The sequence below is a fragment of the Chenopodium quinoa genome, unplaced genomic scaffold (assembly GCF_001683475.1).
Source record: "Chenopodium quinoa cultivar QQ74 unplaced genomic scaffold, ASM168347v1, whole genome shotgun sequence".
Classification (NCBI taxonomy): Eukaryota; Viridiplantae; Streptophyta; class Magnoliopsida; order Caryophyllales; family Amaranthaceae; genus Chenopodium; species Chenopodium quinoa.
In genome coordinates, this window is record NW_018743331.1 from 9,079,064 (window position 1) to 9,223,242 (window position 144,179).

The 144,179-nt window shown below is 38.1% G+C and overlaps 3 protein-coding genes, 2 long non-coding RNA genes and 1 pseudogene across 7 annotated transcripts; 3 read left to right on the forward strand and 3 right to left on the reverse strand.

The window, feature by feature from the left end:
• The first annotated feature begins 8,549 nt into the window (after positions 1-8,549).
• On the forward strand, positions 8,550-12,820 carry LOC110737899 (cytochrome P450 72A15-like). The gene is made up of 5 exons (XM_021918248.1): positions 8,550-9,083; positions 10,662-10,879; positions 11,007-11,251; positions 11,331-11,727; positions 12,184-12,820. Exons 1-5 carry the CDS (start codon positions 8,813-8,815, stop codon positions 12,622-12,624), a joined length of 1,572 nt encoding a protein of 523 aa, XP_021773940.1. The 5' UTR covers positions 8,550-8,812; the 3' UTR covers positions 12,625-12,820.
• Positions 12,821-13,793: 973 nt separating this feature from the next.
• On the forward strand, positions 13,794-15,077 carry LOC110737610. The gene has a single exon (XM_021917943.1). It carries the CDS (start codon positions 13,794-13,796, stop codon positions 15,075-15,077), a length of 1,284 nt encoding a protein of 427 aa, XP_021773635.1.
• A 15,329-nt stretch (positions 15,078-30,406) lies between these two features.
• Positions 30,407-54,046, reverse strand: LOC110737901. 2 transcript variants are annotated; one of them, XR_002514514.1, is made up of 4 exons: positions 53,835-54,046; positions 53,569-53,636; positions 32,504-32,616; positions 30,407-32,428 (listed from the first exon to the last, which is right to left on the reverse strand). It is a non-coding gene; the product is annotated as an uncharacterized LOC110737901 (long non-coding RNA). The 2 variants fall into 2 exon arrangements; XR_002514513.1 differs by having other exon boundaries at positions 30,407-32,616.
• LOC110737900 (zinc finger BED domain-containing protein RICESLEEPER 2-like) lies at positions 49,201-53,474 on the forward strand. 2 transcript variants are annotated; one of them, XM_021918250.1, is made up of 4 exons: positions 49,201-49,501; positions 50,206-51,826; positions 52,205-52,511; positions 52,604-53,474. In XM_021918250.1, the coding sequence occupies exons 2-4, from the start codon at positions 51,098-51,100 to the stop codon at positions 52,633-52,635; spliced, it is 1,068 nt and encodes a 355-aa protein (XP_021773942.1). In that variant the 5' UTR covers positions 49,201-49,501; positions 50,206-51,097; the 3' UTR covers positions 52,636-53,474. The 2 variants fall into 2 exon arrangements, with proteins under 2 accessions (XP_021773942.1, XP_021773941.1); XM_021918249.1 differs by lacking the exon at positions 49,201-49,501 and having other exon boundaries at positions 49,752-51,826.
• Positions 54,047-78,334: 24,288 nt separating the features above from the next.
• On the reverse strand, positions 78,335-80,960 carry LOC110737902 (annotated as a pseudogene).
• A 22,630-nt stretch (positions 80,961-103,590) lies between these two features.
• On the reverse strand, positions 103,591-107,724 carry LOC110737904. The gene is made up of 4 exons (XR_002514515.1): positions 107,323-107,724; positions 107,042-107,165; positions 104,971-106,177; positions 103,591-104,547 (listed from the first exon to the last, which is right to left on the reverse strand). It is a non-coding gene; the product is annotated as an uncharacterized LOC110737904 (long non-coding RNA).
• Between the last annotated feature and the right edge of the window lie 36,455 nt (positions 107,725-144,179).

Below are 144,179 nucleotides of genomic sequence, written 5' to 3' on the forward strand. Positions count from 1 at the left end.
ACAAGGATAACTCTATCACTAACCAAACCAGTGGTAGCAGTTGACATCTGAGTCAGATGACCGCCTGTATTACTTGGGATAAATGCAGGGGGTACCTATTGAGATAATAGCCAACAAACATTGGCGAATAAAGGGGTCTAGCCGGCCTACGCCGCCTGGTACCTCTACTTCTCAAACAAAAGTGACGGCGACTGAGTAACTCCAAAGTTAACTCATAGTCACTCCTTCAAATTTGGTATGGAACCTAAAAAGTTTGAGTCGTCCGCCTGTTTTATACAAACAAGGGCACTCGAACCCCTATTCCTACTGGATAACCTATTGAGTAAATAGCCAACAAACATTGGTAAATCAAGGGGTCTAGCCGGCCTACGCCGCCTGATACCTTTACTACTCAATCAAGATTGTGACGAAGACTAAGTAACTCCTATGTTAACTTAATAGTCACTCAAACTTAGTACTGAGCCTAAAAGGTACGAGTCGTCCACTTGTTTTTATAAACAAAGGCTCTCAACCAATACTCTTGCTAGGTTAACAAATAACAAATTAGAGGCCAACATTGGCAATAAAGGGAAACAACCGGTACCCGCCGCTTGTTTTCCTACTTAAATTCCTTGGCTACTTGGTAATTCTATTTACTTGGTCAAATTGAATAAAGAGTTCGAATACCGATTGATTAAATGGCCGACTGATTATCTATCCTGGAAACAGACAACCAGTCGTCCAGGGGCATAGGCGGCATACTTACTATTTGTACCTGTCTTAACGTTCGGCCATACACAACAGTCTGTCTAGTGAGCAAATTTCAAATACTTAGACAAATTTGAACAAAAACAAAAAATTTGATTAAAATGAGCCGGCCATAAAAGACCAGCAGAATATTCAAAACCCCGGCCCCCTGGCCGGGTAATTACAAAGCAAACGGCACGCAGGCCGTGAAAAGAAAAAATATACTTAAAGCTTAAGAAGGGGGCAGTTCAGTATCAGCAGCAGCCGCCTGGTCAGCACTCTTCTTGCTGGACTCGGCCTTAGCTGCATCATCTTTTGATGCCTTACCCCCAAGTGGCACAAGCGCCACAACAGCCTCTTCCTCCTCCAACGCAACGTCCATCGCCTCTTCTTCAGCAGCCGCCAGGATCTGTTGATTATATATTTCCGAACACTGGCGGTACGTTCTTTCCCATGAGGCAAAGTCGGCACTGGGGAACAGTCGTTCCCAGGTCATGCGTTGGATTTGGGCGGAGTCTTCCACCATCTCCCGGACGAGCTCTTGTTTCTCTTGCTCGGCCTTGTCCGAGAGCTCTTGGGTAAGACTCTTCTCCTGGTTCACCAGGCGTTCTTTTACGTTAGCCAAAGATTTCTCCATGGCTTCGTAAGAGTGCATTTTCTGACGAAGGGGCTTCAGCTCGGCTTTAAGTTTGGTGACGGTCCCCTCCAGCTCGTCAACCTTCTTTTGGGCCGCCTCTAGCTGAGCCCGAACAGCGGCGGTCGCCTGCGCCTGATAATAAAGAAGATCAATGGTCAGTACTTCATTTTGGGCAATTTGAAACATTGCTTTATCACAGCTGGAGGCGGCCATAGCCTTTGCGGCCTTTACCTCTTTGTTTTTTCCGATCAATCGGCTTGCGAAGGCTGTTGACTCGGAGCAGGGCCTAAGTACAAAGAAAAACAGGCGTCAGTTTCCAATCATAAGGGTTAACAGGCGTCCTGGAACTTCAAAAGGGTATACCTCAGCTAGGATCCCCGAAATTCCATCGAGGTCAAGGGTGCCGGCACCCTTGACCGCCTCCCTGTCAGAGGGAGGAACTACTTTAACCATTGACTTGGCTACCTCAACCAAGTCAAGTCCCTGGGGGCCGGCTGCATTAAGCAAAAGGAAAAACAAGTTAGACCTAATCAAGAAGGAAGCAAGAGTGAGTTTTTACAAGCAAGTGTCCATACATCTAGGCGGCCCCGCCTGGGTTTTTGAAGAAGTGGCCGGCTGCTTCTCAGCCGCCACTGTTTTCCTGGAAGACCCAGGAGAGCTTGCAACAGTCGTCCTCCGGGCCTTGGGGTCCGGCTGTTGCGAGGAAGAAGCCCTTGGAGTGCCAGACTGAAAACAAAAAGAGTTAGTATATGCATAATACAACTAAAAGGAGAAGAGTTTTCAAGGCTTACCAAGGGTGCCTCCTTGCTGGGGGAGTCGGCATACGACTGCTTCATTAGCGAGACCCGCAGCATGGCCGCCGCAGTTTTAGACGCTGTTATTTTACTCATGGCGTCGGCTGAAAGAATTAAACAGCAAAGTTAGTAAAAATCCCAAGTAAACAAGGCGTGAAAAAACAGAGTATTCGTCAGGCCGGCTACCTCTAGAGCACCGACTGCCGAGGCCACAGGCGGCCAAGAAGTACTCATCATAGAGCCACTTGAAGCTCGGGACGCAGTGTAGGGGTACTTGCTCTCGTACCCCTGAAGTAGAGTTCACCCTAGTCTCTACTTTGAAGAGTCCTTTGTCTAGGATCTCTCTTTTAGCCTTTGGGGAACAGGCGGCATGCTGCGGCCGCCTGCAAGAAGAGGCGGATCCCTGTTCCACTTGTTAAATCGTTTGTTCAGCTCCGTGTCTGAACTCTCGATAATAAGGAAGGTGTTCCGCCAATCCTTCCATTTGTTTGCCTTACCTCTCGTCATGAGGTAACCCCTGTGGCTTGTTAGTTGATACCAGCCGGTACCTCCCGACTTAGGGGTCCGGCTGAGATAGTTCATGTGGGCGAAAGCCTCAAAACTTGGCTCCACCCCGTTCAGTTCGCACCCGGCCACATAGCCGAGTACGTTTACCCAAGAGTTGGGGGCTAACTGCCATAACCCCAGATCATACCCATCTAAAATCCGCTGAACAGCCGGATGTAATGGGAAGCGCAGACCAGCTTTGATGGCCGCCACATAGCAGCCAAAACAGCCGTCACCATAGCTGGTACCAGCCGGCCAGACGACAGTATCTTCTGGATCCGGCACAAACAGTAAATACTCCGGGCCCATTTTGTGGTTAGCAATAAAGCTCGCCACGTTGTCTCGCATGGTTGCGATCCGGCCCCGGGGCACCCTGCAGTAGTAGGGGGTGTTTTCCTCTCTGTAAGAGGCGGACGGCTCTGCCCAATTATCCCCCTTCTCCACTGCATGGGAACTTCTCGCCTCTTGTAGGCGGTTATGTTTTTCTTCTGAGTCAGAAGAACTATGGTCAGAAGAGCTGGAATCGGACTCGTCCCCTGACGAGTCCGAAGAGGACGACTCCTCCCCTCTCCTAGAGGGGCCCGCCTCCTCTCCCTTAGAAGGAGCAGAAGGTAAATTGGACATGTCCACGGTTAGATGAGAAGGGAACACCTTGGTCCCTCTCTCAGAACTGTCAGCTTGACAGTCGCCTCGTTCCACATCTGGCGCCTGGTCAGATGTTTCGCTAAGGAGTACCCTTTGGGAGGAGCCGTCTGAGTTTGATATTCTAGCAGTCTTTTTTGTTCTGGCCATCACGTTCTGCATAGACACAGATTCAGTCGGACTTTGTATAAAGGGCAAAGATGGGTCCAGAAAAGGGCAGGCGGCACTCCTAGTCCTAGATTCAGCCGTCCCCGGTGACCGGCTGATCACTAACTTAGGGCGTGTCGTGTGCTTCCATGGTGCCATTTCAAAAAATAAAAAGAAAATTAAGAGTAAGAGAACTGAGTTACCTGAATGGATGACAGTTGATGAAGCCCTGAAAGTTCGGGTCAGTCGGCTTGTCAGAACAGGCGGTAGGCAGAAAAAGTCCGAAAATGTCAGAGCAAGTTCAGGGGTCCGAATGTTCTCGCAAAAATTCTCAAATGTGAAAATGACCGAAGTCAGCACTTCCTTTTATAGGCAAAATGAGAAGGCGAAGGGTCGCTTCCGAATTCAAATTTGGGCGGGAGAATCTCCCGGCCGTCTGCAAGGTGACACCTGTAACGGGCCGTCGCCTGTCACCGTGCGACACCTGTCACAGGCGACACGTGACCAGTCGCGTGCCACCTGTGAGGGGCAAATGATTAGGGGATTTTTATCCACCAAGCGCCGTTTGACAAGTGGACCAACCAGGTTCCGCCACGCGTCCTCCACGGACCACTTAAGACACGCCACGTGTCCACCCATGCCAAATGGGACAACCGGCCATCAAGGCCCATTTCAGTCTAGAAGCCCGTTCGGCCCTAGGTTTACCTTAAACCTAGAGAGTTGCACGCTTCCCAAGGCTATAAATACTCGATTAATCCTCATTAATCAGGGGACCGAATAATTTACAGAACACACTAATAACCGGCTGATCTCGCTAGCAAAGCAGATTACCTACATTAAATACTCTCACCTAGAGAGACCTTATTACTTTAATTTCTGTATTAATTACTCCTTAATCAGGTACTAACTTGACCGTTGGAGGCGGAGCTCTCAGGAGTCTCCGTTATTTTGCAGGTACAGGCGTCCGGTTCCAGTCTCGGAATTGTAACTCTCCCGCAGGACATCAGAAAACCCCGAAACAGCTTCCATATTAGATACTAGGCAAAAGTATGAAAATACATTTATGTTAGTTGACATTTATTTTCAATGCATGCTTATTGACGATAGTGTAGAAACCTAAGAGTAATGTGAAGGATCAATTTTTTGCTTTATATAGAGTTTATGAAACCAAATATGGCACCGTTCCTCGCTCTAGCCCTTCACAACCATCCAAAAACGTAAGTAAAAAGGCCAAGCATTTATTTTCACAAGCTACTAACTTGATTTCAAGGTTTTCAGGTGATTCATCAATAAGGAGAACGCAAAGCGATGTCTCGGAGTAGCAAATGTACCTGAGTTACGATTTCACCAAGGGCATGGACGACGATGAGATAAACAGCCTCAACCTCCTTGTATGGTGGAAACAACAAAGCTCGAAGCATCCAACTTTGGCGGCAATAGCACGAGACATTCTTAGTATCCAAGTCTCCTCTGTTGCCTCCGAACGAGCTTTCAGCGCATCCGGGAGAGTTTTAGACGATAGAAGAACAAGTCTAAAACCCGAAACACTTGAAATGTGCGTGTGTTTCAAAGATTGGTTGGATGCTGAAAATCGCTCACAAGACCGTACTTACTCCGACAACGACAACGATGACGGAACCTCCGCTTCCGACCGTTCGGGTTCGTCTAGTTCCCAATCTATTCAACTAGCCGATGACCTTGAACGCGAAGACGAAGAAGAAGAAGAAGATGAAGAACTATATATAGATTACATACTTCTAATTATAGACAATTTTTGTATAATATCCTTGTACGAAATCATTATCATTATTACTTATTAGATTAATATCAAACATTTATACTTGAGTTTCTTTTTTTGAAATTTATATCTTCCAACGTTAAGAAGTATGTATTTATTTGTAATATTTCAAGTAATAATAATATGAAGTATGCATTAATCACATTCAAAGAATCAAAGTCCAATTTCCTCTTTTTTTTGCCGTTAAGATTTGAAATTTTCATCTTAATAAATAATAATAAACTTAATTAATTAATTTATAATAATAAGAAGTAAACTCAATTAAATAATTTATAATAATGAGGAGTAAACTTAATTAGTTAATTATAAAAAAAATATGTATTTTTTTTTTTTTAAAAAAAAAAAAAAAGCTCTGAACAATGTGCCAAGCACGTGGCCTAGCCCGGCACGTAGGTCGTGCCGTGCCGTGGGCTGGCCTGGTAGAAATAGAGGCACGGCACGCCGGAACCGTGCTGGCGTGTCGGCACGACACGGCTAGCCGCCATGGCAGGCCCGCGGCGGCACGACCCAGCCTGTTGCCCACCTCCTTTAGGAGAGGGAGTATTATAATAATCCCCACCCCAACTTAAATATTTCACAAACTTCACTTTACAATAACTCATGCACTATTTTCATGAATAAAATAATATTTCACTAACTTAACTTTTCTATAAACACTTCAATAAATTTACCCCATTCAAATATTTCTTAAATTTATGTCCAATTACAATGTGTCAATTTAATGGAAACCAAGGAAGTAAAAAAATGGAAGAAGTTAACTAAGTACGGGTAGTAGTGTAGTACGAGTAACATTTAAAAGGGACCAACATTAATGGTCAATGGAGTAGCTCTTTTAATCAACGACAAGCCACGGTAGTGGCGTAACGCATGACATATCACATACCACTAATACCAGCTTGTGTTCATATATAGGCAATATAGCCAGATTTACATATCATCATCGGTGACTTCATGTTTTCATGTGCACAATTTTCTAATCACTTTTCTTATCCTTCTTTCATAACATGTTGCTATCTTAGATTCTAAAGAATAGGATATTTTTTGTAGTAAAAAAAAAAAAAAAAAAAAAAGAATAGGATATTTGTTGATTAAAAAAGAGAGGAAAAAAAGGCAAAATATTTTTACAATACTCCCTTACTGCTTTTTTCTTTTTTCTTTTTATTTTATTTTAAGTGATACATTTTACTCCCTATGATTATTATTTTTAAAAGTGCTACATTTTCCATACTTCGTTGTATATACATACTATATTTTTTAAAAATTTCTTTTGAAGTGACGGATTTTCCTTTTCTGCCATTTAGAATTTTCTTGTAGATCCTTTCTAGAGTTTCTACTATAGCACAATCGACTAATTAATGCCAAACCATCTAGATTTTAAAATTGAAACAATACATGGTTAATAAAATTTTATCAATATAAATTGGTCATCAATTGCATTTCTTTAAAAAAATTATCTTAAAATATACTACGTGTTTCATAAGTATAATTCAATATATATAATTAAAAACTAAAAGAGAGCAATACCATTTTTAATACTCGAATCACAATTTGATGTATTAAATTATTGAAATGTAATAGATGGTTAAAATTAAAAAAATCTGAGGAAATTATTGAAGAAAAACTAAACAATTAAGTTAAAAAGCTTGCTTGTATGGATTTAGGCTCTCTGCAAAAAGTTTCATTTTAGTACTCCATGTATATTATAGATTAATCTATCTACTTAAGATAGTGGATTTAGTTGATTAAAAATGAATATAGGGTTAATTAAGATAATGAGATTTGACTGATTAAAAAGGAAAAAGAGAAGTTGATTAAGGTGAAATGTGATTGCTAGAGTGTACTCTTCACTTGGGTGAAATGTAATTGTCACTACAGAGTGTATTTTTCACTTGCAATTCAAAATATCTTATTTTATACTAATTAAATCGAATTTATTAAATTCATATTTATCTTATCTAAATTTATCGATCATTATCTTAATCGTCCGGATAAATAAACATTAGAGACTAGAGACCTCTGCCTCTACCTAGTACCTCCAGTCCTCCACTCCACTTACATTTTGCATAATTAAAGATATTTTAATATTAATTTCGTGGTTATCTAGCCTCGTATATATTAAACTAAGGCTAAAACTGCATTACAGAAAACCATTATGAAAGGATCACAATGGTAATGGAATAAACATATTAATACTCTAGAGGGGGGGTTGAATAGAGTATGGGCGTTTTTCGCAAAACAGAAAATGTCAAGGCCTTGAGATCAGTTACAGGGCGGAATAAACTGATCTCTGTTTTACAAATCAAGACTTTGAAAACTATTTAAAGTAAAACAGTTAGTAAGCAGAAGGTTATAAACGTTTGTTTTGGATTTTGTTAAAAATGTTTAAAACAAAGAACGAAAGCAAGAATAAGGCAAAAATAAAAACAGAAATAAACACAAGGAATTGTTACGAAGTTCAGCACAAAGGCCTACGTCTCCGCCTAGGGTTGTCCAACCCGTAGGATTTTAACCAACTTTTATTTCTTCCCTTAGAGTTCTAAAGCAACCTAAAAGATCTCACTATCTTCTCTCCGTAGTACTTCCCACTACACCTTAAACACTCAAATCTTAGAAATAAAAGCTAACACACTCAAACAACTTCGAGTATTATAATTTTACTACGAAGTGTATCACTCAAGTATTACAAAGTTTAGCACAAGTGAACACTCGTATTTTTCCCTCACTTTTAGGTAATGAAAAGTAGTAAACAATGAGAGAATTAAAGCTCTTAGAATAGCACAAGACTTCTTGAAAAACTTGGATAATGAAACTGGCTGATCTTCATGCTATTTATAAGGCTTTGAAGCTGACTTTAAAACGTTGCCAGCAGTCTCTGGGTCTTCAACAAACTCCAGAAATTTCGAAGCTTTCAAATTCAAACTTCAAAGCTGCTTTTAAATTCAACGTTTATCTTCCAGCTAGAAATCTGTTACAGCATACTTAGCTTCCTAAAAACCAGGTCAGCAAGCACAAGTAACAACAATATTTATCTTAAACAGAAATCTTATCATATTCAGAAAAATTCAACAACCAAATAAGATAAATAATAAGCTAGATAAATAAATACATTTGACAGAAAATATTATCTTAGAAACATAAAGATAAAATCAGTTATTTAAAGAATAATAAAAACATAAACATGCTTATAGCAGAATATACGAATAGGTTAGCATACTTAGCAGGATATATATTCGAATATAATTTGACAGAATCATAAAATAAGCTAAGATAAATAAACTAAACATATTAGCATATTAAATAAACATTGACTATTCATTTTGACTTCCATCATCCAATATAAAACTAAGTACAAGGGAAACAACAAGGTGGAGTCATCACATTAAAAAAAAAGCCCAAGATATTCCTAGTGGTCCATCCATTAACACGTTTACCACCATTCTATCCTCCACCTCCACTTTATATAAAACCTCTACAATCTTACTCCATTTTCCCTTAGAATTTGAAAAGAAAAATTCATCAAAAATGAAAATCGGGTATATTTTAATAGCAATTTTTGGTATTGTAATTCTAACATGGGTTTGGAAAACATTAAATTGGGTATGGTTTAATCCAAAAAAGATGGAAAAGTGTCTCAGAAAACAGGGTTTGAAAGGAAATTCATACAAATTTTTGTATGGTGATTTAAAAGAAACCTTCAGAATGCGTCAAGAAGCAAGAGAAAAACCTATTCCTTTTACTCATGATTATGTTGATCGTGTTTTGCCATTTCTTCAACAACATATCAAAAAATATGGTTAGTTATTATTTTTTTTCTTCTTTTTTTAGTCTATTCTAATTCCAGAAATAAATTATTGATTGCGCGCTTTTCTCTGTTTTAGGTACCGATTTTGTCGCTTAATCATTTATTTTGTTTGCCTTTTTTTTTTTTTTTTAAATAAGTGCTATTGATTTTTTTTTGTTTCTTTTTTTTTTTTAATCAGATTATTGATGGGTCCTAACTAGTTTATTTGGTTATATGTTCACCTATTCAAAAAAGAAATAAAAAAAAAAAAAAAGATTATATGTTCTTGAAGTGGTACGTAAATTTGAGATAAAATCTTGTCTACAATGCGACTATTTAGTAAAAGAAGAGTACCACTATAGAGTAGTGGAATTGGTCATGGCAAAGTGGTTACAATAATTGACTTAAAAAATTGACTGAAAGTACGAACTAGCAAATTGCTCTAACTTTTCCAAAATATATGTGCACAAGTTGAATATTAACTAAATTCTCAATAATTGGTCTTGGCCTAGAGCAATTATTGATAATGTAGCAATTATTGATATTTGATCATATTTCGTTGATTTGATAATCTTCGAATGAAAAAAAAAAAAAGATAATCTTCAAATGAAGATACATATATTGGGCAAATACTTGTACAAGTACATTGTATTTATGAACCTTAAAAAGGTAAATGAACCAACATCAAATGTAAAAATTATTTCAAGAGTTTGAGTTTGCCTAGTCTATTTGATATATAGGGTAAAAAATATCAAACAAAGACATTCATACGTCGTCATTAAAGAAGAAATTTTGCATGTATACTATCTTGATTTTTTTTCATTATTTATATGCTAATTTTGATCACATGTTTTCTAATATATATATGAAATGATATAATTATACTAGGACTAGTCTTTGTATTTATTTTAAACATATCAGTTTTTGGTAATGATAATTGATGATATAGATATAGTTAAGTTATGTGTTGGCCAACATGTCCAATGAATCGAGTAAGATATTGTGGGACGAAGGTAGCACAATAATGCGAGAAATGCAATACATTATGGTGTTTGTAAAAAAAAAATAATAATAAAAAATAAAAAAATAAATAAATAAAAAATTAGCTTAGTATGGTGTGTTTGGAAGTAGGAATGATGGAACAAACGAAGGGAAAGGAGACTGGGTGGTTCACTTTTACATTGTTTAGATATGAAATGGGTAAGAGAAATGAAGTGTATGGAAGTTTATTTCCCTTATCAAAATTCATATGGCGGGACAAAGAACATTCTATCTGAAATTGTTAACAATGGTGGAGGAAATGCAATGACAATGGAATAATAAGTCTAATTTGGATTATATCAACTTTAAAAGATAATATATTGGCTATTGCCAAGGATCTGAGTACAACCTTCCGTTTTGAAGGGTATAACTTCTAATTGGTTTATACGTAGTGTGTGTCTTATAGTATTATTCAATTATTTCAGTCTGTATGCATCTTTTCTGATTATGAGGACTATCAGTTATGTCCTGGTGTTCCTCAAAGTAAGAATTTCATTGCAAATTTTGGAAATCCTGTTATATTCGACTTAAATATGGGGATAATTGCAGGTGAAAATTTTTGGACATGGCTAGGGCCCATACCGGATATAAATATTGCAGAACCTGCGCTTATAAGGGATGCCTTCACTAGGATGAATGAGTTTCAAAAGGCAAAATTGAACCCACTTGTTGGGTTGCTTGTTCCTGGACTGGTAGGCTATGAGGGTGAAAATTGGGCAAAACACAGGAAGCTGATCAACCCGGCTTTTCATATGGAAAAGCTTAAGGTATATAATTGACCATTGCATTAATAGTATACAATTTAGCATAATGATTTTCTAAAAACACCACATAAAAAGATTTTGATAATATTGGTAACAACTCACTGCAATTTACTTTCATTTTTGTATGTAGCTTATGCTTCCAGCGTTTGGGGACAGTGTTATTGAAATGGTCAGCGAATGGGAGAAGTTAGTATCTGAAATAGGTTCCTCTGAGGTAGATGTGTGGCCATTCCTTACCAGCCTATCTGCAGATGTTATATCTCGAGCTGCATTTGGCAGTAGCTATAAGGAAGGAAGAAGGATATTTGAACTTTTAAAGGAACAGACACAAATTACTATACGCCTTTTTCAGTCAGTTTATATCCCTGGATGGAGGTAAGTTAAACTTAAGCTTTATTGCACTTGGAATTTTTTGCATATTGGTGCATAGCATTGAAAATTCAACCCATCTTAGGTATGTGCCAACAAAGACCAACAGGAAGATGAAACAAATAAACTCTGATATACAAAATTTATTGATGGGAATAATCAACAAGAGGAAGAAGGCAATGGAGGCAGGTGAAGCTCCTAAGGATGACTTATTGGGAATATTGATGGATTCCAACTCTAAAGCGTCTCAAACTCAAAGTGTTGGAAGTCAAAAGCAACAGCAAGCTATGAGTCTTCAGGATATGATCGATGAGTGCAAACTCTTCTACTTTGCTGGCCAAGAGACCACCTCGGTCTTGCTGGTATGGACAATGATATTGTTGAGCAAGCATCAAGACTGGCAAACACGAGCAAGAGAAGAAGTGCAGGCAACATTTGGAAAGAATCAACCAGACTTTGACGGCTTAAACCATTTAAAGATAGTAAGTGCTTTTAACTTCATCTCTTCATCTCTGTTAAATTCCTCTAAGGGGTTGAAAACTTCAAATACTTAGAGCTGAATCCAATAAAATAAAATAAAAGGATGGAATATTCTGATCTTCTTCTAAGTTCTAACCTATTTTTAATTGTTAACTATCTCAACCTTAGGCAGTACTTCTTTAAATAGTTTATAGTCACTTGTGTTTGAATGAAACAACTTGATCAAAACTTGATTGATCCTCCGCCAATTCAAGTTTGAGAAGACGCCTAACAAATATTTCATGATCTGCTATTGGGATTCTCTTCCTTAAGAGAAGATGAGCTAATTTCAGGAACATTTATCAGTTTTTTAAACTAAAAAGATGCATTATTATTATTATTATTATTATTATTATTATTATTATTATTATTATTATTTTCCTCTGCGAGTTAATTGTATATATTTGTTTTTGTTATAGGTGACTATGATACTACATGAGGTGCTGAGATTGTACCCTCCTGTGACTTCAACATCCCGTAGGATATATCAAGGTGACATGAAACTTGGAAACATATTGGTCCCTCGTGGTGCTATGATTAGTCTTTCAATAATCAACACGCATCGTGATCCCAGACTTTGGGGAGATGATGCGAATGAATTTAAACCAGAAAGGTTTTCAGAAGGGATTGCGAAGGCAACCAAGGGGAATATTTCATTCTTTCCCTTTGGCTGGGGCCCACGAATCTGTATCGGGCAAAACTTTGCAATTGCAGAGGCTAAAATGGCACTGTCCATGATTTTGCAGCGCTTCACTTTTGAGCTGTCACCGTCCTATACCCATGCTCCTTCCACCGTTATAACTCTTCAGCCCCAACATGGTGCTCATGTGATTTTACACCGGCTTGAAGGTTGTGAGTAATTGGTACTTACAGAGTTATTAAAGAAATGTACAATTAAATTATGGTACCTATACAACTGTGGTAGTGAAATAGTTGTCATATTACAAGCTCAAATTATAATGTCTTGTAGGAAGTTGGATCTACTACTCTAGTATACATGGAATTATGGTTGTCATACATAGTACATGCAGCATACTGCCAGTATTTGCAGCTTGAGTTCATATCTCAATTGGAAAACTAGTTCTATGGATCAAAGAGAGGAGTATTGACACTCATGGGTAGTAAGGGTAGAGCCAAATATAAAGCAATATAGCCAATTAACCTTTTTTATACAATCGTTTAAACGATAAAAAAATAATAATTTAAACTTAAATTACTTAATATAAAAAAGGCATCAATTAAAAGTATATATATTTATGTCTTATATATATATATATATGTATATAACATACGGGCAATAATATATACTACCTCCGTTAATGATTAATTGCAACAAGTGTACTTGTTGCGGAAACCAAGTCAAAACTTTTAGAGAGTGTTTAGGATATTATAAGTGTAATGAGGGGCATGTGATTAGGGGAATAAAAAAGGAGGGAGAATCTGAAAATTATAGTGGGAACCCGGTTTTTTTTTTAAAAGGAGGAGAGAGAATCTGAATTTATAGGGAGGGTGAAATAAGAGGGGTAAAAATTTCAGCCCCTAAATTTTTACCTCCCTTTTTTCCCACCAAACAATTAACTCTATTTTCAACTCAAAATTTTTCCCTCCAAACATTTCAGTCTGTTTTTTTTTTCCCCAAATTTTTTCCCTCCATTTCAAATCAGCACTCTTGGAAGAGTACTTAAAGACCCTGCCACCAGAATATAACAGCTTATGAAACATCAAATTTTTCCCCCAACTTGACTTTTCCAATCAAGTCAGGGTATTTAACAAACAATCTGCCTTAAATCCACAGTACAAGTAGAAATTTACAATCCAAAAGTCAGAAATCCTCATTACAGCAATTGTTTAGAAAATCAGGCTACCATCTTACGCCTAATTAATCCTACGTTAGAAGCAGCATCTTCCTTTGAATTGTTCTGGTTCAGCACAGCAAAGCCCAAAAAAAAACAGCCACCAACTTCATTACCAGTTCCTAAATCTGTGGAACTCAGGGTCATTAGTTTATCAAGCATGGCAGACAATTTCAATGATGCTTATTTCAGCATTGACCCAAATACTCAACGATGAAGACAACATGGAAGACCAATATGCAAGCAATGAAGGAACTCACAACAATCAACATAGTCAACAACAACAAGAAACAAATGGCAATCCCAGAGCCAAGAAAGAGCTGACTGTATCCCAGAAGAGACAGATTGTTGATGATTTTTTATTACAACATCAGTGTGGGGAAATACCAAGAGGAGTTTTAACAAAGCAAGAAATCAAGTTTCAGGTACACAGGTCAACTATTCACAGACTAATCAAAGACATTAAGACACAAATGGCAGTGGGGAATGTGATAGATGTCAGAAGCAAGAAGTTGGGCAAAACTGGACCCAAACCAATAGAATACACAGATGAGTTCCTGCAATCAGCCCCATTGTACAAGAGGGTGACTGAGAGAAGCTATGGAGCAACTCTCAAAATATCACATGTCACCATCCACAAGTTAAAGAAAAAAGGAAGACTCAGAACACATACAAGCACAAATCGCCCTGCACTGACATCCAACCACAAGATAACAAGACTAAAATGGGTGTTAAGCCATCTACTGCCAGCTGAAGATAATAGGGACCCACAGTTTCTGGATATGCAGCAAGTAGTGCATATTGATGAAAAATGGTTCTACTTGAACCCAGACACCAGGAGGTTCTACCTCCTGCCCAATGAGCCTAACCCATACATGTGCCAACAATCCAAAAGGTTCAAGGTAAAAGCAATGTTTATGGCTGCCATTGGGAAGCCAATTTTTGACCCCCAAGGAAATGTCTTACATGATGGAAAATATGGAATTTTTCCATTTGTGTATGAAACCACAGCAAAGAAAAAAAGCAAAAACAGGGAGGCAGGTGTTGTGGAAACAAAGGCAATACAAAATGTCAACAAAGAGGCAATCAGGGCAATGTTGCTAGATTTGGGGTTGTTTAATGTCATTCAATCCATACAATACCAATCATTTCCTAAGAACTTAATGGAACTCATTGAGAAAGTGAAAGAGGCTTATGACTTGTTTAATCCTATTTCAAACAAGCATTGTTGGATAACATTGCAATGTTGCATGGAAGAAATACTCAAACATCTTGGGGGGAATCATTTTACCCCTCCACACAAAGGCAAGAAAAGGCTGGAAAGAATAGGCATGTTGCCAGAAATACTACATGTGGACAGGACTTTGGTTCATCAAGCTGTTGATCACCTCAACAGTATGTTCATAGAAATAGGTCAAGGCAATTACAATGATGATGGAATGGAAGTTGATGCAGACTGACCACAGCAAAGACAAATGAGGAAGGTAACAGTGAGACTGCCACACATAACCAATGAAGATCAAGGAAGCCACTAGGTAGTGTTTATTGGTTTTTATTTTTTAACTTTATTTGTGTTATTGGTTATGTGTATTTTGTTTACATTGAAGGTCAATTAGGTAAGGCAGTCTTGACTAGGTTTTGTTCAACATGTGTAATCTTTTGAAAGACCATATGATATGAAATGTGATGGTATTATGTACAAAAAGCAATGACAGTAGTATTAAACTGTGAAACATAGGCAGAAACAGTATTTTAAATCCATCAGATGGGTGTTGTTTTTCACATAAAGTGCATAATTGGTTACCTCAACAACAACTTCTAGTTAAAGTTGTTGGAGCAATTCCAATGATGCAATTTTTTTTTCAAACTGAGTCCCTTCATCACTTGGATTTTTCCTACCTAATAACACTATCAAGGGACTCCTAGATCAGGTAGGACCACACATTTAGGCTACATTGTTCTCTGAATGCACAAAACAGAAGGGACTCAACATCAGGTAACTTATATGCATGCACACATGGTCTGTCAAGTAGGACTCATTTATCACCATTTAAAGTAGGCTACATAGTCATCATCATTCATCAGATCACAAACCCCAAAGCCATTAGTGCCAAATAGGATAACAACCTGAAGGATCCTATCTCACATACACAAGCAACTGGCTACAATAGAGGGACTAATATTGACAACATCATGCGGAGAATACCAACAACAAGACACATCATACCCAAAAGAAGGACCCAACAGAAGCTGATACAATAGAATAATTCCCAAACTCAAGCTAACAGATTGCCAACATTCAGAATTAATCACATTGTGAAAAAAATGTCACAATTACACTGAAGCCAGAATTTAGTAATCATAAGCTCTCAAAATTAGGATCATCATCCACAAATTACTCACAACAACACCCACAATTAACAACATCAAGCCAGAAATAGGATAATCATGCACAAATTACTAACAACCACGCCAACCATTAACAACATCATGCCACAATTTAGTAGTAATTAGCCACAAATTACTATCAACAACACCAACAATTAACAACCACGCCAGAATTTAGTAAAACAAATTAGAAAATAGGATACTCATCCACAAATTAGGAACAACCACGCCCATCATTAACAACATCAAGCCACAATTTAGTAGTAACAAGCCACAAATTAGGATAATCATGCACAAAGTACTAACAACGACGGCCACAATTAACAACCCCCCAAAATTTTATACTCATAAACCAGAAATTAACTAAATCATGCACAAATTACTTCCAATCAGCACGAAATAGCAACAAGGGGCTTTTTTTCACAACCAACAACCAATACACAGAATCATATCATTGAACGAAATACTAGTATAAACTGTAAAGGGTCAGAAAAGAGTTACGCTGCGTGATTAATTAGAAGGAGCGTCATTCACAGCACCATTACCACCATCGCCAACAGGGGACCCAGATATAGCCCTCTTCTTGTCAGAGACCACTCCAGCAGGCCCAAATCTACCAAGATCTTCTTTGTTTTCCGGGATAAGGGCTACCGAAACACTTTCAGCAATGTCCCTGCTAACCACATCAACAGGACGCTTATTCTTCGAACCCTCATCTTTGTTGGCCAGATCTGCACCCTTAGACCCCTCACCTTCCTCATCAGAGTAGTAAGGCTTAATTTTGGCACCCACACCGTACATACGGCGCATATCCAGGTAGGTGACCCTTCGAGTTCCAATCAACTTCATCTTCCCAGTACGACGCTGACATTTGTAGGTCGCAATAACGTCGTCATCTGGCTTCTTCTCATTTGGGGAACTCATTTTTTGGGTTTTTTCAGAGAAAATACCGGGTAAACCAGATCTGGAGGAATTAGGGTTTGAACGAAGAGAGAGAGAGTGAGGTGAACTAGACAGTCAGAGGGAAATAACGATTGTGTGGTAAAATAAACAACAGAAGAGCGACAGTGTTGCAATCTGGAATGACTTCCGGATTTAATTCAAAGAACAACCTCATTAATGGAGGTAGGAGGTAGGTGAGGGATCAATTGACTGAGGTGCACAAGAACCAAAGAAAACAATTGAATGACGTGAAATCTGTAATTGATGAGGGTTTGAAGAGCCTTATTAATGGAGGTAGGTGAAAGGCAAACTCAGTGAGGAGAAGATGAAAGGAGGGTGTGATGAATGACTGAGAAGAAAGATCTAGAAAAGGGTTGATTTGGGTGGGAATCATTAGCTTAGATCTTTAGATAATAAGGTTTTTTGATTTTATAAAAAATGAGGTTAGTGTATAATCAGATTTTAATAAGAGTATGATGGTAACTTTACCAATAAAAAAGTTACCTATAAAGGAAAAAAAAAATTTGTTGCAACTAATAGGTAGCACCTATTTATAGTATTTGTTGCAACTAACCGTTAACGGAGGGAGTAATATGGATAAGTTTTCGATTTTAAGGAATCACAAATATTTTAAAAAAGTTTGGTGTATAGTATTTTATTGAATGGCGGGAAGAAAAGGAAAGTTTTACTTGCTTGAGTTACTCTTCACACGTGTCACACCTGACATCACACCCACCCACCCAATCCTCAATTTCACTTTCAAAACCTTTAATTTCTCTCTCCTCTTTTTTTTTCTCTCTTTCCTCTCCACCGCTCAGACTTTCTCTCTTCCATTTTTTTGGTATTTCAAGTTTTTTATCTCATCCATTTGTTATATCCTTTCGGTTTTCATGTTTATTTTTTCAATTTATTGTGTTTTTCTACAACCAAATTTGAGGTTTGTTCACATCTACATTTTTTTAATTTTTAACTTAATGTTTATTTTTTATTATATTTGTTTTTTTTTTTTCAGTTTTCGATTAAAATGGTGAAGGTTAAACTTAGGAAGAAAAGGAGAAGATAATTGCTCTTTCTACTATTCAATAGAGAAATAGAGTATATAATTTATTGAATTTGTGATGAAATTTTTTTATTTTATCCTTTTGTGTTTATTTTGTTGATTTTTCTATGTTTTTAAACGTCAACGTTTGTTAGATTATGGGTAACTTTAGCAAGATTATGGGTAATTTCTGTAAATTTAAGAGTAACTTTTGTGATTTTTTTGTGTTTATTATGGGGTAGTGTTATATGTACAAATGGGTAACTTTGTGTTTATTATGGGATAACTTTATATGTACAAAGGGGTAACTTTGTGTTTATTATGGGGTAATTATTATGTTTATTATAGGGTAACTTTATATTACAAAGGGGTAACTTTGTGTTTCTTATGGGGTAACTTTATACAAGTATTTGATTACCTTAAAATTTATTTTTATTTATTTTGGCCATCATCAAAATTCAGTGTTTCATCTCCAATATTCGGTACTTCATCTCTAAAAATCAGTGTTTCATTTCAAAATTTGGTACTTCATCCTCTATAATTGTTTTAATTTATCTAGGTCGATTCTAGAAGAAGTGCTCGAATTTCAAGATTTGGAGCTTGAATTTGTCTGTGTTTGTTAGAAAACCATGAATAAGGTTTTCACGATTTGAGAAGTGGTAGTTTGATGAATTTGCCATTGTTGATTGAATATTGAATGTTAGAAGTTCGCACTTTTTACTTTCTCTCTCCTTTGTTGATGGCGGATCTCGAGCTCTGAAGTTTTGGTTTGAAGTTAGTGCGTTTTCGTGAAAAAAATAAATAAATTAAAGCTTACACATGCTGATAACCGGATTTACATTATTTTATTGTACACCCGGGCATGCAAATGAAATTGTTAAAGAAATTATAAAATTGTATATAGATGTGTTTTTATTTTTATTTTTTTGTTATGAATTTAGAATAATAACATAATTGAATTTGAAACTACTTGTAAAGTGCTAGAAAATTTAATACGAATGATCCAACCTTTGCCCCATTCTCTCAAAATAATTCAACCTTTCGATTAACTCTGAATAATCCTAAGTTTACTATTATTCTCTTCTAGCAAACCTATTTTACTGGTAACCGACTGAATAAGTTAACATTAATTTTTTTTTCCCCCTTTTTTCTCTTATCTTTCCTCCTTAGTTCTAAGACCTCTAACTGACATCAACGGAGGATGGATTTATCATGAGAGCCCCAACCCACCATCCTTTAAGCACCACCACCCCACAACAACTCCACCCACCCACCTTCCCCTACCGCCGCTCCCCCCACCCCTCCCCCACCAACCACCAGTGACCTACCACTCCTCCGTGCAACCCCCGCAGTGGTGCAACCCCACCATTCCCTCCCTTCCACCGTACCCCTCCTCCCACCTATCCCCGAAACCATCACTCCCTCCCACCCCCACCACCGAAACCACCACCCATCCATTTCCCAAAACCTTACATCCTCTTCTCTCTCAATTCAATTTCTCTTTCCTCCTTGAAACAACCACCACTAACCCATTGTCAACCCTTGTTAGTTTGGATTTTTAAATTTGTGGGTGATTTAGAGTGTGTGTTGTGGTGGTTCATCGTAAAGGGGGTGGTGAGATTTGTGGGAAGTGGTGAGTAGTGGTGAGCGAGTGGTTTGCAGTGGTTCGTGATGATGATGGTTTGTGATTCATGGTGGTGGTGATATCATGTTGGTGTGAGTTATTGTAGGAGGGTGAGAAGGAGGTGAGGTGGTTATGGAGGAATATCATGGACGTAAAGGATAGAGAAAGAAGCAGAAAGAGGAAAAGAGGAAGAGGAGGAATTTTTTTAATTTTAGTTTTAATTTTAATTTTAATTTTCTAAATTAAAAAAATTAACCAATTAATAATTGACACATGGATTGGTAACCGGTGATTATGGGTGGGATGATCGGCTGGGGTTGCTAAGAGAGAATAAGTAGTAAACTTAGGTTTATGCAGGGTTAATCGAAAGGTTGGAATATTTTGGGATAATGGGGCAAAAGTTGGATTATTCTGGTTAAATTTTCCTAAAGTGCTAGCTCTACCATTAATGTTTAAAATAAAATTCAACATAATTATGAACTAAAAGCATATTGAACCAGTCTCGTAATTCAAGTTCAATTCACAAACCATAAAAATGAAAGATTCTGGATTTCCAGTCCAATTTTAATGACAACTTGAATGATATTTTTATTTTGTTTATTTTATTTTTTTTACCAAAGGGGTTTCAAGACACTAGACAAATGAATTAAGTCTATCCTCACCCACAAACTCAATTTTAATTCTCATCATTCACTTTAATTTCTTCCTCTGTTATTGTCTCCCTTTTTCTATATTTTCCTATCTCAATATGTCACTTAAATTTAAAAATACTTGCAAGTGGCAGATCTTGAGAATTTTTCTTTGGGGGGCCAAAAATATTCTAGCATATGACATGTTTAGGACAAATAATCTCAAAATGTATTTCTTCGAATTTGTTAAAGGTTTTTCGGGGTTTTAATAATCAATCCTGCAAAAACGAGTAAGAACAACTACCAAGAAAAGAGTATGAATTCAATAAAAGCATAAACAAGAGAGTAAATAGAAATTTAGATAATAAAACAAACTATATTGAGAATCGATTGACAATGATCAGAAATGATGAACTTTTGTATTAGAATTTTAAGTAATTGTGCGAGTGAAAATGAGGGTGAATGTAACATAGTTTTAGGAGCTATTTATACATGTGGATCTCTAGGGTTTCTGTACATTATTTTCGTGATTATGTACAAAGAGAATAATGGTGATTGATCCTTGATTGATCATATCTTTGTAATCTTGGTATAGTTTTCCATAATTGACTTCTTTGATGATTGATACTCTTGCTCGGTTATGTAGATCTTCTAAATGTCTTCATTCTTGCCTTGTATGGACCTCCGCTAGGTTTTCAAGTGCAATTCCGTTGATACGGTTTGGGCTTGGGAAAATATAAGCCTAATATGACATAAATTCAAAGTATTAAAAAATTGAAAAAATTTCCTACACCCCATTCTAACTACGTCATTTTGCCTTCGACACATTTTGCATATTTTTTTTGGTTTTTATTACTATATTTCTCTTCTTTCCTTCTTTACTTTTCATTCAAGCCACTATATAAAAATTTAAATACTTAATTTGTTTCATTTTCTCTCTCCTCTTTTTCAGAGATTTCATTCTCTCTCTCTCCTATTTCTTTATAATCGTTTTTCAATTTTCTCTCTCTTCTTTCATGGAGATTTCTAGCTTAGTTGCTTTTGATCATGATTATAAATATGTTTTTCCTGCTAGAGTTGGATTACTCGATTCCTTTAAGGATTAATCTGAGTAATTTATATCGTTAACGCTAATTAATCAATCGATTTTCTGTTTTAATTTTTAATTTTGACAATGCTCTGTTTTAGATTGTTATTGTTTGATTACTATAATTTGATTTCATAGTTTTGGTTGTAAAGATTTTAATTTTGATAATTCTCTGTTTTTCGATTGTTATTGTTTGATTGTAATGATTATGATGATTTGATTCATAGTTTTGGTTGTAATTGTTCTTCTATTCTATTGTTATTTCGTGTTATTGTTCTTATTTTATAGTTTGATTGTAATCTTATTATTTGACTGTTCAATTCTAGTTATCGCTCTTAATTAATTTCAATTTTAATATTCTATTTTTTTCCACTAATGTGTGTCTTATATGAACACTAGATAAAGCCCGTGCGATGCACGGTTTATTTATATATTTTAAAACAATTATTTTTTGTATTTATAAAATTTGTTATTTTATTCGTTGTACGTAATATATCATTTATATTTATATTTTAAATAAATTGTGAATTTCTTCTCATTCATTATATATTTAGATAAATGTCCTAATCTCAAAACATAACATAATATATTTAATTAATTTAAACTTTAAAATCTCATTCGCCAATTTTGCTTATGTGACATTTGAATTATTTAATTGTAAAAGAATTTACAAATCTCTTATTTGACTGGCTATCACTAAAATTTATAATCCTACATGGCGCGTTAAGAAAATTTTATCCTACCTGGCTCTCTAAAAACTCGGGAAAAAACTCCCCTTTATATATATATATATATATATATATATATATATATATATATATATAGGATCAAGATCATATAAGAACCTAGGTCTATAATAGGAACTAGGAACTCATCTGGACCGTTGATCACGCTCAATCTAACGGCTCACATTCCACCCGCCTCATTAAGGGAAAAATGGTAAATTCGCGCTTTCGATGACTTGCTTCAATTGATCCGATTTTCATTTCTACTTTCTCTCTCTTCATTTCATTTTCTCTCTCTTCCTCTGTATTCTCTCTAATTCTATCTCTTCCTTCGAATCTTTCTTCGGTCATCAAGTTTTTTCTCTGATTCTTCGATTTTCTTCATTGTTTTGAGGTAATTCGTTTTGATTTATTATACTTTTTTGTGATTATCTTAATTTTTTTATTGATTTGCTATGTGTTTTGTTCGATTTGCAGTTTTGTTTTCATTCGATTTGTTATTTTTGATTTGTTGTTGTTGTTTTTTGTTCGATTTTTTCAGTTTATTTCTTATTTATTTATTGTTCTTTTATTATGATTTTGTGTTTTCTTAATTACTTATTACGATTTAGGGTTCATATATTTCGATTTGGGTGTTTTTCGAATTACTTATTACATTTTAGGGTCTTGTACTAAGATTTGGGGTTTTTTTTTTTTTTATAATTTTTAATCAAATTGTATGATTTAGGGTATTTTATAATTTATTTAGGTATTTTATGTGAAATGTGATATGCAATTTAAGTGTTCAATTATTGATTTAGAACTCAATTTTATGCGCCCAATTCGATTATATCATTTACTTTTATGCTTATAATATTTACTTTTGTGCTTATATTATTTACTTTTTGAGTTGATAATGATTAAATTTTGCATTTTGTTGCGTGGTGTTGATGTTTATGGCTGCCCCCTGGAGAGTTGTTGTTTGGTAGTAACAGCAAGGGCACTTAAGATTTTTGTTGTGGCCTTGGGCGTTATGTGAATGGTGTGGGTCTTTGTAATCAGGGAGCGGGGTTGTGGTGTTGGCTGGTTGTTGTTAAGTGTTGAGTGCTTAAACTGCAGAAACTGAAAGACATTGACAGAGAGATGCATTTTGTTTTATCTGAAATCTAAAAAAGGTACAGACATACAGTACCTACAGCTAATGCCATTCTGAGGATAATTATGAGCATTCCTGCTTTATAGTAATCCCGAGTGTTGGATTACCATTCTATAGTTTCCTACTTGTGTGTAAACATGTTGTGAAAGCTGGGTAAATTTTGGCATATAGATTTATAAGACTTAAATAATCAAGCATTACTTGTTTGTTCTGGTTTTTGCTTTCCCCTTTCTCTACAGTGAATATACTTGCTTCTTGTGGCTGGTTAAAAACTCAAGGTAGATGACTTAAATTTTCTTGTCTGTTTTTGAAGGGAAGAGGAGTATGCTAAACTTGCGGGAGAAATGAAGCAGTAGCCAAAAGTTGCCTCTAGGAGATCATATATCGAAACGATCACTGAGATTACAAAGAACAATCGGAAATTGGACACAGATATTGATCGCATTTTAAAGGAAACAAGAGAGCTTAAGTTGGAGAGTAACTCGATTGAGGAACGCCTTCATCGTACATATGCAGTGGTTGATGAAACAATATTAAGGTGAACACTCTGAAACAATATGTACTTTATGTAGTAGTTTATGAAACAATATTAAGGTCTCAATAAAATTTGTGGTGTTTTCTTTTCATTGTCATTAAATTATGTAACTTTGGCCTTGCTCTCTTCACCTGATATTTACTAACTGATTACTTGGTTAGTTTTTTAAATAAAAAGTGTTTCAAATGTCTATACATTTCACTAAATATTCTTATTCTATGCGCAACTAACAGTAGCCTACTAGCTCAATAGGCAGGGCATTGTGCAAATGCACAAGAGATGTGGGATCGAATCCCATGTAGGTTCATTTGTATTTACTTTAAGAAATATTTTATTTACTTCAACTTATTTTGTATCTACTTTTATTACTTAGAAACTCAAGCTCACTTATCCAAGGATTAAAGGTATGACATAAGGTTTTATAATCTTATACTACGTATTTAAGCATTCATAGCAATTAGCGACTGTCAATAAGCATTTCTTCATAGCAATTTCTTGATTTTAGAAGTAGAGAAGGTGAATTTCATTTCTATTTACTTTAATAATATTTTATTTATTTTAACTTATTTTATTTACTTTAACTTATTTCATCTGGTCTTAGCAACTGATTTTGAAGTTGCTGATGTTGTCTTTGCTAATTTTATTATTGTCAACTTTATATACACTAGCCTACTAGCTCAAGAGGTAGAGCATTGTGCAAATGCACCAAAGATGTGGGTTCGAATCCCACGTAGGTTCATTTGTATTTACTTTAAGAGATATTTTATTTACTTCAACTTATTTTGTATCTACTTTTATTACTTACAAATTCAAGCTCACTTATCCAAGGATTAAAGGTATGACCAAAGGTTCTATCACTTATACTAGATATTTAAGCATTTATAGCAATTAGATATTGTCAATAAGCATTTCTTCATAGCAATTTCCTTATTTTAGAAGTAGAGAAGGTGAATTTCATTTCTACTTACTATAATAAATATTTTATTTACTTTAACTTATTTTGTATCTACTTTTATTACTAGAAACTCAAGGTCACTTATCTAAGGATTAAAGATATAAACATGTTGGTAAACTAATTGATTAGGGGATTTTCCCCTAACCAACTATCGTCTGACAAATGGACCAATCAGGCCCTGTCATGTGTCCGCCACATGGGCAATTAGGAGCTAGCCACGTGTCAGGCGATGATCGGTCCACCATAGACCACTTGTGTCATGCCACGTGGCCTCCCCCATGCCAAATGGGAAAACCAGCCACCTAGGCCCAATGACTTGTGGAAGCCCAATCAGCCCTAGGTTGACCTAAACCTAGGATTGACACACATCCCAAGACATATAAATATGATCATAAATTCTCATTAAAGGGGATTACGCCACTTAATTACTCTCACCTAGAGAAAACACTTAACCTTTTTTCCGCATTTATTACTCCTAAAGCAAGTACTAACTTGATCGTCGGAGGCGGAGCTCCTACCATCCGGAGTCTCCGTTGTTTTGCAGGTACAGGCGCACGGTTCCAATCTCGGAATTGTAACTCTCCCGCAGGACATCAGAAAACCCCGAAACATTTTGGCGCCGTCTGTGGGGAGAGTACTTTTGAGATGGCATCAACGTCTGTACCGACTCCAGAAGAGAGGCGTCTAGTGGACGACCCTCAAGTCTACTCAGACCAAGACACTGAGAATGAAGTCGAGGTTGAAGCACACACAGCCTCAGACGGGACCCTAAGGGCCCGACGCACCCGTCACACCGAAAGGAAGGAACGGGTAGATTATCAAGCTGGACCTAGCAATCCAGCCGGCTCACCGCCTGATCAGCAACAGGAGGATGAAGGATCCGCTCCTATTACAAGAAAGAACTCATGACCTTCATGAGGGGGTTCAAAGGAGAGATCCAAGAATTAATCAATAAGAAGACGCCTGCTCCCTCCAAGGACTAGTCGGCTAGGAAACCTTCTCAGTCTGGAAGAAGGAAGCCTGTTCAGGGTCGAGAGGCGACCCCCCATCCTAACTCTAGGAAGTGGGAGCCTCCTATGATCGACTTAACAAAGTATCGTTTCACTCACCAGGGAAAAGGAAGCCTATTCGTCATGTCCAAGCGGATGGGTCAAAGAAAACATACTCAGATGCTCGGCTATTGCTAGAGCAGAAGAAGAATGACCGACTGTCAGAGTCGGCCTCCACTTCGGACTTCTAAGATAGTCTGCACAATACCTCTATGAGGTATACTCAATCAAACTATGAGAGCCAGACAGGCGGTACCTCCCGTCGGTCTGGATTTCATAAAGAGCAGGCGGTACCAAACATGTCGTATGTACCGCAACAACAATATTTTGCAGCCTCCTCTGTTTGGAGGACAGGCGGCAAAAAGTGTCCAACCTTTGGACTGGCAACTACGGTTGCTAAGGCTTGGAGAACAACTGTCCGCCTTCTCCAAGGAAATTACAGAGGCCGCCCAGCTGGCCAAAGTTAAGAATGTGCTAGTAGGCGCCTATGATGGCACTACTAACCCAGAAGACCATTTGATGGCGTTCACCAACCTAATGTACCTTCAAGGGTTGGATGATCCCACTGGTGCAAGTGTTTCCCAGCAACTCTCAAAGGAATCGCACAACAATGGTTCGGTAACCTGCCGACTGGTTGTGTGAATAATTTCAGGACGCTTGCTTACTTGTTCACCTCCAACTTTGCTATGAACATTCCTGCAAAGAAGACGACCCTTGATTTAGGGACAATTCAGAAGGGTGAAAAGGAGGGGCTCCGTTCATACATTAGGCGGTTCAACCTGATGAGGATTCAAATTCAAGGGCTGCCGGATGAGGTAGCCTACACTGATTTTTTCAGAGGTCTTAAGGATAGGTCGACCTTCAAGTTTGACCTGGTTCGAAAGAGGGCTGCGACTCTCCAAGAAGCTTTGATTGAAACTGAAGCCTATATACAGGCGACTGATCACTGTAATACTGGAAAGCAGTCGGATGGACGGAGGTCCGACAAAAAAGAAAGCCGACCAAAGCAGTCGGCCAATAAAGATGAGAAAAAGAGGAAAGAAGTCTGGGCGGCCGACTCCTCTAAACAGCCGGCCCAGAAAAAGAAGAAAGAGTTCAAACCATACTCTCCGAAGTATGCATTCAACAAGGATAACCAGGCTATCCTCAAAGAAATCAAGAGCCGGATCTCAATCGAGAAGCCGGACCCCATGAAGGGTTCTGCAAGCAATCGGAACCAGGACAAATTTTGTCATTATCATGAAGACGTTGGTCATGAAACCAACGAATGTATCAGCCTCATGCGCTACCTAGACCGCCTGGTTGAACAAGGCGACCTTGACTCTTATGTCAAGAAGTCCAAGGGGAACACTTCCTCAAAGAACAAGCACTCGGCCAAAAAGAATCATCAGTCGGCCGACAGTTTTGATACTGATGACGCAATCATCTACACCATAGCATGCGGCTTCTCAGGAGGCGGCCCCACTATCAGAGATTGTCATCACAGAAGAGGATCTGGGAGGTGTTAAGGGGCCTCATGATGACCCCATTGTCATTGAATGCAAGGTGGCCAACCAAAGAGGTGGCCGGATCCTCATAGATACTGGTAGTTCCTCTGATGTTATCAGTAGCAGGTGCTTGGCAAAACTCAAGTACAAAACTGACTGCATACATCCGGTATCTCACCCTTTAGTAGGGTTTGGAGGAGGTGTCGTACACCCAGTAGGACGAGTGGATCTACTCATCCGCCTGGGTGAGAAAAGGGAGGGTCGTCACATGGTGGTCCGGTTCTTAGTAGTTGAGGAACTCTCGGCCTACAACATGATCTTGGGACGACCCACACTGAACAACTCTAAAGCTGTCATTATCCCCTCTCTTATGCTGCTCAAATTTGAGAAGGATGATGGAACAGTCGGCTCCCTAAGGGGAGATTAGAAGATGGCTCGAGAGTGCAACCTCGCACCGTCCGAGAGGTTCAGAAGTTAACAGGTTGTCTGGCGGCCTTGGGAAGATTTCTCAGCCGGTCAGGCGACAAGTGCCTTTGCTTTTTTCAGACAATCAAGAAGAAGGCAAGGTTTAAATGGGGGTCGGATGTTGAGCCGGGCTTCCAAAAACTGAAAGTTCACTTGCATTCCTTGCCAACGCTGGTCAGTCCCTTGCCCAAAGAAGTGCTTTACATGTATCTGCCAGTATCTGACCATGCTCTAAGTGTCGTCCTCCTTGCTGAAAGAGACGGCTGCCAGCTCCCGGTCTACTTTGTTAGCCATGTGTTGAAAAATGCCGAGTTGAGGTATCCCATAGTGGAGAAATTCGGCCTTGCTCTTTTCATGGCCGTTAGAAAATTGAAGCCTTACTTCTTGGCGCATTCAGTCGTCGTGTGCACAGATCAACCGATCAAGCGGCCACTGACAACCATGGAGTCGTCAGGCCGAATGATCAAATGGGCAATAGAAATTCATACCTTGGAAATCACATTCGAGCCTAGGAAAGCAGTAAAGGGGCAAGCCTTTGCTGACTTTATTGTAGAAATGACTCGGCCCTCTGATTCTCAAATTCCAGACCAAGTCTGGAAGGTCTATGTGGACGGGAGCTCCACCTCAAATGGTTGTGGAGCAGGCGTCATATGTTAGTCCTACGTTTCAACTTCCAAGCCTCGAACAATGAGTATGCTCTACGTTTCAACTTTGTTGGCAGGTATGAGTATGCTCTACGTTTCAACTTCCAAGCCTCGAACAATGAGGCAGAATATGAAGCTTTGTTGGCAGGTATCCGCATGTGCAAGGCGGCTGGGGCAAGAAAAATAGACGCCTGATCTGACTCACAACTGATAGTGAGCCAGTATAATGGCGAGTACGAAGCAACCCATCCGGCCATGATCAAGTATTTGCAGGCGGTTCGACAAGCAGTCGGATCCCTTGAAGAGTTTCATCTTACTCAGGTACCAAGATCTGAAAATAATCAGGTGGATGCTCTTTCAAAGTTGGCATCCTCGACCTCCTATGATACTCCAAGAACTGTCTTTTAGGAGGTTATGGAGAAAAGAAGTATTGAAGAGGATCCTATTGGAATTCTAGATCGAAGTTCAACCTGGATGGACCCAATCAGGGCATACTTAACAGACGGCATCTTGCCGGATGATCATCACCAGGCGGCCTCACTAAAAAAGCGAGCATCCAGCTTTAAGATGATAAAGGGGGAACTCCACAATAGAGGGTACCTTCAACCTTTCTTGAAATGTGTTACCCCAGAAAAAGGGCAAGAGGTCTTAGAAGATCTGCATTCTGGATACTGCGCCTCCCATATAGGCGGCAGGTCGCTTGCTCAACGAGTAAGGCGGTAGGGCTACTTCTGGCCTACCTTAGAAGCAGACGCCATGAAATTGGTGAAAAAATGTGACAAGTGTCAAAGGTTTGGCAAATTAATTCACCGTCCGGCTACTGATCTCACTGCCATCCATAGCCCACTACCGTTTGCTAAGTGGGGCATGGATATCCTGGGTCCCTATATGCCTGCTACAGGCGGCAGGAAGCACATACTTGTTGCAGTCGACTACTTTACTAAATGGGTAGAAGCAGAGGCTGTCAAGGGAATCAAGACGAAGGATGTGATTTCATTCATCTAGAGAAATGTCATCACTCGGTTTAGGGTACCCATGTCTATGGTTTTTGATATTGGCCCCCAATTCGAGACGCCTGTTCTCAAAAATTGGTTGGGAGACCAAGGCATCTCGCACTGCTTTGCATCAGTTGGTCGTCCTCAAGCAAACGGCCAAGTAAAAGCTTTCAACAAAATCATCTCAGACGGTCTTAAGAAGAAGATTGAACGAGAAGGCGGCCTATGGGCAGATGAACTACCACATGTTCTCTGGGCCATCAGGATGACTGAAAAAGGGTCGATTGGAGAAACTCCATTCCTCCTAACCTATGGTGCGGAAGCTGTTCTTCCAATTGAACACTACGAGCCGACTCTTCGGGTAATGCTGTATGGCGAAGAGGCAAACTGGGAGTCCATGCGCCTGGCATTAGAATCACTCCCAGAGAAAAAGGGCAATTCAGCCCTGCGCCATGAAATTTACCGCCTAAGAATGACGAGGTCATACAATAAAAGAGTGCATAGGCGTCCACTCAAAGTGGGTGACTTTGTGCTAAGAAAGATGGAAGCAGTCGGTAGGGCTAATAAGTTAGGAAAGTTAACTCCCAACTGGGAAGGACCCTATCGAATTTATGAAGAGGTTCGAGACGGTACCGACCGCTTGGAAACACCAGACGTCCAACTCTTGCCTCGAACCTGGAATGTAGATAATCTCAAAAAGTATTATTTTTGAATGATGTAAATAGCTGAGAGCTAATAATAAAAGTTTTCTTTTTCACTTCATTTATTTTGTACTAAGAGGGGCATGCCTACTGGTAAAACAGTCGGCTACTCTCCATACTTTTCAAATATGCATTCAATAGAGAGGGGCATGCCGCCTGTACCTAAACAGTCGGCTACTCTCTCATACTTAGTTCATCAAGAACTACCGATGGCCTATGGCCGAAATGATCAGACCAGGCGCCCAGCCAACTGATCCAACTTTAAAAACTAATCCGACCTGTCTCAACATCATAGCAGGCGTCCGGCGGCATCCATTCGGATGAAATTCGTCGCGGAGAGCAGCTCCCTTTTGGGTGGAACATTGTTCTATAAACTAATTACACGACACCTATGTGACTGTCAACAAAGACAACCACGCAGCTGTTTTTGAGACAATGATAACTCTATCACTGATCCAACGAGTGTTAGCAGTTAACATCCGCGTCAGATAACCGACTGTATTACTTGGGATAAGTACAGCCGGTTCCTTTTCACTTAATAGCCAACAAACATTGGCGAATCAAGGGGTCCAGCCGGCCTCCGCCGCCTGGTACCTCGACTACTCAAACAGAAGTGATGGCGACTAAGTAACATCAATGTTAACTTATAGTCACTCCCTAAAACTTGAGTAAATAACCAACAAAATTGGTGAATCAAGGGGACTAGCCGGCCTACGCCGCTTGGTACCTCTACTACTCAAGCTTAGACATGACGAGAGAGTAACCTTCAAGATTACCCATAATCACGCCCATACTTAGCCAGGATTCAAAAGGTATGACAAGTCCGCCTTCTTAGAGGTGGACTAAAGCTCTCGTACCCCAACCTGCTAAGATGATTTCTCTTCAAACCAAACATGTTTGAAAAGTTGGTTCACAGGTCGACTGCTTTTTAGGATAAGCAAGGACTCAAGAAATTTATCTACTTTCCTTTCACAAGTAAAGCAAACCTAATGTATTCTCCAAAATATGTTGGGGTCCGACTGGATAGATGGCCGATTGATCGCCTAACTTAGAACTAAGACAACTAGTCGTCCAGGGGCATAGGCAGCCCTCACATTTTACCTATTCGCAACTATCGGCCATACAAAACAGTCGGTATGATACGCAAGCGGATATCAAAGATCCTTGATACTTCGACACTTAGCAAAAATTCGAAAAAATAAAGCAAAATTCGAAGCCTGGACAAGCAAAGACGACCAAAAAGATGGTCGCCGAATTCATATAAACAGTCGGTCTTAAAGACCGGAAAAATATTCAAGACTCCGGCCCCCTGGCCGGGTAAAGTGAAAAATAAACGGCATGCAGGCCGAAGAAAAAGTTAAAAAAATAAAAGCTTAAGCATTTAGAGGGGCATCGGTATTCAAGGCCGCCTGATCGACATCAACTGTGGGCGCTTGGTCCTTCGCAGCACCCTTCTTAGTTTATTTTCCTTCAAGGGCCGAATCCTTGTTTACTTCCACCTCCAATGGGTCAATGGCGACCACCTCCCCTTCCTCCTCGCTGACCGCCTGCGCCTCATCCGCCACAGCCACCGCCTCCATAATTCTTCGATTCTACTCTTCAGTACAAGCTTTGAACTTCTTCTCCCATGAGGCGTAATTGGCTTTTGGGAAGAGGCGGGACTAGGTCATTTTCTTGATTTTGACCAGGTCCTCCATCATAGACCTAACCAAATCCATCTTTTCAGTTTTAGCCTTGGCCGTCAGCTCTTTGGTGAGGGCCGCCTCCTGGATCTTCAACTGGCTTTTAAGATTCTCTATTGATTTCAGCAAAGATTCATTGAGATGCGCAGTATGTTTGAGAGGCTCCAGCTGCTCTCGGAGGGTTTTGATGGTGGTCTCCAGCTCCGTATTTTTCTTCTGGGCCGCCTCCAACTCAGTGTAGACCTCCGCAGTGGCCTGTGCCTGATAATAAAGAATATCAGTTGTCAAAATTTCATTTTGGGCAATTTGAAACATTGCCTTGTCACAGCCAGAGGCGGCCATGGCTTTAGCAGCCTTTACCTCTTTGTTCTTCGCACTGATTGGTTTGTGAAGGCCGCTTACTCGGAGCAGGGACTATAAAAGAAAACAGGCGTCAGATACTTAGGACAAAAAGCAGGCGTCCCAATAAACAATGACAAATACAAAGAGTACCTCAGAAAGGAGACCCATTATACCATCAAGGTTCAGGGTACCGACTCCCCGGACTGCATCTCTCTCCTCAAGAGGGACAACTCTCACCATGGACTTTATTTGTTTTTCCCCCAGATTGGGGGTGATCGGCTGCTTGTCAGTCGTCTGTTTCCTGGTCGAACCAGGCGTACTCCCACCTGTCAGTTTCCGAACCGTTGAGTCCGGTTGGTGGGAGGAGGAGGGTTTTGAAGCGCCCACCTGCAAAAAAATGGGTGCCGAGTGTTAATAAACACAAATATAAAGAAGACAAAGGCTTAAAGAGTTTGAACTCACTTGGGGCGACTCCTTTGAGGAAGGATCGGAGGAGGGCTTTGGACTACCAATTACTGCGGCTCTTTGCATGGCAGCCGCCTTTCTTGAAGCAGTTATACTGTCCATAGCTTCCGCTAAAAAAAAAAATAAAAAAATATAAAAAAAAATATCCAACCAAGAGTTAGAAAAATTAATGAGGACATAAAACCACATCTGCTTAAAAAAGAGCAAAGTGTCGACTACCTCTCGAGACCCGACTACTCAGGCCACTGGCGGCTAGGAAGTATTCGTCATATAGCCACCTGAATTTGGGGATACAGTGTAAAGGCACCTGCTCCATTTCCCCACTAGCAGGGTTGAGTTGTGTTTTCACCTTGAAGAGCCCTCGGTCTAGGATCTCTTCCCTCGCTTTGCGAGGAACAGGCGGCATGGCAGCACCGCCTGCAAGGAGGGGCGGATTCCTATTCCATCTGTTGTACCGCTTGTTCAACATAGGATCAGAGGTTTGGATAAGGTAGAAGGTGTTCCTCCAGTCCTTCCACTTATTTTCTTTCCCTCTTGCCATCTAAAAGCCCTTGTGGCTTGATAGCTGGTACCAGCCGGTACCGCTTGCTTTGGGGGTCCGACTCAAATAGTTCATATGGGTGAACGCCTCAAAATTTGGCTCCACCCCGTGCATTTCACATCCGGCCACATAGCCAAGGATGTTAAACCAAGAGTTTGGGGCTAGCTGCCATAACCCCACCTCGTACCCATCGAGGATTTTCTGAACAGCTGGATGCAAGGGAAATCGAAGTCCCACCTTAATGGCTGCCTCATAGCAACCAAAATAGGCATCCCCATAACTGATCGTCATAGGCCAGACAACCGCATCCTCAACATCCGGCACGAATAAATCAAAATCTGGACCCATCACATGGTCCGATAGAAAGGAATCTAATTTTTCCTTCATGGCCTTGATGCGGCCCTTTGGAACGTGGCAGAAGTAAGCAGTGTTCAACTCCTTGTTAGAGGCGGATGGTTCCGACCATTCGTCCCCTTTTTCAACCGCATGAGAGAGTCTTGACTCATGCAGTCGGGAGTGCCTCTCCTCTGAGTTTAGGGAGTGATGGCTTGAAAAGCTAGAGCTGGACTCACTATTAGAAGAGTCCGACTCCTCGCCTTTCTTAGAGGGGACCAACCCCTCTCCTTCTGTAGTGGTCAACTGTCGACTGGCTAAGTCAATAGTGAAATGGGTAGGGAACACCTTGGCTCCCTCCTCTGAGCTCCCAGCGATAGAGCCGCTTTGGTTGATTTTATCATCAGGCGCCTGGTCAGATGTCTCGCTGACCGGCACATAGAAGGAGGAGCCATCGAGTTGGTGATCTTGGCTGTTCTCTTAGTTTGAGCCATTGTGTTCTGCACAGAGACAGTCGAGCTATGTATAAACGGCAAAGTTTGGTCCGAAAAGGGGCAGGCGGCACTCCTAGTCCTAGATTCAGCCGTCCCCAGTGACCGACTGATCACTACCCTAGGTCGTGCCGGGTGCTTTAGAGGTACCATAGTTCAAAAGAAATAAAAAAAGAAAAGTAAGAGAACAGACGGTTACCTGAATACTTGAATAAGTGACGTTGTAAATAGAAGAGATCTGAAAAATCAGCTGGCTTGACAGATCAGGCAGTAGGCTATTAATGTCCAAAAAAGTCAGAGCAAGTTCAGGGATCAGAGTGTTCTCTTTCAAAAGATTTCAAGTGTGAAAATAAATCTGAGGTCAACACGCCCTTATATAGGCAAAATGAGAAGTCGAAGGGTCACTTCCAAAAATTCAAAAATAAGCGGGAAAAACCATCGGCCATTCACCCAGCGACACCTGTAGCAGACCGTCGCCTGTTACAGGCCGACACCTGTCACAGCTGACATATGAACAGTCATATGCCACCTGTGAGGGGCAAATGATTAGGGGGTTTTTCCCTAACCAACTATCGTCTGACAAATGGACCAATCAGGCGCTGCCATGTGTCCGCCACATGGGCCATTAGGAGTCTGCCACGTGTCAGGCGATGATCGGTCCACCATGGACCACTTGTGTCATGCCACGTGGCCTCCCCCATGCCAAATGGGAAAACCAGCCACCTAGGCCCAATGACTTGTGGAAGCCCAATCAGCCCTAGGTTGACCTAAACCTAGGACTGACACGCATCCCAAGACATATAAATATGATCATAAATTCTCATTAAAGAGGATTACGCCACTTAATTACTCTCACTTAGAGAAAACACTTAATCTTTTTTCCGCATTTATTACTCCTAAAGCAAGTACTAACTTGATCGTCGGAGGCGGAGCACCTACCATCCGGAGTCTGCGTTGTTTTGCAGGTACAGGCGCACGGTTCCAGTCTCGGAATTGTAACTCTCCCGCAGGATATCAGAAAACCCCGAAACACTAATACCCTGCTTTTTCTTTTTAGCAATGTGCACCCTAGACTGAATAGTTGTGAGTAGATATAATTTACTTTTAAGTAAATACTATTTACTTTTGAGTTAATATTATTTACTTTTAAGTAAATACTATTTACTTTTAAGTTAATACTATTTACTTTTGATTTACTTTTTAGCTATTTTAATATACTTTTGAGATGTTTTGAATTACTTTAGAATTTTTTGTATTTACTTTTAGAGGTAACCAATGTAGGAATCGAGACTACATCTCTATGCATCCGATAGTACTCTACCACTTAAGCTAATAGGTTTACTTTAGAGTCTTTTTTATTCACTTTAATAGTTTTTTATTTACTTTAACCAACTACTATAGGAATCTACATTTTCCAAATTCATCTTTTGTATTTTCAAACCTAATGTAAACCAAGATGAGCTATTAACAGCCACACTAACGTGAGAATTCCCCGTCTTTGCTTTATTGCACGCCATAGGAATTGGGTGAGCAAAGCATAGCAGCATCACATAACAGCTCCACCCAAACCTTGCTTGTTATCTCCCATTGAATGTCACCGAATGGTTTTAGATACTTTGTGAGAAGACAAGCATCTAGAGCAATTCCAGTTCCTGCAATTCTAGTTCACCTCATCTATTTTTTATTTATTTACTTTTGAGTGTTTTTTATTTATTTGTGAGTGTTTTTCATTAACTTCAATGATGTTTAATTTACTTTGAGCGTTTTTCATTTAGTTTTAGAGACAACCTATGTAGGAATTGAACCTACATCCCCTATGCATTTGCATAATGCTCTACTGATAACTTGTTATTTATATGATTTTAGAGTGATTTGAGCCCTAGAATTGTAGGAAATCAATGCTTAGTTCACTAATTACTCTATTTTTATGCATTTTTTGTGTATCATATGCTTTACGGGTTTGCTAGTGTTTTGGTGCATATTTAGGTATAAATATGGCACTTTGAAGCTTTTAGACAAAGAAGAAAAGAAGTTTGAGACAAGAAGAGGGAATAAGGGAGCTATGGAAGAATGAAAGAAGCAAGGAAAAGTGTCTAAGAGTGAAATAAGAGCATTTGGAAGGGTTTTGGAAGGATTTTTTCCTTAAGGTCAACTTCAAATGACCATAACTTTTTTTCTACTCAAGTTTTTGAAGTGATTCAAATTGAAGATTAAAGTTCATCTCAAGAGCTTTCCAACGACTGCTTACATGCCTTATTCCAATGAGTAATGAAGAAGTTATGACCTTCCGAAATGAAGCTATTTCGCCAGAAAAATCTGCACATCCGCGCAAGGTCAGGCAGTAGCTACTGTTCTCATTTTAACAAGTCTGCACGTCCGTGCAACCTTTGGCACGTCCGTGCCGACCTGTAGCCGGGCCGATTCTTGGTTTCTCCGTCCTTTTACTTGGGGGTTATATAATATCCCTTTAGCTTCATTTGGAGGGGGGGATCTTCTTAGTTTAGTTTTAGCCTAGGTTAGGGTTTTTAGAGAGAGAAACTCTCATTTTCTAGAGAGAGAAAGTGAGGAAAGCTTGGTGATTAGGGGATTTTTCCCCACCAATCACCATCTGACAAGTGGACCAATCAGGTTCCGCCATGTGTCCGTCACATGGGCCAATAGGAGCTTGCCACGTGTCAAGCAATGATCCGTCCACTATGGACCAATTACGACACGACACGTGTCCTTCCCATGACACCTGGGATAACCGGTCACCTAGGCCCAACTTCCGTGGGAAGCCCAATCAGCCCAAGGTTAACCTAAACCTAGATTGACACGTTTCCCGAGGTTATAAATACCTCCCTTAATCCTCATTAAGGGAGATTACGCAGATTACACACATTAAACTCTCTCACCTAAAGAGACCCAATCACTTTCATTTCCGCATTAATTACTCCTTAATCAAGTACTAACTTGACCGTCGGAGGCGGATCTCCAATCATCCGGAGCATCCGTTTGTTTTGCAGGTACAGGCGCCCAGTTCCAGTCTCGGAATTGTAACTCTCCCGCAGGACATCAGAAAACCCCGAAACATCTTGGCGCCGTCTGTGGGGAAAGTACTTCTGAGATGGCATCCACGTTTGTATCGGCTCCTGAAGAGAGACGTCCCCTAGACAACCCTCTAGTTCAGTCGGACCACGATACTGAGAATGAATTTGAAGTTGAAGCTCACACAGCTTCAGACGGGACCCTAAGGGCCCAACGTACCCGTCATACCGAAAGGAGGGAACGGGAACATCTTCATACAGGAAGCGAGCCAGCAGGCGCACCGCCTGTTCGACAGCAGCCGACTGATGGGTCTGCTCCCATCACAAGGAACGAACTCATGACCTTCATGAGGGACTTCAAGGGAGAAATTCAAGAGTTGATCAACAAGAAGTCGCCTGCTCTGGACAAGGAGTAGTCGGCTAAGAAACCCTCCACTTCACGGAAGAGGAAGCCAGTTCAAGGGCGAGAGGCGACCCCTCATCCTAAATCTAGGAAGTGGGAGCCACCTGCCCTTGATTTCACAAAATACCGTTTTCCTACTCCAGGAAATAGGAAACATGTTCGTCATATTCAGGCGGACGGGTCGAGGAAAACATACACAGACGCTCGGCTACTGCTAGAGCAGAAGAAGAGTGACCGATTGTCAGAGTCGGCCTCTACTTCAAACTTCCAAGACAGTCTACGAAATACCTCGATGAGGCATACTCAGTCGTATCATGAGAGTCATTCAGGCGGCACCTCCCGTCAGTCCGGCTATCATAGCGACCGGGCGGTACCAAACTTACCGTTTGTACCGCAACAACAGTATTTTTTACAGCCACCTCCGTTTGGTGGACATGCAGCAAAAAATGTCCAACCTATGGACTGGCAGCTACGGTTGCTTAGACTTGGTGAACAGCCGTCGGCCTTCTCCAAGGAAATTACTGAATCCGCTCAGCCGGCCAAAGTGAAAAATGTATTAGTAGGCGCCTATGACTGCACTACTAACCCAGAAGACCATCTGATGACATTCACCAACCTGATGTACCTTCAAGGGTTGGATGATCCCACTTGGTGCAAGTGTTTCCCAGCGACTCTCAAAGGAATCGCACAACAATGGTTCGGCAACCTGCCGACTGGTTGTGTAAATAACTTCAAGACGCTTGCTTACTTATTCACCTCCAACTTCGCCATGAACATCCCTGCGAAGAAGACGACCCTTGATTTAGGAACAATTCAGCAGGGCGAGAAGGAGGGGCTTCGTTCTTACATCAGGCGGTTTAACCTGATGAGAATACAGATTCAAGGGTTACCGGATGAAGTAGCCTATACTGACTTTTTCAGAGGTCTCAAAGACGGGTCGACCTTCAAATTTGATTTGGTCCAAAAGAGGGTGGCGACTCTTCAAGAGGCCTTGATTGAAGCGGAAGCTTATATACATGCGACTAATCTTTGTAGTACGGTAAAACAGTCAGACGGGAGAAGGTCCGACAAAAGAGAAGGACGACAGAAACAGTCGTCAAACAAAGACGAGAAGAGAAAAGAGGTCTGGGCGGCTGATTCCTCTAAACAGTCGGCCCAGAAAAAGAAAAAAGAATTCAAACCATACTCCCCAAAGTATGCGTTTAACAAGGATAGCCATTTATCCTAAAGGAAATCAAGGGACGGATCTCAATTGAGAAGCCGGTCCCCATGAAGGGTTCTGCAAACAACCGGAACCAAGAAAAATTCTGTGATTATCATGAAGATGTTGGTCATCAAACCAATGAATGCATCAGTCTCATGCTGTATCTGGACCGCCTCGCTGAGCAAGGTGATCTTGACACTTATGTCAAGAAATCTACGGGGAACACTTCCTCGAAAAAGCAGTCGGCCAAAAAGAATCAGCAGGCCGACAGTTCCGATACAGATGATGCAGTCGTCTACACCATTGCAGGCGGCTTCTCAGGAGGCGGCCCCACTATTAGGGGCAACAAAGACAATATCAGACAGTTAGATGTAAATTCCGTTCACCAAGAACGACCCTCCAAATATTCATTTCCTGAGATTGTCATCACTGAAGAAGATCTAGGAGGGGTAAGAGGGCCGCATGACGACCCTATCGTTATTGAATGTAAAGTGGCCAACCAGAGAGTTGGTCGAATCCTCATAGATACCGGAATCTCATCAGTAGCAAATGTCTGTCGAAACTAAAATATCAGACTGATTGCATACATCCGGCATCCCACCCTTTAGTAGGGTTTGGAGGAGGAGTCGTCCACCCAGTTGGACGAGTGGATTTACCCATCCGCCTGGGTAAAAAAAGGGGAAGGACGACACATGGTAGTCCGGTTCCTGGTAGTAGAAGAACTCTCGGCCTACAACATGATTCTGGGACGACCAACCCTGAATAATTCCAAGGCTGTTATAATCCCATCTCTTATGTTGCTCAAGTTTGAGAGGGATAATGGAACAGTCGGGTCCCTAAGGGGAGATCAGAGGATGGCCCGAGAGTGCTATCTCTCGGATCTCAAGCCCACTGTTATGGCCACTATGTCGAGCGGTGGAAAAATAGACCTTGACAATGTCAAGGAGAGTGCGCTTGTTCAAGAAGCAGGCGGCAAGAAGAGAAAGGCATCCCAGACAGGGGCCGCAAGAAAAGACAGAAAATAGCAATCATTGGCAGAGGAGCGGTCGGATGAATTCCGCCCTCAGCCAGCTGGTGAGCATACGAACCTGATGTTAGATGACTCGCGTCCTGACAGAACAATCAAGGTTTGGACGACTGCTCTAAGGGACCTGGGTGACGACTTTCACAAACTATTGAAAGAATACAAGGACATCTTTGCATTCGAAGTCCATGAAATGTCAGGCATTAGTTCTGATCTGGCGGTACATAAACTGGCAGTGGATCCGAAAAAGAAGCCGGTACGGCAGAAGAAGCGGAACCATGGCGAAGAAAGAAGTCAGGCGGCAGCCGCCGAAGTTAAAAAATTACTTGATGCAGGGTTCATCCAGCAATGTTACTTCCCAGACTGGGTTGCAAATGTGGTGCTTGTTAAAAAGCCGAATGGCACCTGGCGAATGTGTGTAGACTACACAGACTTAAACAAGGCGTGCCCCAAAGACAGTTACCCTCTGCCTAAAATTGATAACCTGGTCGACTCAACAGCCGGCCATGCTTTGATGAGCTTTATGGACGCCTACTCTAGTTTCCATCAAATTCCTTTATGGGAGAAAGATCAGGAGAAGACGGCCTTCGTCACTGATCAGGGGTGATACTGTTACACGGTCATGCTGTTTGGTCTTAAGAATGCCCCGGCCACTTTCCAGCGAATGATAAACACTGTGTTCTTTAATCAGATTGGGAGAAATGTCGAGGCATATATTGATGATATGATTGTCAAGTCTAAACTTTAGAAAGATCATCTATCGGACCTCCGAGAAACTTTCGCCACACTCAGGCGGCACCATGTCATGCTCAATCCCAAGAAATGTGTCTTTGGAGTTGAGTCTGGGAAATTTCTCGGATTCCTTATCAATCAGAGAGGAATAGAGGCGAACCCTGAGAAGGTGCAGGCGGTCATCGACATGCAGTCGCCTCGTACCATCCGAGAGGTTGAGAAGTTAACAGGTTGTCTGGCGGCCTTGGGAAGATTTCTAAGCCGATCTGGCGACAAATGCCTATACTTTTTCCAGGCAATTAAGAAAAAGGCAAGGTTTGAATGGGGGCCAGATGCTGAGGCGGCCTTCCAGAAATTGAAAGTTCACTTGCATTCCTTGCCGAGGCTGATCAGCCCTTTGCCCAAAGAAGTACTCTACATGTACATGGCCGTCTCTGATCATGCGTTAAGCTCTGTTCTCCTTGCTGAAAGAGACGGCTGTCAGCTCCCGGTCTACTTTGTCATTTATGTATTGAAAAATGCCGAGTTGAGGTATCCCTTAGTGGAGAAATTTGGTCTTGCACTCTTCATGGCTGTTAAAAAATTGAAGCCCTACTTTTTGGCACATGCAGTCGTCGTGTATACAGACCAACCTATCAAGCGGCCACTGACCATCGTAGAGTCGTCAGGCCGAATGATCAAATGGGCCATAGAAATACAGAGTCTCGAAGTTACTTTCGAGCCTAGAAAAGCAGTGAAGGGGCAAGCCTTTGCTGACTTTATTGTTGAGATGACTCGTCCTCCTGACTCTCAAGTTACAGACTAAGTCTGGAAGGTATATGTGGACGGAAGCTCTACTTCAAATGGTTGTGGAGCAGGCGTCATATGTCAGTCGCTAGAGGGCGACAGGTACGAGTATGCTCTACGCTTCAGTTTTCAGGCCTCAAACAATGAGGCAGAATATGAAGCTTTACTAGCCGAAATCCGCATGTGCAAGGCGGCAGGGGCAAGAAAAATAGACGCCTGTTCCGATTCACAATTGATAGTGAGTCAGTACAATGGAGAATACGAAGCAACCCATCCGGCCATGATCAAGTATTTACAGGCGGTCCGACAAGCAGTCGGCTCCTTTGAGGATTTCCATCTGACCCAAGTGCCGAGATCAGAAAACAACCAGGCGGATGCACTGTCAAAATTAGCATCATCCGCCTCCTGTGATACTTCTCGAACTGTTTTTTGGGAAGTAATGGAGAAGAGAAGCATCGAGGAAGACCCTATTGGAATCCTAGACAGAAGCTCAACCTGGATGGATCCAATCAGGGCATATCTGACAAACGGTACCCTGCCGGATGATCATCAACGGGCGGCAGCACTGAAAAAATGAGCAACCAGTTTTGAAATAATAAAGGGAGAACTTCACAAAAGGGGGTACCTTCAACCCTTCTTAAAGTGTGTTACTCCAGAAAAGGGACGAGAGATACTAGACGATCTTCACTCTGGTTACTGTGCTTCCCATATAGGCAGTAGAACGCTTGCTCAACGGGCAAGGCGGCAGGGCTACTTTTGGCCTACATTAGAAGCAGATGCAATGGAGATGGTGAAAAAATGTGACAAGTGCCAAAGGTTTGGCAAGCTAATTCACCGTCCGGCTACTGACCTCACTACCATTCATAGCCCACTACCGTTTGCTAAGTGGGGCATGGATATTCTGGGTCCATATACGCCTGCTACAGGCGGAAGGAGGTACATACTTGTTGTCGTCGACTACTTCACTAAATGGGTAGAGGCGGAGGCTGTAAAGGGAATCAAGACGAAGGATGTAATTTCATTCATTTGGAAAAATGTCATCACCCGGTTCGGGGTTCCCATGTCTATGGTTTTTGATAATGGTCCCCAATATGAGACGCCTGTTCTCAAAAGCTGGTTGGGTGACCAAGGAATTGCACACTACTTTGCATCTGTCGGCCGTCCACAAGCAAACGGCCAGGTAGAAGCCTTTAATAAAATCATCTCAGACGGTCTCAAGAAAAAGATTGAACGAGCAGGCGGCCTATGGGCGGATGAATTAGCACATGTTCTCTGGGCCATTAGGACGACTGAAAAAGGGGCGACTGGAGAAACTCCATTCCTCCTAACTTATGGTGCAGAAGCTGTTCTTCCAATAGAACACTACGAGCCGACTCTTCGAGTAATGCTATATGACGAAGAGACAAACTGGGAAGCCATGCGCCTGACATTAGACTCACTTCCTGAAAGGAGGGGCAATGCTGTCTTGCGCCATGAAATTTACCGCCTGAGAATGACTAGATCATACAACAAAAAAGTACACAGGCGTCCACTCAAAGTGGGGGACTTTGTACTTAGAAAAATGGAAGCAGTTGGAAGGGCTAATGAGTCTGGCAAACTAACTCCCAACTGGGAAGGACCCTACCGAATCTGTGAAGAGGTCAGGGACGGTACCTACCGTCTGGAAACACCAGACGGCCAACCGTTGCCTCGAACTTGGAATGCAGATAATCTTAAGAAATATTTCTTTTGAATGATATAAATAGTCAAGGGCTACTTAATAAAAGTTTGCATACTTAATATTCAATATTGTACTAAGAGGGGCACGCCTACTAACAAACAGTCGGCTACTATCCATACTCAGTTTTCATTTTTACTTAGGAGGGGCATGCCTACTGACAAACAGTCGGCTACTCTCCATGTTTAATTTTTATTCTTATCGGCTACCCTCCTCTTACTTAGCACTTACGTTCACCAAGAACTAACCAATTCCACAAGCCGAATGATCAGTCCAGGCGCCAAGCCAACTGATCCAATCTTTAAACTAATACGACCTGTCCCAACATCATAGCAGGCGTCCGGCGGCATCCCTCCGGATGAAATTCGTCGCAGAGAGAAGCTCCCTTTTGGGTGGAACATTGCTCTATAAACTAATTACACGGCACCTATACGACTGTCCCCAAGGGCAACCACGTAGCCGTTTTTGAGACAAGGATAACTCTATCACTAACCAAACCAGTGGTAGCAGTTGGCATCTGAGTCAGATGACCGCCTGTATTACTTGGGATAAATGCAGGGGGTACCTCTTGAGTTAATAGCCAACAAACATTGGCGAATCAAAAGGTTCAGCCGGCCTCCGCCGCCTGGTACCTTTACTACTCAAGCAGGAGTGACGGCGACTGAGTAACACCAAAGTTAACTCATAGTCACTCTCTCAAACTTAGTATGGAGCCTAAAAGGTATGAGTCGTCCGCCTGTTTTTAGCAAACAGGGGCTCTCAACCACTACTCCTGCTAGGTTAACAACCTATGAGTTAAAAGCCAACAAACATTGGCGAATAAAGGGGAACAACCGGTACCCACCGCTTGATACCTCTACTACTCAGTTACTTGGCGACTAGGTAACAATCATGTTTACTTGGTCACTCCTTAAAAATTTTAGTATGAAACTAAAAAGGTGTTCATACAGCACCTGTTCACACTAGATTTAATATGGCGGGAAACAGTCGGCCTAGACGGCCTAAAGTCTCTAGCCTAAAAGCATGACAAGTAGGAAACAACTTTCCTACTTGGTTAATTTTACAAATGACAGGACCGCCTGCCTAAAGGGGATCCAGTCTTTAAACTGGTTCGAATACCGATTGGATAAATGGCCGACTGATCGTCTAGCCTGGAAACAGACAACCAGTCGTCCAGGGGCATAGGCGGCGTGACTAACTATCCGTACCTGTATGCAACTATCGGCCATGTAAAACAGTCGGTATAGTGTACAATTGGATATCAGAATAATTCAATACTTGAACAAATTTGAAGCAAAACAAAAAAAATTCATTAAAAAGAAGTCGGTCATTAAAGACCGGCAAAATATTCAGCGCCCCGGCCCCTGGTCGGGTAAATACAAACAAACGGCACGCAGGCCGTGGAAAGAAGACATAAAGCTTAAGAAGGGGGCAGATCTTCAATATTAGCAGCTGCCGCCTGGTCAGCACTCTTCTTGCTGGACTCGGCTTCAGCTGCATCCTTCTTTGATGCATTACCCCCAAGCGGCACAAGCGCCACTACCGGCTGCTCCTCCTCCTCCAACGCCTCTTCCTCAGCAGCCGCCAGGATCTCTTGATTATATCTATCAGAACACTGGCAGTACGTTTTTTCCCATGAGGCAAAGTCGGCATTGGGGAAGAGGCGGCCCCAAGTCATGCGCTGGATTTGAACAGAGTCACCCATCATCTCCCAGACCAGCTCTTTCTTTTCTTGCTCGGCCTTTTCCGAGATCTCCTGAGTAAGACTCTTCTCCTGGGTCACCGGGCGTACCTTTACGCTCGCCAAGGATTTCTCCAAGGTTTCGTATGAGGACATCTTTTGGCGAAGAGGTCTCAGCTCGGCCTTGAGGTTGTTGATGGTCGCCTCCAGCTCGCTATTCCTCTTCTGGGCCGCCTCTAACTGAGCCCGGATAGCGGCGGTAGCCTGCGCCTGATAATAAAGAATATCAATGGTCAGAACTTCATTTTGGGCAATTTGAAACATTGCCTTATCACAGTCAGAGGCGGCCATAGCTTTTGCAGCCTTTACCTCTTTGTTCTTCCGGTCAAGCGGCTTGCGAAGGTCGTTCACTCGGAGCAGGGCCTAAGTAAAAAGGGGAACAGGCGTCAGTTTCCAAACAAAAAAGAAAACAGGCGTCCTGGAATTCAAATACTCAAAAATATGCTAAGTATACCTCAGCAAGGACCCCTGCAATCTCGTCTAGGTCAAGGGTGCCGACACCCCTGACCGCCTCCCTTTCAGCTGGAGGAACGGCCTTGATCATAGACTTGGCCACCTCGACCAAGTCAGGCTCCTGAGGGCCGGCTGCATCAGGCATAAACAAACGGATTAGACCTAGTAAAGAAGGGAGCAAGTCTAAAATTTACAAGGATAATTTCATACTTCTAGGTGGCCCAGCTGGAGTTTTAGAAGAAGTGGTCGGCTGCTTCTCAGCCGCCACATGTTTCCTGGCAGAACCAGGAGAGCTCGCAACAGTCGTCCTCCGGGCCTTGGGGTCCGGCTGTTGGGAAGAAGAAGCTCTTGGAGCGCCCGTCTAAAAAAGAAGAAAAGAGTCAGTATATGCATAAACACAACTCCAAAAAGAGGGTGAAAGGTGCGAAGCCCACCAAGGGTGCCCCCTTGTTGGGGGAGTCGGATGAAGACTGTTGCATGATGGAGGCCCGCAACAAGGCCGCCGCAGTCTTGGAGGCGGTAATTTTGCTCATGGCGTCCGCTGCAAAAACAAATAACAAAGTTAATAAAAGTCATAACAAGAAATGCATGGAACAACAGAGTATTCGACAGGCCGGCTACCTCTTGAGCACCGACTGCTGAGGCCACAGGCGGCCAAAAAGTACTCGTCGTAGAGCCATTTGAAGCTCAAGACGCAGTGCAGGGGTACTTGCTCTCGTACCCCTGGAGTAGAGTTCACCTTCGACTCTACTTTGAAGAGTCCTTTATCTAGGATATCTTTCTTAGCCTTGGGGGAACAGGCGGCATGCTGCGGCCGCCTGCAAGAAGGGGCGGATTCCTGTTCCACCTGTTGAAGCGCTTGTTCAGCTCTGTGTCTGAACTCTCAATGATAAGGAAGGTGCTCCGCCAGTCCTTCCATTTGTTTGTTTTACCTCTCGTCATGAGGTAGCCCCTGTGGCTCGTCAATTGATACCATCCGGTACCGCCTGCCTTAGGGGTCCGGCTGAGGTAGTTCATGTGGGCGAAAGCCTCGAAGTTCGGCTCCACCCCGTGCAGTTCGCACCCGGCCACATAGCCGAGTACGTTGACCCAGGAGTTCGGGGCTAACAGCCATAACCCCAACTCATACCCATCCAAGATCCGCTGAACAGCCGGATGTAGTGGGAAGCGCAGCCCAGCCTTGATGGCCGCCTCGTAGCAGCCAAAGCAGGCGCCATCATAACTGGTACTAGCCGGCCAGACGACTGTGTCTTCCGGATCCGGCACGAACACTAAAAAGTCGGGGCCCATTGTGTGGTTTGCGATAAAGCTCTCCACTTTCTCTTGCATGGCTGTGATCCGGCCTCGAGGTTCCGTGCAGTAGTAGGGGGTATTTTGCTCTCGGTGAGAGGCGGATGGCTCCGCCCAATCGTCCCCCTTCTCAACTGCGTGAGAAAGCCTCGCCTCTTGTAGGCGACTGTTTTTCTCTTCAGTGTCCAGAGAAGCATGGCCAGAAGAGCTAGACTCGGAATCGTCCTTTGACGAGTCCGAAGAGGACGACTCATCCCCTCTCCCGGAGGGGCCCGCCTCCTCTCCTTTAAAAGGAGCAGGAGAGAATGTAGAATTGTCAACTGTAAAATGGGAAGGGGTCACTTTGACTCCTCCCTCAGAACTGCCGGCTTTCAAGCCGCTTTGTTTCACTTCCACATCTGGCGCCTGGTCAGATGTTTCACTAATCGGCACCCTGTGGGAGGAGCCGTCTGAGTTTGAGATCCTGGCAGTCTTTTTTGTTCTGGCCATCATGCTCTGCATAGACACAGATATAGTCGGACTTTGTATAAAGGGAAAAGATGGGTCCAGAAAAGGGCAGGCGGCACTCCTAGTCCTAGATTCAGCCGTCCCCGGTGACCGGCTGATCACTAACCTAGGTCGTGTCGTGTGCTTCCGTGGTGCCATTTCATAAAAAGAATAAAGTAAAGAGAAAATTAAGAGTAAGAGAACCGACGGTTACCTGAACGAGTGACGATTGATGAAGTTTTGAAAATCCTTTGCAGTCGGCTTGTCAGAGCAGGCGGTAGGCAGAAAGGGTCCAAAATGTCAGAGCAAGTTCAGGGGTCCGAATGTTCTCTCACAAAGTTTTCAAGTGTGAAATTGACCGAAGTCAACACTCCTTTATATAGGCGAAGTGAGAAGGCGAATGGTCACTTCCAGAATTTAAAATTTTGGCGGGAGAATCTCTCGGCCTCTCGCCGAGTGACACCTGTAGCAGGTCGTCGCCTGTTACAGGGTGATACCTGTCACAGGTAACACGTGACCAGTCACCAATCACCATCTGACAAGTGGACCAATCAGGTTCCGCCATGTGTCCGTCACATGGGCCAATAGGAGCCTGCCACGTGTCAAGCAATGATCCGTCCACTATGGACCAATTACGACACAACACGTGTCCTTCCCATGACACCTGGGATAACCGGTCACCTAGGCCCAACTTCCGTGGGAAGCCCAATCAGCCCAAGGTTAACCTAAACCTAGATTGGCACGTTTCCCGAGGTTATAAATACCTCCCTTAATCCTCATTAAGGGAGATTACGCAGATTACACACATTAAACTCTCTCACCTAGAGAGACCCAATCACTTTCATTTCCGCATTAATTACTCCTTAATCAAGTACTAACTTGACCGTCGGAGGCGGATCTCCAATCATCCGGAGCATCCGTTTGTTTTGCAGGTACAGGCGCCCGGTTCCAGTCTCGGAATTGTAACTCTCCCGCAGGACATCAGAAAACCCCGAAACACTTGGAATATGAAGAATTGAAGGAAGGAGACTTGAAGATTTGGATACTCCTTGCAATATCAATGAGAATTTCTTACTCTCTCTCTCCTATTTTGTTATTCTATTTACTTATTTTTGTACCTTTTCATCCTTAATTACTTATTTATGTTAGATTAGTGTTTGGTTTTATGTTCTTAGTTGCTAATTCCTTTAGTTTTGCAATTTATTATGATTTGTGAGTAGTTCTTTTACTTGGGATGGTTGAAACCATTGATGAATTCACAAATACTTGTTTGTATGTGTTGATTTAGCTAATGTGGGATGTTAATTAGTTGAGATTAAGTGGTTTCATTGTTAGTTCTTGTAAGTGGCCATTGCTAGAACTATTTATCTAAGCTTTCTCAACGAAGGATCGAGAGATGAACTTGAGTTAGCTCCCTTATGCTTAATTGACTTAAAATGCCATGAGAATAGGAATTTCTAGTCAAGGGAATGTTTATGTCATCGTGAATATGCTTTACCACTTGTTTTATGCTTTGTAACCACGAGAGTAGGTTATATTCATGACTCAAGTAATCCCTCTAGCTTGAGAGAGTAGTTGGGTGCTTTAGATGACTTCCCTTAATTTATCCCCAAATTGCTATGTCTTGTATATTGAATTGTAGTTTGTGAATGACTTAATTGGAGGATGCCTTCCCAAGATCCTTGTTATTATTGTTTGTAGTTTTTCTTCATAACTCATAACCCAAAAAGACTTGACTTAGCTTATCACAAATCGATATTTGTTAGTGCTCCCCTTAGTCCTTGTGGGATCGACCCTTACTTGCCCTTTCTACCCATTAGAGAGACCAAGTTAGGTTTTTATCTTTGGTAGGCTTGACGACAGCCTATCATCTACCACTTGAGCTAATAGGTTTTAGTACACCTAGTAACAATCTAAAGCAGAGTTATAAGATCATACACCACACACCAAAGGTACAAACATTAAAATGTCCTAATTGTTGGCATTAGTATACTTTAAGAGAGGATTAGTTTAATTTTGGAGAGATTTAGTTTAATTTTATGAGATGTATACTTAGTTAGGGGTGGCAAAAACTGACCCGACCCGAAAACCCGACCCGAGCCCGACCCGAAAATAGCGGGTTAGGGTTGAGAATTTCGACACGAAAACTTAAATGGGTTGACACGAACCCGACCCGAAACTAAATGGGTTAGGTTAAGGTTGAAAATTTCAACCTGAAAATGACCCACATAACCCGAAAATAATTTTCGGGTCAAAATCAGGTCGGGTCAACCCGAACCTGACCTTATAACCCGAATAAAAAAGTCTTAAAAAAAATCATTTTAATGGCTAATGGCCCAAGCCCAATTTAAAGTTCTAAACCTAAAAAAACCCTAAATGTGACTAACCCCCACCAGCCGTTTTTGTCTCCTATTTTCTCATTTTGCCCTCTCTCTCTCTCTCTCTCTCTCTCTCTCTCTCTCTCTCTCTCTCTCTCTCTCTCTAAACTTCTCTGGTTCTCATTTTCTCAACAATCTCAAGTTCTCAGACACTCCACACTCACTCTTTCCTTCTAGTTCTTTCTCAATCTTTCGTTCTCAAGTTCTCAACTTTTCCATCTTCTCACTCGTTCTCACTCCTCAAGGTAATGGTTATTAATTGTTTTTTATTTCGTTTCGTTTTTGTTTTGAATTTCAAGTTCTGATTCTGAATTTTCCATTCTTGTTTTTTTTTTTTCAAATCTTCAAATCTTCATCTCCTTCAAGCCGTCAAACCTCAAACTCTCAAAGGTAATTCTATTTTAAATTTTGTTGTTTTTGTTTCGATTTTTGTTGTTTTCGTTTCTGTTTTGTTGTTTTTGTTTCGATTTTGTTCTTGATTTTTGATGTTTTTTTTTTCGTTTCAATTTTTTTGTTTTCGTTTCGAGTTTGGTTGTTTTCGTTTTGGTTTTGTTGTTTTCGTTAGTTTTGTTCTTGATTTTTGTTGTTTTTGTTTCCGTTCCATTTTTGGTTGTTTTCGTTTCGAGTTTGGTTGTTTTCATTTCATTTTGGTTGTTTTCGTTTGGTTTGTTCTTGATTTTTGTTGTTTTTGTTTCTGTTTCAATATAGATTTGTATTTGATTATTGTTGTTGTTCTTGCATGATAATAGTATTAAGTTTATATAACGTATGATGGGTTGCTTTGTAAATTTCTAGCACAATAATCCAATTCCTGATCTAATTTACAGGAAGAATATATCTTTGACATGCATGTGATTTTTTTTTTTTAATTTTAGGTCTGATTTAGATTATATCTCTAGCTTGTTGTTGTTGACTTGTTGTTTATTTTATATTGTTCTTCTTGTCCAAATAATTTCTGATTTTTTGCGGTAATTATGGATGTTGATGTTTAGATTATATCTCTAGAAAGAATAGATCAGTTTTTGTCTCTTGTTTTAAAATAAATGTTTTATTTTGTTATAATTTTTGCAGTAATTATGGATGCCGATGTTCAGCAACTTTCTTCCGAGGAAGAGGAGATTGACTCGACAACACAAGACAAAGGAAATGGTAAAAACCAGAAAACTTCTTCTGGTAAACCTCGTGTGATTCTTACTGGTAAGAAACGTCAACGTCGGTTTTCTTCTGGTGTTTGGGTGAATTTTGATTTTTTAGACGAGCCTGATGAAAATGGTAATCTAATTTGCAAATGTAAAAAGTGTGGTATACATTTTAATGCTGATAGTAAGAATGGAACTGGGAATCTTCATCGTCATTTGAAAAATTGCAAACAAAGGTCTTTTAGGGATGTTGGTCAAATGATATTAGAGAAAACATCCTCTAGTTTAGGAAATAGATTGCGTGAATTTGATGCTAATTATTTCCGTGAATTATTATCTCTTGCTATTGTGGAGCATGATATGTCATTTCAGTTTGTAGAGTTCAAGGGTTTTAGGAGATGTTTTAATTATTTGCATCCTGATTTCAAACCTGTCACTCGAAATACTATCAAATCTGATGTACTTAAGATGTATAAAAGAGGGAAAGAAAAATTAAAAGTTGTTTTGGGCTCAACTTGTAGTAGAATTGCATTAACTTCTGATTGTTGGACTTCTATAACCACTGATGGTTATATTTCATTGACAGCTCATTATGTTGACAAGTCTTAGTGTTTGGAAAAAAAGATTTTGAACTTCTTACATTGGTCCTCCCCATACAGAAATTCATTTATGTGATCATGTGTATGGTTTGTTAAAAGAATGGGGTATTCAAAAAAATATTTTTTCAATTACATTAGATAATGCTTCTTCAAATGATGTTTTTGCTGAAAATCTAAAAGGGGAACTTGAGTTGATTTGTGGTGGGGAATTTTTTCATGTAAGGTGTTGTGCTCACATTCTTAATTTAATGGTTCAAGATGGTTTAAAAGGAATTGATGAGGCTGTGTATAAGACTAGAGAGAGTGCCAAATATTGTAAGAGTTCACAAGCTAGGAAACAAAGGTTTTTAAGTTATGTATCACATGTTGAAATTCAATCTACTAGAATTTTACAACAAGATATTCCTACTAGATGGAATTCAACTTACATGATGCTTGATTGTGCTTTGTATTTTAAAAAAGCTTTAATTCACTTTCAAAAAGTTGATGCCAATTATGTACATTGTCCTTCTGTTGAAGAATGGGGTAGAGTTGAAAAAATATGCAAGTATTTGAAAGTTTTTCATGATGTCACACTTGCCTTTTCTGGGACCAAATATCCAACTTCCAATCTCTACTTTCATAGAGTCTTACAAGTTAGGTTGTTGTTACAAAATGAAATGAAAAGTTCAGATCTTTTTATGCAAAAAATGGCTTGTAAAATGTATGAGAAATTTGGAAAGTATTGGTCAGAATTTAGTACATTTATGGCTGTTGCTGTGGTGTTGGATCCACGATATAAGTTGCAATGTGTCAATTGGGGTTACATGAGGATATATGGTCAGCATAGTGTTGAATACGAGCTTGAGTTTTCTAAGGTTAAGGATGCTTTACGGAGGTTGTACGAGGATTATGCATCCAGTCATTCTTCATCAAGCAATGTTATTCCCACTGCTAATGCTTCCAATGCTAATGAAGCTTCCGATGATTTTATGATGGTAAACAACTTTCTGAGTTTCTGTCTTTCTGATGCATTTACCTTTATTGCAAGTGAAAACATATCCTGATTTAATAATCTGATTTTTTATAATCTGATTTTATTATAATTTGATTTTATTATATCTGATTTATTATATTATAATCTGTGATTTATTGTATTATAATCTGATTTTTATTTTCTGATTTTTTGTGTCATGGCGTCATGCTACTCATATAATTTGATTTATTGTATTATAATTTGATTTATTGTATTATAATCTGATTTTCTTATAATCTGATTTATTATATTATAATCTGATTTTATTGTATGATAATCTGATTTTTATTTTTTGATTTTTTGTGACATGCTACTCATGTAATCTAATCTTGGTATATAGGATTTTGATAGTTTTTCTATGGAGCAATCAAATGTGGCAATCAAATCTGAAGTTGATATGTATTATGAGGAGCCACTTATCCCCCGAGGCACCAACCTTGATATTTTGTCTTATTGGAGAACTTGCTCGGTCTGGTATTCTATATTAGCTAAAATTGCTAGGGATGTTCTTGTTGTCCCCGTATCAACTGTGGCCTCCGAATCAGCTTTTAGTACTGGAAGTCGAGTGCTTGATTGTTATAGAAGTGCTTTAAAATCAGAAACAGTGGAGGCTATAATTTGCTTAAGGGATTGGGATTTTGGGGAAGGTAAAAAATGAGTTAGAACTATTATATTACTTGTAAATTATCTTTTATTTTTAGTACATGTGTTGATTTTAATTTGCTATCTTTTCTTGTAGATAATATGGATCCTCAAATGACAATGCTATGAGGATCCGTTATGAAGCTTAAGGTGGGGGACAACGATGACGCACCACAAACCTCGCCGGAACTATCAGAATTTGATGAAAATGCTTCTTCGAATATTGTTTGAGTCACAAGGACTAAAGTTTATTAAAAGACATTTTTTTCTTTTTAATTATGGTTTGTAATTTGTTAAGACTATTTTGGTGTGTTAGTGACTTAGTGTGTAATAGTTAATTAGGCATTTTAGACTATTGAAAACATTGGGTAAAAAATTCAGGTTTTGTTAACTGTTTGAAAACACAAAATTTGGCTAAAAATCAGTTTATTCAGCTAAAAAAAAAACAATTAACAAAAGTCAGGTCAAATCAGGTTGTTTTCGGGTTGACCTGAACCCGAAAATATCAGGTTCGGGTTGGGATTTTCAACCCGAAAACTTAAATGGATCAGGTTCAGGTTGGGGGTTCCCTAACCCGAAACACGAAAACCCGAACACGAACCCGACCTGATATGTTTGCCACCCCTATACTTAATTGAATCAAAATTTCTAAATTATTATAGCCATAGCTTTAGCTACATTTGTCTCCCATCATTCAATGCCCCGCACCAGTGAACAGCCCTGAACCGAGCCATTATAGTCACACAACACTGTCCCCAGACCAGTCCCTAACTCCCTTACAGCTCCAGCATTAACATTCAGCTTTTCCCCACCCCTCATCAGGTGGTGACCAGGCCATAGGAAGGGGCATACCAGCACCCCCCTTTTAATTGGATTCATTGAGGCATTTTATCAAACACTTAGTGTGCATTAAGAAATCAACAACAGTAATTGAATAATCAAAATTAATTCAATGTAAAGTAAAAAAATAGACAAATTCAGGCTGAAAAACAAGAAATATTAAAATTCAATTGAAATATGATTTAAAATTGAAGAAAAACAAGAAATATTAAAACGTCTTACCTCAGAAGCTGCTTCAGTGGAGTATCAAAAGCTCGAAATTCCCTTTAATGGAGAATACAGATCAGTAGCTTCAATGCAGCAAAGAAAATTGTACACGAAATTACAAATGAATGCTCCAAATTGATAGGATATATGATCCGATAAACGTTAAAAAAAAAAAAAAAAAAAAAAAAAAAAAAAAAAAAAAAAACCCTAAAATTCGAATTATACCATAGATAGTGAAATTGAAATTCGTGATTCAAAAAAGAGGAAAACAAACATCTTACCTCAAAAGCTGCTTCAATGGAGTACAGAAAGCTCTAAATCTACTGCAATGGAGTAGAGAAAGCTCGAAATTCGCTTCAATGGAGGTATCTAGAAAGTTCGTTGTACTTGAGGAGAGAGAAATGACAAAAAGTGCTGAATTAATCTGGGCCGCTCATCAAGCGCGCATCTAAGTTAGATCCAACGGCCCTAATTAGTTCCTAGTTCCTATTATATAAGAGGTTCTTATTATATTATAACTCGATCCTATATATATATATTAGATTGGTATTTGTTTATAATTTTATTATTCGATTGTTTTTACTAGTTTTGTGTGTTGTATATAAACAATTATAGTTAAAACGATGTTCACTTCTATAATAGTAAATGTCCGTTTATGTTTTATATTTGTGTTTTGTAGTATATTATATGTTTATTATAGTTGTATTTGAATATATATGTCGTACATGTGAATTTTAATGATTATCATGGTTTTGTAGTTTCTCATATACATTTTAGCTAGTGAACATATCTTATTATTTTTTATTCTTTTGTTCATTATAATGTTTAGTTATGTAAAGATAAATTTTCCTTTATATAAACTCTATGGTAACTTTACTCTATGGATCAAATGCGTTATTATAATTGAACATTGTTGTTATTTGATATATATATGTTCATTTATTACATGTTTATTATTGCAGTGACAAAAAAAGGATGTTATTATTTTTTGATGAAGCAAGTAAGTCTGATTTAGTGGGGAAACAATTTAAATATGAAGAATAAACTTATGAAATGAATATTGAACACGCATTTAAGAAAGGTTTTGGAATTAGAGTAGGGAAGAGTAAGAGGCGAAAAGATAATTCAATATGTATGAAAAGATTTGTTTGTTCTAAGAAGAAGCAAGTTCTTCTTAGTGTTGCTACAAATGCTCCTAGTGTTCAAAAGAATGCTCAAGTTCCTCCTAGAGTTCCTAGAAATGTTCATATTCCAATTATTGTAGGTGTTCAAGCCAATGATCAAGCTGCTCCAACTGTTCAAAAGAGGGCTCAAATTCCTCCAGAAATGTAAAAAATTCCTATAAAATGCTAAAGTGGCTCCTAGTATTTAAAAGAATACCTTTAACCTTTAGCTGTTTAGTACTATATATTTTTTTATTTTCTGTAAGTGAATATTTAAGTTTCTAAAACTGATCATTTAGTTTTTGAGAGTGATCATTATGTTTTTGTAAAGAATCATTAAGTTTTACTAATCTTCTTTAAGTGAATATTTAAGTTTCTAAAAGTGGTCATTTATTTTTGTAAATGATTAAATTGATAAAATGATAAACATAATACTTTACATAAATCTCGTAATTTCATATAAAATTTTAAGAGTAATTATGTAAACAAATGATATCTATCAAACTTTAAACGTAAAAAGTTTAAAATTAAACAATGTGTACAGTGATTCTGTTAAAAAATAATATCTATAAGTTTTAATTTATCAACCAACTATGAACATATGTCTATCCATAAGTGAACATATTATATTATATGCCTTTGAAAATCTTCTTACCGCTCTTCTATTATTCTTAGACTCGTCATTTTCTTCAGTTAGCATTAGTTGAGTAGTGTATTGCATCATCTGCCTTCTGGTTTGGTCTACTAGTTAATAAAAATGAATTATTATTAAATTGAACATTAAGTGTTATATAAATGAACATTATGTGCTACATAATTGAACATTAAGTAATATTACTTGTTTATTGAATTTTACTTACATTTCCAGTCACAAACTCAAAAATCAGCTTATTGTTCTCTATTTGCCCAACTTGTACTTGATCTTTACATTTCCAGTCACAAACTCAAAAATCAGCTTATTGTTCTCTTTACTTTTTGGTCTACTAGTAGCACGTCAGTAATCCTCTCCTAATTGTACTTGATCTTTACTTGTGAATACTTCAATTAATTCTTTTTTAAAAATCATTTACCAAAATAACAATGATGTAACACCCCAATAATTCTCTATTTTTATTTGTAAATACCTTTAATAAAATACCAGAGAATTACTGACGTGCTACCGCCACATGTTCAAATGTTAAGACAAATTCAGAATTTAGCAGCGGAAAAACTAACTCGGTTATAGTAAAGTTTCAAAACCAACGAACAAAACCAAATTAAGTCTTACAAGTTGGAACCATCAAGGCCTTTATTCAAAACCAATTAATAAAGTAGAAAATAAATCAAATTAGAATTTAAAAAAAATTATGAAAAGAAATAAACTGCGAACAATAACCAACTCTCCACTCAAAATCCCACCACCTTGATGCAAGTCCAAACTATGTAAACACCTGTGATAAGTCTGCTCCCTAATATTACAAGTGTAAAGGTTGGATCATTATAGGGTTATTGAAAGACGAAGGCCATGACCAAGAAAAAGACACACAAAAGCACACAATCAGCAACGCTGGCAACGCCGACTACATACAAGCTACGAAGTATAACAATAGAACTCCTAGCATGCTACTAATTATCAATCAACACACAAACAATTTAATTATTGACTCAAACACATGATTCAACTATTAACATTACTAAGACTTCTCTAATTAATATTGACTATTTCATTTCATTTTATTCATTGGATTAAGTAATAGACAAGGTTGTCTCCCCATGCTCCAATTTAGAACATCAATAAAAGAAAAATCCCATGCCTCCTTACGGAAACATCAATAAACATCCAATGGCAGACAGGCGCGACTCCATGGCCATAGCTAGTATGAGATCTCATCTAACTCCTTATACTTTAAAAAAAAATGAAAACAAAAGACTCGTAGATCAGACGGCCTCTAGAAAATTACACGACTAATACCCTGTGTACCCCAACCCCTGTTTGTCATTACTCTAGATATGCACAAATCCAGAGTTTTATTGCTCATCCATCTTGCACTTTACGTGAGTTACAGTAAAACTTGGTGGTGACTCATTTACAAAGCAATACAATCAACCAAACATCAATCATTCATACAAATTCATATTTCCAATTTCATTCTTGAATTATTAGTGACAAACAATATTAATGTTAAATCCTTTTTAAACTACCTCGATGTGTGAACACCTTAAGTGCATAAGGCACCTCAAATCCTCTACCTCGTCATTTAAGACTTTATTTCTCCTTTTACTCATTCCATTACAATTATCATGAACAAGAAATAAAATCTCCATATTGTGAAATCCACATATTCACTTACCTTTGCCTCCAACCCCATCTTATAAGTTAGTACATAATACTTACAAGATAAATCAACATACTTACAAACTTCCATAAGATTACATGTCACACATGAATCAAAACTAATCATCACATTAATCATCAATGAAACTTGCTACTGTAGGGAATTTTTCAAACTCAACTTTGAGCCCCACTGTGATCAAACTTTTAGGCATGGTGGCGTCCAAAGGGAAGGAAGCTAGAGATAAAAGAGTCGCCAACAAGTTTTAGGAACTTGTAAACCGTTCACGGGTGTGAAGGTTACACCCCATTCACAATCACAGAGATCGCTAACTTCATAGTGGTCCGGAACCATGACTGGATATTTGGGGATGATGGTACGAATCCAATCTAAAAGAGATTGAACCCGCCTTAAATCAGCCTCTACTTAATTACTATGATATTCATGTTTGCTTTTCGTTCAACATACATCCATCAAGTTAGCCCTAAACCTGCTTAATCTATGTTGGTTGATTATTAATGCACAAATAAATCTAATATTGGCGATCACTTGAATTAAAACCATATTAACCCTAAATCAAATTATTAATTATTTTATTAGGCGTGATTTCAAGTACAAATTCTATTTAAACTTGCAAAAAAGGGCGTGATCAAGCAATAACAATAAATCATGAATAATCAAGCAACGTATGATTGACACAACAATCATCATCATAATCAAAACATCATCAAAACATTAATAGTAAGATCCTAGGCATGATACTAAACAGAATTAATAACAAACCCTAGCATGTCACTAACAATCATAATCAAAGCTTTAGCCTAAACATGATACTAGAAATCAACATGACATTAGAAATATTAATTAACACCCTAAACATGATACTATGAATCAAAATCAACATCATAAGATGATACTAGGAATTAATATAATATCATAACATGATTTCTATATTAAAAGAATAATTAAGTAATCGAATTACTTACTTTGATGCCTCGTATATCTTTCTATCAAAACAATACAGGCTTTTTTAACTTCAAGAAAGATTAAATCAAATAAATAAATCAAATATAAATTGAAATATAGATTTGGGACCAAACCCTCAGAACTATCAACCTTTCATGTCGAGGTTGAAGGCAACTTCGAGGAGGGTTAAGAGTATTCAAGTCTCCTGAAGAAGGTATGGTGTTTGTTTAGGGAAACATCAAGGATGTGTGTTGGGATGTGTTTAAGCTAGGCTAAGAACATGAAAGAAGAGACAGAGAGAGAAAGGCTATTAGAGAGGGTATTGATGATGATTGTTGGTTATCAAACTTGTTGATGATAGAAAAAGGGGTGAAACGACCTCTATTTATAGGGAAAAAAGAGGGTCGAAGGATCAGAAAAGAGTCAGAATTCGAATCGGAATAAAATAGGTTCCATTGCGGCGCGACAGGTCCATCGCGGCTCGATAGATAGCAGTTTTTGTGGTTTTTGTTTTTATCATAACTTTTGATCCAGAAATCAGAATATGATAAATAATATATCGTTGGAAAGATCTGTAAGTCTACTTTCCAACCCAATTAAAACCAAATTGATATCTTTTGTAAAATTTAATATATGATCGAAATAGTGGAACTGTGTTAGTTTTGGATAGTGTTTGGTATTTTAATCATATCTTTTTTGTTGTAGCTCGGAATTGGGATTATGATATATCATTGGAAATATAATTTCAAGGGCTATTCAACCATCCAAGATTTGGATAAAAATTATGAGGCACGAAAATCATATCTAAACGTCTATAAATTCGAATAGAACAAGTATTTTCAAAAAGAGAAGTTTTATTCAATTCCAAACTCTTTGATCTTTATCTTTCGGAAATGATACATTAGAACCTTCTAGAGAATTCTACAAGTTCCTAATGAATCCTAATTGGTTTAGGATTGTGATTAAGGTATTGGACCCTCTACAAGATCATTGGGTCGTAGGTAAGATGGACCTAGGTCCGGTTTTGGCTTGGTTTAGTATTTTGGCCATAACTTATTCGTTTTAAGTCGGATTTGGGCTTATAATATATCGTTGGAAAGCTCTTTTCAAGCTCCATCCAACTAAACAATAATTGGACCAGAATTATGGACCAAAATAATTTGGTTTGGACGTTTTTATGAAGAGGACACGAAATGAATGATTTTAAGGGACACGAAATGAATGATTTTGATTCAAAACATTTTAAGAAAGGTTAGAAATGGTCGAGGCTTAAGGAAACTTCACGAGACTTTTCAACTCTTTACCTAACTCGATAATCAAAGACGTGAAAGATATTCATCGCTAGGTTTGGTTTTTGGGGAGACACAATCAGGTGTCTACAACTACCATACAATTTCAATCAACCATAAATTCCCTAGCATGATTCTAAGTCCTTCAAAGTCCCTAAACATGCTTCTAATGTCAAGGTTTTCGTAATCTTGTACGTACCTTGATTAAATAAATCGGTAAACCACTTTATCAACCAAAACCAACTTCTATGAAGTCCTCTCCTAAACCAAACAACAAAATCTCAATCAATACCTAAACAACCAAATTTACAGCAATACTAACTTACTTTAAAAATATCAAAACCATTAAAACAACACTTTTAAACCTTTCCATTACTTAAATCCATAGTTTAGAAGTAGTACTACAAGCTCTCATCATAAAATCATAAAAATACCCTTTTATTTATCAAATTTCAGCAATATAACTTACTAAAGTAATTTGAGAATACGTTTTGTTATTAACTTTTGAAAATTCAATACCCATACTTATAGTATTTAATAATAGACAAATAAAACATGTAGAAACTTAATACTTCTATTTTTTTATACTAAAACAATAAAATTCAGATTATATAAAATTTGAAAATTTATTGAAACTTTAATCTTTGAAACTTTTTCATTCCATTAACATAATTTAATTAGAAAAACTAACTAGAGCTCTAAAACATGAGTTAGAATAGTTTAAATTCCCAAATCTATACTTTTAATAATCTGAAAATTAATTTTAATCACCAACAATGAAGTTTTAATATTACATACACACAATATGATTAAATAACTTGACTAATACGTTTTAAGCCTTAGTATTATGGAAAATCATGATTTTAAACTCAATTCTCATACTTAATAAAATCTGAAATTCAATTTTCAACTTTATATATCATAAAACTTATAAGTTTTCACTCTTTAACAATAAATAAACACTATTAATCAATAACAACAACAATTTAAGTTCAAGATTATACAAAGATTAAAACTTTTAAATAGCATAATTAAAAGAGAAGAAAGAAGGAACAAAAGAGAGATAAAACAAGGGCGTGAAAACCGTCGGGGTGCAGGCTGGTTGTGTGAGGTGGTGCGGACGGTGGTCTGGGCGGTGGTGGCGCGTCGGCCGTATAGGTGCAGCGACAGCAGCTTTAAGTTTTTTTTTTTTTTTTTTTTTTTTTTTTCTGGTTGAGTGCGTGAAACAGGGGAGTAGTAGCAGCAATATTTTGGGAGGAGGAAGGTTTATGCATGAGTAGAAGAAGGGGAAATAAGGTGCAAGGCTTTTTAAATAACAATGGACTAAAAGGGTTCTTAATCCTAATTGAATTAAGACATCTATTTGGACCACCATTGGATGGTTAAAAAGAGGTAGGCTTTAATCACTTGTAATTGGGCTACTATTATTATAACACCATTGTCAAAATATGGTTAGTAGGTAAGAAGAGAATTTTTAATTAAAATAGTGCTTATTAATTTAATAAGTTCAAATTAATTTCTTATAAAATAATTTATATAATAAAATCAAAATAAAATAGTCATATACGTAATAAATAAATATAATTATAATTTACTCAAAAATATGGGAGATTACAATCTACCCCTCTTAAAAAAAGTTTCGTCCCCGAAACTTAACCCAAAATCCTAATTTCTCAAAATCATTTAAAAACTTTTGTTTTGTATTGCTGTAAATTGTTTGCATCTTAACATGAATATTCAACAACTCATACATGACCAAAACTTATATACTTTTTATAGCATGTAAACACTATAATAATAAGCATAATCATGCAAAATTAAGCAATAAATGGTAAAAATAGGGCAATAGCGCGAAATTATATCGCACTCTACCCCTCTTAGGGAAAAGAGTTACGCCCCCGTAACTCACCCCAATTAATAAACAACTCATTAGGCACTTCCTTTTCATCTCTTCTTTCTTCAATAATTTATCCTCAACTTGTTTTTCTCCAATTTCCTCAAAGGACGGTCCAATTAACAAGGAACTTAATAATCCCTTTAGCTCTCCTTGGCTAACAACCTAAGGCTCTTATAATCTGTAGAGATCTTACAGGTGACACTGTACAGATAATGTCTTTGAATGAATCTCCCATGCAAACATTATATCCACAATCTTAAGATCATGGTAGGGTAATTGGTCTCATAAGATTTATCTTGGCAAAAGCATATAAAAGCTATCATTTTCCTCATTTTGTTGCAACACACACTTTCTTGCAAATAACCTTTATTTTTTTTCCTCTTATTTATAAAATTAAATTGACTCCAATTAAACTCCCCTCATAGGATGACATCAAAATAATATCAAACATTTCATTCCCTAAGTAAATTTACCATCTCAATTATGCATCATCTTTTCCTCTTTAATACAGTTATAGATTTTCTCATTTTCTCTCACCTCCATACTTATTTACTAACTCACATTCTTCTTTACTCCATAAATGAAACATAATTCCTTCTTTTAAGTTATACCTTTAACATATCTTCCCAAGCAAATCTCTTCTCTAAGCACATAGTTCAAGTACATAAGCACTAGTTCATCATCACCAAATATTTCATCAATTCTCCAAGTATATTCCAAAATAGATTCATAAGGTTTCTCAAATAAATATTCATTAGGTACAAAATTGAAGGAGAGGTCAAATAATAGAAATATGGATCCCACCTTAAAGCATCAAATAAATATCATCATTAAATAAGCATAAACAAATAGTCACATAATTACATGCTTCACATAATGATCATTCATATACACATATTACATTGCACAAATCATCACATATTATTCCATATTACATGCTTTAATCCTTAAACATGATACTAGGTGGTAAGTACAACCAAATTTACATGATTATATAACACATACATAATTTAAATCCCTTGTATAATCAATTTGTTCAAAAATAAATAACACAAAAAGAATAAAATACAATGCACATAGAAAGAAATCATCTATTTTATATGCTCATCCTAAGACTACCCAAAACTCACTGATAAAATAAAATAACTACTCAAGATCAAAAAATAAAATAAACACACAGATTCAATTTATTTCAAAAATAATTAATAACACGGTAATTTATATAAATTCATATATTTTATTTTAAAATGCCGAATTTATTTGTTTATTTAAAATAACATAATTTTTGAAATTTAAAGTTTAATTTTAAATCAAGTAATTAAATCCAAAAACACAAGACTTAAAACGTTAGGCGCCTAAAAACTTTAAATTGTCTTTAGTGGTAATTAACACCAACCTAAGCTCTGAAATACCACTTTGTAACGCCCTAATAATTCTCTATTTTTATCTATAAATACCTTTAATAAAATACCAGAGAATTACAGATGTGCTACCGCCACGTGTTCAAACGTTAAGGCAAATTCAGAATTTAACGGCGGAAAAACTAACTCAGTTATAATGAAGTTTCAAAACCAACGAAAAAAACCAAATTAAGTCTTACAAGTTGGAACCATCAAGACCCTTATTCAAAACCAATTAATAAAGTAGCAAATAAATCAAATTAGAATTTAAACTTTAATCTTTGAAACTTTTGCATTCCATTAACAAAATGTTATTAGAAAAACTAACTAGAGCTCTAAAACATGATTTAGGACATGATTTAGAATAGTTTAAATCCCCAAATCTATACTTTTAATAATCTGAAAATTAATTTTAATCACCAACAATGAAGTTTTAATATTACATACACACAATATAATTAAATAACTTGACTAATACGTTTTAAGCCTTAGAATTATGGAAAATCAAGATTTTAAACTCAATTCTCATACTTTATAAAATCTGAAATTCAATTTTCAACTTTGTATATTATAAAACTTATAAATTTTCACTCTCTTACAATAAATAAACACTATTAATCAATAACAACAACAATTTAAGTTCAAGATTATACAAAGATTAAAACTTTTAAATAGCATAATTAAAAGAGAAGAAAGAAGGAACAAAAGAGAGAAGAAACAAGGGCGTGAAAACCGTCGGGGTGCAGGCTGGTTGTGCGAGGTGGTGCGGACGGTGGTCTGGGCGGTGGTGGTGCGTCGGCCGTACAAGTGCAGCGGCAGCAGCTTTAAGTTTTTTTTTTTTTTTTTTCTGGTTGAGTGCGTGAAACAGGGGAGTAGTAGCAGCAATATTTTGGGAGGAGGAAGGTTTATGCGTGAGTAAAAGAAGGGGAAATAAGGTGCAAGGCTTTCTAAATAACAATGGGCTAAAAGGGTTCTTAATCCTAATGGAATTAAGACATCTATTTGGGCCACTATTGGATGGTTAAAAAAAGGTAGGCTTAGATCACTTGAAATTGGACTACTATTATTAAAACACCATTGTCAAAATATGGTTAGTAGGTAAGAAGAGAATTTTTAATTAAAATAGTGCTTATTAATTTAATAAAATTCAAATTAATTTCTTATAAAATAATTTATATAATAAAATCGAAATAAAATATTTGTATACGTAATAAATAAATATAATTATAATTTACTCAAAAATATTGGGGATTACAAATGAACATTCATTAAAAAAAATTGCACTTTAAGAAATTTTCAAAAAGAATGAATATTAATTAAGGTCATGTGAGAACCAAGGTCAATAATGAGAATTAAAAACTTATCTTAACCGTTAATCACTTGAAATCTAACGGCTGTTGCCCGCTTCATTAAGGGTAAAATAGGAATATGGCACTTTGAACGACTACCCCTAATCTTCCCGTTTTCTTTTCTCTCTCTCCTCGACGCACTTTCTCTGTTCTACGTTCTCATATCAAATTCGCGACCTTGTTTCAGTCTTCGCTGCTAGCTATGTCAGACCAAGTAAGTTGTTTGATATATTTATCTTTGTTCTTTTAATTAAATTAGGTTTAATGTTTTTGAGTTTTGATTAATAAATTCGAGTTTAAAATTAGGATTTTTGATATTTTTGATTTTAATACTTCATGATTTTGCTTTTTTTTTTTTTTTTTTTTGTCGAGATTTATTGCATTTTTGTGTTTTTTTTTCATGATTTACTGTCCAGATTATAGAATTCAATTTCAGTAACTTGGAATTCGATTGGAATTATTGTATTTGATTTTATTTTGTGTTTTCTCAATTTAAGTTGCTCTTTTGTATTGCTCAACTTAGGTTTTCTTATTTGATTTTTCTATAATTCAGTTACTTTCTTATAATTAGTCTCTGGTTGATTAATTTCTTATTTGCTTTTATTAATTGCTCACTAAGCGTTCGATGAAATGCCTGACTTAATGGAATGAATGTTATGCTATGTTGCTAGCTTAGGTGTGATCAGCATTACAAATAATTTGAACAACTGTGACTAGCCTAGTTGTCTGCCAAAATTGTAACTAGTTTAGCATAGTTGTTTTGGTATTGTTTTTAAGATATTTTGATTTACTTTTGACTTTTTTCTATTTACTTTTGAATTCGCCTAACATTCACAGTGCATGAATTGTGAGCTGCTTGAGCCTAGATTAATACATCTATACTGCTAGGCAACCTAGACAAGGGTGTGTGTAGTTGTGTGGCTGTTTGAGCTTGGAATTACGAGGGTGTGTAGTTATATGGCTGTATGGACTAGGCATCCTTGAAAGGGTATGTATAATTGTGTGGCTAACTAGACGGGGCTTTCATTCATACCAAAAATAATAGTATATTACAATTAGATGTTATGTGTCCTGGACTCTTTTAGTTTCCTGTTCATATGCTACGGTAATAAAAATGACAATGAAATGAGAAAGACTAGTGGAACCAAAAAAAAAAAAAAAAAAAAGAGAGAGAGAGAGAGAGAGAGAACGCTATTCTGCCACCTTCCAATGAGAACTATTACCTGGTAGCTGAAATTCCATTCCCAGTGATTGTACTACACTCAATACAAATGCATGCACCACCAGAGGTACTCCCTAAAGTGCCATTTTTGCTCTGTAATCTTGAATTTCTCAAGATATAGTGGTCTCCATTCTATTATGAAGGTTTAACTGGATCAGGAAGACTTGGTTGATGGAAATACAGGGTTCAACTCTAGCACCATTATTGTCATTCTATTTTATATATATTAGCTTTTAGTTTTTTTTTTTTTTAATTAGTTTGGAATACTTTGAATGGCCTTGAATTCTTGATTGCGCGTGTGTGATGAGGATGATGGTGATGAGGCAAAAGTAGATCGATGATAGTGTGGACTATTATTGACGTTCCACTGGTCTACAAGCTTCCAAACTCCACCAGTTCTTTCCGGGGAGTTGAAGCAGAAGTCCTAGTGTCATCAGAATAAACAGAATAAGTGCAAGTAGTACAACCAGCACCAGTCCCCAATTTGCCATTTTTCTTCTCTGCCTCGTTAAGTTCCCTGTTATATTAGTTGTGTGGCTGTTTGGGTGTGTGTGTGTGTAGAGAGCGGTGTGAGGCTGTGAGCACTTGAAAACACATATGGATAGGAATCTCCTCCTATATTAAGGAAACAAATGCTACCTCTTAATGCTTTTCTTATTTACTTTTGAGTATTTTTTACTTACTTTTTAAGTTTTTTTATTTACTTTTGAGTTATTTAGGTTTACTTTGGATGGATAAACGAATAATCAAGATTACAAGTTTTGAATTTCTTTCTGGTGGAATAGTATCTTATGTATGTAGGTCTATTAGTCTAGCTATTTGGGTTGTTTAAAATGATCCAAAGTTTCAAACTGTATAGATGTTTTGATTTACTTTTGATATTTTTTCACTTACTTTTGAGGTTTTTTTAAAAAAAAAATCGTATGTGAAATATGCACTAGCCTACTAGCTCAACCGGTAGATCATTGTGCAATTGCACAAAAGATGTGGGTTCAAATCCTACGTAGGTTCATTTGTGTAATCTAAAGATTAGACTTCGCATTATTAAAGTTTACTTTATTTGTATGTTTTATTAGATTTTTTTTTTCTTTTGTTTACTTTCAATATAGTTTTATTTACTTTAAATTTGAAAATCTCTACATTGAACTCAATAAATTTGGAAACCTCTACATTGAACTCAATATATTTGTTTCTTATAACTTGAATCATCTTGTAAGGATATGAAAGTTAATGACTCGGAGTTTTTGTGATATAACAAAGTTTTCGTAATCATTTATCATTTCAAGCTAATTTATCGTTCGTATACTTTGGAGCTAATGTGATTTACTTTTTAGTTATTTTGATTTACTTTTGATCTATTTTGAAAACTTTAGAGTGTTTTTATATGTACTTCTAGAGAACCTATGTAGGAATCGAACCTACACATCTATGCATAGTGCTCTATCACTTTTTTTTATTCACTTTATATTCTTTTTTATTTACTTTTAGAGACAACGGATGTATTTCTAATCATGAGATTTATTTATTTATTTTTGACAGAAAGCTGCAGCAAAATTTTATTAAGGAATGCTAGCAGAAACTAGCATAACAACATCCATTACACATGGAGGAGCCTCCTCAATCCATACTCTCATCTCCACATACTCTCTACTAGCATGAGCAAGTTTATGGGCAGCAAAAGAGAAATAGATATGATTACTAACATTACCACATCTACTTACAAAAGAGAAATAGATATGATTACAAAGACTAGCAAGTTTAAGAATACCCTTGACAATGTACCCAAAAACCAGAAACTTTCTTAAGAAAAAGAAAAAATTGATAGGGATAATCTCACCTTTTCACCGTCTTCTCAAATTGGTCCAACTTTTAAATTAACTTAATATAGTCCCAACTTTTATATTTATATATCTTCTTAAAATGGTCCATGACCTATTGAGATCTAATGGTAACCTATTTAATAAGTTAATTATACAAGTGTTATCCTGATTGATTCTAACTTAATTAATTAAAATTTTAAATAAAAAGTATTAATTTAAATTTATTAATTAGTTTTAACTTTTAATCAATAAAAAAGCCCACCCAACACCCAGTAAACCACCACTAAAGACACCCTGTCTACCACTTACCACCAACCCCTCACCACTTACTAAGCCACCCCCATTCCACTCAACACTGAGCGGCCGACCACTCAACCCATTGACCTTCCTTCCTCAATCTACTGAACAACCCAAACACACGACGACCCAACCTAACCACCAAGCAAACCACGACTCAAACCTGAATATTGAAACCACCGTCCAAAATCAGACCACCGAAACCACCCCTAAACCACCACCTAAAATTGACTGCCAAACCATCCAAAGTAATAGCCACCATTAAACCACTACCAATATCCAAAAAAACCCAAAATCAAAGATCAAGTCAATCAACTAATTATTTCGATTTCGATTCCCAATTTGCAAGAGTAGACGAAGACCTCCTCCGATGTTAAAATCCTAGCTACAGCCTCGTGGGCAAGCAAACAATGTAATTGGATGGCTAACGATGAACAATTATGGAAGTTGACCCGTACTCTTCAATGGAGTAATAATTCCAGTAATGGTTAACTTAGATTGGGTAGTCTTGCTCTTGGTGGGTTTCGTCGACTTCCAAGTTCCAAGCTACATTTATTTCTACTTAGGCAATTATAAAATTAGGGGAGTTTTAAAGGGAGTAATGTTATGTATTTATTGATATATAACAAGGGCATAATGGTAACTTAGAATAATAAAAAGGTGATGAGACTATATATTATCTGTTAAGAAATATTGTGTGGATATCCATTATCCTCCTTTTATCATTTCAAAATATTCTAGATTTAGAGTTTATTGTTATCTAAGCAAACCCTTATTATATTGTATGTATATATATACTCCATTTTATGAAATAAGATTGACTAATTGATTCTCTCCCCAATTTCTCTCCTATCTCTCTGTATTTCTCTTCCATATTTATATCAATTGAAGCATCAGACTGATCTCAAACGACAATCAAAGTAACTCCCAACATACTCTCAAACTTCTCCCTAATACTACTACCTCTTGATTTCACGAACATCAACTAGAAAAACAATTTCCCAAACCCCTCTGTCGAAACCACCGTTGCTCTGCTGATACCACCGATCCCTGCTGCCACCGTTGGTCAGCCGTACGTCGGAGAGGACTTAAGCTCGTAAGCTGCCTGTTGCCGCTGTTCACCACTCCGGCCTCCCGTGCTCGGTGCTCCACTGCTCCATCATCCACCCATAAAATATTCCGTGACTTTATAGGTGATTTTAGAGGTGGGTTTTTATAAAATTTGAATCTTTCTACAATTTGCAAGATATTCAGATGAAGAATTTGCTGATTCTGTAATTTCTGCTTCTAGAATTCGTTGTTTCTGGCATTTTGCTCGGTACCCATATTTTTCAATTTTTTCCCTTTATTTCTCTGATTTTTCTTCTAATTGATGCTTAATTGTTTAGAGTGTTAATTATTGATTGATTTTTACTATCAGTTCGTTTAGATCAAATGTAATGCTAAAATCTTTGTTTGCAATTGGTTTTTAAACTTCTTGTTATTATTGTTTGAAGCTGCGGCATTATCCTAGAGTCTAAGTGTCTCTGCATGTGTAGTTATTCTTACAATGGGAAAAGAATGAGAAAGAAATTGCCCACCCCTGTCTGTTGTAGATCATCTCAAACATAATGATGGCAGAAATATTAAAGATATGATACGCTTGGTGGTTTTCCTAGCTACAAAACTTCGATGTTTATAATATAAAAATCTTGCCATAACTTAAGAGTGTTGTTAAACGTCGTTCGCAATTTACTAGGTGACGTTCGCATTTTATACTTGAATTTCCTAAATTGCCCTCTGTATATAAATACTCGATAAACTAAGTTATGACACTTAAGAGACATTTCCCGTCTTACAAAATCACTCTTTCACACTCTCTCCCTCTAAAACCTTCCAAAAAATCTGAAATTTTGAAAAAAAAAAATCAGAAATATATTTTTAAAAAAAAACCAAAATCGGTGAAGGCTACTCAAACACAAGCAAATCTAGCAAACAAACGTTGAATCCGACAATGGCAGACCGACGAAGAATTGGGCTGAAGTTTGGTGGTTGTGGTGGCGGCGTTAGCGGCGGCGAACCGGTTAGTTTTTTTGTTTATTTTTTTTAAGTTTTTGAATTTTGAAAAAAAAAAATCTGAAAACCGTGACATCCGCCCAGAAATTTCGGAAGTGGAGGAGAACTTCCGGAAATTTTAGGCGAATGTGTGGTTTCCGCCTGAAATTTCCGGAAGTTCTCAGCCACTTCCGGAATTTCTGGGCGGAAGTGGTGGTTTCTAGAATTTTTTTTTTCTTTTTTTCCCTCGGTTTCGTTGATTTCTTGCATTATTTATTTATTTTTATTTTAAATATATTTCTTTCCTTGATTTGTGGCATTAAAATAATTTTTTTCTTGATTTAGTCTTGCAATAATTATTGTTATGTATTTTTTCTTGATTTAGTTTTGGAATAATTATTGTTTTGCAATATTTCTTTCCATGAGTTTTAGTTTTGCAAGAATTCTTGATTTACATTTTAATAAGCTTGTTATTGTTATGTATTGTTATTGTTATGTAAATTTTATTTGGTTTGTATTGGTATTTGTTATGTATTATGGTTGGTGACTTAAATTGTTGTTATTGTTATTGTTACATTTTAATTGTGGCATTGTTTTTGTTGTATTTTATGACTTTTCTTTGTAATTCATGATTTTGCATCTTCATATTTGCAATAATAAGTGTGTAATTGTTATGTATTGTGTTTATTGTTATGTAAAATTTATCTGGTTTGTATTGGTATTTGTTATTGTTGTTATGTATTGTGGTTGGTGACTGAAATTGTTGTTATTGTTATTGTTATTGTTATTGTTATTGTTTTTTTTTTGGTTTGTGGTATTGTCGTTGTTGCGTTTTAATTTTGGCAATTCTGTGGTTAATTATAGTTTTGATTTGGTCTATTATTGTGTTGAACTTATTTGTAGGGTGTTATTGGTGTGTTGTTATTGTTAGTAGTATATTAGTATTGTAAGAATAATATTATTGTTATTGTTAGTAATGTTGTTATTATTGTTTATTTGATTTGATTTATTATAGTTTTGATTTGATATTTTTGAATTTGAATTATTATTGAAATATGATTCTGTACTTATTTATTTAATGCAGATTGAGGGTTCTGGTCCTCGTCATGCAAGATCAAGACGTTTGAATGCGTCTGTTAGGAGGGAGTTAGGTGGTGCAGGAACCTCACAGGCACCGTTTCACCATGAGCAGCAGTATGGGAATGCTGGTACTTGGTCGGGGAGCAGCAGTCACATGGGAGCGCCCCCATGTATTCGTCTACTGGAGTGCTTCATCTGACGATGAGGATGAAGAGCGAGGAAGTCAAGCTGGTGGAGATGCACAGTATGACCCTCAGGATTACCGTACTGTGTATAGGGGTGACCATGGGAGATATGTTAGTAGTAGTGAGCCAGTTCAAGCTTCTACCAGCTCGTCAGAGTCATGGGTGGTGCAGGAGCCGATGCCAGGTGGCCTGAGGATGGTACTGTTATTCCTAGTTTTGGGGGTCACGTGGCTGCTTACATATGGGGTGGGTAGGAGAGAAATGTTCTGCGGTGTTTGAGCAGGACACAAGTGTGTACTGAATTGGGTAACTAGCGCGCTCGTCTTCCGCAGGAGCACCTGGAACCGATTGATGGCAGTGGTCTATCTCACTTACCCGGGATCATGTTCAGGCGTTTTGACTGGCCCTTGATTTCTTCTTTTGTTGAGAGAAGGCAGCTAGACACGAACACGTTTCACATGTCATTTGGGGAGATCACGATCATGCTGCATGATGTGTATCATATTCTAGGGCTTCGTGTTGATGGTTCCATGGTTTTCACTACTCCTAGCACGGATGTTTTACGGGGCGCGTGCTCGATTACCTTGGATATGACTGAGGAAGAGCTGAATGAGAAGTGCGGTACTAAAACCGTATTGTAGGGTAGTGGGGTGCTGACTGAGAGGATAATGGAGTCGACCTTGGAGGCGCAGAGGCCCTTCAGTTTCCATTACAGGGCATACCTGTGGTTAGTACTTGGCGGATGTTTATTCTTGGACAAGAGTGGAAACCGTACTCATCCTTCCTTCCTCAACGAGCTTTGTGTTGAGGATGTTCAGATTGTACTCCTGGGGTTCTACTGTGCTAGCATACATGTACCGGCAGTTGGGTACAACATCACGAAAAGATGCTGATTCTATCGCCGGCTGTCTTACGCTTCCGCAGGCGTGGATCTACGAGTACTTTCCGTGTTTTCGGTCTCAGCTTGACCAGAGAGCTTACTGTTCCTCGTGCGTTCGCCTGGGATGTCGGATCGGGGTGCCCCAACAAGAGCATGGAGCGCCTTCTCGCTTTTCGTGCTAGGTTGGATCATTTGACTGACAATGAAGCTAACTGCCTACTAGGGGTGAAAGTTTGGTATTCGGTTTGGATTATACCCCAAACCGAATCCAAACCGAATTATTTCGGTTTTGGATTTTTGAAACCGAATCCAAACCGAATTTGGATTCAATCCAATCCAATCCAAACCGAAATAATTCGGTTTTGGATATTGAATCCAAACCGAACCGAATTTCTTTGGGCTGTTTTTTTGGGCCTTGAATTCTAGGCTGTTATTGGACAAATAGTTTTGGGCCTTTTAAAGACCTAATTTTTGTACCTGTTCCTGAACAAAACATAAATTTTTAGACAAAGATTCCACCACCACAATTTATGTCACGAATTACAACACTTAAGTTTGTCCAGCCAAAATACAAGTTACAGACAGTCAAACACAACAGTAATCTTAAACATAAAATGACCGTATGGCTGATTGGCAGCAGCTTCATTCAAATCTGGCATTAGCTTCTTCTTCTTAGCAGCGTACTCTTCATGCATTCAATCAAGCTCAACCAAGTTTGGGTTGATTGGATCAGTAATTTTCATATTCTTCATGTCTAACATTCAAAAAATAAACAAGTTACATAATATATATGACATAATGAAAAAAAAAACATATGATAATTAATCATTATACTATAAAAATAAGGCTCATAAAATAATGAATCTATCAAAAATAACATAAGTACTCACCAATTTGAACATAGCAGAACAAAACATCACTATAAAGATTGAACAAAACATCACCAATTTGAATGGAATCAATTCGAACATAATAACCCAGAGATAAATCAAAATTCCCAATTTGAACATAATAAATTAATAACTCAATTTCACAATTCGAACATAATAAATTAATTTCCCAGAAATAACTCAAAATTCCTAATTCGAACATAATTCAAATTCCCAATTCAAAAAAAACAAATGAAAGAGGAAAAGAGGAGTAAATAAAAAAATCCTTACCTTTGAGTGACTGAGAGAGGTGGTGGCGACAGAAGGTGGTGGCGCGTCGCGGATTGAGGGAGTACGAAGTCTACGAACACCAGATATGAAGAAAGGAACTGATATTCGACCAAGGAGACAATATACGGTGGCCGGAGTGAGATACGATGGTGAGATACGGTGGTCGGAGTGAAGGAAATGAAGGGTTTTGGTGAGGAAGTAGAGGAATTGAGGAGTGAAGGTGGCCGAAAGTCAGAAAAATGAAGGAGAAAATTAGGGTTTGCTATATATATGTAGGGGAATTGGGCTGGAATCTATATGGGCTTTAAACACTTCGGTTTGGATTCCGGTTTTCGGTTTTTTAGGACCCAGAACCGAATCCAAACCGTAATAATTCGGTTTCAGGATTTTAGAACCGAATCCAAACCGAAAACCGAAAAAACCGAACCGAATTTCTAGTTCGGTTTGGTTTGGATCGGTTTTCGGTTTTTATCCAAACTACTTTCACCCCTACTGCCTACCGTACGGAGTTGATCTAGCACGACGCGTGCCTGCTACTTTTTTCATTGGCTGCATCCAGTATCGTAGCGTCATTGAGCCATATATGCCTGATCGAGTAGTTCGACAACTTGGATACGTCCAGGGCATTCCACAAGCCATCAAAAGGCATGAGAAGGCAAAGAGACCAACGAACTTGAAGATGTATCGAGTTGACTTTCCGCCAGAGATGACATCTGTGATGTAGACTTGGTTTGTCCCTGGTGTGTCTTTCAGTGTCGTGATAGGTGCCTTGAGCAGACTTGGTGGTGGTGCTCCTACGGTCGGTCCTGGTTACATGCAGTGGTTGTACCGATTTTCTCATCAACGTGTTTCTCCAGTTGCGTCATCACATGAGAGTCGCACACTGCTAGAGAGAACTAACACGGATTACGTAAGTAGTTGTGTTTTTTGGTACTATAATTATGATTAGAAAAACTTGTGATTTATTTAATATGTTGTTTTTTTTTTAAGTGGATGGGTCGGTCCATGGAGGTCATCAACAGGACACTGGAGGAGTATTAGAGCCTGTCGCGTGATACAAGAGCAATGGCTGAGGCGCTACGAGCTGATTGGAGGCGATGATGGGGTTGTGAACTTGCTGTTTTTTATTTTTATTTGACCTGTACGCATTTCGTTTATATACTATTTATTCGCAATGTACTTTAAGGATTGAACAACTGTTTTTGTGGTTTTGTTGAAACTTTGTTTAATTAAGTTAAATTCGTTACAAATTACATAACTACAACTGTTTAACATAAATGAAAGTACAAAAATATGTTCATTATCTAATTAAGGCATCCCACATGTTCCTTCTAGCTGCGTAGCGCTGATCCCAACCGTCAACACTTGGGTCGTGGTTCTCGGTCCACCAACCTGCAATCGGGGGTAATGGCGAATCTGGTGCAAGTTCAATAATAATGAAACGTGAGCCCCCAACTGTAGCGATGACAAAGTCTCACTCTAGTGCTGTGACCCCCCCCCCTCTTGCCCGCAACGGCAATATCGTGAGGCATGGGTAGTAGCAGGTTGGTGTTTGGCCTACACCAAGAATAATAACCACTGCGTTGAACGAAGTCGCAATAGGAAATAAATCTTGAATTGCAGTCATCCAATGACGGGAATCAACCGCCCCACCGTCCCATCGAATACGCTCCACATTGATGTCAAGTCTTCCAAGCCCATAAATCCTCTCATATAGGGCTCAATAATCGAGGACTTCATTCGCTATTGTTTCTCGAGCGTCATACCATCGCCCTTGATCACCGAAGAAGAACTCGGCCACACAACGAAACCCACAGTTACCATCGCCAATGACATCCTTCCATCCTGTGATGTACGGCAACATCGGCCTTGGAAGCGAGTGTCGATAATGGCTTTGGCTAATGTCATTTACATCTCCTGCACAAATGTAAGGTTCGTTTAATAGTTTAGTAAACGCTGACTTATGTGAAAAACACAACACTTAATCGTACCTGTTTGTCGTGCACCACGTTCAGTGTAGTGGCAGTTTACATGTTCAAAATAAGAACGATCACGTCTTGTATCATTGTTTCTTGGTCGACCACAAACCCGGTGGTTTACAACAGGCTCTCTGAGGTCAGAATGATCCGGATGCAGCTCCTCTTCAATGATGCGAGACACATTTCGAAGAACAGCAGGATCACTACCGATTACCTCATCCATCAAAGAACGAAAATGTGCGGCGTCCTCGGTCGAATCATTGCCAGGCACCGTCCCATCATCACCATCACCAATAACCAAGGTCCTCCAGAACGGGTGAATTTTCCTGATGTACAATCCTGTCCAAGCAATTAGCGAATCATGTATCTGGAAAGTACAGGGCAAACCGTGGGTCACACGCATTGCACATCTACATCGTTCGTGCACTTGATAACTCAGCTCCCTCATCCTCCTTGTCTCCTCATCGAGAACTTTCAAACAATGCTGAGACACCTTCCCGTTTATACGTGACAGTGGCAACTGTCGGTACTTTTGACCTATCTTCGACCTAGAAGCCTCCAAACCATTACGAATTGCGATGATCTGATTACCAATGTGGCAATGAACTCGAGCCCATACAGTATCCAAAGAACCTGCACATTACAAAGAAAAACCGTTATGATTTGTAACTCAAATACCTACAACAAAATACATACATGAACTGCAATAAGCAAACACCAAACCTGTCGAGGAATCAAACCACATCTTCACGGCCGAATGTTGGCTCTCAACTTTGCAAGTGCTGGTGTTGCCATAATGTAGAACATGGTTTGTCCAAATTGTCACAAACTTCGTTTTATGATAAAGCCATGTGTTCGCTACATATTGTATCACTGCTGGATAACTTGCCCACCTATCTTTCAGTATATCTACAGCGGCCTCATAATCATCCTCAGTTGCAGTGTCCATGATACATTTCCATTTTCCGTTTTTGAAAGACGCACCGATCTTCTTGTTTTTGAACATAGCAGTGACCCGAGCCTCCACATCTTTGTTAATGTGCCATCGACAAAGTAAGTGCAAGGTTCCTGGAAACACTTCCCTCAATGCAGCACATAGCCCAAGCTCACGGTCTGTCAAGAAAACCGACGACTCCTTATCATACCCAATCACGATCTCAACCTTTGCAAAACCCATCGATAGCTTGTCGTGCTCTCGTTGCGCATGAACACGTAACCGATGAGAAAATTCTGATTTGTCAGTGTCACACTAACTATCTCAAAGAACGGCATCCCGTATCGGTTAGTCTTGTAAGTGGAATCCATACTGATCACATATGGGTACGTTTGTAGGATGTCTACCATGACTGGGTGCGCCATAAAGGCGTGCTGTAAAACGCCTTCATCATCAGACATGACCCAGTAAAGATACTGACTCTATCTCGCCAAATGTAGAAATTGCTGAACAACTCCTCTCCCATCAGACATCTCCGCTCTGAAGTCATTCCGGCAGTTGTAGATGTGTCTGATGTTTGGATGATCATCAGGAAATTGCTCCGCAATAGTCGCCATGATGTTATGCGGTGAAACCTTAGACTTCGTCATGTCACGCATAACCTGCTTCGCATTCAGGCTCAACCCACTAATTTTACGATGACCCTCTGGATACGCAATCATTGGATGGTTGTGGGTCCCAGTTGCATCATCTTTCGCTTGGATAACCCAAGTATTGGTATTGAAGTCGTAACGTATCTTGATGTAGAAAGGACAACCAATGCCCTTGGTTTTGGTGTCCTTCCGAATTGCGTTCTCAAGATCTCTCAGCTTACTCCTGCGTCCCCGATCACATCTTAAATATCGATATGGTCGACCATCCCTCTGTTTGTTGAAAGACGATTTCACCAAAATAAATCCCAGATTTATTGCAACAGCATCCGCCCCATCTAACTGCATCATCAAACGTAAGAAAAACCGTGTCTGTCACAACATGTGCACTGTAATTCACAACGTCACCGCCGTCTTCAACCTTCAAATCCTATAAAATTACAACACAAACAAATATAAGGATTAGTATTTTAAATTTAAAAATAATAATAATAATAGTAACAATAATAATAATAATAATAATAATAATAATAATAATAATAATAATAATAATAACAATAATAACAATAATAATACTAATAATACTACTAATAATAAAAACAATAACTACATAACATTAACAAATAATAACTAATATAATAATAATAATAACAATAACAATAACTAACATTCACATAAAGTAATAGTAACAAAAAAAAGTAACAATAACAATAATACAATACAAAAAACAATTACAAACAACAAAATTTACGCAACCCAATTTATGCGCACCAAAACAATAAAAATAATAAAAATCCAACAACAACAAATAATCATACTAACAACAACAATAATATTAAAAATAATAGCAACAATAGTAATAATAGTAGTAATAATAATATTAATAATAATAATAATAATAATATTAATAATAATCATAATCATAACAAAAACTTAGTAATATTAACAAAATTAATAATATAATAACCATAATAATAATAATAAGTACACAATATTAACAAATAATACATAATATAAACTAATATAACTATTATTCATAATAAAAATAATAAAAAGACAATTACGTGTGTATATATATATATATATATATATATATATATATATATATATATATATATATATATATATATATATATAAATGGGACATCCGCCCAAAGAATCCGGATGTTTAAGTGGGGATCCGCCCAAAATTTCCGGATCTCCCACTTAACATCCGGAAATTTCATCCGGATGTCTGCATCCGCCTGAAATTTTCGGATGTTAAGAGGGAGATCAGGAAATTTTGGGCGGATCCCCACTTAGGCCTGTTTAGTTCACCTTATTTTTACTTATTTCAGAAAAAAATAAGTTTAGATCAGATCATATCAGAAAAAATAAGTCAGATCAGATCAGATCAGAAAAAATAAGTTCAGATCAGATCAGATCAGGAAAAATAAGTTCAGATCAGATCAGATGAGAAAAAATAAATTCAGATCAGATTAGATCAGAAAAAATAAGTTCAGATCAGATCAGATCAGAAAAAATAAGTTTAGATCAAATTATTATTATTATTATTATTATTATTATTATTATTATTATTATTATTATTATTATTATTATTATTATTATTATTATTATTATTATTATTATTATTATTATTATTATTATTGATTTATGATGTATCATATTTGATTTTATCGTTTGTTTGAACTAGCAACATTATCTATGTTATTAAATAGCACAAACAATAAATGGTAATAATTAAAATTTCATTATAAGCTCCAAATCATAAACGTTTACAAATATAATTTTCATTACAAGACGTTCCAAATTTCCTTCGCTATATTAAGTTGTACTTCTTTCATTACAGCTTTACGATTCTCGTTAAACAAATCATAATCTGCTCTTGGTTCAATTTCTATACCACTATTAATGGGTATATCCAACTCATGTAATCGAATAAAATTGTGAAGTGTGAATGTAGCAACCATAATTGCCAATTGATGTTTAGTGTCCATTTGTGGCATCATTGTCAATATTTTCCATCGACCTTTTAATTGTCCAAAACATCTCTCGATCGTTGTTCGAAGTGAAGAGTGAAGATAATTAAAAAGTTCAAGCATGCCTTGTGGTGGTGGACCATTTCGAAATTCAGGCAAATGGGTTCTAATATCTTTTTCTTTTATTGGACTCAAATATCCAACGGTATTCGGATATCCAGAATCTACTAGATAATATTTTCCTGTTACAAAATAAAGTTATACAGCATATTAGTATAGTGTCATGTATGGAGTAAAAACATACACTATTTTAAATTATACCTGGAGGTGGATGGGGAAATCGAAATTCTGGTACAGTTAAGCAATGGTTCCATACAGTAATATCATGAGCACTACCTTCAAATCCAACGTTGATAAACGTGAAAAGCCTATCAAAGGAACAAGCAGCCAAAACATTCCATGTTTTTTTTCCTTTACGCCCTCGATGTGCCACACCATCATCATCGCTTACAACTGCATTTATATGAGTCCCATCCAATGCTCCAACACAATCCTAATAGTTCATTAACATTTAGGATACATTTTATAAGTGATTATATATTGCATATGCATAAAATAATATAATGACAATGCAAGATTATATTATTTTATGACCAATATTTTGTGCTGTCAATATGACCAATATTTTGTGCTGTCACCTATTTTTTTTGGCACCACGGTCAAACTTTGGTATGGTCTTATGATCTCGGTAGACAAATGAACCATTGCTTCCAGTACTTGTTTAAAGTACAACCCAATTGTTGCAATAGAGTGCTGGAATCGATCGGCAGCATCACGATAAGAACTGCCTTTAGCCATGATATATAAAAATATTCCTAATTGCTCAGCCATATATATGTAACGACCATCTGATAATAAATTTTTATTTTTCATGCAAGTAACAAGATCCACAAATATGTTTCTATCTAATCTCAATTGTTCTTTGCATAAATCAGGATGGGCATGTAGTAGTCTGTTTATGTATTCTCTACCAGATTCTCCACCTAACCTTAGAGGCAATCTCTCAATTGGTGTAAGAAGTCTCTTTAGCTCTTCCAATGTGATAATTGTCAAGCACATTGGAAGTGTGTTATCCATTCTACAACATAAACCAACAAAATACCAACATTATTCAATTTGAAAAATAAAATCAACAATGACTTTTAAAATAAAGACTAAAGCTTCTTAATTAGATCACCTGAAAAGCAATAGCATCATATGAAGCTACTTAAACCTAAAGGTCAGAAAAAATAGTAGCTTCATATGTGGAACCTTAATTAAAACTAGAAAAACATCAAATAACTAAAAAAGAACATATGAAAGTGCAAAACAAGTCATAGGAAAACATAAGACAAAGTTAACTTCAAATAGTCATCACCCCAAAAAACCTAATTAAGGACCACCCAATGTTGGATCTTAAAATGCTGTCTTCAAATACATGATCTTCTGATCATCACTTCGGAGACCTAAGAAGAAATATGCATTATCGCCATGATGAAGAAAATTCATACATTGGTAAATAAATCCTTCTCCTTGTTGAACAATAGCCTCAATATTGTATAGAGCATCTGAGACATCTTTATACTTATTACCACTCCCTTGCTTACAATTAGTTTCAATAGACATTTTCAACAACTCTATACAAGAGTCAATGTTACTACTCTTGTTTTTTTTTAAGTTTACTAGTACACCCATCACTCTTACGTTTCCCCAACGAGGTACTTTTAGGAGGTGAATTACTCTGTTCATCATACAAATTATTTATTCCCCTACTTATTTCCATATCTCCTATATTTTCATCACTGTCCCCGGACCTTTCCTCATTTTCTTTACCAATTTGTTCCCCACCTAATCCGGGAGAAAAACTCCATTTGCTAGTAGCAAAAGACCCTGAAAAAAGTGCCCGTAACTTCTCTAGATGAGGCAATGGTCTCCTTAGGAATCTCGCTGACATACCTTTATGTTTCTGCATAAATGCACAAAATTTCGATTAAATAAATTTTAAAATAAACTAGCATTGTAGAGGTCATAATGCAACAAAATGGATAAACAAAATGTCGTACCTTTACAAATATATTCCACCTACAGGACAACCAGTAATAGGATCAAATGTAAGACCGGTCTAATTGAGTTCCATTTCATTCCAAATTTTGAACCTTTTCCTTAAATCATCCCAATGATTTCTTGCTTGTTTAATATTGAAATTCTTCCCACTTTTAACGTTCAAAGTACTCACTATTCTATGCCAATTAACCTTTGATAGTCCACCTGATTTCATCTCCAAGCATATGTCCAAAAAAAATTCTGTATTGTCATCAGACCATGCTACCCTACCAGCCATTACACTATGATCAAGAGCACTTTAAAATTATTATTTTCATGCATGAAAGATATAAATAATCAAAATAAGTACATAAATATATACGTTACGTTTCTTCTTCTTCAAAAATATATACATACTACTTCTAACATCTATTGAGAAACTAGGACCAAACTAGGACCACAAAACATGGATGTATTTGATCTAGAAAAGAACTTTGCATTTTTTGCTGCATATCATTGCATATCATAGCAACCCAGTTAATATTTTTATTCATATGTTGTTTGTTTGGCCAATTTTTTATACTGGGCTATGCTACTATACTTTGTACCCATGCTGTTTTTCACTAATTTTGCACTAATTTTCACTATAACCCAACTCTAAACAATTAAACCCATAAAGTAAACAATTCACAAATCACAAGTATTGTAAAAGTTAAATAACAAGGTGACAATCGATAGATAATTTAAAAAAAAAATGATCTATCATCTTATCACCTACTATACAATCATCAATTTGACTAAACACTTATATAGCCTATAATCCAAAAAACTGTCCTTTTTTTAAGGTATTGTCTATGCAAAGTGTATTAATTAATTAATTGTAATAAATTTAAAGTAATGCTTTGCATACGCCAGTAGGTATGTATTTGTTTAAGTTTGATTTCCTTTTTAATTATTCCTTAAAGCATGAGCAAGTGACCATTATTATTATTGCACTCCGTATTATTTATGAATTATGATATTGTGTCAAAAAAATGAAAAAAAAAACTATTAGTTGGTGAGTTCCTAAATTTAGAAATATTATTAGTTTGAAAGTTACAGATCTAGTAATCTGGTCCACTTCACCAACTCGTACTTCATATTTTTGTCATAATTTCTCATCATCAAGCTAATAGGGAACATTTATATATAATGTTCAGGATTTTATTTTTATTTTATTTTTTTTGACTTTAAATGCAATCATTAGTAATATCTATATATATGAGGTGATTGGAGTATAGAGAAACACAAGTTTAAATGGTCCCTATGGACAAAAAATTTCATATATTTACGATTAGTATATTATATTGACCTTTACGGAGTAATTAAGGCTTAACGATAGTCAATTCAAAAACGACATTTAACTAAGCAATTGGATCAATTTGACATAAAATCGCATGAAATTAGATGATTCTCATTGAACTTTAAAATGCTTTAACATGACTCTGAGTCATTATAAACCACATCGGCCTACCAACAAAAGGAATTTTGTATGGAAGTTTTATTGCTCGGTCATTTATGGCCAGGTTTACCAATTACCATATTGATCTTTCAACAAAATAGAGATTTATTAAAGAAAACAACAAAAGTATCATATCTAATTATATACGTAGTATATTTTTTGAGTTATACTACTACACTACATTGTGATGTGACTATTTATGTTGTTATTATTACTACAACTTCCATTCTTCTTTTTTTATTATTCTCCACTTAAAATAAAGAAAAGGTCATCATTTTTAAGAATAACAATAACAAAATAATAATTGAAAATTAAATAATTCCTCCTTAGATAAAAATTCAATTGAAACAATAATATACTCCGTAACTAGTAAATTACCCAATGAAGTGATGATTGTAAACGAAATTATGAAAATATAATAAAAAAAAAACAACAAAGAGTTAAGGTATTTACCTGTCGACGGGATTGTATACGAGCAAGCTACTACAATGACCAACAGAAGGACAAAATTTGGGAGAGATTGATGTGTTGTAGGTAAGAGATATTGCAATACGAAAATATATATATATACACAAAAAAAAACTGTAGTACCAAACTACCAATACTCCCAATTAATATTTTTGTCAGTCAACCCAATTAGAGAAAACCCAATTCAGATTTCTAGAAAAATGAAGTGTAAAGTACCAACAATGGTGAAGAGTGTGAAGTAAACACAAAAAACAGAGAAGAGAGAGAAAGTGTGAGTACAGAAAAAGAGATAGAAGGTTGTTATGGGAAAAAGGAAAGCAAGGTCAAAAGCTGGAAAAGTGAAAAATTAAAGAACAAAAAACAAAGTAAAAAAAAAATTAGGGGGGCAATAATATTAATGTAGGAAAAGTGGTTACAATTGCTGGGGCGGATTTCCACAATTTTTGAGACATTTGTCCGATTTATAAGGTCCTCTGTAATCACAATGATCACTGCAACCACCACTTGGCGAACTTAAATTTGGCCAATAGCGTCCTATGCTTTGCCCATTCACCCATGCCTCACCTTTTCCCATCCCGGTGAAGTCTAGAGCAAGTGGGTCATTCCCATCAGGAGCATTGAATGATGTATTTATACACCCATTTCATTAAACGATGTATTCCCATTCACCCATTGAACGATGTGTTCCCATCAAGTGGGTCTTCTTGAGGCAACCATAATTGTATTTATACACCCATTTCATATAGAGGAGCCTAACGCGAACATGGGTCGGAAGTAGAGCTGTCAATTCGGGTAAACATGTCGGGTAAGTGTGGGTCGGATTAATTCGGGTCGGATCATTTCGGGTTGACTGCATTAATGCACATGCACCTACAAAGTAGGAGTATACGTAAATAGGAATTACTAAATTTGAATAAAGAATGCACATGCATCCAAAAAGTAGTGGTATTCATAAATTTTCATAGGTTTTTTTGAGACGTAAATTATAATACATTTGATAATAGAGAATTTTTTTGAAAATATTTGAATAAGCTTAAATAGGAAAATAACTCATAGAATTAGGGAAAGAAAAAAAAATATGACGTAATCCTAGATTGCTAGTTAATTTCGGGTCAATAACAAGTCGGGTTGATTTCAGGTCGGGTTAATGATAGATCGGGTTGAATTCGGGTCGGACTAGTAATAGGTCAGGTTAAATTTGGGTCGGGTTAGTAATAGGTCAGGTTAAATTCGGGTCGGGTTAGGAATAGGTCGGGTTGAATTCAGGTTGGGTTAAATTCAGGTTTTGGCGGGTTAAAACGGGTCAATGTGTCATTCCCACACAACCATACACGCATGAATAAAAAAAGATTCAATAGAGGAACAAATGAATAAAAAAACACTTAAACGCCCTAAACAAGTTAAATATAAAAGGTTAAATAAAAAAAGGAAAATGAAATCTAATAATCACACCTTAGCTCCATCTTCCAGAAACAATCTCACCTTTTGAAATTTTAGAAACAATTCCATTAACAATAATGATATTATTATTATTTAATAATAATAATATAATATAATATAATAGTAATAATAACAGTAATAATAATAATATAATATAATATAATATAATAATAATATAATACAATATAATATAATATAATAATAATAATATAATATCATAGTAATATAATATTATATAATAATAATAATATAATATAATATAAATTAAATGATAATAATAATAATAATAATAATAATTGTCTCCCCAGCAATCAGCACTGTGGAAATCGCAGCAGGGAGATCACACCTCTGCTTGGCTTCGAGCAGTCCCTATTTCTGGGTTGGGTTAAACGATGAACGCAAAGATCTACCGATGTGTGTTGTGCTACAAGATGGGTATTCCATTGTTTTCTATCTCGACGCCATGCTCTACTTGTTCTCGGGTTTTCACTGGGGATATTTTCGGTGATCACGCGGTGTCGTGTGCTGGTATTGTGGGTATTAAACATCGGCATAATGTTGTCCGAGATACCCTTTTTGATATCTGCTACAAATCTGGAATTTCAGCAAGAAAGGAGGTTGACATAGGGTTGTCCGGAGGGAATGACGGGGCCCTCAGACCTGCTGATGTGTTACTTTATTCTCGGGATCGTGGTCGCGATGTCTGTGTGGACCTAACTGGGTCTTCGCCCTTGACACAAACAGGGCTATCTGACTTTGTTCCTGGACGGGTTGTGGCTGATGCGGCTCATCGTAAGCGGGTGAAGTATGAAGCTAGTTGTCGGCAAATTGGATATGGTTTCATTCCCTTCTCCTTTTCTTCGCTTGGGGAATTAGAGAAGGAGGTTGTTGCGTTGTTGAAGAGGGTTAAGAGGTTCTCGGTGATGCAAGACATTGGGGCGCGTGCTGCAGCTTATATCTTTAATAGGGTAGGTTTTGCTATAGCTAGAGGAGTGGGGGCCCAGATTGTATCTCGGCTTCCCACTAATTTATTGTAAGTTGTATGACTTTAACTGTCTTTGAGATAATAATAATAATAATAATAATAATAATAATAATAATAATAATAATAATAATAATAATAATAATAATAATAATAATAATAATAATAATAATAATAATGATGATGATGATAATAATAATAATAATAATAACAATAATAATTAAACATTAATATTGATTAACATTAAAAGTAGAATATTGAAATAATTAAAATAAGGTCAAATCAGAAAAAATAAGTTCAGATCAGATCAGATTAGAAAAAATAAGTTCAAATCAGATCAGCTAAAATCAGGTGAACTAAACAACCTCTTAAACATCCAGATTTTTTGGGCGGATGTCCTCTTTCCAAAAAAAAAAAAAAAAAAATCGAAATACTAACAGATTCTTCCGACGAACCCTCCGGTGTGTGAACGTTGTCGTCGTTCATCGTCAAACACCGCTCCGTACACTTTCCGTTTCTGCCCCGGGATTTTTAAATTCCTCGGGATTATTGTACAATGGTGGGACCGGGAATTTTTGGGGCTCGGGATTTTTTTAAGACAAGTGGTGGGCTCAGGAATATTATTTATCTTATCGGTAACTAAAGTGACTCATGGTGGACCCTTATATAGAAAAAATACACACAAGGGCAAAAATGTCATTTCACCTAAAAATGGGAGCGTCACCCTGTAATTTGCGAACGACGGCAGTTCAGTATCTTAATCATGTGAGGGTTGGGCAACTGATTTTAGAAAGAGGTAGTATACGTTTGGGCTTCAGATACATTGAGATTCGTGCAGGGCAATCATGTCTACTTGTGGAGATTAAGATGACTGCATTCCTCTGGAGTAGATTTAAAGAAAATTGAATTGTTGTTTATGTGATGAATATGATAATTATGTTTAATTTTTGGTTGTAGAGTGCGGTTAATACTGCCTTGGCAGATTCTGAGTGTGCTAGTATTGGTAAGTCCGATGCTAGATTGTCATGTTTTTATGACAAGGTTTCACTATTATTAATGTGCTAAACTTTGGAACTTTTTGTTGGTATAATTATTCCCATTAATCTTGAAGTAAAGAGATTTTTATGATGAACTTACTTGTCCCAAGATAACGTCTTTGTTTTTGTTTAAGGTTTAGATTTATGTTTTGTTATGATAATTGATTAGTGGACTTAATTGTGGTATCATGAACAATAACCTTCTCAAGGTTCAATACGCAAATCTTGTTATAATTAATTACTTGAAATTAGTCGTCTCACTTGAAACTTGGAATATATATATATATATATATATATATATATATATATATAAATTATAATATTGTTTTATATATCAGTGAATCATGTCAAACCTTACAAAACTCGAATTTTTTGCTCTTGATATTACTAGAAACAACTATCTGTCTTGGGTCTTAGATGCTGAAATACATTTCGATGCAAAGGGACTTGGTGATACTATTACAGAAAACAACACTGCAACAAGCCAAAATAAGGCTAAAGCTATGATATTCCTTCGCCATCACCTTCATGAAGGCCTTAAGACTGAGTACTTGAATGTTAAAGACCCACAAGTCCTTTGGAGTAATCTAAAGGAAAGGTATGACCACCAGAAAACTGTGATATTACCAAAAGCTCGTTATGACTGGTTACATTTAATTTTACAAGACTTTAAGTCTGTGAGTGAATACAACTCAGCCATGTTTAGAATTACATCACAATTGAAATTATGTGGAGAGAAAATCACGGATGCGTAAATGTTAGAAAAAACATACTCTACTTTTCATGCAAACAATGTTGTCCTGCAGACACAATACTGTGAAAAGGGTTTTACAAAATATTCTGAATTGATATCTTGTCTCCTTGTGGCTGAGCAAAATAATGAACTATTCATGAAAAATCATGGATCACGCCCAACTGGCTCTACTCCATTCCCTGAAGCGAATGCGACATCCCATAGTGGGAAAGAGCAAAAGGCTAGAGATCACGCCAGCAATCGTGGTCAAGGTCTTGGTCGCGGCCGCGGACGTGGACATGATCGTGGTCGAGGTGGTCATTTTAGGAACTCATACTCTCACCAGAAGTAGGACAAAAAAGATGGAAATAAGAATGAGAAGGATAAAAATGAAAATATATGCTACCGTTGTGGAGGAAAAGGCCATTGGTCTCGTGTGTGTCCCGCACACCAAAACATCTAGTGGACCTCTTTCAACAATCAATCAAACAGAAAGGAAAGAAAGTGGAAACAAATTTGGTGTATGAGGATGGCAAAGGTGATTTTGATTACGGTGATAAAACTCACCTGGAAGCAGCTGATTTCTTTCCTAATCCTGAAGAAAATAATTGAATAAATTATGAGCCATTGGCGAATAAACTCTATTAATTAGCTTGTATTTATTATAGAATTTTATCGTAGTACTATGATTTTATTCTTTATGGGACATGTGTTTTGGGATATTTTTATGTTTTCAGATATTTCATTATTATTATTATCAGTCATTTATTAATTTAAGTTATTTGGTTTAATGAATCTTATTTTAGTTCCTTTAATTCTATTAGAATATTAATTTGAGAATTTTTAGTATAAAGATTCATATAATTGGGCAAGAGGAACGAATATGAATTTTATAATTGGGCATTGATAAGAGAATTTATAGCTTAAAAGGTGTAAGAGATTTAAAGGTAGTTGGATTAATTTAATGCCTCCACATGAAAGGATTAGGGGGAGATAGTATTTATTTCATTATTTTTATGTAATCCTTGCACATAAATAATAATAAAAAAAATATATATTGATGTTCAGTTTGGTACATACATTAACTAAAATATTAACGTTTTATTTAATAAAAGTGGCCACATGTTAATTAATATATTTCAAAATGATACCATCCTGAAGATGGATATGAATAGATGTCATTAGCTATATACCAACTGTTAATGCTCTAATTAAAATTAATGTACTAGAAGGACAACATCAATTACTGATGAACCTAAAGCACGCCTAAAGTGTGGTAGCCGTAGCCGAGCCTAATAGATTTCAAAGATAAGAATCTTCAAACAGGAAAAGAGCAATTATTGACAATAGCAAATTTGAGGAAGTAATACATTTTGATAGATCTTTATAATAGATTATATTTAGTAAAATGGATATGTACCATGATTATATTGAGTACTCTAGAAGAGTTTAGAATGTCCAACAAGCTTAGCATGTATCAAGATTATAGTCAAAGCTCCAGCAGAGTATAAAATTTTAGATCAAGTATTAGTTGATTGTCTTGCCAATTATATAAAGAAACACATTTTGGTGTCCTAATATCACATCATATTTATGGTCATGCATAAAGTAATTGTAATAAAGTGATCATTAGTGTTGGAATAGTGACCAGAGTTCAAATTTAGAGAAGTGACTGGATGTGATAATTAAATTAGGCCATCTGGGTTTAATAATTACCCGTTATGGAAACTTGAAGTTTCATTTGATAATTTGTTGACGCTTTCTCAATGTTGCATATATGAAATGAGTTAAATGGCAAGACATAATATTGAGATTGAGCTATTATTGAATAGTGATTTATAATAATTTGTATTGATGAAAATGTCAAGAGTAATGGGTGACCAGAAGTTCACCAGAATAACAAATATGTTATTATCAACTATTAGGTGACCAGAATATCTATTTAAATCTTTAAAGATCTCGAAGATCACTACCTAGTAGAATTCCAAGCAAGTGATTTATGCTTGTATAATAATTCTTTTGATTGGGGCTATTATATATGTAAGCACATAAGAAATTGGAAAAGAAAGAAAAACATACAACTTCACAATACATGTCTCCCCATTGACATTGATCTCTAAAAGAGAACATATTATGGAATGCGTAACAATAAATACACATGCAATGTAAAGTTAATGAAGAAATGATTCTTCATTGAAATTGTTCTCTAGAAGAGATAAAACTTGCTTAATACAAATCTTCTGAGATAATTATTTTGATTGTGATCCTCCCGATGAAAAGAATTTTAATGCAAATTTGTATACTAAGTTGGTATAGAATTAGACGCCCCTATAAATGAGATATTTTACCAACTTAGGGGGAGAAGAATTAGCGAAAGTTGGAAAAATCGGAAAATATAATTGATGATCCCTATAAAGGTAGTTTGAAAAGTTATATGCCAACTTTTGTCTATATATTATCAAGATATGTTGCACATTTATGATTTGATTTGTATTTAGTTATAACTCATGTTGCATAGCGTTGAAGATACTTTTTGGTCATATTATGTGTATACATTGAGATAAAAATCTTGTCAATTATACTTGAATCACTACACCTGAAGTGTAGGTTGTATGATCGGTTTTTAAATAAAGATATCTCTAATGGATATGATATATGGCAAGATAGTGCAGTTAATACTAATAGCGTAATAGTATATAACTACCATAGTGTATGAAATACCCTAAAAGTGATATAGATATCTGAATTATTACAATAGATGGCCTATGATGTAAGGATGTTATGATGGTACCAATAAGAAATGTATTCAGATATCATAGTATAATAGCATGCGAAATGTACGTTAAAGGAATATTATGATACCGGTACAAAACCAATAAATAATATGCATATGCATGATAAAATAGATTAGTGAATAAGGGATCTGAAATATATATGTCCATTTTGATGTCGACACAATGATAATGATCAAAAGTTTGTCATGGACCAGAAGTCCAATGAAATATCAATTTTTAAATCCACACTGTACAGTGTCTTGTATTATTTTGAGTCCTATGTATGTTTATATGCATGTATGAGTCATAGGTTAACGGATTGTTCATTGCATATGTCAGTAGTTGTTAGATACATTACTTATTGTATATTTTGCTTAATATGTTATCATGTTTTATATATCTCATATTGCATGCATTAGTTTCTATACAATATTTGTGGTGTATGTGCATGTTCATTCAAAGTATAGTAAGGCATATTTACAACTTTGATGGAAAATTAGAAAGACATATTTATTCCAACGGGCTTATAATTATGATGAAATTATATATGACGTTGATCTAATATTATTTATGAATCATGTAAGAGAAGTTTCCGAAGAACTTATATATGCAACGTATTTATAGCCCTAAAAATTTTATATCTTGAATATTGCAATTATTATCAAACTCTTGAAAAGTTTATGTGACTACATCATTGACATCTCAACCTGAAGTTTGAGCATATGAAAGTTAGTGAGATTTGCTTTTGTATTTGCAAGAGAGCTATCGTGACAATTATGAAACGTCTAAGGAATATCAATGGAATACTTATGTGTGAGAATGTTTTCTTATGGTCCAGAAGAACCATGATTAGCGTATCTAATTACATGTATTATATTATAATTCAGATGAGATTGAAAAACGACATTAATAATATCAAGTTTTGTCATCAAATTATTATTAATGAATGTTTGATCAAATAATGATCATCGATTTCTATTATTTACGACCTCCAGAAGAAGGCCTAATCGCATAAGTTTAACTTTTAAAGTAACTTTATTCAAACAGAGGTTTGGAATGATGTAGAGATAAATACATGTATAATGAAATGAAGACACTTTACATGTTCACTTGAAGACTTGAAGATGCAATTTCAGTTTAGGAGGATCGAAGACCAATGAATGATATTTTACTACATATTAGAAGATATCCAACTATATTGGATTCATTGTTGTGGTACTAGAAGATCTCAGGTTATGTATTCATCAGGGGGAGAAAATACGCGCTGCACTCTTTTTCCCTTGACCATGGTTTTGTCCCACATTGAGTTTTCTTGGTAAAGTTTTTAATGAGGCTGCATTTCGAGCATATTACGAAGAATGTTGTACTCTTTTTTCCTTCATTAGGTTTTTATCTCACAGGGTTTTTCCTAATAAGGGTTTAACGAGGCACACTCTTCGATAATGGACATCCAAGGGGGAGTGTTATGAAATATTTTGTGGATATCCATTATCCTCCTTTTATCATTCCAAAATATTCTAGATTTAGGGTTTATTGTTATCTAAGCAAACCCTTGTTATATTGTATGTATATATATACCCTACTCTATGGAATAAGATTGACTGATTGATTCTCTCCCCAATTTCTCTCCTATCTCTCTTTATTTCTCTTCCATATTTAACATTATCACTTTAATTTCAGGTTTTAATTGTACTATTATAGTCATTTTAGTACCATACTACCATTACAACTAATTATTATACCATTACACTCCACTGACGTAATTTCACAACCTAATGGTACATATATTAGCTTCAAAATTATACCATTATAACAATATTTAGTACAATTTTATCATTTATAGTACTATTATACTAACAATGATACATTTCACATTTCAGTGATATAAATGTTAATTTTTAAAATATTTACGTATTGTCATGTACCAAAAATACAAAACATTACTCCATTACTACTTCCTCTAAAATTAGGGGAATCCAAGTAGTACAATTGGAAATTCTTATGTTGATATGTATATCAAATTACCAATTATTGAGAATTTTCACAATAATTGTAAAAAAAGGAAGATGGGTGGGTTAGAGAATGAAGGAACGGTGAGGAAGAATAATACGGAGTAGCAGTTTCGAGAAAACCCAACAAAATATCTTAGTTATCTAACAAAAAGAAAATTAAATAGAAATTGTTTCGGATGAAAACAATCGAATCTCGGAAGATCCTTTTATCTTGAGGGAACTTGGTCTCGGTCCGAACGACGCAGGAGCCGAGGGTTTCCTGCACAACAAATACACGTAAACTAGCCTCGGGGGGGACGCCGAGGAAGGCCCCTCCGATGCTTAAGTCAGTATATTAGAGAGAGAAAGCTGTGCAAGAGTTTAGTTGCTTGAGGCTTTATTGTCTTACCAAGAATTGACCAAATTGTTGGCTTTTATACCTTGGCTAATGAAGGAGGCGGATTGGGCCCGGAAGTCAGTTGGGCTGGGCCAAGCTGATTGGGCCGTTGACTGACCTTGACATGGCTTTGAGGATGTTGATTTTTGACTTTAGCACATTTGGAGAGTTGAACCTTAACCTTGGGCTTTTAATTGGATCATTCAGTGACCAGGCCCAATTGGACTAAATTGGACCCAAACAACTTGCCCCCCAGACCCGATTTGGAAGGATGACGGGTCGGGTTTGATTTAATCAAAAAAGGAGGGAAGTGAATGATTTGTTAATCCAAAAATGTGAATTTAAACCGTAATTAACCCATGATTAATGAGATAACAACAGTTAATGTGGATAATTGCGGAAGTTGGATGGGTAGTGGGCGATTTAACTGCAAGGTCGTGTGTTTAACGGTTACTTAGTGGGGTGCTTGAGAGAAATTGAAACGCAGACTCCTTGAATTCCCATTTCTGGAGATATAAATAGAGGCGCGTCTTCTCTCCCCACTCATTCATCAACACAAACCCAGAATTCTCAAGAACGCTCAAGAGCCCGCATCAAAACTTCGCAAATTCCCCGAGCATTAAGCTTAGAAGCTGAGACTTGTCACTACCAATTCGTAAATCGGCGACTTTTGCTTCAGATCAAGGTAAATTCCTTTGATTTTATTTCATTTTTCTTCGAATTCGAACTCCTTCCCTTTTTCTTTCGACTTTTCTCTTCGAAATAGTCCATGGCAAGAGGAGTTAGGGGTAGAGCCCGTGCTCCAAGAAGAGCAAGGCCGATTCCCGATCCTAGGAATAGGATTGGGACCTGGAATGGTCGAAGGCCGGAGTCTGACCCTGCTGATGGGATTAGGGCGACTCCCCTTTCCTCGGCTCCTCCTCAAAGAACGGATGAGCCGAGTGCTTCTGGACGGGACGATGAAATTCCCGCTGTCCTTTGGGATATCCTCCCTGGGTTTTCAGAGTGGGAGAATGCCGAAGTCGCTTCGGCCATGATAAAGAACCGCCCCTACTCATGGTGGGTAGAGAACGCCGATCAATATCGATTTGCCGAGCAAATTGAGTTGCACTACGGCATTTTTGAAGCTGATGGATATTGGTGCCGAATGCCCTCAGCATCCGATAGAATCCATCGTCCACCCCCGGGGTATGTGGGGGTGTACACGAGACAGCTTCAGTATGGGCTGAGGTTCCCTTTGGACGTTTTCGTCCGAGACTTGCTGATCCATTACAACATTTCCCTATGTCAGCTAACCCCCACCAGTATCCGAAGGGTGATGACATACTTATGGGTCTGCAAGTTCTTCAGATACGTGCCGAACCTGCACTGCTTCAGAAAGCTCCATCGGCTAGTGCCAAATATTCAGAGTGGGCACGGAAGCCATGGTTCTGGGTGGTATCGGATTGAGTCCCGGCCCCAATACTTGACCATGTGGCCAAATGACTCTTCAGACAAGGACTGGAGAGGTCAATGGATTTGGGTTAGGGCACCCATAGATCCGGGCCACCCTTGTGTCTTCAGCGCTCCCCGGTACTTAGCTGAGCCTGATCCCGAAATGGGAAGTCTAGGTCCCCCCGCAGATAACGGGGCGGATCCGAACCTGGATCAGCAACATATCTTCGGCAAGCTGCCGAACCCGGGGGGGAGTGGTCGAATGCAGCATATCCCGGAGACTTGGCTCCCCGATACGCATTACGTTTTCCAAGAGAATATGCTAGCAGCTGTTGGCCTCAGCCGAAAGTTTAAGGATGGTAAGCTTCTTCGGCTGGGGCCGAGGCTTTTAACTACCTCTTTTTCTTCTCTCGCTTTGCTTTTTTATGCTGTGCCAACATATCTGAGCTAAACTTTTTCCCTTTCCTTTTTTTCAGAGCGGGACGAGACCAACGTTGGTATTAACTACGCTCGTCTTGGTGTTAACCGAGAGCGAGTTGTAACTGAACGGGCCCCGTCTATCACTGAGTCGAGGCATAGGGAAGTTCATCTGGACTCTTCCCACTTCCAAATTGAGGCTGTTGCTCTGTATCAGAGGCAGAAGCCTTGGTGGAAGAAGAGAGACCCTTGGTTTCAGCTGCTGAACGAGGAAGCTGAAGCTGCCCGCACAGCCGAAGAGGTTGCACGAGTACTTGAGGCTTGTGAAGGAGGAGAAGGGTCCTCCAGAGCTGCTGAAGCCGAAGCTGCAGCTAGAGCAGCTGAAGAAGACGAGGCTTTGCTGAAAACCTCGGTGAGCTTTCAGACAACTTTTTTCTTTTCTTCTTCTTTTTTTTTTTTTTTTTTTTTTTTTTTACTCACACTCTTCTTCCCCCTGTCTGTTACAGTCTGAAGAGAGTAACAGACACAGAGAAGGCAAAGCTCCTGTTCGTCCCGAAGATCAAATACAAGAGTCTTCAGACTCAGATATGGACGAGCAGCCCCTTCTGAAGAGGCGCCGAAGGATGGCCATCATCGGCCCTCATGACTTTCAGCAGAGGCCGATGACCATCGGCGTCGCAATAAGGGAACCTGAGGAAGGCAATGGATCGCCGAGGGTTCCCCAGCCAACACCCCAATCTCTTCAAAAGACCCCTCCGCCACCTCCTGAGATGGAGGTGGATCAGAGAACTCCCGAACCTAAGGGAGGGGTCCAAGAAGAAATCAAGGAGAGTGCTGCTGAGCACGAAAATAAAGATGCCGTGATGTCAAGTGCTGAAGGCTTCACGGCAGATATCGCAAGAGAGGTTGAGGCTTTCGTCCTCACCCCTGAAGAAGAGGAGGTCATAGTACTTGACTCCTCTGAGAAGGACGATGCTGAGACAACCAAAGCTAATCAAGCTCCATCGTCGTCCTTCCCTTCTTTCCAGACTCTGCATTCTGGAGAAATGGGTTTCTCGGCCCCCCGAATTCCAATCCCAGATCACATCTGGGACCTCATATGGGGTCAAAACCGAGAAGGAGCTGCAGCCTACTTCGGCAATTTTGCTGGCATGTCCGAAGTAGACAGGGCAAGGATCTGGTCGCTGAAGGCCACTGCTGGGATGGGCGAATCCAGTAGATCAGTTCCTGACCCAGCCAGGTCTAACCAACTGCTGATGATGCAGGTAATTTTCCTTCATTTCCTCCGAAATTCAGCTCTATTTTTTTTTTCTTATTACTTATTTTTTTTTGTCTTCCTGTTTTCAGTTCGTGCACAATCAGACTCTCACTGTAGAGCTGATTGATACCCTACAAGATAGGGTAGACGCTGCTGTGCACGAAAGGAAGGTGGCTGAAGAGGAAGTTAAGCTTGCTAAGCTGAAGCAAGCAGCAGCTGAAGAGAAGCAGCAGGAGGTTGAGGAGTACGGTAAAAAAGCTGCCGAAGCTCTGAAAACCTTCTGCGATGCTATGGAGATGGAGGTTTTTCCCCCACTGATGGAAGGGGAAAAATTCCTCCAGGAGCATATGGGAGTGGACGTCTCCAAATTCAAGGCTGCTATTGAGAGCCGAATTCAAGAAGGAACTGCTGCACAAGCTGAAGTGCAGCAGCGTCTAGAGGCTCTTGAAGCCAGCCGAATGGCTGCTGAAGAGTTGCTCTTGGCCAAAGACGTCCAACTCTCAGAGGCTGCTGCTGCTGCTGAAGCTCAAAGAGCTAAATTCCAAGAGGCTGAGGATCAACTGCTGATCCAGAAAGTTGAAGTGGCCCAAGCTCAGACAAAGGCTTTCCAAATTCAGCAAGAGCTGAATGAGCTGAAGGGGTCCTCCTCCAAAGTCGCTGAACAGCTGAAGAAATCCAAGGAAGACTTGGAGGAGACCCAGAAGAAGCTGGCTGATGCTGAGGCTTTACTCAAAGTCCGTGTTTACACCCAAGAGGAATATGAGATGGGTTTCAGAAACGGATTCCGAGTATGCCGAAGACTCTGCCTTCATGCTGAGCCGAAGCTGGACTGGTCTAAATGTGCTGAGTGGGTCCAGAATCCCGAAGACCCTCACATGAAGTATGCAACTCCAGCTGAAGCTGAAATTCTTAAGGCTGAGGAAGCCGAAGAGGAAGCTGAAAGACTGGAGTTGGAAGCTGAGCAGAGGGAAAGGGAGGCTCGGCAAAGTGCAAAGCCCGCCTCTTCTGCTGCTGGAGCTGAGACCACCATTGGGCCCAATGAAGCTGATCAGTCTGATCCTCAGGCTGAAGCATAGGAACTCGGGCAGTCGTCTTCAGAATCTTGCGGTTCATCATGCGCTCAACTTTAGACTTGCCGCTTTCTGAATTTTTGCCTTTTGTTTTTTTTTTGCTTCAGCTTGCCTTATCGTACAACAGCTTATTATATTTTTATTTTGCCTGTACGTATTTCGGCAGCTGTTACTTTCCGCTTGTGGGCGGCTGCCGACTATTTTTGTAATTCAACATTTTTATTTCAAAGAAGTTCACTTTCTCAGCTTTCTTGTGTATTATTTTTTTTTTCTCTTCGCTTTACCAGTCTTCGCACTTTACTGCTTTCTTTGAATGATCTTTCAAATATTTGCTAAGTGCAGAACTTCGGCTAGCGAGAATCATTTCTGCTGAGACTTCTTTTTGCCGTTTGTACTCGGATGTTTTCAACTTGTGAAAAAACTGACATAAGTATCAAACTTCGGCTGAGCTGAAGGGTATTAGATCAGTTGTGCCGTTTCTCTATTTCCCTCTGCCCCCCCAGAAATCTGAAGATGAGGTCTTCTGAATTCTGGAATGGCTGATAATTTTTCTCGGCTAAGCCGAGGATCTTTGAACACTTTGCTTTATTTTCTACATCTGTTTTTAAAGTACTGATTTCCCACCTGAGAGTTTTCACTCTAGAGATGGTACTCTTGTGACACTTTCTTCAATTCATCCAAGGGAACAACTATCCGAAACACCATGCCGGGGCAACAGTTTATCTGAAGTACGAGGCATCATCATGCAATACTTCAGAGTTGCAACTACCACCCGGAACTGATTCATCCGAAGTACAAGGCATCACTATGCAATACTTCGGGGCTTTATCAGTTCCTATTTTTTAGGCTATGTTTCGGATAAGTCTATGGCCTTTTTGCCCAAAGGAACAGATTCTCCGAAGTACAAGGCATCACTATGCAATACTTCGGGCTTGTATCTTTTTTTGGCAGGTTTTACGGCTTGCCGAGGTACAAGGCATCATTATGCAATACCCCGGACAGCGCCGAATGAAACCTTGAATTTTTGAAAAACCGTAGAAAGCATAAAGACTTAAAGAATACACGCAATCTGAATGAATACTGGCTCGATGGCCTTTTTATAAACAAAATCAGTGTACTTACATAGATTGTACTATCCGAAGGATTTACACATAGTATTTTTTGAGCACATCGGCATTCCAATGGTTTTTCAGCTCGGTGCCATCCATTTGTTTGAGTCTGAAGGTACCGGGCTGAAGCTCTTGATAAATTTCATAAGGTCCCTCCCAAGATGCTGAGAGTTTGCCATGAATGCGACTTTTTTGAACAGCTGCAGCATTCCTCAAAACTAAATCCCCAACTCTGAGAGGTCGTTGATAGACTCTTCGGTTGTAGGACTTGCTCATTCTGAGCTTGTGTGCAGCCATCCTTTCTCGGGCTAGATCTCTAATCTCGTCAAGGAAGTCGAGGGACTCTTTCATGAGCTGCTCATTTTCCTCGGCTGAGAAGAGATTCACTCGTAGGCTTTCTGAGCCCACTTCCACTGGAAGCACTGCTTCGGATCCATACACCAGCTGAAAAGGTGAATGCCCCGTTGCCTCCTTCTCGGTTGTCCGGAGTGACCAGAGGGTTCCCGGAAGTTCCTCTACCCACTTGGACTTTTGATCCTCTACTCTTTTTCTGAGAGCGTTAAGGATCTGTTTATTTGCGGCTTCGGCTTGGCCATTACTCTGAGGGTGGCAAACCGCGGAGTAAGCCAATTTTATCCCGAATTGATCAGTGTATCGGCGCAAGGGCAGGTTGTCAAACTGTCTGCCGTGGTCGAACACAAAAACTTTTGGGATGCCGAACCGAGTTATTATGTTCTGCCAGATGAACTGTCTGACAGTTTGCTCAGATATGCTTGAAGCAGCTTCCGCTTCAATCCATTTGCTGAAATAGTCGATTCCGACTATCAGCCACTTTCTTTTGTATGGGGCCTCGGGAAAGGGTCCCAGAATATCCAACCCCCATTGTGCAAATGGAAGAGGATTAAGAATTGGCTGGAGATCTAGGCATGGCCGATGGATTACCGGTGCAAATTTTTGGCATTTCTCGCATTTTCTGACCATGTTCTTTGCATCCGAGATCATTGTAGGCCAAAAATACCCTGCCCTGAGAGCTTTGTGGGCTAAGGTTCTCCCTCCTATGTGGTTTCCGCAGATGCCGAGGTGAATCTCTCGGAGAATATAGTCGGCATCCGTTGGACCCACGCATTTCAATAATGGAGCGGAGAAGGATTTTCTGAGGAGTTGGCCGCCGAAGACGAGGAATCGTGAACTGATCCGCTTTATCTTGGAGGCCGAATTCCTATCCTCGGGGAGCTCGTCCCTGAGTTTATAAGCCAGGATGTCATCCATCCAGCTCGGCTCGAGTGCAGCGCAGCAGATTGATATTGCTTCGGCTACACTCTTTTCTCGGCGCACCTCCACATAGACAGAACGGCTTAACTCAGTCAGAGTTGAGCTTGCAAGTTTGGAGAGTGCGTCCGCTTGAGCATTTTGACCCCTTGGGATCAGCTCTACTTCGAAAGATCTCAGCTTCGCAATTGTCGATTTGATCCTTGTGAGGTAAGCTGCCATTGAAGGCTCTTTAGCCTCATACTCCCCCCGGATCTGATTGGCGACCAGCTGAGAATCTGTCTTGAGGTAGACATGCTCGGCTTCCAACGATATGCACAGGTCTAAGCCAGCAATGGCTGCTTCATATTCGGCCTCGTTGTTAGAGGCTTTGAATGAAAATTTTAGTGCATACTCGAAGGTTTTGCCTTCGGGAGAGGTGATGACGACCCCTGCCCCCGAACCGTTCACGGTGGAGGACCCATCCGTGAAGACGGTCCAGATTTTCCTCCTTGCATCCAGAGTCTCCTGATAGGAGCACTCGGCCAAGAAGTCTGCCAAGGCTTGCGCCTTGATGGCTGTTCTCGGCTGATAACCGATACTGAACTCGGTGAGCTCGAAAGCCCACTTTGCTAGTCTACCGGATTTTTCAACCTTGCCGAGGACTTTCTCTAACGGCTGATCAGTTAGAACCGCTATTTGATGAGAATCAAAATAGGGTCGCAACTTCCGAGCAGCCACCACCACTGCATAAGCCACTTTTTCTAACAATGGGTAGCGCGTCTCGGCATCCGTCAGGGTGTGGCTGACGAAATAGATCGGCTGTTGAACTTTTTCTTCTTCCCTTAGCAGCACCGCGCTTACCGTGGCTGGACTGACCGCCACGTATAAGTATAGGATGTCTCCTACGACTGGCCTTGCCAGTGTTGGGAGTTGAGCCAGGTGTTCACGGAGCTGCTGAAAGGCTGACTTTTGTTCGTCTCCCCATTCAATGCCTTTTGAATTTTGGAGCTTCAGCGCCTTGAAGAAAGGGAGCCCTTTGTCTGAGGCTCGTGAGATGAACCTGGACAAGGCAGCCATTCTCCCGGCTAGACGCTGAATATCCCTTTTTGTCTTCGGCTCGGGGAGGTCTAAAGCAGCTTGTACTTTGGCGGGGTTTGCATCAATCCCCCTCTTGCTGACCATGAAGCCGAGGAACTTGCCTGACTTCACGCCGAAGACACATTTCTTCGGATTCAGCTTCATTTTGTATTTTCTGAGGGTGGCGAAGGTTTCGGCTAGGTCCGTGACATGATCTTTTTCTTTTATGCTTTTGACGATTGAGTCGTCAACATAAACCTCCATGTTTCGGCCTTTTTGCTCGGCGAAAACCTGATCAACCAACCTCTGATATGTTGCCCCCGCATTTTTCAATCCGAAGGGCATCATTCTGTAATTGTACAACCCGGAACTTGTTATGAACGCTGTTTTAGCTCGGTCCTCGGGGTGCATGAAGATCTGATGGTATCCCGAGAATGCGTCCATGAAACTGAGCAGAGCATGCCCGCTTGTCGAGTCGACCAGTTGGTCGATCCTCGGCAGCGGATAGGAGTCCTTGGGACATGCCCTATTCAGGTCCGTGAAGTCAACGCACATCCTCCAGTTACCATTTGCCTTCTGAACCATTACAACATTGGCCAGCCACTCCGGATACTGACAGGGTTCAATGAACCCAGCATCTAGGAGCTTATCGACCTCAGCTGCGATGTTCTGGTTCTTTTCGGCGGAGTAGTTCCGCTTTTTCTGCTTAATGGGTCGACTGGAGGGGTCGACATTAAGCCTATGGGAGACGAAGTCCGGATCAATCCCGGGCATTTCTGCGGCTGAGAAGGCGAACACGTCTCCACTGGCCCGTAGGAGTTGGACGAGTGCCGCACGGGTGTTTGGCTCCAGTGACGACCCGATGCTAACACATCTGTTCGGATCTCCTACGGTCAGTTCTATTGACTCGGTCAGGTCATCCGTCTCCATGCTCTTAGAGTTGGATTCCTCGAATTCCGGCCTGCTATCAATATTAGCAGACTTTCCTGACCGCGGCTGGCCATCAGAGTCGTTCGGCTCTGAGGCGGAGTCAGCCTTTTGGCCCCCATCAGATTTCTCGTTGTCTGGGGCTTCATTAGCCGAAACGTCTGAGCCTCTCGGCTTTTTGGCGTTTCGGTCCCGGTGCTTTTCCTCCCCATCGCCACGGTCGCCTCGGCGAGACGTGGATGGCTTGAGGTGATTGCATCGGCGGGCTTCTTTTTGACTGCCCTTTATTTTCTCGGAGCGTCCCTCGTCTGAAACGTATATCATGATTTGATGATACGTGGAGACGACTCCTTGAATGCCGTGAATGAGGGGTCTCCCCATGATCACGTTGTATGCAGATGGAGCATCTACGACCAAAAATTCGGCCATGATATTCCTAGCTGCTCGGCCTTCGCCGATGGTGACAGGAAGTGTAATCTTCCCGTCAGGATACGAGGAAGAGCCGTTGAATCCAGACACTGGGTAGGGTGCGGGGGCCAGGTGCTCGGCTCCCATCCTCAGCTGGTCGAACGCTCCTCGGAAGAGGATGTTCGCCCCGCTACCGCCGTCGACGAGGGTCCGCCAGACGTTGCGGTTGGCGATGCCCAGAATGATTACTAGTGGGTCATCGTGGGGGTATACCACCCCCTCACAGTCTTCGGCTGTGAACAGGATGTTCGGCGCCGGTGACTGGGACTGCCGAAGCTCAGCCTGATGAATCTGATGGGTTAGACCCCTCAGTTGGCGTTTGGCTGTGCCTCGCGAGATTCCCCCGGAAATAACTAGGATGTCGAGGGACTCCTTGCCCTGAGGTCCCTTATCCTTCTTCCGAGCGAAGTTGAGGTCCTGCCGAGAATCTTTTTCAGCTTTTTTCTCCTCGCGCCTGTCCGCGAGGTATTGGCTCAGGTACCCCTTGCGGACCAGATCCTCAATCTGGTCCTTCAGCTGGACGCAGTCCTCGGTGCGATGTCCGGGTGAGTCATGGAACTCGCACCACTGGTCCTTTCCCCTCGTCTGATGCCAGGGAGGCAACGGACGAGGTTTTTTGAATCTCCCCTCGTCCTTCGTCGTGCTGAAAATCTTAGCACGGGGAAGGGAGAGTGGAGTGTATGAATCGTACCTTCCCGTGTAGGGAAAGTGTCTTTCCTTCTTCGGCTCGGCAGCAGAGGACGGTTCTGAGGCCTTAGCCTTCCCTTTCCTCTGCGCCGAGACTTCGGGCTGCTGCCCTTTCGGCTTCTCAATTCTCGGACGAGACTGAGACCTGGATCTGTTCCACTCCTCGGCTCGGATGAACCTATCCGATGCTTCCAAGGCTTCCTCCAGGGTCTGCGGGGGATGCATGACCATGAAGTCCAGGAACTTTCCAGCTTGGAGGCCGTTCCGTAGCGCGAACACGGCCAGGCCTTGATCCAGGCTTGTGATTCCGGATGACTCGTTGCTGAAGCGAGTCAGATAGTCGCGGAGGCTCTCGTCCTCCGCCTGCTGCAGACTCATTAGCTCTGCAGTGGTCTTCTCTCGGCGGTTGGCCGTAGAGAATTTGCTCTTGAACTTGTTGGAGAGGTCGTTCCAACCGGTTATGGAGCCTTCCTTGAGCCCTTTGGTGATCCAGGATTGGGCAACACCTTTGAGGGTCGTAGGAAAGTATTTACACCAGGTAGCCTCAGACCTCGGGTTCAGATACATGTGCCCCTCGTAAGAGGCAATGTGATCCTTAGGATCTGAGGTACCATCGTAAGTAATATGTGCCGGGATTTTGACCGTTGGCACATGCTCTTCCAGAATCCACTTCTGGAAGGGCGAGTTCGATGGAACCATGACCGCCTTCCCCTTGTACCCGGCCTCAGGGACCTCGCTCCCTCCTCTCTCAGAGGTGGAAGTGGTTTTCGTCCCCGGCTGAGACAAGGTTGGGTGGGGTCCGGTATCCTCTGGGAAGGTGAGGCGGCTATGCACACTCACCTCCCTCGAACCCAAGCGTTCGTGAACGCTTTGGCGGGCGAATTCCGGGTCCTTGGAGGGCCCCATGGAATTCTGAGCTTCAGAGTGGTCAGAGGGTTGAGGGTTCCTCCTCCTCTCCTTACTGGAGTTTCGGGTGTCCCCTCGCCACCTCTGGCCGAGCTCTCTATGTGGTGGAACTTGTCCACCATCATCCTGACCGATCCTCCTTTTCAGGTTTCTCGGCTGGTGATCATCAGGCATCTGGATTGGAGCCCCTTGAGCTTTAAGGAACTCCATGCAGATGGCCACTGCTCTGGCCACTTCCTCGGTGGAGGGTCCGGAGGGAGGAGTCTCCCGCGGATGTGACCTGGATTGCACGCTATGGCGCGGCGGGGAGTTCCTCGCACCTGAGCCACTCGGTCTCGGGGATGGCCCCGGCTGCCGAGTGTGGTGCGAGGTGTTCTCCTCCTGGAGGCTAGGACCTCTTGAGGCTTCCCTTTCCGGAGAAATGGGGGCCTCCGATTCGGAAGAGGCTTGCTCCGGGGAGGGATAAACCGGCTGGCGTTCCCTCACCGTAATCCGGCCTCCTCCCTTCTTAGCCTTCTTGGAACTCTTTCCACTCTTAGTCATGGCGACTGCCGGAGTGTTTGATGACTGACGCGAAATTTAGTAGCGTTCCCCACAGACGGCGCCAAATTGTTTCGGATGAAAACAATCGAATCTCGGAAGATCCTTTTATCTTGAGGGAACTTGGTCTCGGTCCGAACGACGCAGGAGCCGAGGGTTTCCTGCACAACAAATACACGTAAACTAGCCTCGGGGGGGACGCCGAGGAAGGCCCCTCCGATGCTTAAGTCAGTATATTAGAGAGAGAAAGCTGTGCAAGAGTTTAGTTGCTTGAGGCTTTATTGTCTTACCAAGAATTGACCAAATTGTTGGCTTTTATACCTTGGCTAATGAAGGAGGCGGATTGGGCCCGGAAGTCAGTTGGGCTGGGCCAAGCTGATTGGGCCGTTGACTGACCTTGACATGGCTTTGAGGATGTTGATTTTTGACTTTAGCACATTTGGAGAGTTGAACCTTAACCTTGGGCTTTTAATTGGATCATTCAGTGACCAGGCCCAATTGGACTAAATTGGACCCAAACAGAAATTATTACCTATAAAGCGGGTTGTAGGTAAATCGGACCATTTTTAAGCAGATTATGACAAAAGGTTGGATTATATTGAGTTAATAAAAAGGTTGGACTATTTTGAGAAGATCCCCTAAAGGTGGGATGATTTTACAGCGGTCGTTTGAAAAATAACTATCATATTATTTTAATGGTATATAATATGATCGGTTTATACTCTCACATTATAAAATGGCCACAATCAACCTTATAATATCTACAATGTAAAAATAAATTTTGAAAATTTTAATCCAACATAAAATAAATATTTTTTGGGAAACTATTAAATAAGAATAAAAATTGCATAAATGAAACTAAAAATTTGATAAATAAAAAAAATGTTGATAATACTCTTTAATACCATTAATAAAGTAATATAATTAATTACTTTGAAAAAATATGTGAATTATTGTAAAATTTTCACTAAAAATGAGATTATTCTTGTCAATTTCTCCCACGAAAAGAGTTTACTGTTGTTAGTTTCAAGGATAACATTGCTACGGCCAGCTTCCATAGCAATTGTTAAGGCATGTCTAGCTGCAAATGCTTCTGCAGCCTCAACCTCAAAACTACCTTTCATCAAACAACAAATAGCAGCCATAATTTCACCCTCACTGTCACGCACAATACCGCCAAAGCCAATCGAATTATCATTGAAAACAGCAGCATTAGTATTGATTTTATAGAAGTCAAAGTCAGGGAGGTGCCAAGTCTTGCAAGTACTACCAACTGAGCTTGACTTAGGTGAAGCAACCACATTAGCTTTTTCATATTCACCAACCAAATTCATAGCCGTATTGATCACATCCTCAACTTTCACACCAAAATCCTTTAGCACCAATTAGCACAAACTCAGAGATTTTATATTTAGCATTTGATTGAGCTTTTACTTTTAAATTCAATTAGTTTACTTTTATAAAATTTGTGTCTACTTTAAGAGGATAAGATCATCAAATAATAGAATGCAGCTAGAGTTTAAACTATACCATACACGAGGCAGTAAATCACCTCATTTCAACTTTCTTATCTGATAAGAGCTAACACAAGCTACATTTTCTGAATGCTCATATTATAAATCATAGGTTCAGTTTTATGTGATCTATTAATTGGTTTACTTTTACTAATTTTCTATTTACTTTTGAGACTAATTGTTTTACTTTTACTAATTTTCTAATTATTTTTAGAAATAACAAGAAGCATTAACAATTCATTTTCACTCAGTTTGTAAGCAAGAGATTTGAATAACATACCTGAAAATTGATTAAGATTAGCTAAGTTGGCCTCATTGAATATCAACATAAGTAACTATCAAAATTCCAACAAAATCAAACACGAAAGGTTAATGATTTGTTTGCAATATCTCAAATCAAAATTAGTTTGCAATATTTTTCATAATTTGAACAAATTCATAAACAAATTAATATCAAAACTTCCAAACATAATTTGTAGCAAAATCCAGTCTAATTTGCAAAAAACAAAACATAAGATAAAATCTCAATAAAAAAATATCGCTTAAACTTTTTGTAAACCTAGAAAAATATTAAGCTTTCTATGAATGGATTTCAAGTTGATTTATAATCGTCTACAAGTTCACAACCTCAGAAATTATAAATTATAATTCGAATTTCACTATTAAGAACCCTAAATTCACCATACTAAAAATAAATTAACGATAAACCATAGATATAGAAACTCGGTGATTTAAAAATGAGAAGAAAAAAATCGTACCTTAGAAGCTGCTTTAATGGAGTAAATAAAGCTCGTAAGTCGCTTCAATGGAGAAGTGAAAGCTCAGAAGCCGCTTTGATGGTGAATTCAGAGCACTGACTTTAACGGAGGAGAGAGAGATTGATTGGAGGAGAGAGAATCGGAAGAAAAGAGCGAATTAGGTGACCCACAAACTTCTAAATAGCATATAGGGAAAGTTTGGAATTTCTTCTCCAAGCTATCCATATGGGGTTTAGGCAGAGACTGCAACTGTTCCTTATGGATGGATAACTGGTCAGGCTTAGGATCTCTTAGATCTCTCATCCAGGGCCCTCTCCATCAAAACCTTGAGTCTCTCCACCTCTCCTCCATTGTCCAACAGAATGTCATCAACATTCACAGCCTTAGGCATTTCCTTCGTCTTCCTTTTGTCATCTCCAAGCTCTCTGCTATCATTAGACCTGGCAATCCTGACCCAAACCCGAATGACCCGAAATCGACCCAAAAACAGTGACCCGAAATTGATCTGAAACCCGAAATCAACCCGACCTGATCCATACCCGACCCGAAGTGGAATTGACCCAACCTTGACCCGAAACCCGAAACGACTTGACCAGAAATGACCTGACCCGAAGTTGACCCGAGACCCGAGACCCGAAATGACCAGACACGAAGTTGACCCGATACCCAAAGTGACCCGACCTTTAACTTGAATTAATTGACCCAAATAGACTCGAAACCCAAAGTGACCCGAACTAAAATTATCTTATACTTGAAATGACCAGAATCTATTTAAGCTAACGATTTGACCTGAGCAAACCAAAATAGAAAATAACCGCAATCAAACTGGCTTAATTTTTTTTTTATTAATTTGTAATGTGTAACAGTGTAAGTAATTTACAGATTTTGAGCATTACTTTTCTCGATTTCTTCGGCCTTTTCTCTTTATAAGTTATTAAAAATTCTTAAAAAGATTGAAATTTAACAACTATTCTACGTAGTTTTTCCATAAGATTAAGAAAAAATTTACTAAAGCTTGAAATAAAAGTCATAATTCTCACAAGTCTAGAAAAAAAAAATAGTACAATAATAATGCGTACATAACATAATGTTCAATACCAAAAGAAATTACAAAATATTCTAAATAATTATACTCCAATATTCGACTCTTAAAATTGTTGACAATTAACACTTGGAGCCGAACCAAAAAATCCATCATCCTCCTTTGCTACATAAATATAAAAACAATAATATAAGCAAATACACTATAAATGCAAAAATAAAGAAACAAGAATGTACAGCTCTAAAAAATGTAGGAATATGAATATATATATTTAAAAAAATATAATAAAATACTTACTTTCAAAAGAGTAAGTCCAACTACGAGTAATTAAAGCCTCCACACTTTCAGAAATTGATGAACTTTTCCATTTATTCAATACTCGACTCCCAAATATTTGAATCATAATAATGTTCAAACATTTCAGATTAAGATAAGGTGTAGCATCTCTTATCTAATAATGTTCAAATATTTGAATCATAATTCTGAAACTATATCCACACAGAATTTGAAATGTTGCAGTGGAGACAAAATAATAATATCTAAACCAATCAAAAAGGGAAAATCAACCTTCTGTTTTTATATACATTCAAATTAAGGCCATGACAACATAACATCAATTGAAAAAAATAACTCGCAGGCTTATGGACAACCAGAAGATAGTGACTGCATATAAAAAACTTACATCCCCATAAAAATTGATAATAAGTAACCAGTAAGTATTTTGGGCAGCAATTGGGAGATAGTTTCAATAATATCATAGTTAAGAAATTATCAAAGCAAAATTCCAACTCAAACACTGATTTTAGATGAACAATGCCGCCTTTTTCAATTGACGATAATATGGAGAATTCAAAATTGATAACAAATTTATCCACTCAAGAGATATATCATTGAACTTTTCAATTCAAAATGAAGAATTATATATCCAACCCAAAAGTATATCATTTCAGCTTAAATCTAATAATCTGAAATTAAGCGCTAAATTGAGAAATTGATTGATATTCAATAATCTAAAAAGAAAATCTTTACCTCAAAGGCTGGCTTCAATGGAGGAGAGAAAGCTCAGAAGGCGCGTTTCAACTGAGGGAATGGAGAACCACATGCAAATCAAATTAAGCGCACCTCAAGTACAGGAAGCTCGTGAATTGGCTTCCTATAAGTGAAAAAAATTGCAAAATCAAAACCTAATCTCAAAGTATCAAATTAACATCAATCAATCACAAAACTTGAATTGAAAATCCTGATGCTAAAATCATAAAATTTGAAACAAAAAACCACAATAAAGAAGAGGAAGATAGAAAGAGGGAAACCTTGCCAGAGCGCTTGAGATGAGTAGCATAAGATTAGAGAAGAGTGAAGACAAAAGAGAGAGATTGGACTTCAATGGAGTAATGGATGGAATGAAAAAACGAAAACGGCTGAGGAAGATTCTAGGGCTGTAGGTTTTTTTTTTTTTTTTTCTTATTGTTTTACATTTATTTTTGTTTTTTGTAGTTTAGAATTTAGTCACTTTACTTTTACTTGTGGAAATTTGAAGGGAGTATTCCCGCTAATAATTTTGGAGTTTTAGCCATCTAGGGGGAGGAATTTCCCACAACTTTTAGTGGATTACTAAACATCACCTACAAATTACCAACTAAAGCCCACAAAATTCCATTGAATTGAAAATATTGCCCTTGATTAAAAAAAAAAAAAACTCTCTTATCACCCAAAAAAAAAATCTCACCCAATTTCATTCTACGTTTTTTTAAGAAAAAAAATTCAAAGTACGGCAATGTCGAGGCGCCAAGGCAAGGAATTAGCGGCAGCGACGACGGAGAGAAGGAGGTCTCACAGTGGAAAGGTTGGTTTTTTTCAAAAAAAAAAAAAAAACTGTCGTGGCAAGGCGGGGCGCCTAGGGAGGACGCCAGGCTGGCGCCGCCACCACCGGCGTGGCGTCCTCCCCATGCGCCCGGTTTTTTTTTTTTTTTTTTTTTTTTTTGAAAATCATTTTTTTTTAAATCAGAATTTATTTTTGTTTTTTTAAGTAATTTTTTTTTTTTGAAATTAGAGTTTTTTTTGTTTTTTAAGTTTTTTTTTTTGAAAATCAGATTATTTTTATTTTGTTTATTTTTTTTGAAAATCATTATTTTTATTTTGTTTTTTGTTTTTTTGTTTTTTTCAGTACTTTTTTTCTTTAAATTAAAATTTTGTTTTAGTTTTATGTTTTTTTTAAGAAAAAAATTCAAAGTACGGAAATGTCAAGGCGGCAAAGCAAGGAATTAGCGGCGGTGACGGCGGAGGGAAGGAGGTCTCGAGGTGGAAAAGTTGGTTTTTTTCCACAAAAAAAAAAAAAAAAAAAAAAAACTGTCGTGGCAAGGCGGGGCGCCTAGGGAGGACGCCAGGCCGATGGTGGTGCCGCCAGGAGCAGACGCCGGAACCACGGCCTGGGCGTCTGGATCTGGCGCCGCCACCACCGGCGTGGCGTCCTCCCCATGCGCCCGATTTTTTTTTTTTGTTTTTGTTTTATTTCTTTTGTTTTATTTTTTTGAAAATCAGAGTTTTTTTTTGTTTTTTTAAGTAATTTTTTTTAAAATTAGAGTTTTTTTTTGTTTTTTTAAGTTTTTATTTTTGAAAATCAGATTATTTTTATTTTGTTTATTTTTTTGAAAATCATTATTTTTATTTTGATTTTTTTTTTGTTTTTTTCAGTACTTTTTTTCTTTAAATTAAAATTTTGTTTTTGTTTTATGTTTTTTAAAGTCTTTTTTTTTTAAATCAGAATTTTTTTTTTTTTTCTGTTTTTGTATATTTTGTTGTTTATTTGTATAAATTTTTTTCAATTTTGTTGTATTTTTTTTATGTTTATACTTCCTTTACATTTCTTTGTATGTTTGTTTTGTACATTTTTTTTATATTTGTTATTGCAATTTGTTAGTACGTTTTTCTGTTTAGTTGATAATGTTTTCGTTTAGTTTATTTTTTTTAATTTTTCTTGTATGTTTATATATATTTTGTATGTGTTGGTGTTTTTTTTTTGTTTGTGTATATTTTATTTTTTAATTTATTTTAAGTGTTTTGTTAATTTATTTTATTTAAGTGTTTTGTGTATAATTTATTTTTTAATTTATTTTATGTGTTTTTAATTTAGGCTCGTAGAGAACGGGTTCACCATCAGGATGAGGATGAAGATGATGATGATGAGGAGGAGGAGGAGGAGGAGGAGGAGGAGGAGGAGGAGGAGGAGGAGGGCGCATACGAGGATGTGGACGATGGGAGTGGACCATATGATGATTACGGTCCATTCAGTCAGAAGCTAGATGACATGTACGAGACGCATAGGGTAGATGTGCGTAACGGTAGGGATGGTAGGTTTGTTAGTAGATCTGGCACATCATCTGCGTCCACCGTGTCTTGGGCAAGCAGAAAACGGTCGAGGGTCGTTAACGATTCTTGGGTGGTTAAGGGTAAGGTGCCTGGGGGGCCTGTAGACGGGAGTGTGATTCCTAGCTTTATAGGACACATAGCTTGAAGGACCAGGAGAGGGGTTTGGTGACGGGCATTTTGAAATGCCAAACCCGGGAAAAGACTTGTATCGTTTTGAGCAAATGGGCTGAGTCTTGGCTGGTGGAGACCGAGATGTTTGAGCGACTGCAGGGCACTGGGTGAATCACCTTCCTGCCACCATGCACGATAAGATTGACTAGACGCTGATCACGGCTTTCGTTGAGCGATGGCAGCCGGATACAAACTCTTTCCACCTTTCATTCGGTGAGATGACGATCAAGTTGCATGATGTTGAGGCCATTCTTGGGATTCGCGCAGAGGGTAAACGCCTTTCTGTTGTGACTGATGCGGATCAGGCAGATTTGCTGGCGGAGCTGTTGGCGGTGGACAGGGCTGCGCTGTACACCGGGCGCTTAGTGTTTGGGACCACGACGGTGTGAAGATCGCATCCGTCTTGCAGCGTTGTTTGCACCTCGGTGCACGTAGGACGCACGACGCACAACTGGCTGCTTATGTTTTTCTTCTCCTCGAGTGTACCTTGTTTCCGGATAAGAGCGGAAACAAGCTCAGGCTACGTAACGTAGTTGATGCGTGTGAGCCCGACAGTGTTGGCCAATTTTCTTGGGGGTCGTCTACGTTGGCGTATCTGTATCGCCAACTAGGATTTTCGAGTCGGGCTGACGCGGCAGGTATCACTAGATGTCTAACTTTATTGCAGACCTGGATATAGGAGTATTTTCCTGCATTTCGACCACACCGTGACCCGATTCCTATTGGTGATGGGATGCCCCGTACTTGTGCGTTGAGTCCGCGGTTGGAGAAGAAGTCTGTTGACCGCCTCCGATCGATACAGTTATCGCTTGACAGGATGTCCCCCTTAGAGGTGAAGTGTATAAATTATTTCTAAATTTGTACTGCAATGCATTTATTATATGAATCTTACTAATTTGAATAATTTCGTGCAGGTGAACTGGATGCCTTTCGGCCAGAACTCTAGTAATAGGGTACCCAGGACCCTCTACACGGGACTCATACAGTATCGTGAGATCGTGGAGGTGTACATGCCCCAGCGCTGTCTTCGCCCGCTTGGATTCGTCCAAGTTATCCCACCTCCACCGACATGGCCGAGTAAGGCGGTCCGATCTGCATCGTCGAAGGACTACGTCGTCCAATGACTGGATATCATGATTGCCACGTGGGAGCAGTTCCTGATGGTTGCCCGCTTATGGACTGCGGAGCTGCAGAGGCCGCCTACTGGGGTGCCTCCCATGTGTGACCAGCACTACATGGAATGGTATAACCGATATTCGCACCCGAGGTTGATTAGAGACCTCGACCATGGCGACGATGCCAATGATCATGATATGCCACCACCAACTGCCGTAGATGTGGTATGTCTGAACAAAAATTTATTGTTGCGTTTTTTTTAAAGTTTTATATATCTTTATTCAATTTCATGTTTTATTTGTTGTTGTGTGTAGTGGATGGGAAAGATAATGCAAGGCGTGCAAAAACTCTCCCTGGAGAAGGACATCATGAGTGCAGCAGGGAGAGCTGCTGTTGATGAGTTGGAACAGACCCTTGCGCATTGGGAGTCGGCGGCAAAGAGGGATTACTGATGTTTTTGGCATTTTGTTTGTTGAACATTTTTTACATTATCATATTAGTTTGTGAAATAAGACATTATCTTTGTAGTTTGCAGAACTTAATACAATCTTTTTAGTTTTTAACATTTAAAATTATCGTTTTAGTTTTTAACATTTGAAATTATCGTTTTAGTTTATAACATTTGACATTATCTTTTTAATTTGTAACGCGCAAAGTATGCATGCAAGATATAAATGTAGTCAACAGTACAATACGAGGATAATAAGCAACGCAAAAATAAGGTTACACAGAAATAGTGTACAAAAGAAAAACTAAAAAGCTGTTAGGGTGTTCCATTGATGGATCAGGTCATGATACAGCGCATCCCAACCCTCTACGCTTGCTTTGCGAATGTCGTACCACCGAGGTATGATCGGTGGGACAGGAAAATCGGATGACAAGTCCAGTCGGATGAAATGTTTGTATGACGACCCAAGAAATGCAATAGCTAACTCTCTAACCGGTGTAGTGACGAACTCACGCGAAGACTAAGGGAGAACTGTTTTACAAGGATAATAAGCTCGACTATGCAATCCCAGCCCGAAATGCATTACTGCGCACTTGTAAATGTTTGCAACGGCAAAGAGATCTAGTGGCGCGTCGAAATAGTGATTTAGACCGCAAGGTCCTCCTCCCCACCGGATACGCCGCAGAGCACTATCCAAGCCGTCCTGGTACACATGACGATAAACATCTCGGTTAGAGGCAATGTCACTGTACATCAACTGACGCACTAAAGCGTAGTTGTCTTTGCCCATCTGAAAGACATCAGCCACGACCTGGAATCCGCAGTTACCATCTCCAACTACATCATTCCATCCGTCCAAGTATGACATGATGATGTTAGGTATCCTATCCTTGTATGGAAACTGGTCAATATCAATTCTTCCTGTTGAACATATCATTGAACACAGTGAACAAGTCAGCAGTAAACTCAAAACCATTATAAAACGTAAATTAAAGTAAGCTATTGTACCAGTGCCGGGCATATTCACAGACGAAGAAGACTGGCTACGACTGGATGACGATGTACGACCACGACCACGAATGTACTCAAACACACTCCTGTTCCGCCGTTGACGACCTCTAGGTCGCTCGACCCCTTTAGGTTCCTCGTGATCTAAGCAGGACGTGTTGAACATGTCATGCAGTACGTGAGTAGCATCACGAATAATGGAAGGATGACTGGAGGACACTCGGTCATACATCGAACGAAACTGCTCCAACTCTTTCTGTTCATGGTCGACCGTCTGCGTATCTGCATGCTCACCAATAACGAGCGTCCGCCAGAATGGATGAACCTGATCAACGTGTAACGACGTCCTATCTTGGGTAGTTACACGGTGAATGGTGCATGCGCAAGGTAATCCATGAGTTACTGATATAGCACATCCACACCGAACATCAACTTCATTAGCCAACTCCCTTATTCTGTTGTGCTCGATCAGAATCAACCCCAAGCAGTAGTGTGACACACGCCCATGTAGAATCTTAAATATGAAATGGCTATACATCGTACCATGTTGCCGCCTAGAGTCCTCCAGAGAGTTCCTGATGTCGTTCTTCTGAGTTTCAATTGCCTTGTTTATTCTCTCGAACAGTGTATCCAAAGTAGCAGTGGAAGAATCAGTCCAGTCCTTCGTAGCTCTATGAGCACTCTCAACTCTGCATGTTGTAGTGTTTCCAAAATGAAGTACTTGGTTTGTCCAATATTTGACAAACTTTTCCTTGTGAGGTACCCACTGCTGCATCACATAGTTTATCAGTGCCGAACACCATTGGTACGAATCCCTGAAGTTAGCCAAGGCTCGATCGTACTCTGCCTCTGTGGTAGCTTGCAGGATCTTCCGCCACTTACCATTTACCAATCTCTCTGCGCTTTCCAAATTCTTGTTGAAAAGGTTGTAGGCTTTCACTTTTACACAGTTGTTGATGTGCCATGTGCATAATAAGTGCTTCGATGCTGGATACAGCTCTACTTTGGGGGCAAAGAGACCTCCCTCACAATCACTGACGATGGCTGATGGCTGAACATTAGGGCCGATGTAGCTTCTCAGCTTCTCCAAGACCCAATAATAACTCGCAACCGTCTTATCCTTGATGACTGCATGACCAATCAGAAAGTTCTGGTTCGTTGGAGTCATACCAATCATCTCAACCAGTGGGAGCCTGTACTTGTTTGTCTTGTACGTTGAATCGATCAAAATCACAGATGGCCAAGACTTGATCATATCAGCACAATCAGGATGCACAAGGAATAGATGAGTCACCTCCGCTGTATCTTCATTAGAATCATACCAGAACATGTAACCACGTGCTTGTGCCTGGTGTAGAAGTTGCTGTATAGGGTTCCTTCCATCTGACCGTTCAAACCTTTGTTGCTGTCTGACGTTGTAGATGTGTCTTTGGTTTGGCTGGTCTTCAGGAAATTTCTCTAGAACAGATGCTAATATTTTAGCAGGCTTCACTTGAGCATCACTCATTTCTTTGACAACCAGTTTTGCAGCAGGACTTAAGCCGCTCAACTGTCGATGACCCACTTCATATACTATCATCTCATGGTTGTGATACCCCCATTTGGAGTAACCCTTCACTTCCCAACCTTCACGACTCTCTAGTTGCCGAACCTTTACTCTGAACTCACACCCACAACCTTTTGGCTTTGTATCAAACCGAGTGGCTGTACTGAAATCTCTTTCTTCTCTTTTGCGATAATAGTCGCATCTCAAAATGCGATCCATTCTACCACCCCGTTGAGATTTATGACTTGTTACTACCAAGCAAAAACCAGAAGTAATTGCAACCTGTTTAGCCCAATCAATCTCTTGTTGAGCATCTTCGAAGGGACCATCATGTACAAATATCCCATTGTAATCATTTCCGTCTCCACCATAATCCTGCATCAATTAGATATTATATTTAAATACATATAATTATGTAAAGCGTAAATTAATACATTTAACACAACATTAACACATAATTAATATCTACATTTTTAATTTGTAAATTTCATTTCAATATTTAACACATAATACATTAAATTTATATATTTGCACATAATTAGCACAAAATTAAAAACATAATTATGTATAACAGTATTCATACACATAAAAAATTAAAACATAATCATTTATAAAAGTATTCATACACATACAAAATTAAAACATAATTATATGTAAAAGTTTTCATACACATACAAAATTAAAACATAATTAATTTTTTTTGTAAATTATTAACACAAATCTAATTTCCACATACAAAATTATAAAATAAATTTATTAGCAAATATACAAAACATAATTTCAAGTTATACATTTTTGTTTTACAATTGAAATTTATCAAATTTATAAACAAAAAAAAAACAAAAAAATTAAAAATCTAATTTCCACATACAAAATTATAAAATAAATTTATTAACAAATATTTAAAACATAATTTCAAATAAAATATTTTCTTTTTTTTTTTAACAATTTCAATTTATCAAATTTATAAACAGAAAAAAAGGGCAGTGGTGCCTGGCTGGACCACCACCACCATGGCAGTGGCGCGTGGCCAGGACACCGGCAGCGTGGGAGTGGCGCCTAGCCTGGAAGCCACCACCACGGTTCTGGCGTCCTGGCCAGGCGCCACGTCCACGGTGCCGGCGTCCTAGCCAGGCACCACCGTCATGGCACCGGCGTCCTAGCCAGGCACCACCGTCATGGCACCGGCGTCCTTGCCAGGCGCCCCGACCATGACGGTGGTGTCCATGCTCACGCCGGCCGTCATTCCGTTACAACGACGATGTTTTACCTCGTTTTGCTGCGACGACGACGGCTCTTCGGCATCCCTCGGCTCTCCGGTCTCCCGCGGGGACCTAGTATGGCTCCGCATTTTTCGATGTCAGAATTTTTCGTTTTTGGTAAGATTTCACAAATGGGCAAAAGTATCAAACCAAGTGTCTTTTTTAATTTGATTTTTCGATGTCAGAATTTTTTGTTTTTGGTAAGATTTCACAAATGGCCAAAAGTGTCAAACCAAGTGTATTTTGTGGGCTTTATGTAGTAATTTGTGGGCGATGTTTAACAAATCCCAACTTTTAACCAAGTTAAATGTTTTATTTTTGTTTCCCTCTTAAACTTTCACTTTTAAGTTGTAACTTTGTTAAAATTGAAATTTTGAAAAATTTTAATTGATTAACAAGTGTGTTCGTAATCTTATATCTGAATATGAGAATATTTCACTTAAAATAATACCTCCGTTTTTTTTAGTTGACACGTTTTGACTTTATTCACACACTTCTCTTTGACCGTATTTTGTGTTTTATATGTAGTGAAAAATATAGTCATGTGGTATCTTGTAACATTCGTCACGATATTAATTTTCAAAATATCAACTTTTCATAATTTTTTTTTATTATCGGTGATTAAGGATATAAATGGTTGAAGTTATGCATCAGCAAACGTGACTAAAGAAACGTGTTAACTAAAAAGAAACGAAGGAAGTATCATATTGTGTGCAACTGGCCAACTGTGCACCAATTACCCAACACTCGGTCATTATAAGTTTATAACTGAATAAATTTTTGTTTTTATAAATTTAAACATCACTATATAATGCACGATAATGATCTTATATTCAATTAAAAAGTAATATTCATTTATGACATTAGTTTAGTTGTTTAATTGAGTAGTAGATAGATACAAGCATAGTTGCATAACTGCAATACTTCATAATGCATTAGTTCATAATAGACTAATAGTGATGAGACATCCAATGAAGTAATTTAGACCGGAGAGTCGGAGACTGAGCTATTAAGTAGCTGGAAAAAGGTTTAATCTAATCTTATCAAGTTTGAATTTGAGATCAAATTACCTTGAACAGGAAAAACCTTGTTATGAGTTTCGTTTGAAAAAAATTGATTGGAATCGAATAGGTTTACAATAATGTTGTTAATCAACTTTATAATAAAATTTTGTGTCGTTTTCCACCCTTATGTTCAAGTACTTGATCACATATATTATTACACATTAAAGCATGTAATTTTAAGAACTAATTACAACTGAGTTTAAGGTGACTTGTTTGAATTCCTAATTAACAATAAATTTTTTATCAAACGAAGCATGTTATAACCTATTTTTGATTGAATCGGTCACAAAAATAAAATTGAGTATATGTTGGCTGGTTTGACCTCCTAATTTGCAATTTATCAGTAAATTTAATTTCAAATGAAGCATGTCATAACATATATCTGAGCGAATCGGTTAAGATTTCACAGCGCGAGTTTGGCGTCTATCCACGCTACTACTCTTTACGTCTTTATTAGAAAAATATAGTCTTGTCACCCTTGTGTCATTGTGTGTACTTGTTGAAATCGCCACCACAATAAATATTTTAAGAATATTCAATTGGTAAAATTCTATAATGTAAATTACTGATAATTTTAATAGGAAGTCTATTATTGATCAATTTCCTGCAGTGGCATGCCTGCATACATGTATCAATGTATGTCCAGTTAAAATTAATGGAGCACTTAAAAAACATAGATTATATTATAGATTATTATAAGAATAATACAAAGAAATTATTACAACAGTGAACAGTGACAATGATAATAAGAGTATTAAAACTAAGGTCAATAAGAGAGTGAGGTATAACTCAATTAGTTAGAGCATCCCTCTTAGTTTCAGGAGATTCTGAAATTAATTCTCAATCTAAATACCAAAAAAAAAAAAAAACAAGGTCAATAAAAGTCTAACAATTACTATATTCCATGAAAAAGGTAGCCTTAATAAATATAGTGAGTTTCTCGTCAATAAATAAATATATATACAGAGTTGAATTTAACCCAATGCATGGACCCGAATATGACCCGACCCGAAGTTTACCCGACCCGAAGTTGACCCGAAATTTGCACCCGAAAATTGACCCGACCCGAACTGACCCGACCCGAAAATTAACCCGACCCGAACTGACCCGACCTGAACTCGACCCAAAGTGTTGACCCGATACTCGACCCGACCCGATAATCTGTCGACCCCAAATCAACCCAAAACCTGAAATGACCCGACTCGATAACTTTTTGGCCTGAACTTAACCCGACCCGAAATGACCCATTTGCCAGGTCTAGCTATCATTCTCCCCTTATCAGGGAATGATTTCCCCTTCTGCTCCCTTGCTTCTATTAATTTCTTCAACCTGAAGCAGGCCTACTCTCTCCTATGGGAGGAGAAGTATCATGTGAACTCCAATCCTATAAGAAACTTCACTTCAGTTTGGGAGATTGACACTCTCCCTGCTATGAAGTTCTTCCTTTGGCTTTGTGTTTGGGGTAGACTCCCTACTGCTGAACATTTACATTATAGGCACATCATCCCTACTGACAAGTGCAGCTTTTGCCCATCCACCCCTGAATCTATCATCCATGTTCTTAGAGACTGTCCTAGAGCCCTAGACGCCTAGGAACCTATTGTCTCAGATCCCTCCTTCTTTTCTCAAAATCAGGAAGACTGGATAACTACCAATCTTACTTGCCATAACCCCCATCAAACCTTTAACCTGCCAGGGAACACAACCTTCTCCCTTGTCTATTGGAAACTTTGGAGTAGAAGGAATAGCTAGGTATTTAGGAAGGCAAATCAACATTATAACTCTTGGTGGGCCTCCATCAAAGCCCTAGCAATGGAAATGATTTATTTGGGGCCTAACTCCAGCTCCAAGGCCCATGTTACCCAACCCCTTCAATTTGACATCCACTTACCAAATATCTTGGGCTACTCTATCATAATAGATGCCTCATTCAATAAAGAGGGTCTCTTGCTGCTGGTATTGCTTGCATCTGTGTGGATATGGCAGGAAAATGGATTAATGGAATTGTTGCACACACAAAGACCTGCTCTACAACCATGGCTAAACACAATTGCAATGCTGGCAGCTATCAAGTGGATTGCAGACAACAGATGGGCAAATACTGCAATTTTCTCAGACTGTTAAAGAGTGGTGGAGGGTGTTTCTGGTACTACTCCTAAGCCCGATGAACTCTATAATCACTGTATGCCATGCAGGGCCCTAAACCAGGAAAAGGGAAAGGCTGAGATACAAAAGGCAAGCAGGCAAAAAGTGTAGCTAGCAGATTCCCTGGCAAAGAAAGCGGTGCAGGATCTGCCACAACTGTTAACTGGCCTTGCTACTGAAGCTTCTATTTTCTAGAATTTCTTTTGTGTAAAATATGAGAAGGGTGAGAAGTAACATTGACCCTTAGATATAGGATCCTACGGTCAAGATTAAAAGTATCTCTACTTCTATTGTTTCTTCAATTATTACTCCTTCAACAAGCATATCTGAACATGCTCTAGTTCGTTCTCGACATCAAGCTCTCGCTACCACCATAAACTCGATGGCGGCGATGAAATAGACAGCTTCATATTAATTAATCGTTGGAAGTTCGTTCGCGAGCATCTATTTCTTCTCCTCTGGCATCGATAATGGAGGTTTGATTTGATAAAAAAAAAAAAAATAAGTGGTGCACTTTGATTTAGAAAAAAGGTTGACTACATTTAATTGCCCAGATCTATTTTTAAAGGAAAGGGAATTGATGTAATTTTAATGTCTTTCTAATGTATTTCTAATGTATTTCTAGTATGCCATCAATGTATCTCCAGTGTATTAACAATGTACGTGGGCTTTTCATACTTCTCACCTTAAGCATGCTTCTCACCGGATCCTAATAACCTTATATGTATGTATATATATGTATGTATATATATATATATATACATATATATATATATACACATATATATAAATGAGCATTTTATATTAATCATTTATTAACATGTGACTGGCTTTGTACTAATATATGAATGAATATTATCAAATTGAAAATGAGCATTCATAAAAATGAATTTTCCACTACGAACTAAATTCACATTTCTATATTCATACAAAATAGATCAAATTTTCCAGAAAATTGTGACAATTAAACTCTGTTTTCAATTTTTTGTGTCCAACAATTTTATATTTTTTTAACTAAAACTAGTAAAACTATATTATATAATTACATTGATACATTAAGTACTCATAAGTTAGCAACAGATGAGATGTATAATTATACAAAAGTTAGAATAACAAAATTATCTATGAAATTGAAAATTTCGTGTTAAATATATTATGTATTTTAAGTTCTCATAAGCTTGCAATAAAGAGATGTACAATTATACGGATGCTTAGAACAACATATTTAATTTTGATGTTTCCTTTCAAAAAACTAGTAAAATATTAAGGTTTATACCTTTTTTTCATTCCAAAAAACGAAAAAAAAAAAATTACAATTTCGATTTTCGAAGCTCTTTTGGTGATTTTTCCAAGGATTGAGCAATTTCGTCTGTAATGTCGGACATTGTTGTTGATTTTGAAGTTTCAAAGCTTTAGATGAGAGAGAAAAAGGAGGAGAGAGAAAATAGAGGGAGAGTTTGAAGATGTTTAGATGAAAATGATTATTTGATTTTTTTTTGGTATATTTAAGTGGGGTAGAGGAAGTTACCAACGGTTTTGGGGTGTACTGGGGTAGGTGGGTGTATTGGGGGGTTTGGTGGATTATTGAAAGGATGTGTTTCATGAGGGGTGTAGGGAGTACTATATTCTCTAGGGTCTAGGAGTAAATAATTATTAAAAATTGGGTTGTATTGCTATATATATTAAGTAGCAATTCTTTAATAATAATTTGCCAAAAAAAAAAAAAATGTTTCAATTGAAACAAAATAACTTGGAATTTTTTATTTTTTTTTAAAAGAAACTTGAATATTATATGTATATTGATGTCAAAGTTATTTATTTATCATTATTAAACGTTTTTTTAAATGTAAGAAATTTAATGATTATAGCTTTTTATTTATAATAATAATTTATGTTAATTACTATTCGTGCAATGTACTTATATACCCTATCCGTCCCAATTTTGTTGGCATACTTGTACTAGCACAATGTTTTAAACAATTTTAATTGATTTTTTTTAAGCGATAATTAATGATCAATTTATATTTATGGTTATTGAATAGCAATGTTATTATTAATATAAATAAATCAATAAACATATACTAATCTAAGTGTCAATCTCGATTGGAGCAAAAATAACTTTCAAAAATAATATACGAAGTTGAATGATAGTATAATATAATATGTTACCTTATACGTAGTATATATGTGAAAGATATGTCAAAATTTTTTTGTTGAATGCAATATAGAATATACTTCATATATATTGCCAATAAAAAAGGATATGAAGATTTGGCAAAAAAAAGTAAAGGCGGGAAAATTTTCAACCAAAGAATGACATGTGTCATTTTTTTGTTCGCCTTTAGTATATAGTTATTAGGTTAGGTCCTGTGCCATGGACCACAATTTCACTACATTAAATAAAAAAAAGAACTTTTTATTTATTTATGAAAATCACATGGCCAATATACAACTATAATATATTTCATGTTTATTTTTCTTCTAATTTTGTATATATAATAAAAAATAACCATGGAATATAACGAAAGAGGCGATTACACTATGAGTATTTTAAAACTACATCTTAGATAATACAAGTGTTTATAAAATTCAATGATAAATGAGCATCATTTTCCTTTTTATCAACCAAATAAGTATTTTAAAATTATGTATTATATTAAATGAGCCGAGTAGGAATAATAACCCCGTTTAATAATATTTGGTCAAATTTTCTTCCTTGTCAAAATATAATAATATAAAAACAAATGATTTCATGCATATATAGATTAGACTTTAAAATGTTAAGATATATTGTTATACTCCCTTCGTTTTCTTATGTACATCATATTTATTTATTTTACGGTATGTTCTTCATATTAGAATTAGGCGAGAAATCAATTAAAACATTAAAAAAAATTCATTTTTATTTTAAAAAAAGAGAATCTAATCGAAATATTGAGAAGATAAAAATTACACCGGGACATAAATTACTGTGCATTCAATACACTTTGTGATAGTGAAAAACGTAAATATGTAAATAAGGTATATGCTATTAGTAGGAAGATTCCTAATAATATTTTGAAATTTCTCTATGAAAAATATTTCTAGAACAAAATAAACAAATGAAATAATAATATGGTAGTAGTAATAATTTGTGTAGTATGAACTACAAATCTATTATTTAATAGATTCATCAATAATTTGAAAGAATAAAATATGATGTATTGTGCTATTTAAATTTATGGCGTACGAAGTAATAGATATGGATATCACAGATATGAAAAGTATGTGAATCAAAATCATCACAATCATAGGATTTGGTGAATTTTTTGGGTATAAATTATAATAGGTAATTGATGTCATTAGCAAAAAAAAGAAGAAGGTAAAAAAAAAAAAAGAAAGGAGATTTTGGAGGGGAAAAACAGCACCAGGAAGTGTAATGTGTCATTCTTTGTGTCTGTTTTAGTATTATATATTGATTGATTGATTCTTTCCTTGAATCTTTTACCAAAATGACTAATTTAGGGTTCGTTTGGCATCATTGTGTTTTTTGGTTTTTTCCCCCTCTAAATCATATGATATATGTCATATATGATCTGAATCAAAAACTAGTCAAACTTATTAAAATCGTGATAATTTTGAAAACTGACAACAGAAAAGTGAAAACACCTTTTTCTTATTTCTTGCTTTTGGTTTTTTCTTTTCAAAAAAGTAGAAAATTGAAAAAAAAAGATGTCAAACAAGCTCTTAACAAAATCATTTATCAAAACGGCTACCTTAATATTAATTCCAAAAATAGTTAAATTATTGATTTGGAAGAAAATTATTTATTTCTTTCTATTCCTTTGAACTAGTTTAGTTCAGTTTTTTGGTTTTTTTTTTTTTTTTTGGAAAATTCTAAAGTCATATATTTTGGAAAATAACATGCAACATAATACATTTGCAAAAATTCTCATTTTTTTGAAAAGTCACACAAAATGTAAAGTTCACCTATACAAGAATTAGATGTCACCTACAAAGTTGTTCCATACTTCCAATAAACAAAATAAATAAATAAAAAATTACAACTCTTTTTTTTTTCACACATAAAGACCGAAATATATTAAGCCTTATATACCAAAAGTTACCCCTCATGAGGACAAAAAAATATATATAGCGCACTTATAGGGAGAAAATGATGCATTAGAATAACACAAAGGCCTAGAACTTAAAAATGTAGTAGGAACCATAAGGTCTTCATTATAAATAATACCAAATAGAGTTATACTACAACTGTTATCTAGAGAAAAATTTTATTTGATCCAAATCAGCGAACAACAGAGGCTTCCCCTAAGAACTTGAAGATAAGGCACCCAAATCAGTTTCATAGGCTAATGAGGCTTGTTCCCTTGATAATTATTTGAACAAGAAAATACAAGAGTGTAATTCAAATATGTATATACTCCTAATATAATAAGCTAAATATGCGGCAAAATAAATTTTGAACAAAATCCACTCACACATAACTGTAGTATGCACTTCAGATCTCCTCTTTTTGGCAGTAGTCCTTGAGTTGTGGCCTATAACTTTACACATTGAACATCGATTGGGAATACCTATCTCTTTGACGTCCATCTCATTTTTGAGACGAGTGGATTGAGGTCTACCTATTTTGTTTCGTTCAGACTTTGATTTGGAATTAAATCATCACCCATATATATATATGATTGCCAATAATGCTTATTTGGTATAGGGTGAAATTTTGGATTATAAACCTTCTCCAATTTAGAAATTTTTTACTGTGGTTTCAGAAAAGGCTCTAAATCAATGTTACGAGATCCACAAGTGACAAAAAATATGAACATGAAATACCATAAAGTTGCCATTTTTGACATAAATAAGTTTTTTCTTTAGGTTCACTACCCAAGTATAACTACGTACCTTTATACACATGTCCAGGCCACAGACGATGTCCAGTTTTTACTGAAAATATTTCCTTTTGGTGATCAAATGTGTCAACATGATGCCTAATTGCACATTCACTATTGTGATTAAATTTTTTATTTACAAGGTTAAACCATTTTTTCTCATTACATTGCATTCTCTCACAAGATCTTTTTTCGCTCATTAAAATACTTGTAAAGTCAATAGAAAGTGAGTTGCACAAGGCCGGTTGTAATACCCTGGAAATTTCCTTCCTTTAAAATACTCCTTTTTCTCCTAAATAAATCCCTTTTAGGAAATAACCAAAATATTACCGCCACCGTGATAACGGCTAAGGTTAGTTTTCAAAGTCTCACAGCGGAAGTCTAAACTATAAAAACCAACTTTCGAAAATAAAACTTAAAACTTGAGTTCACAACCTCAAAACAAAAGTAGAATAAAACATCCACAAGTTGGAACCAATTCAAACATGGCCCTTTTTAAAACCAATTAAAAACAAACATAATAATGTTAGTTCGTAACAATAACCAATAATTCAAAAACATTAAAACTAAGAAACATAACAAGTAACTCTCTGCACTCTATCCCATCATGCTCTTCATGCTTCAAGTACCTGTTACTTCCTCTTTATTTCAACACTCTACTCACCATATAAATGGGTCATAGTTGGGCCAATTCAAAGGAAAGCCAAACACAAACACAAAAGTACAAATCAACAAAGCTGAGTACATATGCACCACACTAACATGAATATCCTAGCATCAAAATAAAAATAACAATTCAAACATGCTCTCCACATAATCACAAGTCAATTTACCTTTGACTCATAACTAGCAATATTAATTATTGATAATAATTTTGGATTACGCATCGAACGGGTTTCATTCCTTGAAAATAGCCCATTTAAATATTGAGCTTCTAATCAGGGAGCTACACCAATTGGCACCTACTATGTCACACTTGGTGACGGAATTCCAGCGCATTAATAATAAAAGAAAGTACAGCGTCCTGTACCCCTGTAGAAGCTATGGTTAAATATAAAACCCTATAACTCCCCCCATAGGTTCATACTCAAGGTATATACGTTCCAAGAGTTTTGGTGCGTATCCTCTTACACTTTATGTAATTTACCAATTTAACTTCTGATGACTCAAACCAATCAATCAAGAATAAACATATCAACATTCAACACAAATTTTCAATTCATTCTTGAATTAATTAGTGAGCACATACTATTTATGTTAATTAAGGTTCCTTGCCTAGTTTTGTGCACAAAATTGCATGATTACTAACTTGGTGCATAAGATGCACTACTAAACTTCCTTGACTCAAACTCAACTTAATTGAGTGAGTAAATAAGTAAACTAACTTCTTGACTCAACACCAATAATAAATGGGTGAGAAATAAATTCATGAATCATGATTAATAATTCTAACTTTAGCTCTTTAACTCATAAATAAGCCTTGATTATTAAATACATGCTTTCTTGATACTTGAAAATAAACATACTTCCATAATTCATACATACTCAACTTGTATCATGCCTCAAATAACATATTCACATGCCTGCATAACAATTCATGCTCATCCATCATAAATTCCAATCATATAATCAACCAAACATGCTATTAATTCATCACTTAAGTCATACTTTACAAATCCTAGCATGATACTACGCATACACAAATAATTCTTGTGCACATACGTACCTTGAAAAACGCCTAAACTCGGTCACAATCGCTAGAAATTACCTAGGTCAAAGCTTCCTACAAATAAGAACACATAACTATTATTAATCTACTATTCTCACAAATTTCCAGCAACTATTATACTATTTAAACCTTACTAATTAACCTAATTTAATGACATAAAAGGCATAAAACCTTCTCTTTAAGTGGGTACCTCAAATCCTTTCAAAAAGACTTAAATTTTATGACTTAAATAAAATTGCAGCATACTTATTTAATATAAAATATCACTAATAGACTAGAAAGTCATATTTAAATCATTAAAACCTTTTTCCCTTTTATAAGTAATCAAACCCTGATTCAATAATTAAAAAGTAGTGTGCATAGATAAATTTCAGCATTGATTTGAGGGCTTTTAAACTCATTAAAAACATGTTTAAACCATTAATTAAACAACAACATCAACCTAGGATCAAACTTTAACCATAAACATTAAATTCCCAAATTCTAGGGATTGTAAATTGGGGTTTTTGATTGAATAAAAATTTGAAAATAATTTAACAACATCAAATACCCAAAATCTACCAAAACATAATCAAAATCATACTTTAAGTTAATAAAAACAATAGAAGTAGAGAAAAGAACTTTTTTTTTTTTTTTTTTTTTTTTGTAATAATAATAATAATATCAAAACCGAAAACCAAAGGAGAGAAAGAAGGAGAGGGTGGTCGGCGGCTTGCCGGCTGCTATTGCTGCTGCTGCTGCCGTCGGTGGTGCACTGGCGGTGGTGGTGGAGCCGGTGGCTGCTGGCATGAGGGGAGAAGAAGAGGGAGAGAGAGAGGCGTGGGGAAGGAGAGGAAAAAGAAGAAGAAAAAGAGAGGAAAAATAAGGGGAAAGAGGAGAGAGAAAATAAAGAGAAAACCTTGGAATTTTTTGTGAAATCTGACAATTATGATTTTAGAGTGAAAAATCTTAAAGTTTTGAAGTATTTATACTCCCCTTTTAAAACAAAAACTCATAATTACAAAACTGCCTTTACTAAATCCTACTCCCCATTGACTTCTTCCTTAGGGGCCAACTTGTTGGGCTTTTAAGTGTTCTCCATTCCCCAACAAGTTGATCCAACTATTAAAATAAAGATGACCCAATTCAAAACACTTTTATTACCTCAATTTATGACCCATATTATTTTATGCACATTACATAATATTTAAATAATTAATTTCTTTTTAAAATGAAATAAATCATTTTAATTTATAAAGTTAAATAAAATAAATAATTTATATATATATAAATATTATAAAAATACGGAGTACTACAGTCTACCCCCCTTAAAATAAGTTTCGTCCTCGAAATTTGAGCACAAAAATCATAAAACTTTGTTAAAAACTTATTTAAAACTGTACATTTTCACCCACTAGTAAAAACTTTTCTTAATACTTATAGTTGCTGTACTTTTTGTAACCTTTCTTGTTCTCTTTCTTTCTCAACTTTGTAAAAAATTGTGCAAAGTATACTAATAATGCACAAAAATACTTGAAATTAAGGTAAAAAGCGCGAAATTCTACTGCATTCTACCTCCTTAAAGAAAACGAGTTATGTCCCCGTAACTCAACTAACCTCAAACAATTCAGGGTACTTCTTTCTCATTTCATCCTCAGCTTCCCATGTCGCTTCCTCAGTCTCTTGATTCGACCACAAAACCATTACTATGTTGACATCTTTCTTTCGTGTACTACGCACTTTACTTTCAAGAATCCTTACAGGTCTTTCTTCATAGGTTAGGCTTTGGTATAGTTCTGTGGTTTCAGGTTGTAGGACATGCAACTTGTCTAGGATGTACCTTCTCAATTCAGAGACGTGAAACACATCATGTATGTACTTTGCTGAGGTCCATAGGCAATGCCAATTAATAAGCAACTTATCCTATTCCTTGCAAAATCTCATATGGTCCAATGTACTTTGGACTCAACTTCCCTTTCTTTCCAAATCTCATTACTCCTTTCATTAGTGAAACCTTAAGCAAAACCTTATCACCAACTTGAAATTCCTCTTCTCTACGCTTTAAATCTGCGTAGCTCTTTTGCTTATCTTGAGCAACTTTAATGTTATCTTGGATTTCTCTCACTTGCTTCGTTGTTTCTTCTATTAATTAAGGACCTAGAATTATTGTCTCACTAATATCACTCCAACATAATGGACTCCTACACTTTCTTCCATACAAGGCCTCAAATGGTGCCATGCCTATGCTTGCATGGTAACTATTATTGTAAGAGAATTCTACCAAGTCCAAGCTATCTTCCCATCCATTTTGGTAACCTAACACACATGATCATAACATATCTTCTAAGGTTTGGATAGTTCTCTCGTATTGCCCATCTGTCGCAGGGTGAAATGCTGTACTCATCTTCAATGTCGTACCAAAGTTTTCCTGAACATTTTTCTAGAATTTCGAAAGAAACCTAGAATCCCTATCAGAAACGATATCCTAAGGAACCCCATGTAGCCTCACAACATTCTTAATGTAAGCCTTTGCAAGTTGTTCCATTCTCCAAGTCTCTTTCATTGGTATAAACACTTCCGATTTGGTAAGTCTATCAACCATAACCCAGATGGTATCATTCCCATTCTTAGTCTTAGGTAAACTAGTGACAAAATCCATTGAGATACAATCTGATCCGGAATTGATCCTTGATCAAGACCTTTTGCAACCTAATGAGCCTACTAGTTCAAAGGGTCCAAACACAAGGTCAAGGGTGCAAAAGAATCAAGTTCCTATTGTCCATGGGATGTTCATTCAAGGGTCCAAAATTGATAATGTTACAAGCATAGGTTTCAACGTGGCTCCATCTTTGTACAAGTCATGCGTGACTTGGATGGATGAGTAAGCAAGGAGTTTATTTGCCTTGGATGCCTTAGATATTTTCATGAGCATTTGGGAGGAATATTCCTTGGTTTCAATCTGATTTGAAGGCAGCCAAGTCAAGGGAATAAAGTGGGGTTTACACACGATTTTGTGTGCATTCAAGTGGGGTGTTACTCACTTGATTGGGCGCCACTTTTGGAGTATAACCTCCTTAGTTTAATTGATTTTTTTATTAATACTTATTTGTATGTTTTATTTTTAGTTTATAGTAGTAATTATCTTAGCTTAAATTGCTGTAATAAAAGGTGTAATTGAAAACCGTGGAAAAGGGGGAGAGCTGGGCGTATTTACAGCGGTTTCCTTAAAAACCGCTGCCTATTCAATGCAATGTGCAACGATTTTCATGGAATCGTTACACATGAAGGGAAACTTATGGCTGACGACTTTTGGTGTACTCGCTCTTAGCTAGTTAGTTAATTTTAGCTAAGTAAGATAATTAATGTAACTACTTCCTTAGGCTATAAAAGGAAGTCTAGTCTAGCTTTTGTAATCATCTTATCTTGAATAAAATATTTACTTCTGAAATTATTTCGTGTTATTTCTTATTTGACTTGTGGACTCTAGTTACTTGAACTCATGGACTCGAGTTTGTGAGCTTAACTCGGAGTGTTCGGAGTTAGCTTTGGTTAGTAGAGTGAGTGTTCAACTCTAACCACACCTATCCCTAGTTAGCCCACTTACGGGAACTAGTTCCTTTTCACCTTACCTTGTTCCCATGCCAAAAACCTAGCCTAAAAACTAAGCCACCTAAACTCCCAGCCTAAACACTTAGCCCATCACCCGAAACACACAACCAACCTTAGATTCCGCATCAGTTGGTATCAGAGCCACGGTCTAGGCCACGGTGTGACCATGACTTCCAACCAAAACTAGAATGATTTCATGCGTGAGATGGAACAAAAACTCATGACTGAAATGCAAGCCTTACGTGAAGAGTTGCGTGATGTACGCACCCAAATGAGTGTGATAGGAGAAGCCACCAATCACCACAATCGTAGATTGTATGAGTTGGAAGAAGGTGAACCAACCCCCAAAGGTGAGTATAACTAGCTCAACTCCAATTAGGAAGACCGGTTTCTAAAACTAGACATCCCTGAATTTGATGGTTCTAGTGACCGTGAGGTGTTCAATGATTGGGTTCGAAGGATTAAGTCAATCTTCGTATACAAAGAGTATGATGATGGGAAGTGTTGTAAACTAGAAACACTCAAGCTAACCAAGTTAGCTGGATTGTGGTATGAAAACCTCAAATCCAAGAGGAGACATGGTGGAAAGGAGAAAATTAGTTCTTAGGCAGTTTTGAAAAGAAAAATGATGCAACGTTGGATTCCTAGATAATACGTGCAAGATCAATATGTCAAATTGACTCGCCGTAACCAAGATGATTTGACTGTAGATGAGTACGTGAAGGAGTTTGAAAGACCGAGTCTTTTGTGTGACTTGGAAGAAACAGAACTATTGAAAATGGCTCGTTTCACGAGTGGCCTTGCCAAGAGAATAGCCAACAAGGTGGATCTCTTGCCATATACCACCTATGATGATGTAATAAAAGCGGCACGCAAGGTAGAGGCGCAGCATAAGGACCATAACGTGAAGAGTACACCCCGTTCTCCTTACAAATCCTATACTTCTACCAACAAATTTGACAAAGGGAAAACTTCTATGTTCCCTAAGAAGCTGGAGAATAAGGTGGATGAGAGGGGTGAGACCGGAGGACGCACTTGTTTCAAGTGTGGGCAAAAGGGACACATTTATACTCATTGTCCTAAACGCAACACACTAACCATTCATGAGGGTAGTTATGTGACGAATGAAGAAGAGGAGGAAGATAGTGAGTGTGAAGAATATGCGGCTGAAGAAGGTGATTTTTTTTTTTGTGGCGTGGTCAGAAGGATCTTGTACACTGAACCAGTACAAGATTTGCAACAACGGGAAAATCTGTTTAACACCCATTGTAAGGTGATAGATCGCATTTGTAGCATGATCATTAATAGTGGGTCATGTACGGATGTGGTTGCTTCGGAGTTGGTGAATAAACTAAAGCTTCCTACTAGAGAACATGCCAAACCATACAAACTCAACTGGCTTGACAATTTCCGGTATGCGTGTGAGAAAACAAGCTTTAGTAACTTTTTCCGTGGGAAATTTTTGTGATGAACGTTGGTGTGATGTGCTACCTATGACGGCATGTCAAATTCTCTTAGGCCGTCTATGGCAGTTTGATCGTAAGGCTATACACGATGGTGTGATCAATGTGTATACGGTTAAGACTAATGAATGGAAGAAAGTGAAGCTAGTACCTTTACCACCTAAGGTAGAGAAGGAGAAAGAAAAAAAACCTAATTTTCTCATTTCTAAACAAGAATTTGAGGATGTTCATGAGAAAGAAGGAGTTGTGTTCGTATTGATAGTCAAGCCTATTTCAGAGAAATTGGTTAAAGTAAATTATCCCTTTATTATTCGTCCATTATTGGAGGAATTTCAAGATTTTTTTCCCGATGAGTTGCCTAATGAATTACCACCAATTCGAGGCGTTGAGCATGTTATTGACTTGGTGCCAGGTGCGACATTACCAAACAAACCAGCCTATCGTTGCAATCCCGAGCAAGCAAATGAGTTGCAAAGACAAGTGGAGGAATTGATGGATAAAGGCTATGTGCATGAAAGTCTTAGTCCTTGTGCGGTTCCGGCATTGTTGGTGCCAAAGAAGGAAGGTACGTGGAGAATGTGTATTGATAGTCATGCTATTAACAATATTACTATCAAATATAGATTCCCCATGCCTAGACTACAAGATATGCTTGACGAATTATGTGGGTTAAAGGTGTTTAGCAAAATTGATCTTCGTAGTGGCTATCATCAAATGAGGATCCATGAAGGCGATGAGTGGAAAACGGCCTTCAAGACCAAACAAGGTCTATACAAATGGCTAGTCATGCTGATAAGTGTCATTTATGACACATATTAGGGCGTTTTTCTCCTTTAGTTTTAGGTTTATTTCGGTGTTTCTTTGTTATTTGTATTCCTTTTACTCTTGTTTTAGTTAAATTTGTCTGAGTTTATGGTTTTAAGCCTTAGTTGTGAATAATATGCTTTTTGCTCGGTTTCTAGCTTGATTTGCATGTTTTTCTTTGTATTCTTTCACTCTTTTCACTCTTGGTTTATTTTTGTAGGTTCTTGAAGCTTTCTTCAATGCTTATGACCCGAGAAAAGGCAAGAAAGTTCAATAGAAGAAGCTTGAAGCTAAGGAAGAAGCTAAGAAGCTTGAGACAAGAAAGCTTGAAGCTCGTAGAAGGCCTTAAACCGAGTCTTGTTCACTCTTTCAGCCATAACTTTTGATCTATACATCGGATTGAAGCTATTCAAATTGAGTTGGAAACTAGACTTGAAGAGATTTCCAACGGTAGGTCGCACACCCCAAGAAGCTTCCTAGAACAGAAGTTATGGCCGTTTGAATCTACAAGATACTGCCAGGCTACGCAGCCTCCGCGGGCGCGGCCATCACACCCGCGGGCGCGGACAGTGGTGCCTCGGGCGCGGCCATTTCTTCCGCGGGTGCGACACTCTGTTTTCCCTGATTTGTACCTTTCTGGAGATGCCTTGCCACGGGCGCGGCTCATAGGCCCGTGGGCGCGGCGACTAGACCCGCGGGTGCGGCATTCTGGGTCTTTTCGAGCTTTAATTCCGGATTTTCTTCTTTATTTTATTGTAATATAAATAGAAGACTTCCGAGATTTCTTAAGGGAGAGTTTTACATTTTCCTCTCTCCTCTAATTAGGATTAGGGTTAGATTAGGATTTTCTCTCTCTAGTTTAGGAGTAGTTTTAGAGAGAGAAAGCTTGGATTTCAATGGAGATTTGGGAGGTTGAAGAAGCAACTTTGTGGATTCTATTCTCATCTATTCAATGAGCTTTTCTAACTTTCTCTCACCTTTATTGCTTTGTGTAATTCTTGTTTTGGTTTAATTCATTGTTGATTAGAGTAGTTAATTAGTTTGGTTGTTTGATTCTTTCTTTAATTCTAGTTTTATCTTGTTTTCCATGTTCATGTTCATTATGTTTGCTTAGTTTTTGTTCTAGGGAAATGGATGAAGGTTAGGTTGGTGGATTGAGTGATTGGTTGTGATTAGTATGCAATTGATTCTTGATTATTGTGTTTGGATGATGCTTACATTGACTAGAATCTTTGTAGCTAATTGATTCTAGGTGCTTCATTGTGCTTGCAATCAATTGTGTGGAAGTGAGTTGATTGAGAGTATAAATTCTTCCATACCTTTGCTAGGCTATTTGCACGGGAGTGAGTTAGCTTAGTAGGATAGTTAGCATGCTTAATTGCGCGAGAGTGAGTTGAGTGTGTTATTCGTTCCTAATTGAGATAATGATCATCTATTGCAACTTGTTATTGAATTTATTAACATAATTGGATTCCCCTTTCCCTAGTACCTTGTTCATTGCTTTAAGTAGTGTTTTAGTTGTTTCTCTCTCTTTCTCACAACCTTCCTACTAGTTTAATTAGCTCAAATTAATACACTTAGTCCTTGTGGTTCGACCCTAGCTTGCCACTATCTAGTGTGAACTTGATAGAGTTAGGTTAGGAATATAAATTGTAAATTTGACCTAGGATAGTAGACCAACGACCTGTTATCCCCCGATCACATGCCATTTGGCTTATGCAATGCACCTAGTTCGTTCATGAGATTGATGAATGAGGTACTCCGTCCATTCCTTAACAAATTCACTGGTGTATACTTAGATGATATTTTAGTATATAGCAAAAGTGAGAATGAACATGTAACTCATCTTAGATTATTGTTTGAAGAATTGCGTAGACATAAGTTGTATGGAAAAGTAGAAAAATGTGATTTTCTATGTACTAGTATTACTTTTCCTAGGATATATTGTTTCTAGTGAAGGAATACAGGTTGATCCAAGCAAGGTGAAGGCAATTGCCACATGGGAAGTGCCACGAAATCTCCATGAAGTGCGTAGCTTTCATGGGTTGTCTTAGCTTCTTTCTATATAGTCTTCATCAAAGGCTTCTCTATAATCACTGCCCCCTTGACAGAATTATTAAAGGAGAAGGTGTTCAAATGGAATGATTCGGCCCAACAAGCTTTTGAAGAAATCAAAGCAAAACTTTGTTCGGCTCCTGTTTTAGCTTTGCCTGATTTTGACAAACTATTTGAAGTTGAATGTAATGCTAGTGGTGTGGGTATTGGTGCCGTTTTGGTGCAAGAAAAAAGGCCAATTTATTACTTTAGCGAGAAATTGAATGGTGCAAAATTGAACTATTCTACCTATGATTGTGAATTCTACGCTATTGTGCGTGCCCTTGATAATTGGTCCCATTATTTGAGGCCTAAGCCTTTTGTGTTACATTCAGATCATGAAGCCTTGAAGTACATCAATGGTCAACAAAAACTTAACTCACGACATGCCAAGGGGGTCGAGTTTTTACAATCTTTCACATTCAGTTCTAGATACAAGGAAGGGAAGAAGAAGTGGTGGCCGATGCTCTGTCAAGAAGGAACTTTTTGTTGTCCATGGATCAAACTCAAATTCTGGGTTTTGAACATTTGAAGAGTTTGTATTGTGATGATGATGATTTTTCTAACCTTTTTAACAATCCTACAAAAGATTTTGTGAAACAGGAAGGGTTCCTCTTCAAAGACAACAAACTGTGTGTGCCTAAGTGTGGAGTTCGTGAACTATTGATTCTTGAGGTGCATAGTGGCGGCATAGCTGTCACTCTGGAGTCCACAAGACAGTAGACATCCTACAAGAACATTTCTATTGGCCTCACATGACTAGAGACGTGAGCCAAGTGGTGGAGAGGTGCACAACATGCCAGAAATCAAAGAGTACCTTTCACCAAGGTCTCTATGTTCCCTTACCGGTTCCTAATGTCCCTTGGGAAGCCATAAGCATGGACTTTGTTGTGGGTTTGCCTAGAACTCAAAGAGGCAATGATAGTATCATGGTTGTTGTTGACCGTTTCTCAAAAATGGCACATTTCATTCCGTGTCACAAAATCGAGGATGCATCAAAAGTCGCGGATTTGTACTGTAGAGAAGTGGTTCGTTTACATGTTTTGCCAAGGTCCATTGGTTTGGATCGTGACACTAAATTTCTTAGCCATTTCTAGAGGATGCTATGGAAACTCGTGGGAACTAAACTTTTTTTTAGTACTTCGCACCATCCTCAAACAGATGGGAAAACCGAGGTCACTAATCGAACCTTCGGTGTGTTGTTACGTGGACTTGTGAACAAAACTCAAAAGGATTGGGACTTGAGGTTGGCTCATGCTGAGTTCGCATATAATAGGTATCCTTCCTATACTACTAGTCAGAGCCCATTTGAAGTGGTTTATGGTGTGAACCCATTAGTACCGGTGGAACTTATTCCACTACCTAAAACCGAGCTAGTCCATGGTGATGCTAAGAAGAGATGAGAAGCATTTCAACAAACTTGTAGGCAAGTTCGTGAGAAGATCGAGGCTATGAATGAGAAGTATAAAAACAAAGCCAATAAGAACTGTTCTCAACCACGGTTCAATGAGGGTGACTTGGTTTGGTTACATCTTCGAAAAGAACGATTTCCTAATCTACGCAAAAACAAACTTATGCCTAGGTCGGATGGTCCTTTTTGTGTGCTTCAAAAAGTTGGTGAAAGTGCTTACGAAATTGAGATACCTAGTGACTATGGTGATGTAAGCTCAACATTCAATGTGGGTGACCTTGCTCCATACTTGGATGATGAAAGCTTGAGGGCAAGCTTCCTTTGAGGAAGGGAGGAATGATCCGGAATTGATCCTTAATCAAGACCTTGTGCAACCTAATGAGCCTACTAGTTCAAAGGGTCCAAACACATGGTTAAGGGTGCAAAAGAATCAAGTTCCTATTGTCCATGGGCTGTTCATTCAAGGGTCCAAAATTGACAATGTTACACGCATAGGTTTCAACGTGGCTCCATCTTTGTACAATTCATGCATGACTTGGATGGATGAGTAAACAAGGAGTTTATTTGCCTTGGATGCCTTAGATATTTTCATGAGTATTGGGGAGAAATAGTCCTTTGTTTCAATTCTGATTTGAAGGTAGCCAAGTCAAGGGAATAAAGTGGGGTTTACACACGGTTTTAGTGTTCATTCAAGTGGGTTGTTACTCACTTGATTGGGCGCCACTTTTGGAGTATAACCTCCTTAGTTTAATTGCTTTTTTATTAATACTTATTTATATGTTTTATTTTCAGTTTATAGTAGTAATTATCTTAGCTTAAATTGCTGTAATAAAAGGTGTAACTGAAAACCATGGAAAAGGGGAGAGCTGGGCGTATTTACAGCGGTTTCCTTAAAAATCGATGCCTATTCAATGTAGTAGCAACGGTTTCCTTAAGAACCGCTGCTCATTCAATGCAATGTGCAACGGTTTTCATGGAACCATTACACATGGGGGGCAGCTTATGGCTGGCGGCTTTTGGTGTACTCTCTCTTAGCTAGTTAGTTAATTTTAGCTAAGTAAGATAATTGATGTAACTACCTCCTTAGGGTATAAAAGGAAGTCTAGTATAGCTTTTGTAATCATCTTATCTTGAATAAAATATTTACTTTTGAAATTATTTCGTGTTATTTCTTATTTGACTTGTTGACTCAAGTTACTTGAACTCGTGGACTCGAGTTTGTGAGCTTAACTCGGAGTGTTCGGAGTTAGCTTGTCTGTGGTTAGTAGAGTGAGTGTTCAACTCTAACCACACCTATCCCTAGTTAGCCTACTTACAAGAATTAGTTCCTTTTCACCTTACCCTGTTTCATTCCACGCCAAACACTTAGCCTAAACATTAAGCCACCTAGATTCCCAGCCTAAACACTTAACCCATCAGCCGAAACACACAACCAGCCTTAGATTCCGCATCACTATCCCAATTCAAAGCCGGGACCTCGAGTGGTTGTACTATTCCCTATGGTCTCTTATGCTCTATCTTCACTTTTTGATAGGTTAGACACTTAGCTACAAACTCTGCTACTTCTTTCTTCATCTTGGGGCCACCAATACACCTTTTTAAACTCTTTATAAAGCTTATCTCCTCCTGGATGTATTGAATATGGTGTATTTTGCGCTTTTTCCATCAACTTCTTCTTCAACTCCTCACACTTTTGTGGTACACACCACCTCCCTTTGAATCGAATACTCCCATCATCATGGATTCTGAAATCAATGGCCTTTCCTTGCTTGATCTTCTCCCTTATGCGATCTAATTTCACATCCCCTACTTGATTATTCTTAATCTCATCGAATATCGTTGGTTGGATACTCAAATTATTAAGCATTCCTTCTAACGTTCCATGTGGTACTACTTCGAGGTTTAACTTACTCATTTCCTTACAAAGTTCATCTGCTACAACCAAAGCGTTCACTCCATGAATTTCCTTGCCGCTTAAAGCATCTGCGACTACATTCGCATTACCCTCGTGGTATTGGATATCTATTCCATAGTCATTAAAGAATTCTATCCACCTACGCTGTCTCATGTTCAAGGTTGATTGCATGAAAAGGTACTTCAAACTTTCATGGTATGTGAATATCCTACATTTCACTCCATATAGATAATGTCTCCATATTTTCAATGCAAACACTATCGCTGCTAATTCTGGATCATGAGTAGGGTCGTTAACTTCATGTTTCTTCAATTGTCTCGATGAATAAGCAATCACCTTCCTATTTTGCATCAAAACACATCCAAGTTCATTCTTAGATGCATTACTATATACATCATAAAAACAACTTCCACCAGGTAAAGTCAACAATGGTGCTGTAGTCAAACTCTTCTTCAAGGTTTGAAACGCTTCTTCACACTTATCACTCCAAATGAACTTAGATTCTTTCTTCATCAAGGAAGTCATAGGTCTAGCTATCTTCGAAAAATCCCTTACAAACCGTCTATAATATCCAGCTAGGCCTAAGAAGCTTCGAATATCCGACACATTCTTGGGTGTAGGCCACCCCTTCAAAGCTTCAATCTTTGCAGGATGTACCTCCACTCCTTCCTTAGATACAAAATGTCCCAAAAATGCTACCTTCTCCAGCCAAAACTCACACTTCGAGAATTTGGCATACAATTGGTTAGTACTTAAAGTAGCTAACAGTGAACTCAAATTCTCTACATGGTCCTCTTTATTATTTGAATAAACCAAAATATCATCAATAAATACCACGACGAATTGGTCTAGGAAAGGTTGAAACACTTTATTCATCAAGTCCATAAAAATTGCAGGTGCATTTGTCTACTGAAAAGGCATTACTATAAATTCATAGTGTCCATATCTCGTCCTAAATGCCGTTTTTGGAATGTCCTCTTTCGCAATCCGTAGTTGATGATAGCCAGACCTCAAATCAATCTTAGAAAACACTGCTGCACCCTTCAATTGGTCAAACAAGTCATCTATCCTAGGCAAAGGTTATTTGTTCTTTATGGTTCCCTTGTTTAACTCCTTATAAACGATGCATAGCCTCATGCTACCATCCTTCTTTTTCACAAACAATACAAGAGCTCCCCATGGTGATGCACTTGGTCGTATGTATCCCTTCTCCAACAAATCCTGTAATTGACTTTTCAATTCACTCATCTCAGCAGGTGCCATCCTATATGGTGCTTTAGATAGGTTCCGTTCTAGGTACTAAGTCAATGGTAAAGTCTATGGTTCTTTTTGGCGGCATACTCAGAATCTCTTTAGGAAACACATCTAGAAACTCCTTTACTACCTCGATATCCATTAGTTTAGATGGTTCCTCATATTCCAAGTTTCTCACACTACAGAAATAGATTGGGATTCCCTTCTTTGTATATTTTTCCAATTTCACCACAGAAATAATCTTAGTATGCTTTTATTTCCCATGCCTCCAATGGGTTATGAGCTCTCCCTGAGCCGTTTTAAAATGAATCTTCTGTGACTGACATTGAATCTCAACATGATAACGACATAACCAATCCATTCCCAGAATTATAGATGAGTGCATGACACTCATATGATGAGTTTTAAGGTTGTTTTTACCTTCCTTTCATAGATTTCTTTCTTAATAAATGCTTAGTTTTATTCATTTTCTCCTTAGTTTCCTTATTCTCTTTTATTTTGTGTTTTTATGGATTTTCTAGTGTTTTCTCCTTTATTTGTTCTCTTTTTGTGGTTGTAGGTATTGTACAAGGTTCGGGTCCTGATATTGGTGGCTTACTAAGTTGGAAGATGCCTTTGGAACAAGCTTATAGCTTTGGGAAAGCTCAAGAAGTAAGAAAGTGGCATGCTCCAAGTTCTAGCTCTTGCGCTCCCATGAAACCATGGTGTTGAACCCACCGTCAAGTCCATTTGAATCTGCCATGCTTAGTGACATCATGAAGACATTGTGTGCGCGCACGAGGAACTATTTGCAAGCGCATGAAGCTACGAGGAACTCGAAGAAACCCGGAAGAGCGCGGGTGCGCAGCAAACATGCGCCGGCGTGCAACCCCTTGCGCGGGCAAGCTACCCTGTGAAATGCGGGTGCGTCTCCCTGGTTTTCGGATTTTCTCGACTTCTATTTCCCGCTTCTTATAAATACCTATTTTAACCAATTTTTGTAGAGGAGATTTTTAGACATTAATTTCCTCATATTTTTAGCTTAGTTGAGAGTTTCTCTCTCTAGCTTTAATTTTAGTTTTAGGAGTAGATTTAGAGAGTGAAAGTGAGAGATTTCAATGGTGATTTGAGAGATTGATGATGCAAGGGTGACAATTGTATTGAAGATCTTCTCAATTATCAATGAACATTTCTTACTCTATCTCATCTTATTGCTTTCTTTAATTTCATGTTTGTTTGATTTGGTTTTGATGATTGAATCTTGATTAGTGTAGGTGTTCCTCAATACTTGTTGATTCTTGATTTCATTTACTGTCTTTGATTTGATAATGGATTGCAGTGAGTAGTTGCTTGCTAGGGATTGGGCAAAACTTATATGATTGATTGATTGTGATTAATTTGGGAATTATGTTGATTAATTGTTGAGATTAAATTGATTGATGGAATGATGGATGTGCTTTGGATTGACAGGAGTAGCTAACCTAGATTTCCATGCTATATTGCATTGTGATTCTTAATGACATGACCACTTGATTTAGGAATTGCTTTTGTTGATTGAATTGGATTGTGATTTTGTTATTCATAGAGGTATAACGATTAGGCGATAGCCCTTTGATTCCATTGATATCTTTTACCATTAGTCCTCACAACCATTGATTAGCTTAACCTTCCCAAGTTGTTGCAATTGTCATGATTACTTGTTGATCTCCATTCCCTAGTGTTTCATTTGTTTGCCTCTTTGTTTTGGTAGTTGATTAGTATTGGTTACTCTATTCTTCACCCTTCAACTTCGACCTAGCTTAGGCGCACATTGGAAACACTTGAACATAACCGTTCCTAGTGGTTCGACCCCTTGTATATGGGTTTGTTAAGTGATTATAAATTTTTTTTAGCTTTATGGAGGATTAGTCAACGACCTAGTTTTCCCTACGTCAAAATGGCGCCGTTGCCGGGGAACGATGTCTATGTTTGAGTGTTTTTGATTGCTTGGGTCTAGGTCTTTGTATATACTTATCTTTTGTTTAATTTTTGTTTGTTTTGTGAAAAGAAAAATAAAAAAATGGCATGTCTCTCATTTCCTCAATATGACAATGAGCCTATTTGTGAATAAGGGATTTATCAATTATAATTGTTGTAGTATTTGGAAGGCTTGTGAGATTTGTTATTTGGTTTGAATGAGCAAACTAGGGATGAAGTTGAAAGCATGCATAATGGTGAATTTAGAGAATTATCAATAGATGATGCTTGGGATTTTTATGTTTGGTTTGCTTGGGATGTCTATAATAGGGGTAATCATGATCCTAATATTGATGTGTAATGTCTTTATTCATCTAATATTAGCATGAATTCCCATGAATTGTCACATGATCCCATTATTGAACTTAGAACAAATGATTTCAACTCTATTTCCCCTATTTCTCATGATGATGAAGTACATGCTCAAGTTGATGCTAATGGTGTGTTTCAATATTCTTCATTATTTACCGTGTCTTCTTATGCTGTGCTTTGTTCCCTCAATGACAAATCTCATGTGCTTGGTTGTGCCCCCATTCCCCAATGTGATGAATATGCTCATGATTTTCATGTTGATTCTTCCAATCTTGGTTGTGATCATGCTTCCCTTGTTGAACCTCAACCTTCACACCTTTTGAGTCTCTTATTGATATTTTTGAATCTCAAATTAGGCATATTGAGCTTGATAATGATATTGGGCCTAATAAGGAGTTGATTCTTCATTCTATGAGAAATTAAGTAGAGATGATGAAAAGGAGTGAGGAGCACATTGAGGAAGCAAGAAGGAGAAATGGAGAGCTAGAAAGCCAATTGTGATCTTTGATGCTTGTGTGAAAATTTCAAATCCAATGTGTGTGTTGAGGATGATGATGATGTTTTTGAGCAACGAAGAGTGTGTGAGGATCCTATTAGTGAGCATAGGAGTGAAGGATAGGGAGTTGAGAATGATGATGATGATGATGATGATGATTTTGTGAATCTAAACTCCCCTTCCTATGTTGATAGTGTTGAGTCTCAAGTGCATGATTGTCATTCTTCTATCCATGAGTATATGAACTCGTTTAAGGTTATGTCTATAATGTTCTTAGAGGTTCAAATGAAAACTCATAGTCTTTTGAATGAGTTCATTGAGAATGCTTCATGGGAGAGAGATGAGTTTGAAATGAATTTGCATCCATTCATTCATGGTTTTGAGACATTGGGTTTTAAGGATATTGAGGGAGTTGTTGTTCATTGTTGCGATGGAGAGGATGATGTAGTTTCTCTTGGAAGTTGGATGTTTGAGGGAGATGGAGATCATAAGTGTCCTTCTTTTGAAGATTCAATGATTGACTTCCATGCTCTTATTGGTGAGGAGAGGAATGGTGGTGAGGAAGAGTTCATTTGTGAGACCATTGCTCCTATCCCTTCTTCTCGTGTCCCCTTTTCAAGGAAATTTAACCATATCCCCTCCTATCCTATGTCCCTCCCTTCTTTTGTCAATGAGCCTATTGGGGACCCTCTTGTCTTTGATGTTTTTCATGTTCCCCACTCATTAATTATTGAGGAAAAGGGTGATTCTGCCACCCAAAAACATTTTGAGGAGAGTTTGCCTTATTTTTTTTCTTCTTCTTCTTCTTCTTATTTTTTTTTAAATTTCCTTTGCTTCTTCTTTTTCTCGGCATCTCTCTCCTCATTTGCGTGCACTATCCTTGTTGCACGCCCTCTTTCCGTCATGTGCTTACTTACGACCTTACGAGATGTGTAGTAGTGCATTTGACAACCTCTTGCGTTCATTGCAATATTATTTACTAGAGCGGTCACGCTTGGACCTTAAGCAAGCCTTTCTCGGGAAGTAACCCATGTTTTATTGCTTTCATTTTCTTTTCTTTTTAGAATAGATTTTCTCTCATGGAAATGTTTGCGTGCCTTTTTCTAGGTACATAACTTGATATACGTTGATGCATTGGTTTGGATCAAGAATCAAGGAAGTTTGACTCCACTTTTGCTAGCATATGGACAATGAGATTCAATTCTAGAGGAAATTAGCTTTGAAAGGTTAAATTGGATCTTATGTGGGTATTTACTCCCACCAATATCTGGTAATATCTTTCCTTACCCTTCCTCTTATGTTTGTTGGACATATGATGGTTTGTTGGATTGATTTCTTTCTTATCTCCTCCCATGAATTATTTGATTTATGTTTGAGCATGTTGTCTCATTCAAGCTTGGGGGAGGGTATTCTATCATGTTTGGTGGGATTTTGATTCATATATGCCATGCACAATTGTATATACATTTCCATGTTCTTTATTTTGAAAACTCCAAAAAGATTTTTGTTTCTTTAGGAAAATTTGCATTATGTTTTGTTTTGTTCTTGCTTTGGACATAATACTTTTGGACTTGTATAATTGAATGCCTTTCTTCTTAAATGGTAACGGTGTGCACGGTTTGAGATATGCTTGGTTGATTCTAGGATAGAGTATGCTAAGGTAGTGTGTTTAGAACTTTTGGGACCTTGAAGCTATAGTCTACTTGCTTCTTATAGTGGATTTGAAGCTAATAGTGAGTTTTTGCTACAACCATCTGAGGTTTCATTTTTCTAGCCTTCAACCTTTATTGCTTGAGCGACACATGGATCCTTGGCTATCGCTTACTTAATCTAGAATTTGACTTTTATCTCCCGAGATCGCGATCGAACCATTTGGGTAGGACGAAGGCATCTTTTCGGGGTTGTAATTTTTCCTTTTCTAGGATTAGATTTTATATTTTATATTTTTGGTTTTGGGTTTGAATTTGCCTTCTTGCTAACCATTTGAGCCTATTACCCTCTTTCCTAGCCATATTACTAGCTTTTGAGCCATTTGTTTCATTTTTGTTTCCATCTTTGGTTTTTTGTGAAGCTAGTGGTCATAAGTTTGTTTGGTAATTTTATGAGGAAATGTTTGGAAGTGGTTGCTCATTTTGTAAAGCAAGTATGTGTTGTATTAAAGCTTGTGAATAAAAGCAAATGCAAAGTTGAAAAGGTCGTCCATAGTTAAAAAAGGTGAGGACTATGTAATAAAGTATAAAAAAAAAGAGCAAAGCAAAAGCAAATGCTTCAAAGAAAATAAAAAAAAAGAAAAAGAAAAAAAAATGAAAAGCACAAAAATATTTTGATGGAAGTGTGATCTCCCTAGTTTAGAGCATTGAGGACAATACTCCATTTAAGCTTGGGGGGAAGCGTTCTTACGCTTTTTGTATATATGGTTGTGATTTTTGCTTTGAATAAGCTTGGGGATGTTGGTGTTTTTGTTTGGTGATTACTTGATTATGGTGTTGAGGATTGATAACTCTTTGCTTCAGAATTTAGGTATACCACCAAATTTCAAATTTTAGCCTACCTTTACCCTATTTTCCCATACGTTACAACCCTTCAAAGACCTTTTGACCTTTGTGGTTGAGTCACAAGTCGGTGGAAGGAGATAGGAGTCAAGCTTATGGAGCGGTTTGCATAGTCAAGATGTCGAGTAGCCCTAAGATCTCTTCTTTCCCGGTTCCTTCGAGGAATCATTGAGATGCTCACTAAAGGTGGATTTGAAACTAGTAGGGAGAACCGGTAAGATTGTTTGGGATGAAGGTGAATTGTGTCTTATTAGTTCTCTATGCTTAGCATATTTTATGTTTCAATCAACCTTGGATATCTTGAAACGTGCACTCCATTAATTATTTAGAAAGAATTGCATCCTTTTGTGCTTGTTCATTTGCAAAAAGTCCTTTCAAGAGCATATGTTTTCTTTATTTTTCTTTTGATTTCCTTTTTATGCTTTGCCTTGTTTGTTTTTTTTGGGAGAGTTATGGGGTAAACTCTTAGGAAACCCTTACGAGAGCATCATTCGTCCTCTAGGGCGATTTAGGGGTTTGAATGGCTTGTCTTTAGTTGCTAAAATTGACCTTGATTCCTACGAAAGTGAGTTAGTGTATATTCCCATCTCTCCTTTTCTTTTGTTTGTTTGAATAAGCTCATCATTTTACTTTTCTTCCTTTTGTTTTGCTCGAGGACGAGCAAAAGTTAAGCTTGGGAGAATTTGATGAGTGCCATTTATGGCACTGATTTGATGAGTTTTAGGTTTTTTTTTACCTTCCTTTCATAGCTTTCCTTCTTAATAAATGCTTAGTTTTATTCATTTTCTCCTTAGTTTCCTTATTCTCTTTTATTTTGTGTTTTTATGGATTTTCTAGTGTTTTCTCCTTTATTTGTTCTTTTTTCATGGTTGTAGGTATTGTACGAGGTTCGGGTCTTGATATTTGTGCTTAATAAGTTGGAAGATGCCTTTAGAGCAAGCTTATAGCTTTGGGAAAGCTCAAGAAGTAAGAAAGTGGCATGCTCCAAGTTCTAGCTCTTGCGCTCTCGAGCTGCGCTCTCATGAAACCATGGTGTTGAACCCACCGTCAAGTCCATTTGAATCTGTCATGCTTAGTGACTATCATGGAGACATTGCGTGCGCGCACGAGGAACTATTTGCAAGCGCATGAAGCTACGAGGAACTCGAAGAAACCCGATAGAGCGCGGGCGCGCATCCACCTTGCGTGGGCGCGTCTCCCTGGTTTCCGGATTTTCTCGACTTCGATTTCCCGCCTCTTATAAATACTTATTTTAACCGATTTTTGAAGAGGACGTTTTTAGACATTAATTTCCTCATATTTTTAGCTTAGTTGAGAGTTTCTCTCTCTAGTTTTAGGGTTAGTTTTAGGAGTAGATTTAGAGAGAGAGAGTGAGAGATTGATTATGCAAGGGTGACAATTGTATTGAAGATCTTCTCATTTGTCAATGAGTATTTCTTATTTAATCTCATCTTATTGCTTTCTTTAATTTCATGTTTGTTTGATTTGGTTTTGATTATTGAATCTTGATTAGTGTAGTTGTTCTTCAATATTTGTTGATCC

What these genes read in the sequence shown, in the direction of transcription:
- LOC110737610 (XM_021917943.1), top strand. Translation starts at nt 13,794, where the DNA reads ATGATGCTTATTTCAGCATTGACCCAAATACTCAACGATGAAGACAAC.
- LOC110737899 (XM_021918248.1), top strand. Translation starts at nt 8,813, where the DNA reads ATGAAAATCGGGTATATTTTAATAGCAATTTTTGGTATTGTAATTCTA. An exon ending in GTTTATATCCCTGGATGGAG is followed by an intron (nt 11,252 to 11,330) that starts GTAAGTTAAACT and finishes AACCCATCTTAG; the next exon opens with GTATGTGCCAACAAAGACCA. An exon ending in GCTTAAACCATTTAAAGATA is followed by an intron (nt 11,728 to 12,183) that starts GTAAGTGCTTTT and finishes TTTTTGTTATAG; the next exon opens with GTGACTATGATACTACATGA.
- LOC110737900 (XM_021918250.1), top strand. Translation starts at nt 51,098, where the DNA reads ATGGTTCAAGATGGTTTAAAAGGAATTGATGAGGCTGTGTATAAGACT. An exon ending in CTTCCGATGATTTTATGATG is followed by an intron (nt 51,827 to 52,204) that starts GTAAACAACTTT and finishes CTTGGTATATAG; the next exon opens with GATTTTGATAGTTTTTCTAT. An exon ending in GGATTGGGATTTTGGGGAAG is followed by an intron (nt 52,512 to 52,603) that starts GTAAAAAATGAG and finishes CTTTTCTTGTAG; the next exon opens with ATAATATGGATCCTCAAATG.